At 42.6% G+C, this 144179-nt stretch overlaps 2 protein-coding genes across 2 annotated transcripts; one reads left to right on the top strand and one right to left on the bottom strand.

Moving 5' to 3' along the window:
• Nucleotides 1-18170: 18170 nt before the first annotated feature.
• On the top strand, nt 18171-53689 carry CCN4 (cellular communication network factor 4). Its single transcript, XM_074897570.1, has 5 exons — nt 18171-18432; nt 46795-47074; nt 50584-50841; nt 52620-52813; nt 53325-53689. The coding sequence occupies exons 1-5, from the start codon at nt 18385-18387 to the stop codon at nt 53622-53624; spliced, it is 1080 nt and encodes a 359-aa protein (XP_074753671.1). The 5' UTR covers nt 18171-18384; the 3' UTR covers nt 53625-53689.
• Nucleotides 53690-63019: 9330 nt separating this feature from the next.
• Nucleotides 63020-137317, bottom strand: NDRG1 (N-myc downstream regulated 1). The gene is made up of 16 exons (XM_074898403.1): nt 137294-137317; nt 90111-90189; nt 87337-87372; nt 80083-80188; nt 78278-78398; nt 76281-76343; nt 74535-74595; nt 73990-74076; nt 72381-72437; nt 71351-71454; nt 70913-70969; nt 69386-69437; nt 68583-68630; nt 66972-67007; nt 65565-65616; nt 63020-64826 (listed from the first exon to the last, which is right to left on the bottom strand). The coding sequence occupies exons 1-16, from the start codon at nt 137314-137316 to the stop codon at nt 64561-64563; spliced, it is 1248 nt and encodes a 415-aa protein (XP_074754504.1). The 5' UTR covers nt 137317; the 3' UTR covers nt 63020-64560.
• Between the last annotated feature and the right edge of the window lie 6862 nt (nt 137318-144179).

The raw sequence follows: 144179 nt of genomic DNA, 5'->3' as shown, positions 1-144179 counted from the left end.
AGGATGCAGTGTGAGGGTTGGAGGTACATACACTGCAGTCTTACTCATTGTGTTTATTGGGGAGGGCCCTTAAACTGAACTATCCCCCACGACAGGTTTTGTGTTTGATGAAGAGATAGTTCATTCCAAAAGAAAGCACAAGTTACAATTAATATTTATTCAAAGTGAATGATCAGAGGAGTAGTCTTAAAAATAAATTTTGGGTGATGTTATCTGTCAGTGTGAATGCATCACCCAATATTCGCTAAGGAAAAGTGGAAACAGGCAAGTACATGACTCAGAGATTAGGGTCAACCAATAGGTCATGCTGGTGCCATTCATATTTTGCATCCTGCTAGCTGAAATCATCAAAACAAGATAATAAATGTGGAATTAATAAGTGGCCTCAGCAAAAAAATATAGACACAGGACTTTGAGTTGATGACATGTTGTTTGCAATTTTTCAATAGATTTTCCAATAAAAACTTGTTTTTCAGCATCTTCAGAACAAGAACCATTTTAAAAAATGCTGAGGACAGTAAGGAAATACAGACATGAGTTTAAGTTTCCTATACAAATGTTCAATCTGTAATTAATTTGAAATGACTACAAAATCAGATTTTCTAATAGTTTCCTAAAAAGTGTTCCAGAGCAGAAAAGCACAGCTGGTGTCACTCAGCCCTCAAAAGATCAGCCAGTGATTGCTTTATGGAGAACGTGCCCTGCCAGGAGTAATCCCATCATCTGTAAAGGAACCCTCCACAGATTTCTGTAGCTTCCAGGGGGTAAATTATTTTTCCCTCTCTGGTCCCCGTGTCTCCTGCATTGCCTTCACAGCTGGTAGGTCACAGCATGCTCAGCAGCAGCCATAATTGTGATGCAGCATAAGAACTGAGCAATACAAATATTTACCTTGACCTTGTCATAACACAGTGAGAGATATAGAGATATTTGTCAGACTTCCTGAATTATTCTAATCTTTTCAAGAAATGCAAGAAGAGCCTTGTTGTCTGGTGGCCTTTGAAATTTCACTGTAGGGAAGTCTATGGTCTAGAGATTTGGGTTTTTCCATCATTGTGTGGAATTCCAGATGTATTTGTTTGAGCTGCATTTAGTCATAAAAATCATCATTTTTTCATCACAGGTGATTCTCAAGAAAACTCTATAAACCTGCTACAATGCTGGAGTATGAATGTGTGGCTATGTATATTCATGCTCTACATAGCAGGGCCCCTTCCAGTAAAAACATACTGTTCAGAGACATAAAAGCAAGAGGCAGAAAGAGGAAGACAAGATCTCTCTGTAAACTCACCTGTGCCTACCACATCAGGCTCAGCAGTGCAGCGCGTCTCAACACCTGGCTGGCTGTGGCTGATAGACGCTTCCTGCGAGTGGTTAATATTAACTCTATCTCTGCTCTCGGCAGCAGCACTCCAGACGTGGTTCAAGCTGTGCTGCTGGTACAGAGTGCAGAGACTGATGCAATACATTGTGGGATTCTTCACTTACCACAAAAAAAGGAGAAATCCATGGGAGCAGCATATTAAAAAGGCCAGAAAACAAACAGGAATGTATGAAAAGAAAGCTACTTTCTTCCCTCAGTGAAAAAACCTAATCCCTAGGAAAGAGCATATTTAAAAAAGCAAACAAACAAGAGGAAATATGCAGAAGAAAACCTTCTCATTGCAAGTTAAGTCTTCAGACAGTCAGGAACACCAGATTTGTGATTGTATCTGCAACCTCTGCTGAACTCTTCTTGGTCATAGATATTTACTATACGATTTATTTATTTTTTGTTCATGTTCAAAGGACAAGTAAAGACAAAAAGTTGACAGTGCTCACACTGCCAGGCAGTGACAGAGGACAGCTGATGCCTTAATTCTCCTGATAATCAAACTGATGCCCTGTGTACTGCTCTGATGCCCTCAGGTAGATGTTTTAACAAAATCACCAAGAGTTTACTCGCACTGATTTATTTTTTTTAATTATTATGTTTTTGATGCTTACAGCTAATGTATCTGTATGCTGGAACTCTCCCATTGAAGTTTCAAATTCTTTTTATCACTTGTTCAGAATTGTCCATATCAGAACTGGAAACAGTGTGGTTTAGCTGTAGGCCTGTGACTTGAAACCAAAAATGTACTAAAATGCACTAAAAGAAAGAAAAGTAAGAGTCATCAGGAATAGCAGTTGGACTTTATTTATGAAGAATGTGTCAGATCATCAGAAAAAAAAAAAAGTTTTAGTTAAAAGTGCAATTCACAAATAAAGGCAATAAGTGGAAACAATTTAAAAATAAGAGAAGATAACAAATGAGAAGGTTGGAAATATATTTGGTATTTTCTCTCTAGCTAGGTGGTTGAAAAGGGAAGCTGAAGACATCAAGACACTACCCAGATCTGAAAAGGCCAAAGACGGGAAGAAGGAAAGGTTTATCAGGAACAAATTAAATGCTAGTAACAATAAAGGTAGTGTGCTTCTAGTCTGTATTTGGAAGCAATCAGGATGATACACTAAGAGCACATGACAAACTACTTTCTGAGTCTTTAGTGGCTCAGAAAACATAAAACAACTCTTTTTGAAATCAGCAGGCCTGGATAACTTGAATTCAGGCACCTTAAAGTGAAGCTGGTGTGGTCTCTGGTTCCCTGATGTTTCCTTTTAATCTCACAATACTGGGGAAATTACAAATGACTGGAAAAATGTTAATTCTCTGCCAATATTTGCCAAGGACAAACAAAACAATGCAAAGATAGGCTGAAAGCCAACCAGCCATTTGTATCAAAAAGACGTGTTCATAAATCAACAATGAGGTTAAAGGCCAGGACTGCAGTTAATAACCATTAATGACATGTTAATATGAAAATAGATCTTATCTAACAAAACTGATATTTTGCATACAGCAGTAAACTGACTAGGGAGACTGCGTAGCTTGAACATACCCTAGATATTTTAGGCTTTTATTACCTGTACAACATCAAAGCATATTTTTAATGGATTAAAGAACCACATAAATGACAGCTATCCAATTTTTTTTAGTGAGTAGATTTTATCAACCAATAGATCTTCTAGTGGATTTCAGAGAATGGTCCAAAACCTTCCAATTTTCTATCAGCAACTTTGAGGTTGAATCTAGTTTCCCAATGACATAAAGATTGGCAGATTAGTAAATTATCCTGTGACTAAGCAATATTACAAAGATAATGAAGTATTTTTGTAAACTGGGCCCATTCAAAGTAAATGCAATTGAATAAAGGTGGCACCTATATCCTAGAAGCACAGACCAAAACAAACCTAAAGATGATATTAGATACACGCATGAATTTTAACCTTAAGAATAATGCTGGGAGAAATGACATCACTGATCATCAGCCATACACAGAGGAGGAAATTGAGTAAAAGAAGGGATGTGATTTCTACCTGGGTTTGTAGCAGCAGTGTGTAGTAGAATACTGCATCTTGGCCTGATAACCCTGTCTTTAAAGGGATGTTGAAAAATTGTACAGGAAGCAGAGAAAGCCACAGAAAGAAAACTAAAGGCCTGCAAGAAAACATCTCATCATGAAATAAGTAAGGTAAAAAATTTGGCTTCTGTAAGTTACTAGGTAAGAAGAATGAGGTGCCTCTTGGAAGCACAGAAAATGCAACATAAGAGAATTTGCACGGGAAACAGCTACAGATAAAAGCCTGAGGTAGAGGCTCTCCAAAGAGAGACTGATTACATCACTGGAACAAATCAGCAAGAGGAGTGGTGGCAGCTCAGTCTCCTGCTGCTTCCAGCCATGGCTGGATGCTTTTCAAGATAATGCTTTAGAGTGACATGATTGCAGACAACTGAGTTATATTCTGTGACCTGCAGTTCACAGGAAACAAGAAAGGTGGTTTCAAATCCTATAAAAATGACCCTGCTTTGAGCTTCTAGTGATGCACAACATATATCTATATGTTACTGTACAGAGAATTCAGAGCCCATTGCATTAATATGTGTAGGCATATCTCATTTTTAATAAAGAATTATGAAGCAGGATATGTGAGAGTTCCCCCATTTTCCTCTGGTCTTTTTGACCCCTTTCCTCTTCCTTTAATGGTAGCAATCCAGCGTGTCAAACACGGCTGGTGCCTCAGACCCCCATGTGTGCACCTGGCATTGCATAGCCATCAGTGATGCATTTCCACCATGTAGCAAATTTCTTACTGAAAAAAAACCAAAACAACAAAACCCAAAACCCAACCCTCCAAACCATGTAGTTCCATGGAAAGGTGACTTCTGCAGATTCCCACATAAGTCAGTAAGTGGGTTTGACATCGCATAGTGCACATCTCCACAAGGTGTCTGTACGTAACCAGACCCAGGCTCCTTTAAGGTCAATGGAGAACCAATCAGTAGCATCCATGGGGTTGAGGGGGTGGCTCATTTCCTGAAGTACACGCTTACATGTGAGTGGATAAACTGAACCATAAACTCCACTGACTCAACTGGCTATGATGGCAGCCTAGACAGGCAGCTCAGGTTTACCTCCTGCAATGGCAGATGTGATGAATGCCACCCTTCGTGGTCCTACAGATCTTCCCTTAATGCTATTGCTGAGGGGTTGATGTAACTGGCATATAGGGCCAAACTGAATACATTGTGGTGGCCTATGTTGCAATTACTTCTATTTCATATGGTAAAGGAAACCAAATGTCTCTTCTTTTTTAGGGTACTGCCAAACAAATGATTTCAACACGTGCATAAACTGCATGCAAAGGACTTCATCACATAGAAACTTTGGCCAAGTTGAGGGAAGATGGGTTTATATATTTCTATCATCGTAAAACTGTCTCAGATGATGTTATTAAAAAAATTAAACCTTGTACCTTGATATAGCTCTACGTGTCACTTGTTTCTTTTCCCTTTCTCCTCTCATCTAAACATGGAATTAAGGAACGGCTCCTTACTGCACTTCCTGCCAACTGCACATGACAATGTGATGATGTAATATAATTTCCTCTCCATGGTCCATATGTGCTAAGGCAGAGACTATGCAGATATGCCATATTTATGGAATAATTACAATATTTCCTGAAACAGAGCAATTTTTTACTGCTTGTGCTGGGCTCCAATTCATTACTGCATCCTTCAAGCTGTATTTCCCTAACCTCATGATTAGTAGGGTGAATGGCAAGGAATTACTCAAGGTCAGAGTCATTTATACCAAAACTCCATTACATTACATTCTGTTTACAGAGGTAGAATATGGCAGTCACATAATCTAGGGTTGATCTTAGATCAACACATACAGCATGCTAAGGATATTCAGCTCTTGTACACATGCTCAGACCCACTGGAGTAGCAGCTGTCAATGGGGCATCATTCTCTCATAGCAGTGCAGCTGGAGGAAGACTTCGTCTGGTTCCCAAGAGTTGAGTTGCAGTCTTTCATACGGTGTCAAGCCCTGAAGTTTGTGAGTCCAAGTCCCAGGGGCTATTTGGAGAAGGAAGTTCTGCTACTATTTCCAGTGCTGGTTCCTCTCGGTGACTCTACAGTAGATATGAGGATTTGGTGTGCAAATCTGAGATCTCAGCCATTCAGCATGTCCAGGTACAAATCAGTCTCCAGAAATATATTGTATAAACACCTTCAGTTTTAAAAAAGTCATAAGCAAACATCATCAGTTGTAACCTATCTCTAACCTTGAGCCCACTTCAGTGTCAAAAGTTAGTCCACGTGATCTCCTAACCCTTTGAGCATTATGTCTATGATTTGCCTTTCATGCAACAGAAACTACTCTGTAAATGCCAGATTCTCCAGGGTACGCCAACTCCTTTATGCTGCTTTGGAGAAGCAGAGCAATTAACTGCTTTAGCTTGCTTTATAGCTGCTTTGTGTCTCTGGGGCAGTGCAAAGGGGTTTGATGCATTTTCTCTGTAAAGCCTAGGGCATGCTAATGGTAGGTGTAAGAATAAACATTCTCACGTGTGAGAAGGCAACAGAAACAACCAAGCCCAGAAACCTTTCAGAGACCCCGAGTACACTGAAGGGCACTGGGCTTAGCATTAGCTGGGGAAACACGAATATATATTTTATGGAGTTTTCCAAATAATTTGCCAAAAGTCTCACTTCAAGCTAAGAACGGGTACAGAAATGCTGCTGGATGTGCAAGAACTAGCACGTGTGTGGTTTAAGGGATAAACTGTGGAAAAAACTATATCATCGGGAGCTAGATTTGGGACTTATATACCCACTACAACTCCTTGTTCCATGCTGTAAGAGGATTTCACATTATCTAGCCAGCCTGCAGCCCAAGATCATGAAAAGTTCATGCATCTGAAACATCTGTTTTATCATTCATGACAATAACTCAAATGGCAGATAATTTACTCCAACACTTTCTTCACTGTGGTTCTCCACAGGAAAGTACAGTGGAAACAGCTATCCCTCAATAAGTACTTGCAGCTCTCAGGAATGCTTACAGGGGAGATGACACATGAAATGCAGGCTTTGGGCTTGATGCAGATGTGCTGCCATTTTGACTTTTTCTAGAGCAAAACTTTTAAGAAAAGCTGGGAAAGGATTCACGCACACTAGTGTGTGTCTGAGATAATTTAATATCTCCTTAGAATTCCCATGCCCCAGTGTGCAATTAAGAGACATTGATAATTAAATATAGAGGACTGATACCTTTTGTCGCTTGATGTTATGACTCTTTCTGAGGCATCTGCTTCTTCAACTTGGTGCAACACTGAGATTACTCTTCACTCACAGAAGCAATGTTCCTACAATATTTCTTCTTAGAAATGAGCCAGTAGAGGGTCCCAGTTTTCCCCAGTATTCAGACTGGAGGTGAAACACAGACTGAACTGGTAATGGCTGGCAATTGCATGCATCAGACAGATGGTCTACGAAGACATGCAAGAAGTGGAAACTAGGTCAATTTTCTAAAGATGTATATAAAAGACTTGATGGAGCATGTAGGGACAAAATCATAAAGGCCAAAGCACAGAATGAAATACAACTAGCAAGGGACATGAAAGATAATAAAAACCTTTCTATTAATATTTTAGCAGAAAGAGGAAGATGAAGGAAGAAGCTGATACTCCACTTAGTGAGAAAGGAAAGCTAATAATGCCTGGAGGGCTGAAGTGGTTCATGCTTTTCACATATCAGCCTTTACTAAAGCTGTTATGAGCCAATGACTAATGTGTTAACACCGATGAGTGGGAAGGAGGAATTCAGTCTACAGTAAGCAAAAGGCAGGCTAAGGGAATTCTTTGAAAAGACAGATTTTTTTGTTCAAATGAAAGAACTGGCTAGCCACTGTCTTGAAGGATATGTGAGATTTAAGAGGGAGAGATAAGGGCAGATATGGTTCTATTGATAGGGAGGAAAAGGAAGAGCTAGGGAATTATATGCCAATCAGCATACTTTCAACACCTAGAAAAATGTTGAAACAACAAGTGGAACAGACTATTTTTGAATACTTTGAAGATCAGAAGGAGCTTAACAACACCAAGCATATGTTGGTTAAAAACAAATCATGATTAAAAGAACACCAGATTTGTGACAGATCTTGAGGATATGGGAGACAGAGTACGTACTGTAGAAGGTGATGAAGTTGCTGTGGTGTGATTTCATCTTGACTGTAGTAAGACTTCTGGCACTAACTCACATGAAATTTGCTCAAGTGAGATGGGAATCTAGCCCAGATTAAATCTTGTAGTGTGGATGGCTATCTGATAGGAGAGTTGTCCTCAGCGAGGGGTGTCTGTGCTGCTCTCTTGCTCTGAAGGAATAGCTGGAGTGGGGCTCTGGGATATAGCCTGGATTCTTTCAAAATCTTCGTTTCTTGGACAGCAGCACATAGGAGCTACATCTGCTAATGATTCAAGTCAAGGTTTGAAAAGAAAAGATCCCGCAGAGATCCTCTGAAATAGTCAATTCATAAAGGAGCTCAGAACAATAGTAGGCATGAGGGTGGCTCAGGCTCCTCAGTTGTATCAACGCCACTGACAATTTTTTTTTTTTTTTCTCCAAGGTTGAAGGAACAGGATTTACATACATTTGTCAGAGGAAATATGGGGAAAAAACACAGAAAGAGAGAAGTAAAGCCCCGCAGTTTACTGGTTCTGCCAGGGCATACCTGAGGGTTGTTACAGCTGCTGTTGAGCCTTTGTTGCTATTGGCAACCATATTATCCCAGCATATTTAACTGATCTCACAGATATCCTCCCTGTTCTGCTGCAGTGGTGACCAGACTTGCTTTCCCAGATGCTAGCAGGGTTGTGGCTATGCAGGTGACTGCCTGTTTTGGCTTGGCCATCGTTCACCTCAGTGGGAGCAACCAGTGTGGTAGGAATAGGTGGCTTCCTGCAGAAGTAATCTAGGGATTGCAGGTCGTGAAGTAAGTGGGAAGTAAGTGAACTCTAGGATAGTGTAACCTGTCTAGTCCCAGTGCTAGTCTTGGTTCTGGGCTGAAAGATTACAGGGAGAGCAAGAAATTATGATGTCTGAGCAGAGTGGGAGAACTGTGAAAGGAGAGAAGGCTGCAGTGGAGATATGCATATTCTCTTTCAGCTGGTTAGTTTCTGCAATAAAGAAAAAAGATAATTCCTCCAGTGTGCCCAAGGAGAGTGGACTTAAACTGCAGCAAGGGAGTTTTAAGGTAGACATTAGGCTTAACTCTAGATCTGAAGACAGTGAAAGCCTAGAATAGGTTGCTGCAGAGTAGGTAGAGGGAAGCAGTCTTGCTCTCTGAAGACAAGGTTAGACAAACATCTGTCAGGAATAGTTTAGTTAATGCAGTTTGTGCCTTGGGGAAGGGGAGATGTGAGAGGACCCCTTGAGTCTCAGCCTTCTGATTGTGCCTAAGACTTATTCTCTTGCATCCCTCTCCCTTCCATTTTTCTTCTTCATCTCCTGAGTCTGCTCCCTAGAAGCTCAGTGCCTGGACTTGCTGTCAGCCCAGGCCCTTCCCTGCTCCAAAAAGCAGTAAGCCTGGGTTTCTAAGGCAGGAGAGAGGTTGTGATGGCTCCCACCTGAGAAGGTCCCTTGCCAGAAGCTGGTACCCTGAGGGGAGAAGGCCCTCTCCATCACCTGAGCACATTTTAAGGACTCTGTCCCAACACATGCTGAATAAATAAAGCCCAGAGGCTTTTAATACATGAAAGGTCCCTAAACTGGCCACCTTACTTGTAGTCTCAGCAGCCACCGTGAGGCCACAAATGGGTCAGAGATTTTTCTTCCTAAGGTACCTCTGGTAGGTGACATGAGGACAACAGTCCCCACTGTGCAAAGGGTGGCTTTCCTGGGAAACCCCTCACCTCTGTAGCCTGCAACAATTTGAAGTAACTGAAAATAAAGGAAACTATCTACCCCCTAAGTGCATTGTGGTGTCTCAGTCATGGTGGAGAACTGTGTGTTTTCCTGGCTCCATGCTAAATCCTGCTCTGTGAGGTGCTGGGAGTGCAGCCAGCCAGTCCCTCAAGGGCTGCTACCAGGAACCAGGGTCGTCATGCCACAGAAATGCATTTGAGACTGAAAAAGCAAACAGATAAGACTGGAAAAGGCAGCAGAAGGAGCATGCCAAGTTAAGCTAGGGCTTAATGGTCAAAAGTGACCACTGTTGCTTAAAATTCCAGTTTCTTCCTTTAAAACTAAGCACTTGCGTTTGTTCTGAGAGGTATTTCTGTGGGATACCCTGAAGGATAATCTGAGATGTGTGGGTCATGTTGTGATGGACAAAACGGAGGTCAGGGAGTCAGAGTGAGTGCCAGTAATGGAAACCAGCCTGCATGGAGCTGAAGGACTCTACGGCATCAAGGTGAGCAGCTTCACTACAGCTAAAATATTTCTCGCTGTAATTGCAGCCTGAACGCACTATTCAGAGATTGAAACTGTGTTGTGATAGGCCCTACACAAGTCCTGAGCTCTGCAAACATAAAGACTAACCCCTCGTAACCTAGCAGAAAGGAACAACTAAGTCAAAAAAGCTGCTGGAGTGGGAACAGAGCGAGAAAGGCCCTGAATTCACGGAAATAAGCCTCCACAGTCATCAACTTTTGATATCCAAAGTCAAGTTGGTCCCTTCAGGACTTAAAGTGAACAAACTTCTCCCTTGTCAAGTAAGAAGTGGATGTCATGATGGCATTAGGACAGAAAAGGACTGTGGAACACGGTGAAGAGTTTTCATTTTTGGCATTTAATAGTGCTATTAATGTCAAATTGAGTTCCAGCTTACAAATTATAGGTGCAACCATCTCAGTGGAACTGGATGCTTTTCAGGGCTGATGGATACACAGGTTTCCTTAGTTTAGCTTTCCTTTTTTAAAAAAAATATGCTGGCCACAGTTTTTTGCTAATTGTGGAGGATACAGGATTTACTCTCCATATGTATTTCCAATGCTTAAAACCAGGAATAACTAATGCAGCCTCAAGAGCATGGTTCTGTGGATCCCATGCGGGGATCTTCTCCTTTTCCTTCCCCACTCCTGTGCTGTGCCTGTGTCACACAGTGTCCTAAAATATGTCCTCCTTGTCCAAATTTTCTTTGGGAAGCCTGTCCTGACTGAACATGTGCAGCCCAGAAGTTCCTCAGGTATTCAACAAGTTCAGGCATGATTAAAGGGAGGTGGACCACAGCCATGTTAAAGGGAAAGAAGTACTGCCAGAACCCATGAAACCATTTTATTACTTGATGAAGAAGAAAAGCATTTGCTGGATCAACTGCATCAACCTTTCCCCTGAGCATGTGGGCTCAGGACCTTGTTCTGGCCTGTTCTTCTTTTCCCTCAGGTTGAATACAAGTCTATATCATCCCATCTGCTCCAAAAGGCTGACAGGAGGGAAAGGAAGGAAAAATAACCCCGGAAGGCTTTAGTGATTCCTCTGTGTGGTGCCCTCTGTCCAGGAAAGGGTAGAAAGTTTTATCAGGGATGGAGCAAGGTAGACACTGGTCACAAACAGCAGAGCTTGGGGCAGTGATCTGCTCTGGCACTCCAGGTGTGATACATCACCTCCTGTGCCCCACTCCCTTTTGTTGCCTCAGGACTGTGTCTTTTGGGTCGGCCAACAGCAGTGCTCCAAAGAAAATCAGAAAACAGAATCATAATGCTCCCAGTTTTGTAAAACTGATAACGAACACTGTCAGGCTTTGTGATGAACACCTTCCAGGACATGGAAAGGTAGTTTATTATCTTCATTATAATCCTTTTTAAAAGTTTCAGATGCAATTATCAATGTTAATAAAAGGATGTATATCCTGAATGCTCTTCATAGCTGAGGCCTCCTTCTGCTGAGGTCTCTAAAACAGCCCATATCAGACCCTCAATTTATTCACCTTCTTGAGGCAGAACCACTTTATATCCACTGGAAGGTGACTGTATCTTTGCACTTTGAAAGAGTGCGGGGAAGAATTTGTGAGGGACTTAATATTTTACTTTCTAAGGTGGTAGTGTGAAAATGGATACCTTTGTTTTCACCCTTTTTGCTTTTATAACTGAGACTAAATTAAGGAAAAATATTAGTATGGGCTGGAAGGAGAGGAAGCTTAAAGGGTTGCTTGCAAGAAATAAAATAATAAAAAGATGAGAACTTGGGAGCATGTGGACTATGTGTGCATAAAGTAGCAGTATTTTTGTGAGCACTACATGAATAAAGCCTCTTTCCCCACAGATTTGTGTCTCGTGGCTGACTGCAAACTCCAGCTGAAGTTGTTTTCCTGCAGTCGGCTGTCTGAGAGGTCTCAGCTGTGTGGCTTCTCTGTGTCTAATAGTGCGTGAGGAAACACTTCATTTTTCCCAAAGGTGTGATACTTCTGTGGCCTCACTCTTCTTCCTCGGTGCCTCCTTTCACAAAATGCTCAGGAATGTGATCATTGGTGAGATATCTCTTTCTGTCAAATTTGGCCTGATTTTGACCAAAAGGCTCAAAAATTATTGGAAAGTGACACAGACAGGCAGACATGAACACGTACTAAGTGATTGCATAAGCTCCATTTCCCCAGGAAACAGAGACTGAAAGAAGGTCTGTTGAAAGAGAAACATTTACTAACCAAATACCAAAGGAAACTTTGAATAAGATGTTACCAGAGTTAGAATGCAGTATTTGGATACTCGGGCCATAGAGAGAAAACTGGTCCCTGAGTATTTTATGTTCCAGACAGGTTTGATCTCTTGGGGATCTATTCATAACTTTTCTAAACATCTCATAAGGTTTCTTTTGTATTTCCTTTAATATGAAAAAAAAAATATTTTTCTGAATTTATTGACAAAATAATTTAAAAACAGCACATGGGCTAGAAGGGTAGACATATTATCCAACAGGAAAACGAGACCATCTGAGATAGGAGATGGTTATGTTTTATAACCTTCGTTCTTTCACACTTAATGCAATTTCATTGTCTTGTGGTTTTTTTTCCCTAACCAAAGATATGTATAATCTAACCCAACCTTGGAAATTCACTAACATATTTACAGTGCTGGGAAGCTGCAGTGTGATTGAAACAGTCAAATCTCATTCTAGTCTTACCTAGACCCAACTGGGAGCAATGACACTGGCCACAGTGAATTTCCAGCAGAACAGAGGAGATTTCCCTCCTTGTGTAGCCAACTCCATCCCAGAGACTGGAGAATAATGCTGCACTAGGAGAAGGAAAAAAGGCATCATGTGAATGAATAGTTGTGTAATTCTGTGGTCACTGATCTAGAGAATAGAAATACCATGGTGTTCACATTATCCACAGTGGGTGAAGTCATTTTTTGGACTATGTCATAAAATTACTTGTCAAGAGACTATGATATGAAGCAGGCCAACCTACGAAGGGAGCAGACTGTGTTGCTTCAGGAATGTGTGCAATATTGGTCGGGATTCTTTATCCTTTCATCCTTTCATAGTTTGTTAGTCAATATATTTTCCTTTCTTTTCATGTGCATCAAGAAAAACATCTGCAGGAGGCAAACCCAGAGGTTAATTCCTCCCCTGCACTTCCCACATTTGTTCAAATAGTTGAACTAATATTTATGAATAATGCATTGCACCCATGAATGCCACAAATCAATGCAACTCCAAGGACTTCCTTTTTATACCAGCTGAGACTCAGACTCAATATGTGTTATTAATCCAACTTCTTTTATTGGTTAGAAAATACTATGTAAAGGTTTATTTCCAGAAGAATACTTTTCTACAGCAAGGATTTATCAGAGCTCGTTCATATTTCTGGCAGGTTCCTATGGCCTGTTGATTCTGGTTATTAATTATTCTCAGAGCTTGGCTTCTTATTTGTGTGGTGGTTTACTGTGGGTTTTGTTTTTTTTTTTTTTTTATTCTAAGTTCTGTTTGAAAATTTGAATTAAGAAACCAATGGGTTTTGAGAGTGGATACTGAGACAGGAAAAACACTGGATAATCCAGAGTACTGTTGCTGCTGTCACGAATGCCTGGTACTGGTTCAAAACCATCAGAATATCTTTTTTTCCCACATAATGGCCACATAAATGTCCAACAGGAAATTATGAGAATTTAAGAATAGATGAACACAACAGTCAGGCCATTGCTTTTGAGGTAACTGAAGAAAATACAATATCTGAACTTACTGGCATCAATAACTGAAGATCTAATGTAGCACATATTTATAAATTTATATAAAGTTCTACAATTTTTTTTAAATGGGAACTTACAGAAACTAGTATTTTAATGGCTTGGGTTTTTGTTACTGTCATTCAAACCCTCATGTTTCCCCTCACAGTGAAACAGCTCAGCTGCTGTCGGCCAGATTAATACTGCTGAAATCAACAGTCACACAGATTGACACCAGCTGAAGACCTGTCCTCATAAATCTGAGTCTATTTATGGGGGATGAAACCACAGTCATGTCTCCCCACAGGCAGTATTCTTGCTCTAATATAAATGGTCTTGGCTGCATGAGTGAATTAAATATTGACGGTTCCATTTTTCAGATTTAAAAGCGGCTTCACCTGTATCAGTGGATTTGATTTATACCATCTCTTTGGAGAATTAATCACTCAGTCCTGGAGTGCTGACAATCAGGCTGATTTACCTGAACTAGCTGATTTTATTTTTAGCTGTTGAGTGTATTATCAGCCTTACAAGTATGCCGGGACAAGGAGTGCAAGCCCACAGCATTGTGCATACTTAGACTGTAATGGAAACCTCGGTTGAATAATGTTTCAAGTCACCTCCCTTCACCTGGCATTTTTAAGGGACTGAGGTGGATTTACCACATTAGCTCCTCTCTGGTACCTTCTGCTTCATGGTAAAAGGGATATAAGGCTGAACAGGAGCAAAGGAGCTTTTGACTCTCTATCCATATTGTGGTATATATCCATCTTCTGTGTAAAGACAGTTTATACAGCGAAAGTGTGAGTCCTCCTGCTGTATTGCAGCTTCTTGCACTCTGTGGTGTCAAGTCTCATCTACAAAGGCCAGCAACTCTGTGGAAATGAGATACTCACCTGTGTTGAAGTGGGGCTGACTGAGTGCTCGGATGCTTGATGTTATCAAGAGTCAGCTAAACCAGATGTTTTCATACTCCTGTTTCTAAAGCTTCTTTGATATTTCAAAGTGTCAGGCTGATGTAACTCTTCCCATCACCTAAGTAATAATAACAACAATAATAGATTATGCACTTCCCATTCCAGTATGTGCCTTCTGAAGAGGGTGATGGTCCTAGCCTTCCTGCTGATTGCAGGCCCAGTGGGGACCCTGCTATTCAGCAAGCAAATCCTGCATGGAAGGGGTGTCTCCTCCATCACCCCGGCACGAAGAAAGGCAGAAAAAAGGGTACCCTGGTAGAAAACCAACACAGCTACTTGTTTGGCTTGTTTAAAAGCCAGATTCATGACTCAGCCTTTACCTTTTATGAGTCAGGAAATTCCAAGGTGCTTTTTTTTCCCTTGGACTTGTTGACAGACTCAGATCTCACTTATTACAGGGTAAATCCGCTACAGGCAAGAGCAGCACCCATACTCCCTGAACTCTCTCTGTTCTTAGCAGCCCCTGTGTTCTTTGGCCAGCTACAGCCTTCAGTAAAAGTGTCAGGTACATCAAACAGCATAAAATAAATCAATCCATTTCCCAGTTTATTTAGTCTAAAAAGACTGCAAAATGGAGTCAAATTGAGAAACCTGTTTATGCGGCCGAGAAGCCCAAGGGACCTATTGAGAAAGGACTGATATTAAAGTGTTAGTCTAACAGAATCAGAACTAGTTTGCACCGGGGTGTGCTACCTGTTTCCAGTTTACTGCGGATGGTGTGACTGCAGAGTGATGGATAGTTGCATTTGCAGACATAACTTTCATGGAAGGTGAAAGGTAAAGAGACAACAGTCATTAAAACTATAACATTGGTTCAAGGTCCGGAAAACCAATTAGACACAGAGACTTAAAAGCAATGTGGCTTCCTTGTTTTATTGAAGACAAGAGTCAGTGGTGATTTACTGAACCCTTGCATGTTTATATGTTGGAAGAAGGTACTGAATTCTCATCAGCCAAGCAGACATTGGCAGAAAGATGAAACTAGAAAACTCAGACTGAAAATACGGCACAAAATTAATAGTGAATGTAACTGAACTCACCAAAACATGAAGTGGATTTTCCATCATTTGAAGATCTTAAACTGAATTTAAGTCGTTGAACTAGACAGAGAAGTGTCTTTAAATCCTCAGTTTATTTGGGTCAGTACAAGATTCCCCAGGATTAAGCCAGGGTGATACAGGATTCCAATGACTTCTTTTATCAATGTCATCCTTAGAGGGAACTGAGAGCCCCCAGAATTAGAAGCCAAGGTATGGGCTGCTGCCATCACTGAGTTAAACAAGAGCCTAAATATCCCTGACATTTGAGACTTCATGAAATAACCTTACACCCAGCCACACCTGTAAGTGCAGGATGTGCCATATCCACACAGGAATCGCTATCAGAATGGCTGCTGAGGCAGCTGGATGTCTCAGCATCCCTGCCCTGAATCTGCAGGCGCACTCCTTGATCCCTGTCTCATCCAAGATAAGACAGTGTCTGGTTTATGATCACCACATCACAGACTCCTATGACCAAAGTAAGATGAGTTGTGGAGCTGCAAGCAGCCAGATGTCCACATCTCAAAGACTCCATCCTTATTGACACACTTGACCACAGCATTAGCTAAGGAATTCACTGTGGGAATGAAATATGAAGGGGAAATAGTCAAAAGAGCGTGAGATAACCAAATGTTTTTGGGGAAAAAAACAAAAACAACACACAGTGTCATTTATAAAGTATTCTTTCCCTTGATTTTGGAGTTTGATAACCCAGGAGCTTTGAACTCTTGCTCCTCTTCCATTTGCAATGCTATTTTTGCTAGGACTGCTAGCATGGCCTTTTCAGCTCCAAGCCATCAAGCACGACTTGTATGAGGTATTAGCCACCTACTTTACATTAGCCTAGGCTAATCCATCTAGTTTCACCTCTATTTTTAAGAGGCCATCTCACCTAGGTCAGAGGACTTCCACTCTCAAAATAATGCTCCTTTCACTTCACAGAGTATTCAGGGATTGGGACCCCAAAGTCAGACACTGAGTGGTAGCCACATGCCTATGAACACCATCCAGGTGACGTGAAGACAGGAGGCTTCCTTCCAGATTCCTCAGCAGAGAAAGAGAGTCCCTGTGACTGAGTTTGCTGGTGTATGAGGAATGATGTGTGCTGGTGACAGAGAGGGGTGGGAGAGAAGTACTGAAATAGAGAGAGGTGGAATGGATGAACAGAGGAGGAAATGTTGAAAGAGAGGGAAGGTTATAGAAGGAAAACAGAAACAGCCCTGGAGTAACCTGAGAGAAAATACATTCCCCAACCTGGTCTTCAGGGTGGTATGTCCTGGGAGGGGGCTGTGCTAGGGCTGAAGGTGCTAGGGGAGGAAGACAGAAGGTGGCACTTCCTTAGCAGCCAAGCTCTGGCCAAATCATTTCCCAGGTTAGCCACGTGTCCAAACTGTCACTCAAAAAAATCTGGTATTTTTAAAGCTTCCTAGTCCAGCTGATTCAAAACTATTAAACCGCCCACGTCACAGCGCAAAGGGATGAAAGTTACTGTTAGAATACACGTTACTGGAGTGCAGCTTCCTTGCCCTTCCCTCCCCACCCACTGTCAGCTGCAGCCTTGAGCGCTGAGCCATGCCGGGTCCGGGGAGGGCTGGGATGGCTGCTGGGGGGCTGGGGTGGCTCACCCCAACCCCACCTGGCACACCTGGGTTACAGGAGGTAGCCAAGGCTGGGCAGAGGTTAAGGCACCATCTCAGTTGTAGTTTGGCCGTCAGAGTGTTCACCCAGCCATCACCCCCAGCCTGCCACACCAAGCAGGAGCCTACTTTCGGATCTACCTTGACACCTCTTTTAGCCCCTATCTTGACTCTTTCTTGGGTTAAGGTCTTGGGTAAAGCTGTTTAATAGGATTTTTCTTCCCTCTGCAAGCCCTCATTTTCCTTATATTATTATATTTCCATTTAAGGAAGAAAAAGACTAAATTCTTTCAGATTCAAATTTAGAAGCGTGAGGGAAAATGCTGTGCCTGTGCCTAGGTAAAAGGAGGAAAATAGATCAGAGATGACACAGCTAAAACCAGGCTGTACATTAACAGGCATACAGGTGATCAGAGTTTAGCTCTGTTGAGGGTGGGTTTGCACTCCCAGGTACCCGGGCAATATTTGTTATGCCCACTGCTGGCACAGGATAGAAATAACTGGGCCCAAGAGCTGATGCAGACTCTGATACACTCCACCAAAATCAGGGAAGGGGTGCGTAGCATGGCGAGGGGTGGCATGCCCTCCCTTTTGATCCCCGTGTGAGTTGCTCTGTAAAGAGGGGGGTCCCCAGGGAGCCAGCAGACTGCCTCCCGCGGGACAGAGATCCTTCTGCACTTCAAATGAAGCCACTCTCTTTTAAAGATTAAATAAATCAAACATCTATGCGTATTTGTATACATGTCAGGTCATTAATCATAATCAGTAAAGGCAGATCAAATGTTTCATGCTGTACTAAGTTGCAAGAGTCTGAATGCCATGAGCAACGAGGGGTAAGCTCTGAGCCTTTCGGGGCTGTGCTAAAATCTCAGCGCGATGGACCACGGGCTGCAGCTTTCCCTTTAAGAGCCCTTTGGCTAACTACGATACACTGAAATGCAGGAGGTGGGACAACACCACACACAAAAATGAAGAAGTGAAGGCAGGAAAAGTTTCTCCAGAGGAAAAATGCAGGGCTTGTCCTTCACCCTGACGTCAGATCTGTCTTTAATAAAATCCCCAAAGAGCCAAGAGAAAAAGGCAGAGTGCCTAGGCTAGGTTGCCAGTTCAGGATTGCTCTGCATTCCCCAAAGTGGTGTTTTTGTTCAAAACGGCTTTAAATCTGGGTTCAATCAATGTATTTAATCCCGGCTTCCAGGGATGAGGTGGCTTTTGCCCTGGATTCTAGCAACAAGCAGCATTTTGCAGGTGAGTTTGGAAACTGCAGGAGAGACTCGCCTTCTGCAAACACACTTGGATTTAATGCACGGTGGGCTGGGAGAGCCGAGTGCGGTGTATGAGGGAAGGTGGGCACTGGTGAGCTTTGGGGAGGGGGGAGATGTGAGAAAGAGGAGGGTAAGATGAGATGTGGAGGGGAAGAGGACAGGAAAGGAGAGGGAAGGAAAGGAGAGGGAAGGAGAGGGAAGGAGAGGAAAGGAGAGGAAAGGAGAGGAAAGGAGAGGAAAGGAGAGGAAAGGAGAGGAAAGGAGAGGAAAGGAGAGGAAAGGAGAGGAAAGGAGAGGAAAGGAAAGTGCAGAAGTGTCTGAGTTGAAGCCATCTCTGCTCAGCATCCAGGTGGATCTGTACAGAAACTGTACTGTGGGGTTTACGATTTTTTTTTTTTTTTCCCTGTTATTGCTACTATGTGTATGTGAAACAAACGAAGGAGGCAAAGATGACCCATTCCTGCTCTAAGCAGCCGGGGTGAGGCTGTTAGGGGAGGGGGGAAAGGGCAGGTCCCCGGCGGGCGGCGGTACCCACTGCGGGCCGGGCCCGAAGCCGTGGCGGTGCGGGGCCCGGGGCCGGGCGGCGCCGCTCCCGCAGGTGTGTGCCGCTGCCCGCGGCCGGCCGAGGAGGGGGCCTTGCCGTCCCCTCCCCCGGTCGCTGTAGCTGCCCGATCCACGCAGGCGGTAGCTGCTGTCCTTCCCCTCCTCTTTGGGCTCTCCTCTACGGGAGAGCCACTCATCTCGGACGGTGTTCGCGTTTTGCGGTGCTTGTCCCGGTGCGTGCCTGCGGCTCGTGTCGCATCCCCGGGCAGGGGCTGGCGGCGGGGGCCGCGGGTGCGGGGGGGCCGGTCCCCTGCGGGAGCGCGGCGGAGGGGCCGCCTCGGGTCCCCGCACCCCCATGCCCGGAGGCAACGCTGGGCTCGGGGACCCCGAAAGAGAGGTGGATCCTAGGGACCCGCTTGGGCTGCGCGGCTCGAGGCATTCCCCGAGCCAGACACGTGTGAAGCGGCGACTGAGCATCGCTCCCGCTCGAAGCGGGGGGAACATCAGCTGCTTCGCACGGGGGGGTTTTGCTTTGCAGGGCTGCTGGCATCGGGGGCTGGCTTGTGAGATAAAGCGCGGCTCTAAGGCAAGAAAGTAGCAGGCGTGGTGCGGTACACCAGACGCACCTGCGTGAAAGCAGACGGCAAAGTGATAAGCCCTGTGTGAATGTGGAGATGGACTGATAATGGTGCCTCTTATAGAAAAAAAAAAAAAAAAAAAAGCAAAACAAAACACAAAACTAACAACAAACAAACAAAATGCACCTCTTTGGATCTCTGAGGTAAGTTGATTCTTACCTCAGTTGACTTTTGTTGATCAAGTAAAAGTCACACGGAGGGAGGGCTCCCCCACCCCCCAAATAGTGTTATTAGAGCAGATCTGTGTGAGCCTTGTAAATTTTACAGTGGTTGTCCTGGGCTTCCTTGATATCAAAGCTGTTTGTAAAAAAAGCTGCTGTAGCGTGAAAGTATGTGTGAGTGCATGCAGACACATGCGCCTGCTGTGGGGTGAGTAAGTGAGTGCAGTCCAACTATTGCTGGCAGCATGTTTGGTCTAAGCACTAAAAAGTGTTCAAAAGAGAAACAAAAGTAGACCAAAAAGAGACCTGTATCTTGACTGTTTCAGTTCAAACTCTCCACTGAATGGAGCAAATTTAGCTGTGTCGCTCTGGAGCATCCCAGGAGCACTGTCAGCTCCGCAACACACCTGCGGAGCTGGACTATAGAAGATTGTGCTTAGAAACCATTGAGTAGGAACGATTTCTCTCCAGTAATGAACTGGCTTTCTGGAGGTCTTCTCCACATCTGAACTAGGGTAGGAAGGGGGGTAACTAGGCTGATGAAGGGCAGATTTCTGTCTGGTGTACATAAGGGAGTGAAGGAACAGGGATGAAAAGAGTGCATAGCGTGGAGGGATGAGAGGGGCTGGGGAGAGAACTGGGATGCAGTATTGGTCTGTGTAATCCTTAAAGGAATTCTGGGAGAAGAGCAGGCTGAATTTGGTCTGCTTAAGGGGAGGATGTCTGAAGGATCAAGGGATATTGCAATTAGTGTGGGTTATTGTGAATATTTATGTGGCATAGCCACTCTGCTCATGAGGGGGATCTCAGCAAAATCGCACGGGTCATAATAAGTGAGTGCTGATTAAGCTCTGACACCATCCCACCTCATTGTCTGTTGTGTTACATCTTTGATGGCATTATCACAGCAGTAATAAAGATCTTTCCAACACTGCAGAGGCGTCCATGGAGTGGTAGCATCAGGCAGGACACTGTGCACAGGCAAAGCCCTGTGGTGTCTCTGGGGATTTGTCACTCGTCACATGTATGAAGAAATATGGACAGAAAAAGATGCTCCACTGGGAAAGAGGAGGGTTGACTCTCTGGAATATAACTTAAATACTTGTTCTAGGGAGAATGGCAGGAGAGTTAAACTAGGAAGGTCAGGCAAGTCTCCAAGGGTGGGAGTGCCCCCCCCCCCCGTCCGCCAGTACTGCATTAAACTACTGGCCATCACTGAGTTCTTCAACAGGTTTATCAACACATTTTTTTTATTAGGGCATAGCTGCACAGGCAATGGGCTTGGGGAGAGGAAAACAGCTGAACATAGCTGGAATATCAGGCATAAGTTTTCAAACATTTCTTAAAATATTTTTTTTTTCATAGATATAAGGGCAAAGACCATGGGAGCCAAAGCCCCATCCACTAGGCTGAGATTCCTCAGTGCCTGAGTCATTTCTGCAGGAAGGACTTTAAGATTGGATGCGTTGGCCCCTTTCAGTGCTGCACATTGAGGAATCAGAGTCAGGATCTTCTGCCTCTAGTCCTGATGACTGAGCAGATACAAGATCCTTCTTAAGATGGGACAAAATTTTGCAAACCAGGGTGATGATTAGAAAAACAGTTCTGTATTTTGTAGAAAATTAGTAAAATAAATTACATAGGAAGAAGAACAGCATTGGAGGTTTCTAAAATATTTGAAGTGCAGGAATAGGTGGTGTGTGGATCTAAAAATCTAAAATTTAAAAAAAAAAAAAAAAGGGTGAATGGAAACGTGCAGACTTTTCCTTTAACGTTGAGGGTAAGAAGCAGGTCAAATAGCAAAGAATTATATTCTTCATCGCATCATTTAGTAGGCAGGTATTGACACTTTTATTTGATACGGTGGCAGCCATGACATGTAGTCACAGGTCTTTTAGCTTTAGTGGGAGGAGAGAGCTGTTCAAAGGTGGTTTTATACAGGCATCATTTCCTTTGTGAGCGTTCATTTCACTAGATAGTCACTGATAATGACCAAAGTTCAGGGCTGCCTCAGGCTGTGTGGAAAGTTGAGAACCGTAATGCATGGGGTTTGCCTTTCCTTTTTATAAGATTTATTGGCACAGATCTTGGCACAGGCCAAGAATTTAATTTCCAAAATGTTTGGATTTGGTGGCAGGAAAAAATGACTGTATTTCTTTGGGCTCTTCCAGGCGAAGCCAAAGTCTGACCAAACATGAACCAATAATAATAATAATAATAATAGCACCATGGATTGATTTGTTAATTTATCTATTTGCTTTGTTAGCAGCTCATATGTAGTCTAATGATAAAGGTTCCAGACATTCTTGCAAAATCCTATGGCTCTTCAGGGGAGGTGAGCTGAGGTTTGTCTGTTTATCTTGATGGAAGGCTACAGATTTGCAACATGGATAGTGGTGTATAGATAATCTTAGGCAGCGTAGGTTCAACATTGATGTGTCCTGTCCCTCTGACCTTTCCACCATTTTCTGCTGATTGACAGCATCTGGTTTCCAGAGACAGGCTTGATACACTTCTCTTTAGAAGGGCTCCTATCCTACACTTCCATAAATTGTAGATGTCAATTAAAATTGCTCTGGTTATAGCAGCTGAAGATTCAGCTATGCAAATGAGTATCTTGTGGTTTGAAGCTGGTAGACATAATCCCTGTGGGTATGGCTGCATCATATGTGGGGCTTTCCCAAAGCTGATCTTTTATTTGGCAGTCGCCCCTCACAAATCCACTTGCAGAATGAAATCATTGTCGAGGCAACGTCCTGAAGGTAGCACTGAATGTGCTTCACATGGATCAGGGCTCCAGACCCAAGTCTGTTTCTGATGAAGATGCCTCCTGAATATACAAACATACCCACACAGAGTTTCCACTGTGAGTGGCAGGCTTTTATGCATTTTCTTCATAATTTCTCCTATCAGTGTCTGAATTTGCTTTGATAGCTATCAGATGCCAGTATACAGCTGCCAACAATAACCAAGACAGAGCTGGGGACAGGAATTGGCTTCTTCACTCCTCTCACAGTTATGCCACTGCCTGTTTGTGCCCACCTGGGCAGGTCCTGTCCCCACTTCACACTGCAACAGTCCTGCATCTATTGCGAGTACTTTGCTAGTGGGGCTTCTCTAGAGAAAGGCATTAGTTAAAAATGGTAGGTGTGGGTATTAGCAAAAGCATGAGATTTACATGATGCTACTGGGTGTCTGTCCTTTGAAAGACTCGTGCATGTTTAGCCTCTTCTGTCTTCCCCAGGTGCTATGAAAAGGCACTAGTCAAAAATTTCAGGAGTCCTCCACACCCACATGAGACATTGGACTTCTTTCTTCAGAAGCTCTAGGCTCCCACGTTGGGATGTTAAGAGTTGCTTTAGCATCTTGCCAGTGCTCAGCTTACTGAGAACTGCTCTTTCCGGATGGCCTCAGTGTCCCAGCGGGGTCTTGAGCATTCCTGTCTGAACAGCCCTGGCTCTCATGCACGAGTGGAAATGAAGCTGTTTTAAACAAAAAAGGAATAGTATCATGTATGTGAACATTGGCAGCTGTGGCCTGGCAAAAGCTGAACGCCCACAGCTTCAGCTGAAGATACATTTGAGTATCAAGCCTGACAGTGGACCAGAAAGCAGGGTAAGGTTTTCTCTTTCAGATTTGTCACCAGGAGGTGCAGGTAGGCATTCTGGATTAAAATCTTCCCCCTGAGGCCCCCTTTCCTTTCTTATAATATAGTTCAACCATCTCATTCTTAGGGAGCTTATGTTAAAACTAGAATTTTCTGTTTCTGTTAAATAGAAACTTTGACTGACCACTGTCAGCTTGACAGTGATGGGCCCAAAGTCTACCTATTTGTTTTCTTTCTGCGTTATGATGTCCACCAAGAATTCAGACCCAGTTTCTTGGACTGAGCTTACAGCACTCAATTTCCCCACCACTTCCTCTTCCAAGTTCCATCACACCCAGGGTCAGCTACGTCCTGAGGTGAGCTACCTTCAGCCTCCCATGGCTGCAGGTTGGCAGGGGGGTCACAGGGATTCTGGGTGTTCCTGGGTCAAGGGACTGACTCTGCTGCTTTAGAAGCTCTGTGCAGATGTTCTCCAGTACTGCTCTAGGTTTCCTAGCGGTGGGTGGGGATCACTGGTTCTCCTGAACCTTGGTGGTCTCCCAGCTCTGGGGGCTAACTCCACTGGTGCCTCTTATTTATTGCATCCGTACTGAAACCTTATGTGTTTTTCTCTTGGCTGCTGCTTATTCTGGCATCCTGTGTGAAGCTTCTGAAGAGCTTCTAATGCCCTGTGCCTTCTAATAGACTGCTTCTGGGCTTTGATTGTAGTCCTTGCATCTGGGCTAGGTGTGGGAAAGTAGAAGGGAAAAAAGGCATTTTTACCCCTGTGAGTGCCAACAGCTGGCTCTGCTTTACAAGTAATTCTGCTTGTGGATGAGGAAGGAAAGGAAGGCCTTTAGGCTGAAACAGCTGTGTAAGAAGATAACACTTAAGCTAAGCCTTGCAGCACAACTTGAATAATGAATTTCTAATACTTGTGTTGGTAATGCATTCCAGGACTTTGTGGTCATCTCTGTGTTCCTCTTCTCTTTCTCAATAGCTCCCATGTTGTTCTTCTGTTTTATTAGTCTAGGTCTGTCATTCTACTTAACCTATAAAGCAAATGAGAGATGAGCAAGTTGGAAGGCCAAGTTTCATGAACTCCAGGATGGCATGCAGTGAGCCCAAAGGGAAACCTGAGAAGCATTTGCAGAAGTAATTGTGGGCTCATGCATCATCCATGGAGGGTTGTGAGTCACCTGGATCCTGACGTTGCTGGACACGTGCACAGCCATGGAGCAATTCCAGGTCTGCAAAAGGACCTTCTCCTAAGAGTTTGCTGTGCAGATTGAGAAGGAGTTATAATAAAAAATGTCTTGTGCTTGGTTGATGGGGCAGCACAGCAAGGCCACTTGGTCCAGCATTTCATTGACACTCAGATGAACAGAACTCACAATACCTGTAATGCTTTGGCTACTTTTATACCTTTTTCTTAGAGCTGAAACAAACTCCCACTCAGCTTAAGGGGAACCTGTGCTTTCCCTCCCTTGCATACTGAAATCATGTCCAGTGAAAGGCTTCCAGATGGATATAAAGCATTGGTTTTATTATTACATCTCTAGCATGCAAAAGTCTAGCTTGACTGAGCTAGTACCTATATTAGATTTAAAAACATGGGACTATTATATGTAGTATTTGTACATAATGAAAAGAACACAGTAAGTCAGTAGCAGTAATCGACTTTCTAGTTCTGTACAATACCTGACACAGAAATTGCTACGTGCTACCAAGAAGAGTGTAACCCACATAGACTTAACAGCTTGACAAAATTTGCTCTGGACGACTCGGGGATTTTGAGTGGGGGATTGTTTCTTTCTCTTGCTGAAGTTTCCTCATCTCCATATATACATGCCTAGCCTGTGACAGGATGATTACACAGAAAAGAAGGGAGCATGTCTTCACTGAAACCCCGTTTGGTGCTTTTGGGGGACAACACTAATCACCTGAAGCCGTGACTCTGGTGAATTTGTTTTACTCCATGAAGGGGCCAGACTTCTTGCAGTGGGCAGACAACTAGTGAGCCAGGGCTCTGCAGAGAGACTGGTAGCTTCCCCAGAAAAGTGCCATCACTATCTTAAAGCATCTCCTGACTGTGCTCTAAGCACTTCACAGAATCACAGAATCATCTAGGCTGGAAAGGACCTTGCAGATTATCCAGTCCAGCCATTAACCTCACACTGAACCCCCCCAGTTCCCTCAGCCGCTCCTCGTACGACCTGTGCTCCAGACCGTGCACCAGCTCCGTTGCCCTTCTCTGGACACGCTCGAGTCATTCAATGGCCTTTTTGTAGTGAGGGGCCCAAAACTGAACACAGGAATCGAGGGGCGGCCTCACCAGTGCCGAGTACAGGGGTCAGATCCCTTCCCTGTCCCTGCTGGCCACGCTATTGCTGATGCAAGCCAGGACTTGTGTCATTATCACTGCCATGCCTGATAAATGGTGTCCTTGGCATTCTCGTATTTGTGGTGCAAGAGGTCAGTCTGTATCAGTGTTTTTTGGAATTGTGGATCCTCCTTTCTAGGTTTTAAAGTACACCAAAATATTCCTGGATGTGTATGATGACCAAGAAGGCTATAGCTTGCATTTCTGATTACCAGCTTATATCTGTTGTGACAGAGAACATTCTGTATCTGGGCTGATAAGAAGGCAGAGACATTGAAATCCATATGAGGGAAATTAAGCACTCCTCCAAATGGCTGGCACATGTACTTGGCTGCCCGCAGGCTACTAATTCCCTGGTTTTAGAGTAACAGCTGGGTCACTTTAGCTGTTAGCAAGGAAGGACTAAACCACAAAAACTGCAGCCAGTGTTGAGAATCTGAAAGTGGATTACACTATGAAAGTTTTTGGTTACATTTTTATGAGGAAAAAAGGGTGGAAAATTAATTAGGAAAATATCCAGGTTCCATTAACTAGTTTGGCCATTCAGCAAGTGGTTTATTTATAAGCACTGTCGGCAGTATTTACTGCTGGGTTTTGGAGGACTAGGTCATACCCACAGAATCTGTGTGTGGGCTGATATATGTGGATGCAAGAGAATGAGGGCAAATTTAGCTGGCTTCTTTCTGTGAGTTTTTCTTCCACATTTGACCTTAGGTATTGCAATTACTGTAGTTAAATATATTATAATGACATCCCTGGTATTTAATGATTGAGTTCATTTATGGAGATCATTCACTACTAATTTTCACTGTTTTATTAGAATGCCAAGTGTATGTTTTTAAAATTCATTTAAAAAATACATATGAGTCGGAGAAGCTGCAAGCAGATGTGTATGAGGCAGTGAATTTTGGGGGGGTCACTTGACTTATTTTTCCATATTTTACATCAAAACCTGTACTAATCTTCCTCAGTGCCCTGGGCTTCCCCAAAGAGGTGGTGTGATTGTGATCATTCAGGCTAGTGAATTCCTCACCTGCCAGAGCTGCCCAGGTAGGGTAAGCTCCTGAACTTTTGGAGGAATGATGCATTACATGCCTGGTTTCAGGCTCAGATAAGATGCTTCTGTTTCTTTTAGAAGATATGCTTGACTCTGTGCGATTTACATATACATGTATATAATATATGGGGTCCAGGGAGGACCTCGAAGATGCTCAGGGGGGCTGGAGCACCTCCCTGTGAGGACAGGCTGAGAGTTGGGGTTGTTCAGCCTGGAGAAGAGAAGGCTCCGGGGAGACCTTAGAGGGGCCTCCCAGTGCTTAAAGGGGCTACAGGAAAGGTGGGGAGGGGCTCTGCATCAGGGAGTGTAGGGATAGGACGAGGGGTAGCAGTTTTAAACTGAAAGAGGGTAGATTTAGATTAGATATAAGGAAATTCTTCACTGTGAGGGTGGTGAGACACTGGCACAGGTTGCCCAGAGAAGCTGTGGCTGCCCCCTCCCTGGCAGTGTTCAAGGCCAGGTTGGACGGGGCTTTGGGCAACCTGGACTAGTGGAAGGTGTCCCTGCCCATGGCTTCCAACTCAAACCATTCTGTGATTCTATGATTAATACATGTATGCATAGACCCACATACCCCCTGCATTCTTGTTTTGTGTCAGTTATTCCATACTATCATGTAGGCAGTCTGTGGACACTTGAGGAGATGTCTGTGCTGTATTTTTGACTGTTTCCCCCCTGCCTCTCCCCCCACAATATGAAAATGCTTTCCAGAGTATCACCTGGAATCCTGGAGTATTTGATTAGAGGAATAAATGGATATTACAGCAGTAGAGTTGAGATCCCTTTAAAACCTCTGAATTCTCGATGATTGTACCATTTTATAGAGGAATAATTAAAGAGTTGCATTTGTCTCATTCCCGTGTGACTATATGACTGAAAAAGTGTTGATCCCAGTTTTATTGTTCACCCAGTAAAATACAGGGGAAGCCTTCTTAGAAAAGCTACCTCTACAGCCGGAGCTGCGTGGATCTAAATATTTTGGCTTAACACCTTCCTCCCCATAAGTTTCTCAAATGTGGTTTTTTTTCTGGCACAAGTCGTGTCTGTGGAGCAGCCTTGGCCCAGAGGGATGCTCAGAAGAGACAGGGTGCTGTGCAGGGCTGCGGGGGAGCACCACAGCCTTGTCATTTGTGCACCAACACTGCCCTCGCGTGTCAGGGATTTCAGAGACCAAACCTGTGCCTGCATGTAGGCTCTGCGCCCAGCTTGCTCTTGGCTTGCTCTAGGCTACAGGCGGACACCACCAGTTATTCGGAGACAAGCAAAAAAGTCAGCACCCATATAATTAGAAATTCATCTTTATCCTCCTGGAGACAAACCCCACAGCTGGTATCCTCCTCTATGTGTGAAAACAGCAGCGTTAACTGTTTAAGGGCTGAGATGTTGCCATTTTCCAGTTTGGGGTTGTTCAGGATGGGAAGTGGTAGTATTTGCATGGTGTGGTTTTTAGGAGGCATGTGGGTGGTGATGGGCATGAAGTCTAAGCAACTTTCTCCTTGTGACCTGCCAAAGCACTTCAGTGCCAGGGTGCAGGATTCCCCATGTCAGTGGGTTGTGGTGGAGCTGCAGCAATACCCTGGCCTGAGCAAGGGGTTTTGTTTTGTGGTTTTGTTTTCTTTTTTATTTTATGTCAGCATGTCTTTGGATCAGAAATGGGAATTTTTTCACCTGGTTGGTTTAGACCTGGGCACCAGCAGGTATCATAGCTGCATGCAGGCAAGAGTAGATCCCTTTGCAGTGATACATGAAGTTATAAACTGCTGATCTCCACTGATTCATTGGATTTGAAGGTTTTGGTGAGATGAAAGAGTCTTGCCCTTTTGCAAGTATCAGGTGCATGTGATGGTTGAAAGTTAAAACACTAAGCAACTGGCAGCATCTGACAGTCAGCTCAGTGGAACAATTTCTTTTTTGCATCCAGCAGGAACTAAACAACTTAGTTTATTGGCTGTGTGTAGGGGGAGGGATCGTGGTATTGTTACAGGAACAAGAAATCTAACCGCTATTTTTGGCTCTGCCACAGACATCCTGTCTGCCTCTGGGACAGTCACTTCATCTCTTGGGTCCCAGATTAAAACTGGAATATTCAATAATTTAATCATTGTGAAAGGTGCTGCTTTCCACCATGAGCAATCCCTCCTAGAAGCAGAATGTGACATGCTTTGCTTGCTTGTGCAAGTGCCATGTGTACATTCTCATCCAGAGAGCTGATGCCTCTCAGTCTATCAGCCTTCACATTTACTGCTTGCACCAGTTATTTTAGGTTCATTCTCTGGCATAATTTTTACCAAAGCCCTGAATTTCAGTTCTGTTTTCAGTGACTTCAGGAGCAGGAGGATTAATTTTCCAGCACAATATGCAATTTTCCTATACTAATAACTTCACTCCTATTCTTTTTTCTTCATGAATTTGTGCCAAGAAGTGTTCTTGTTTCCTTACTTGTAGTTTCCACTGTACTTAATTTGAAAGCAATGGTTTTGTCCCCAAAGTCTTGTAAAAGCCAAGGGCAAATCTACTGGCCTCTGTCTTTTTTCTTCCTTCCCCATTTGCAATGTGTCAGCTTTTGTTGAGGGTGGGAGGGAAGGCACAGATGCTTTTGGGGGCTTTCTGTTGTGCATTAAAACAGGATCTGAACTTCCAGCATGTCTGGAATAATGTTTGTAGTGCAAAGCCCAGACTGGCTTGAGAGCTGCCTCCAATCTCTACTGAGCCCCCTCCTTCCCATCGCCTGAGTTTGCTCTTTCTGCAGTTTCTGGGCCAGCTCTTCAGGAACAGCCTGTTCCCCCTGTTCAGGGACTCATCACCACCCCCTCCTCTTTTTTCATAGCACATGGGACAAAATGCTGTATGCAGCCATCACTCTGCTGACTGTTGCCCTGTAGCAGTTCTTGCTAAAAACACAAATGCCCCTTAGAAAAGTTGTTTGGATGAGCCCATCTCTCAAGCCTTGCATGGGAGACACACATGGGTGATCTGTCCTCCAGGCTCCCCTTGGCTCCCTCTCCCTGCGATCCTGCTGGCTCCTCATCCTTGATGCTGCTCAGCTACTGCTATGGGCAGCCAAAACAGGGTGAGAGAACTGCATGTTATCCTGTCAGTGTCAAGTACACACTGCTTCCTGGGGCTGCAGCATGGGGCTGGCCAAGGCACCTAAACCTAGACTAGTGACCTAGGTGTCTGTGCACCCACAGCCCCTTGATATGGGGCTCCAGAGTAGAGATGGGCAAATACCCGCTGCAAAACTGCGTTGCAATGCGATGACTGTGTGAACTTACATGAGGGCTTGACCAACTTTATTTAAGTCTTGCAAGCCAAATATTCTGGGCCGAGTCCTGCTGATTTTCATAAAGGGAAGGAATTATGTTCCTAGCCGTGAGCTACCAGACAAAAGAAAGATCCTTCCCATGCCAGGTCTGTAGCATTCTAAATGTGATGCTCCATGGAAATCCAGACAGACACAGACAAGATGTAGAGAAATTGTCCATGACAAGGCAAGTAAACATGATGACTGTGAGAAAATATCAAGGTGAATATTTCAAATCTGAATTCAAGTTTTTCTTTAAAGGATGCTATCAAGTAGTCAATCAATTTAAAATAAACTTCTCCTAAATTCGGAGCTACAGAAAAGATCTCAGAGCATCTATGGATGGGAACTTCTTCATGAACCCCAGTTCAGTGCTGAAGAAGTACTGGTTTTGAACAAAACCATTCTTTTAATCCCTTCTCACTAATGTTGAATAAATCTGTATGAGGTATTTGGGTAATAGTCATTCAATATTATCTTAATGTTACAAATGTACCTGCTGCCTCCTAGGAGTTGCTCTGGCTTTTCAGTCTCTGCCTGTTGGAAAGCCCCAGTGCTTTTTTTCATTCTTTAATCTCATAATTTTTTTTGTGGTCATCTTATTTCCTTTTAATGCTATTAAAGCTTAAGTGATGTACATTCCCTACAGTTTTCACTCATTTTTTGCCAAACTGCTACTTACTGGATTATTTGATGCTGTTAAGATCTACTGCATGAAATGATAGATCAACATATACCCTGACTTGGGTAAACACCTGAAAAATACCCAAGATATGGATCTAAATCACTCTTAAAGATGAAAAATAAGATTAAAACAAACCAGAATGAATGTGAAACCCAGGCATCCTCTTCTGAAAAGCCACTAAAAAAGCAGGCAGTGTCTGTTCCCTTCTGTTTTGGAGAGTTAATGGTTGTGGGCTCTCTGAATATGGGATGTGAGACCCTGGTCCTTAAGGGTCAGCCCTAAACTCCCTTCAACCACAGTCCAGTTTGTAGCAGGCTTGAAATTATTAGCTGTTGGCTTACAAAATGAGGGTATTTAAAAAAAAAAACACCAAACACCTGTTGTTCCTTCTTATTTTGCATCAGTCTCTTTGTAAAAGGTTTGCTTGCTTCTGCATTTGTGATTTATTTTTCCCATTAAAAGAGGCTGAGTAGGAAGAATACCCCAAGTTCCATATGAGCAACAAAACTATTTTTTTTTTCTCACCTCTGATAAAGACAAATATATTTCCTGCCTTTTTCTAATGTTCTGATGAGCTAGAGGGATTTCAGACAATGAACTTTGTCCCAGGCTTACACAGTACATTAACAGTTTCTGTAACAGAAATGCGACAGGGAGTTGGGGAAGAAAAGGTCTTGTGTGTTACAATTGAAATTCTGAATTCAGCTGTTTTCTTGAAAAGCTAATGGGAGCTCTATGTAGAATCAGGAATCTGAGACCAGATCCACGCAGGTGTGCTAGTATCACTTTATTTTTCTCCACTTTGTGTCTGAATCCAAATTGAAACCAATGAGACTTGGACACTCCTGAGTCTGTGAGCTTGGCTGAAAAAACAGAGAACTAGAAAATAAAAATTATAACTTCATAGGGTGATTCAGTCTAGGATAGTAGAGGGCAATGGAGAAAAGTGGCCTGGAGACCAGGAAAAATGTGGGGGTGTATGTTGAGGGATGGCAGTCATGGGAGGTCTGGTCCGCAGTGCCCTGTCTGCTTCTGGTTCACCTCGACCTTAGGGCCTGACAGTCAACCTCAAGCCAGTAAATTCCCATCGTGTGAGACTTCCTTGAACCTTGAATAGGTTTTATTTCTTCATGGTGGCCTGGAAAGTGGATGCTATTGCTGATAAACTGCCATCCAGCTGTCAGCACACTGAAACATGCTGTCTCCCCTCTCTGTACTTCATTGCTGTAGAACTTGCATAGTTGAGGTCTTTCTTTTTTCTGTTAAATCTCAACTTTTAATCTCCTTTCTAGATCTGAGGAAGAAAGGAACAAGTTAAAAAATGCACTTCTGACTCCAGATCCCACTTTCCTGTTGATACAGCTGTGTGCTTCCTACTTGATGGCTCAGTAAACAGACAGTTTAACTGTTCAAATCTTACAGTTGTGTTGCTTCAACATCACCAGTTTCTCTCCCAAAAGCAAATTTCCCCTCTTGTCTCTGTCCAGAGCAGCCTTTTTTTCCTTCTTTTTGTTTTCACATACCCACACATTTCATATCCTGTTGTGGTTTAACACTTTATTCAAAAAGAACAGGATTTCCTCTTGCTTTTGCTGAAAACACTTCTCTCCTTTGCAACCCTCACTTTCTGGCATGGTGTTCATGGAGGAGAAAGTAATTAGACCTTCTAAGTTTAATTCACAATAATTACAATTAAATTAAAAAATTCCCTGCAAGGGCATTAGCAGAAGACTGATGTACAAAAATTCTGTAAAGAAAATTTTTATTACATGAGATGAGAAAGTGTCTACTGGACTTCAGCTTGGGATAAATTATGTGCCAAAGTTATATCAGCCCTTCATAGCAGAACAAAATCTTCATCTCATCTGTGTCTGTTTTCATTCTGGTGTTATATGGTTATTTAATTGATGACGTTGGTGGTATCACACTCGTTGGTGGGGACCTAGCTGCGTCTGGCTGTGGCATCACGAATGAAACCTCTCTGCTACTTGTGTGGAGCTATAAGTATACTGAGGCTGAGAAATATGCTGTCTGTCAGATCACTGTTCTTCTTATGTGAACAAATGAAGAAACCTTGTCTTTCTGCTAAAGTAAATGGGTTGAAGGTGCTCAGCTGTGGTGTGCCCCTGCACCTGAAGTCCTCCAGACACCTCTGAAAGTCATATTCACCAAAATTCATATGCTACGATCTGAATTCTGAATTTCTATGGTTGAGTGGATAGAAATCTGTCCTTCCCAGGCACATCACCAGCATAGCCATAGGCCTGTAGCCCTTTTAGCAGCTCTGGTTTTCCTACCTCTCCCTATCCCTATTGATACCTTCATAGAGGAAGTCTCTTGGATATCCCTTGCCCTTATCCTATGGCTGCCATCTCCCTGGATGGCAGCTGCATGTTCCTCCGTGGTCTGCACAGCTCACAATCTTCAGAGTTTGTTTCTGGTAGCAAAAGAAGCATTACCACCTCTGTTCTGCAGACACAGAGAGGCTAAAAGCTTAGTTCAAATAACAGAGTCATACCCTAGTCCTTCAATCTAGAGTTTACCTTCTCCACCTTTAGCAGCCCTAAAGTTAGGGATTTTATTATTTAGAGTAGTTATTGTCTTGTGTCGTCAGCGCAATGATCTTCTCCTCTGTTGTCAGCAGAGAGGGGTTCAGGGTTTGCATCCAGCAGCTGTGAGCACAGCTAGTTGCCCAGAGAAGCTGAGGACAGTAGGGCCCTTTACACGGCATCTCACTAGTGCAAAAGATCCCACTGATCTACTGAGTGTGTTGCAACTGTGGTGGCTGCTTATAACCAGATTTGCAATCTTTTACAACACTGGACAGTGAGTTGGTGATTTGCTCAGGGACATTTCTGGAGCCATTGTGCATATGTGTTTGATTGTCAGTAGTTTTTATTTGTTGACTGTCACTAAATTAATTTGACTGTGCAAATCATCTGCCTTTCATTAGCATCAATATTCTTTTAAGGCATTCATCTTTTAGTCACGCTGTTGTGGCTGCCATTTATCCTTTGCAGTGACTATAAGCAGCAAACAAGATGCACCTATGTGCAATAACCGTGTGGCTATGTGGTCTACATTAGAAAGGAACTTCTCTTAAGCAACTGTCGTTGAAAGCAAGCTGCTTACACTGGCTCATTTTAGTAGTCTTATTTGTAATTATGCCTTACTGCATTTCCACCTCCAGGTCCCAATCAAAACTGATTTCCTCCCACTCTCCTCTTCTCTCAGCTATGCTCCTAGATAAAGAAAAGTGAATATGTCTTGTCAAATGAATTTTTTCTTTCTTGACTTTTCTGAGGGAAAGCTGACCAGATATCCTCTTGGTTGTTTAAGAACTGACTAGTTTCTTCATTCACTGAGAAGAAAAATTTCTTTTTCTGCCTTTAATGGGATGAATTGTCCCTCAAATGTCTGTGTACTCCAAAATGTTGCCCTCCTGATGCACTTGACTTGAAAACAGCATGGGTTTTTCCTTAAGAAAGAAGTGGAGATTGATTGGTTTAGACTGTAGCTCAGGTGAAGTTAATGGCAGCATTCAAAAAATTAATAACAGTATAAACATGCTTCATGGTTTTCCCTGCTGGTAAAGCTTTGTCTTATTAGATGACCTCTTTGGAATTGCTTTATTATTTTTTTTCATTTGACAGAAAGCAGTGATGGCATTGATTTCTAACATGATCCCCAGAAAGGTCAGAGTCTCTTATGAAGAACTCATTTATGTCAGATTGGTGCCAGCTTTAAGGGTTTATCCGTTTCATACTAGATGCCATTCAGCTTGTAGACTTCCAATGACCTTTTGCATATCCCTTAGGCTCAGGTACGGTATGTATTGCACACCTGACTCTGACTGTCACTGGCAATGAGCTGAGTGTCTGGGTAAGAATATCACTAGATCTGAGTTTCCTAGATGTCAAAGAAAGAAGCTGCTTCATTCTGTCCTTCTCTGTTTGGTAGACTACAAACTATTTGAGCAGGCTTGTCTCTTGTAACAGATCATAAAAAACCCCAGCACAGGAGTGTCCTGGATCTGGTATATCCAATGATGAGTATACTGAGTGTACTTAATGTGCAGTCTCCTCCTTTCTGCTTACAAAACCTTTACTCCTATCTACCTCAGGGTCTTGACTATCATCTAGAAAAGTTAACAGATTCCAGATTTATTGACTGGTTTCTGCCATCCTCATAACTTTAGCCCTCATGATCTCCAATATCATCTGTGTGTAGGGTCTTTGTATACATGTTTTGGCATGTATACTCTGCTCCACATGTTAAGCTAGTAAATTCCTTCAGTTAGGCTGGGTTTGTTCCAGGACTTGGGGCAGATAAGCTCCGCAAAGCCTGGGAAAAGGAGGCCTTGAGCTAATCACCACACTCCTGCTAAATGACCTCATCAGAAATTTGGCAAGGTCATTTGTGCTGATCTCACTTTAGCTTCTAACATGAGCTTACAGCAATTCATTATTTCTCTAGTTTATAGGTCACCATGTTTCTGGCTTGCTGTCTACCTGGTGTGTATGGGTGCAGACTCCCTTCCAGCCATATTCTGTACATCTGAACTCATCCAGAGCTTGCAGCTACATTTCTATTGAATTTACTGGTTTTATTTGAAATACTTTAGTCCTTTTTTTGTGTGTCTGTGTTTTTTTTGTTCTGTGGATTTCTACTTTTTAAGTCAGAATAAAAAAGTGCTCACAAGTGTGTGCTTAGTATTCTGCTGCTTGCTCCTCTTTTCAGACATCAGATATCACTGTTGCATTAGACTTCAGATTTCCTTTCTGAAATCCTTTTCGGCACATTCAAAGACACAGTGACAAAATGTCTAATTAAATCTGTTGTGGGGAATTTTAAGAGTCAGTTGTTTGACATTGGTACCCTGTGATATGGTTAAAAGCTTGATATCAGCTTTAGGAAGAAAACAGAGTAGGAACAGAATGTGTCCCCAGGGAATTCAATACTTAAATTCCTTGAGGAAGTGATTTAAAGCAGCATCTGCTCTGTGCTGTGTATCGTTTTATACTTTCCTTCAGATCCCTGAACCTGAAGTAGATTATTTGGATATAGATCTATTTGTGTGAATCGGTTTATAGCACTCAGAGAAATGTAATGGAAATATTATCTAGGATTTTGAAAGAGGCAGAGGGATTTATGAAATAGTGAAGACAGAAAACTTAACCATTAAAAGTAGCATAGGCCATGGCACTGTTTCTGCCCCACTGACAAGATGCCTGCTGAGTTTGATGGGGGAGGAGGTAGAAGGTGTTCAGAGCTGTTTCCTCTTTGTGACAACATGGGCACTCCAGTTATTTCATGTTTGTGGTTTGCCCCTGACCCTGACTTAACCATTTCATATGACTTTAACTTGCAGGGAGGTTTTGTGGTTTGTCTCCTGATTATGTGAGTCTCTTTCGCCTCTGCACCCTCAGGGTGTTAACAACACTCATTTTTCCCCCATGTATCTTAGTATCCCCACGGTCCTGTTTTCAGAGATTTCCAGATGCCTGGCACTTGTTCAGAACATCAGTCAAACCTCTTGCTGTCTGGATGCATCCCACCATCTTCAACTCCTGTTTCCCTTCCTTAATTTAAATACTACTGTTTCTAGCTCAGTAAGTTTTTAACACTATGAATACTTCCTTTACACCCCTGGGTTTTCTCTCATCACATTGCACGCTGTTCACAGTCACTGATGAGGAGGCCGCTCTTGCCATCTCTTCAGTCTTTCCTGTATCTGTCCAAATTAGTGTGATCAATCCCTTTCCTAGTAATACCCAGATTTTTTAGAAAACAGTCTGAATTTCATAGACAGAGGTTAAGGTTGCTTTACACTGCTGTAGCCCTATAAAAGGAAACTAAACTCCCTGTATTTGCCATAAAATTACCAGTAACTTCATATCACCTGTACCAATCACAGGAATTTGTTTTCCACTGTTTGGTACGTCATGTACTCCTTTCTATCTGCATGCAGTGTACAGCAATGATTTAGTAGACTCTTGCACAGATGTTTCTGGGTATGGGAGGTTCAGTGCAATGAGCATTAGTCCATGATACTTGGAAGTTAATCTGTTTATTCTCAGGGGATCTCATGGTGGGTGATATCAGCTGAATTTTTCACAATACACATGTGAAAGTATCACAAGGCATCCAATTATAGCAATATTATTATACATGTTGAACAAGGGGCAGTGGGGTTTCTGGAGTCTGATGGAGGTTCTGCATCTCTCATCTTTCACTTAATCTCTTGTTCCCATTCTGTCTGGTTTGAATGGGACTTGATCTTAACTGAGGAAGATGTTACTCAATGGTGAATCCTGCAGGTTCTTCTTTTTCCCACCTTTCTCGTAACTCTTTCTCCTCTTTAGGACTAAAAGACCTACTGTAATGTCTTCTCATCATTTGTGAACTCTATATACTGCAGCTCTGCTTTGGCACTTGGCTGGGAAGAGGAATAAGTGTTGTAGTCCAGGAGAAAAAAAGAAGGGGTTGCATTTGGTTTCTCCACATCCTCACTGCTGAAGCAGAGAAGTGGTCCCCATGCCCTCAGGCTCTCTCTGTAGTGAGAAATGAAAGAGAGGATGGAGCCAGAAGCAGTAGAGCTAAGTGGGGCCATGCAGAGAAGTGGGGACCAAAGCACAAGACTTGCCATTGTAAGTGCAACACAGCAAACACATGGACGGGGTTTGGCATTGTTGGTACTTAGAATTGCAGTATTACCATTATTCTTTTCTGATGTTTAGTGTAAAATCCAATCTGATGATACCCCTTTCCCACTATGGGTTTCGGTGGTTTCCCATTTGGTTTTCTAGAAACAGCCTCAGACACTAGTCAGACTCTGGCTGAACATTTAGATTCCACGATTCTGTGAAGAAAAGCTGCTTTCCTCACAGAAATATGGCCAGACTGTACCCAGATCAGATGACCAGGCTGTGGCAGATATTGATGTGGATGCCTTTTCTCCAAATGTACAAACGCTGCTTTGCTGATCACTCTGCACATTCAGAGCTAACTCACTTCAGATGCTACAAGAGACTTTTGTTATGATTTTGCCTGGCAAAGGGTAAGGTAATATATATCATTCCAAACTGGGTCCTAATGTTCTGCAATCAGACTCTGAATTAGATTCAGGTCCTCCTAGAATGTGCAAAGGTCTGGCATCTTCTGTTGGCCCTAAGGATGTTGCTGACCTACATGTCTTCCATCTGCATTCTCTGTGTAACAGATCTCATAAAATACTATAAGCTACAGTTACCAAAATATGCCATTCTTGGCACAAAAATATCCTTTCACAATGGGACTCTACCTGGAAGTGCTGCTGTTTATTCAGACAAGTTGTAGGCTCCATGTGTTTTTCACTTAACCACAGGGATGTAGCAATGCAGTCTTACTGCTCATCTTTCATTGAGAGTCTTGAGGTGCCTTTGATATAATGATACAACACTATATTAAATGGCAGTTATGTTTTTTTGGATGAAGCCATGCATGCCATGTGTTCCAAAGAGGCCATTAAAGTAGCAGTAACAGCAACTTCTCTTTCTTTCAATTATCTTGAAATCTTCCAGCTACAAAAGCAGACTTCTGGTAGGTTTCCTGTTATCAGGTAAAATAATTAGCTGCCAAATAGCATTTTTGGCTGTGCTCATGATAAGCGAGGGAATAGACCTGCAAAATAGAATTCATTTGTCTGCATTAAATGCAGCATTGAACAAAAAGGTTAGTTTTTCTTTCTCTGTGCCAAAACCAGACTTTAGGTGGCACAATGCAGGACTGAACTTTGGTTGGTTGGGTTTATGGGCACATTCCACGTGTGGTTTCGGCAAGGTATGCCCTCACAGGCTGACAGAAACGCTGATTGTCAGTGCCCTCTGGAGGTCTTTAATCCAACAGCTGAGGATGGAGAATTCAGAGCCTCCCTGGGTGACATGTCCCCATGTCACACTTCTTTTCTAGTGAAGAAGTTGCCTTCCTGGTGTTCAGACTAAATCTCCCCATCAACATTTTGTGACTGCTGCCCATTAGTATACTCTCTGCTACCACTGAGAAGGGTGGATTGATCCCTAGATCACCCATTAACTTCTTTACCAGACTAGGCAAGCTCATCTTACTCAGCATCTTGTCCTGAGTCATGACCTTTAGGTCTCTGACCATCTTGGTTGTTGTCTTCTGGGCTGACATTTCCTTGATATCCCATTTAAAGTGAGGGTTCAAAACTGTAATCCAGGAAGTGGATTAATCTGCTGAGATATCACCAAGTCCAGATTCTTTTCCATATTCTGTCTAAACAAAGTATTAAACATTGGCAAAATAAGAGCCCTTAGTATGGATTTAAAGGGGGAAGACACTTTGACAGCTGGAAAACAAAGTGATCAACTTGGAAAAGCAAAGCTAGGAGAAAATATCAGTGGAAACTTGACATGGGAGGAAAATTGCTATCTAAAGAAAATAGGGATGTGTAACTTCATCAGTTCATCAGCAAATTATATTATGACAAACAAACTGTTTCAGATTTCAGAATTTAAATAATGAAATTTTAAAATGAAAAGTTGTTCTAAGTCAAAATGCTCTGCATTGGAACAGAAACAAGAAAATTTTGATACTTGAAAATGCAGATTTCCATTTCTATAAGAAAAATCATTAAAGCCAAGATGATTTTGAAAAATGCCATGAAATCTGTGCTGTTCTTGCCATGGGGAAAAAAATAAATAAGTTGAGCTTCTTAATTTTACTTACTTCACTTTTTTGCCCAGCTTGGGATAGAGTGTCCCCAGGTGAGTTAGAGGACAGAAAGCATCTTCCTTTTGATTTCAAGGCCATGACTGAAAAACAGGAGATAAGCGAATACAGAACATGGCTAACTTCAAAGTAAAATCTCTGCCAAAGCAGTCTACTCTTGTCTGGGAGCTGGAACTGTGATACCGCTTTTGTTACCCAGCTTGTGGCTCATATGTCAACATCCGTTTCTGTTCAGTTTTAGGATGGTTTGTAGCCCTGTGACCTTGGATGGTCCCAATGCACTTTCCACTCTTTCCACTTTCCTAAAATTGAAGTCTGTCTGCTTGTCTCTTCTGGAGACTTTTCTTTGCTCCTCCAGATGTTCCCTGTTACTTTTCAAACTCTAGTTCAAGCTAGTTTCACTGGATGAGTTCATTAGCTGCACAAACTGAACATGTGCAGAACAAGACATTAAAATGTTCCTAGAATGCAGAAACGATGCTGTTTAATATCCTGATTAGTGGAGCCTGTGGTGTCAATTTGTTAATGATGTCCAAAAATTGCTACTTTTACTGGGACAACACTTATGAAACATCAGGTTTCTTTCTAATGGGAAAGATCTTTCCCTCTGAACACTCCATGGAAAAATGTGAAGAAAATGTGAGGCCACACTGAGTTTGCCAGTATAAGCAGTATTTTGGCAAAGAGGTGAATGTATGTAATCTTTACTCTGTAATTGTCTAAACTAAGTTAGAAAAGACTACTCCAAACATCTGCCTACATTCTTCCCACAGATACATTTCCCAAAATAAAGTTGTGAGAAGTTGATTGTTCATCACTCCTGTGAGATCCACAGAAATATTAATGGTTGATTCACTGTGGATATTTTATTTTCTTAGGCTATTGAATGTAATGCTTCATGCAGAATGTTCCTTTCTGCTCAGCCTACAGCGCACAGCAAGAATAAATCCAGCTGGCACCTGACATCTATAAAACTGTCTTATATTTTCTGGGTTCAGAGTCTGTTATTTTACAATATGTTCTGTAGATTTCATGTCTGGGATCAATTTTAATGAGGTATCTAGGAGCTCATGCATGCTCTGAGGAAGCTGAGCCCTGAATATTTTCCTCTTACCATCACATGTCGTGCAAAATCTGATTTATATCTCTGTCCTGATGCTAGCTGACTTGTCACTAGTATTACCTTGTGATAGTTTATGATCATTCATGGGGACTTAAAGATTTGTAACAAAAGCATAATGGTGAGGAAGTCCTGCTGGTACTGTGATTACTACTGATTTTGCTGTAAGAACCGGCTCTTTTTCGACCCATCTGGTTTGGGTGTAAAAATGATGCAAATATTCATTAGTAGTCAGCTCAGAAGCTCCAACTGAGAAAGAAACAAGAACAAGAAACAAACTTCTACCTTGAGGGCCTGGTTTAAGCCCACTGATGTAAGCCAGGTCATTTTTCATTGCTAATGTGCCCATCTCTCCGACATGCATTATAAGTTGTTAACCTCTGTCTGTTCTGGGATGAAACAAAGCAGTCTCTATGCTTGCCCAGAGATGCAACTGAGGGATGGGAGGGTACAGGGCTTTATTTAATAGATTATTTGTATTTCGTTTTGTCTTTTCATTTTTACTTCTTTGTTAAGCTCCACAAACCGTGTTCCCCCGGGAATTGTGCTACATCAGGTTAGTATTAGGATGTTTGCAACTCTGTGAATGTGGATGTGGGTCTCCTGGGGTGCCTTTTAAAATAATTTTGGTTAATGGGAACATTTAGGGTGGTACATGGTGTTGGACTTGGCTGTACAGGCATTTCTGCTTGTGGTGTCTAAACAGTTCAGCCAGTAGGTGGAACCAGGAGAAAGTAGATGTGTCATCTGGCAGAGAGAGTACAAATGCCTTTCCTGGGAGAAGCATCCCTAGGTGTCTGCTTAAAGTTGTGCTTTTCCCTTTAGTGTCCCTGTTTAGAACAGCCAAACTGCAAAATCTGGAGTTATTTCTAAACAGTGACAGGCTGATGCTGTCAGGCCTTGGTGCATGAACTAAGGCCGATAAGGATGTTTGGGTCAGTCCACAAATCAGCTGGTTTGATCACATAGTAGTAAAGAGGGCATTTTAATAAGCATTTCCTCACTGACTGTTTTCTCTTGTGAATGTGTCAGAGATGGAGGACAGTGGATAATCCAGATCACATTGTATCCCTCCACCAGTGATACCTGGGATTTACTCAGAAAGGCAGTATCAGAAATATAGGTTAAAAATATTCCTTTAATGTGTTCTACTGTGGGAAATTAGAAGTCCACCCAATGGCATCTGCCCTGCAAAATGCAGCTTGTGCAGATAAGAGTGAGCTCAGAAGTCCTTCTTTTAGAGCAAATTACCATCAAGGAGAAAACAGCAGGAGGTGATAAGGTACTATGATCTGAGCAGATGTCTATCTGCCAACTTCTCATAACCATTTCTCCAGCTCTGCCAATAGCCAGAGGAATTGAGTTTAGAAGTCACCATCTTTTATGGACTTTTTACCATCAATATACTGGAGGGAGAGAACATGGATAGCTTCTCCCTACCTTCATGCTGCTCATCGTGACGAGAAAAATTCTTGAAAGAAAAAGTCTTTAAGAATAAGATCTTGCAGCACTAAAACATTGAAATCAATACACATGAATATATTTTTAAACACCTGTAAAAACTGGAAGCAAAGGAGTATATTGCAATGCATCTAGGGTTTTGCTGCTTAAAAGCAAAGCTGGAGGTTTCCTCATGAATTATGTAAAAGTGCTGCTATATATATATATATCTATATATCTGGCTTGCAGTTTGGACTGTATGCACTAAATTCATACTCTAGCTTGGTCTTTCCAGTTTTCAAAACTAAAACTAACTTACAGTTACAGTATTTTCCAACAATTTGAAAATATAGTTTACCAGTAGGTAGAACATGCTGCTATCCATTTTGTATTTTTAAGGCTTGGGTAATAAAAGTCATGGCTATTAAAAATATTGAATTTGTGACCATAGCAGGCAGTGAGTAATATTTTAGTTTCTCCTTCTCTTCTCTTGAATGTGAACATGGAAATTAGCTGGAAATTTTTTGCTAGGGAAATGCTATTCTCTGCAAATGCAAAAAGAAAGCAATTTTGGAGCTTGCCAAACGTAAATCAGGAGAGACTTTAATAGAGTTATCAGCCATGGCAGGGTGAGAAAAGCTTCATCTTGTTTTAATGAGAATGGGCTTGTACCTCCAAAAGCAGCAAAATTAGATCTCATGAATAACTATATTTTCTCCTCAGCATCCAACATAACAAATCTGTAGACCCCCTAGATTGAAGAGTAATTATACAAAACAAGTTAATTACCCATACCTGTAAAAATTAATTTCTTAGCAGGCACATTCTTTTATCGTTCTGACATTTTAAAATAAACTTGTCAAATCCACACCACTGCGCTTTTTGGTGTTAAGTTTCTTTTCACTCTCAGTTTGTATTTCTCACAAAACCATTGCCCTCCTGTACGTTATATTGAGCATAAAGACATGATTCCTAAAACCTTAAATTACATGAGGGTTTTTTGTTTGGTTGGTTGTTTTTTCTATTTAAGGATGACTATTGATGAAGGCCATTACAATGGGATTTCCTGTTGATAGCACCTGTGGAAAGAGTTAGTGTTATTGTGGTATTTATAAAGCATTATTAATCATGTCTTAACATCATACCTATTAATAGGAAAGTGTCTATATCCCAGAAGGTTAGGGACATTGAAATAGTAGGGCTTAATGACTTTTCCAAAGGGATATAGATATTCCATTGATGACAACTGACTGTGGAAAGGGAAAAGCCAAGAATTTTTTAAATCTACAGAATTGTTTCTCCCTGAGACGTTCTGAGGGACTTAGGAAGGGAAAGGAGGAGTGCCTGTACAAGCTGTGCACTTGTTCTAGTGTCCAGTGGATGACAGTTTCCAAAGGTTGGGTTTTGGTTGGGTGGCAACGGAGCCTGGGACATGATGCCCCTCCCATCCCGCCATGCCTTCCCTATTTGTAAAATATGCGAGTCATAGTATCTTGATGCCTGTCCACACTGATTATTTGAAGATGCTTATGTAGCCCACACTAAGTGTCTTTCCTTTGGCTTACTCGTCCCTACCCTGGACATCTCAGCTGGCACGTCCAAGAACTACAACAGCTAGCCACTATGAGGACACTTGAAAAGCTTCCTTGGCCAGCTCATGCCTTAAACCTAGAGGAAGGGCTGTTAAATAATTTAATCTAAATTCCTGCCTATCACAAGCCATCGAATGGCTCCCAGCTACCCAGTCCTTTACAAGAATTCAGCCTCAGTCCTTCACATATTGACTAAAACCGTAGGACTAGCAGGGTTCCTCTTTGTTACGTGTGTTGATTCACAAACACTTTTATATCTACACAGGGTAGAAGATGTTGACAATAGAAACAAGGGACTGTGAAGGGATTTACTTACAGGGTTGGGCCATGGCAATGATCTCTTTAAATAGCTGTGTGACTTTTGTCTGTATCTGGATTTGGTTATTAAGCACTTTTTTAATGATCAGCAACAAAGTAAACAAGTTTATTGCACTTGAAAAGGCCTCTCTTCTCAAGTGACAGGTTATCGCACCTACTAAAATTATTGTGAGTGGAATGAGAAACACTACTATTACAAGGCCAGGGCTTTTCATTGATCTGAATGTTCCTCTTTTAACAGCTTTGGCACCATCAAGGAGCCTTAAAGTAGAAGTAAATTATATTGCTGTGTTTTAGTTTAAACATGAATTTAAATGTGATTTTAAGCCAACTTTAAGGCCAACTGTTTGTAAAGAGGGCCTTAATGGAATTGGGAATTATGCCCAGAGCAAACATATTGCCTATTTGGCAGTGATTAGCAGTGTGTTAACAATTTAGTGTTCCAAATACAGGGTAACTAATTACTAAGATACTTAAATACACTTTCAGATACAGCAGTAGCAGGTTTAGAAATGTAGTTTAATAAAATTTGAGTCTGCTAGCAAAGAAGTTGTAGAAGACAGTAAAAGGGCTTTTCAGAAATATCCTGATGGATAGCTTATAAACTGTGGGACTGCAATTCTTGGGGATGCTTTTCACCACAAAACCTTGTGTTGGGGCGTTTTCTTCATGGAGAGTTGGTGGAAAGCCTTTTGTTTGAGACATATGAAACTATAAAGAGGACAAAACACTGGGGAATATGTAGCACAGCACAAGATAGCCAGGAATGGATAGGACTCCTTAGTAAACTCTAGACCTTGACTTTCCCTGTCCAAACTTTGTAGGGTTACACACTATTCTTTGCAGTTCTCATATCTTGTCACCAGAAAGGGTTTCTGGAACACATGAACCCAAGCAGGGTCATGTTCTGGCTGCTGTTGATAGCCTGCAAATGACCCCATTTGTTTCCGTGCCTGAGCTACTGTGCCCTGCTTGACTCCCTTGTGTATCTCAGGTTTTCTGTACAGTGATCCTGGTAGAAAATGCACATCTTTGCTTTGTCACTGGGCTGATTTGCACCCTTCCTGCACCACAGGCATGGCCAGGGTGTTAAATATCATCCAGAGTTTGCCCTTCAGGGACTAGAGACATCTGACCTCTGTGGGTTTTGCTATGAGGTAAGGTACCACAGCACACCATAATCTCAGTAATAGTGTCCTGAATGTGTCTACAGGAGTAACATCACTGTGTTACATGAAATCCCTTTTCTACCTTGATTTACCTTCATCAGATTTTTTTATCTATTACCAGATTTTGAATTAACTTTCAGGTTGGTGTTTGGGTTTGGGTTTTTTAATTTGGCAAGGAAATGGAGATTGAGAAATAGAAACTTGGCAGTTTCTTCCCCATGAAAGTTTTCCTTCCTTGCTCACCATGCTGGCAAATATTTGTGTACGGCTAATGGGAGAAACACTAACATTATGAAGCTTCACTTACACTCATCTGACTTACAGGTCCCACAGTGACTCCATGTAGGACAAAAGCATGTTCCAAAAGGCATAGGTGGAAAAGCACTGCAGAATTATCCCAGTTGTTTGACTGTGTGGGCCAGGGCAACATCATGGGAAATGCATTATGAGACCTAGAAGAGCCCATAACAGACAGACCTAAGAGCCTCATGTCTACTTCAGGATTCACAGAGAGCATTTCTGCTGAATGTGGTAGTCTGGACACGGCGAAGGATGGATAAGGGTGGTTGTCAGAGTTCTTAGAGGAAATACATTACTTTTCTATTTTTATTTTTTAAAAACATTATTTTTAATTTTTTTAAAAAATCTTATAGCCATAGTGTAGCTTCATTGCTTACGACTGGGGCTCTGTCAGGAAGCTGAACTGCATATGTGTTGCATTGTAGGGGTGGTAGGTGAACTTGTGCATCATGATATTCACAGCCAGTTAGACAGATTTTGGTTTCAAAGGCTGTCTTTTCCTTTTCTCTAATCTCATCTCTATTCAAGAAAAGTGCTAGGACGTTGTAAGCAGTTGTGATATTAGTGCTACTGAAAGAAGAGACGACATGACCGAAGATATCCTCAGGAGGTCCATAATGGTGTGCTAGACCTGTGGGTTTCAGATCATCCTCACAACACAGAGGTTCATGACTGGGTGTCTGTGGTGATGATCTCCTGATCCCCTCATGAATTTATGGGATCCCATGTTTTGGTCGCAAGACCCACACAGATATGGATTAGCCTGAGGAACACAAAGCCAAATGTGCTTTCACACTGCAACGCAATGAGCTTTATCTTGCTTGGTGACCTGAAGGGCAGTGACTGCTGTGCGAGGAAGCTGTTCAGTAGCCAAGAGACCCTAGAGCCATCTCTCAGTCAACAGGGACAACAGTTATGGGGTGGCACAGTCTGCCAGAGCCAAGCACCACAGGGTGACACAGACTGGACACATGTCACACCTTCTTCTTATGTATCAGAGGAATTTAACACGTTCACACACAGAAGGAGACTTCTGTTTAGGGAGGAGAGGTCTGGAAAAGGCTGAGTACCAGCAGGCTGGGGTTATGCAGTTTGGATGCTGTTCCAAGCTACAGAGCATTTGCCCTCAGCTGGTATCAGAAGGGGCTTACAAGAGAGCAGTGACTGCTCCCTTTCCACGACTCTTGACATTTATTCATTGGTTTCCTTGCAGACTTTTTAGACCTGAGGGGATTTTAATTGATGACTAATCACAATAGGATTAGCAGCCCCCTTTTCTCTGGAATGCTCTCCAAGATGTGTTTCTTTGTTTGTAGGCCATTGCCCAGACCTCCACCACCATGACCCCCACCGTCCCCGCCACGACAGAGGCCTACACGCGGACTCAGTACTGTAAGTGGCCATGCGAGTGCCCGAAGTCCCCACCTCGGTGCTCTGTAGGAGTCAGCCTGGTCACAGACGGCTGCGACTGCTGCAAGACATGTGCCAAGCAGCGTGGAGAAAGTTGCAATGAGGCCGACACCTGTGATTTCCACAGGGGCTTGTACTGTGACTACAGTGGAGACAGACCTAGGTACGAAATAGGAGTATGTGCACGTAAGTGATGTACATATATTTTTGACTTAGATATACATTGGCAGCTCCCCTCAGTCTGAGCAATGGTTTAGATTTATCTCATTAGATACCTGACTGTACGCTCATCAGCTCCTTCATTCATCATCTTCCATTTCCTTATAGCTGTCTTCATTCTCAGGGCAGTGGCTGGATGAGAAATGGCATCCAAATTCTTGCTCTTTGAGGCGGTTGAAGCCAAGAGCAAGAAGCAACCAGCTCTTGAAGGTCTTCAGATTTTAAAGTAGATCATTCTGTATTCCCTGTAACAGGAGGAGGTGCGTAGTGGGGTGGGTATGAAGGAAGGATAGGTACACAGCTGGCTTTAAAGACAGGCAATACGGGCGTCTACATGAAAACCATGATATTAAGGAGATGCTTTTGGCTTATTGCCAGTAGTGGATCCCTAGGAAGGGTAGCATGTGATATTCTGTCAAGAGGGTCAGGGATGAGCCATCTCCTAGCAAAGTCTCTTGGGGACAAATTAAGGTCTAATCCATTCATAAATGATTGAAAATCATCACTCTGGGAATGATTAAAAGGGAAAGGATCATGGATACAGCCACACAGATAGCTGAATCAGAAAGGATGATGACCATTTAGCAAATTATTAGAACATATTGGTTATTGCTTTAGATTCATAAACAGGGAAAAGACATTTAGAGGGAAGGTCTTCTAGGCTGGCATATACCTGTGAATGAGGTACTAATAGAAAATGTGAAGGTGGGAGGAAACCTGGAGGAGAGCTGATTGCGAGACAAATAGAAAGAATAACTGATCCACAGGAAGGAGGAAAGATTGGAAACAGTAGGCTTCAATGAACTTAGAAAATCAGCAGAAGTTTCACAAGGGGCAAGGCTGAGGAGTAAAGAGTTTCAGGGTAGCTGGCAGTTCCTTATAGAAATGCTACTAGGAGTGCTGTTCCTCAGCAGAAGAAGGATAGGAAGTGTTGTCAGAAATTAACTTGGCTTTGCATTAGATCAGCCACAAAAAACACTCATGCAAAAAGAGCAGTCTAACCAGAGTTTTGTAGGATATGGGCAAAATAACAACAGGAGAAGATATATGCAAGGAACTGTAGGCTTGAACAGTGATCTTCAAGATTAGAAAGGATCCAAGGATAAGAAAAGAGGATATGAGCTCATTCAAATATATTGTCTGCAGTGTGTGTGGAGTGTTCGTGGGAGGTTTGTAAGAACAGGTTAGACAAACATCTGTCAAGAATGACATTGTTACAGCTGGCCCTGTGTTGGGGGAGGAAAACAAGCTGGTTGTTGTCTCAAAGCTACCTCAGCCTTCTTAAGCCTCTTTAAAGACCTTCACGTTGCTTCATGTTTATTTATTTAAATGTTTGGTTTCTTACTTGGATATTTTTGGGGTTTTTGTAGTCCTCCCATACATCACAGCCATCCAGTATCCCTGCAGCAACAGCACTGTGACACTGGAAGATTGATCTCCAGTTTCCCCAGTGGGTTCTGGAAGGATTCCCAATCTGTACTTTCATATCCCTACTGCCATAACTACACATGCCTTCTTTTGTAACATTTTTGATTTATGGTGAGGGGCACTGTGGCATGGCAGCTGAGGGACATGAGAGGGTCTTTCCATGGTTAGGAAGTGAAGGGGCTTGTCTCTGCTGCCATGGAAAGCTGTCGTCTTCCCCTTGCTTTCAGCATCCAGATGGAGGCACGTGACAGGATCTGCTGACATGTGCTTTTTCGTGCACGGGGTCAGATATAGGCTGTGTCACCCCACTCTGAGCACACCAGCTGCTGCCCTGACCGCATATTCTGGGTGTTGGGGACTAACTGCTGTAAGGAATTTGCTTCGTAGCTGGATGCCAAAAACAAGGTCTAAAGAATCCAGTGCATGCAGGACTACAGAAACAATATAATGTATGGAAATTAGGGATCGTGAAAAAGCTAGGAACTGGTGCTGGGAAAGTAAATAGAGTGAAACTGGAAATTCAAGCTGTATCTGTACTGGCATGCTGAGATGTGTCCCAGGACACCTGGACATCAGATAGGCGCCTGCTGGGTGTCACTACAGCTCTCCCTTTGATGTTGGCTTTTCTCTGCACCACAGCAGAGACAGCAGGGTGCTGAGCACATGACCAGGCAGGGAGGCCAGTGTTGTGCATGTGGGGTCAGGAACAGCGATGTGCTCCCAGATTCCCTAATTTATCATAGATGCAGACTCATCAAAGTTCTGCCTGAAGGCATTCAACAGCCCCTTTGTCTGTTTGGGGATATTTTCATGATGAACCTCTTGATGTATGAGACCTGCAGGAGGTTGAGTTAACACAGTCCAGGAGGGATATGATGTAGCAAAACACCAGGAAATACATTTTCTTGAGCTGTCATAACCCATGTGAACACCTAGAAGTTTAATTGAATTCTCAGCTTTAGCTCCAGCACTGGGTGATGTCTCTTCAATACAAAGGCTGAAGCATTATCAAAATCAGAGCTGAGTATGAACTGGAGATCTGGATCTGTGCTTCAAATTCCAACAACTCTCCTTTCTGTGCAGGACTTTGTGTTTGATGTTTTCATTCAGCCCGTTCTAAAAATAGGAAGCCTTTTGAAGAATTTTATTCCAGCATTTCTATTCGTGTTGGCCCTGAAGCAGACACATTGCAGCTCCATTTCTGGGCAAACTTAAAACTTAGGCAACCTGATCAGTGCATGTGTACTGCCTCCATGTGACCAAACAAGAAACTGAACTTTGAATTTTCCATTAGAAGATTTCTATCACTGGTTTTAAATAACAGTCCATAACTTTGAAACAAAAAAGCTGCTACTATTTGAATTAATGTGATTCCTGCTCATGGACAATCAGAAAGCCAGATTTTTTGTGATTTTTATTTAAAAATAAACATCAAATGCTAATTTTCATGACTTTATAAAGTATTACTTCATTTTCCAAGTAACCTGTTCTGTGATAAACTCTGTGGGATCTAGTTGCCTAAATAGAGGAATCCAGTGCCATTTTAGGTGTTCCTTTGCTACCTTGGCTGTCCTCCCCCCTTCTGCTTCAGAGAGGTGTTGTGAAGAGCTGTGTCATATTTTCAGCTTCATGTAGTACACTCTTATGTCCCTGAAAACCTCAAATTTCACTCAATATTTGTTTTAATTACTTTGATTGCTCCTACTGTGAATAACTTTTACCAGCATGCCATGAAATGATTTAAGTGACCATTTGTGGATAAAATTTGTTTTGTTTTCTAACTCCTTTTTTCCATGAAGCATTAAAAGATGCTTTTTTTTTTCTTTTTTTTTTTTCTGTGATTCAGAACGAAAACAGTTTCCTAGATGGTGTGACCACATTTGGCTCAGCATCACACTGAACACATCACCCTGTAGCACTGTCATGTCTCTGCTGTAGCTCCATTAGCCTAGGGAGCAGCTTGATAAAGAAAAACATCAGCACTGTTTGTTGCCAGCATTGTTTTAATGGTGGTCTGTGTGTCTTTCTCTCTTTTTCTTACCTTTCAGAGATTGTCGGTGTAGGATGTGTCCTCAATGGAGTCAGGTATAACAATGGGGACACATTTCAGCCCAACTGCAAATACAACTGCACATGCATTAACGGGGCTGTGGGCTGTATTCCTATGTGCACAAACTCACGTCCTCCCCTTGTTTGGTGCCCAAACCCAAAGCTGATTAAGATAGCAGGGAAGTGCTGCGAGCAGTGGATTTGTGATGACTCCAAGAAAATCAGGAAGACATCTCCGCGCCACATCTCCTCTGCAGGTACAGTGGAAATGAGGTGGACCTCTCCTTTGTCATTGGGCAACTGAATTCAGAGTCTACAACCAAAGCATCAGCTTGTACTGGCAGACCTGGCAGGTGTCTAGTCTTTGTGTGAACAAGACACAGAGACTCCTATCCAGCATGTAGGGAAGGGTGGGACATGCAAACACCAGTGGTGTTCTTCAGCTCCTTAGCAGCAATATGAGATTCATCAAACATGCTTGTGTGACAAGCACACATCTGCTGGCAATTTGAAGATGTCACAAGTCCTTTTTACTTCACCTTTTTTTTTTTTTTTTTTTTTTTTTATACTCTGGGCCCTCTGGAGAACGGAATGGGCTCGGTTTTATTTGGGACAGAAGCTTTCTGTCTGAATTATATTGCTTTAGTAGCATGATCTTAAAGCCCCTGTATCTTAGTAGTCCCAATTTATGTAACATCTCAAAACCAGTTATTGTGGTAGAAGTTTCATTGCCAGTTGGGCTAAATTGTCTTTGTGTTAGTATAGCTATTTAGAAAATCTGGACTGATGACATTATTGAACTACCTAGTTCATGTATCACATAAGGTATCTCTTTCCTCATACATTCATAGTGAGGATCACTGCAGAGAGATGATACCATTTGTCTCAAACATGGTCTCAAATGCTTAAGATGAGCTCACCTTGCCATATGTCTTAAATTTATCCTCATAACACTCTATGGTACAATGGAGTGACATTAGCCAGATTAGCTCCATGTTTTGGACTATCACACAAAAACAGAGCTCAAAAAGGCATAGGATGCTTGTTGTAAACCAGGATTTTGGTTCCTTGATGGTAAGGGTTTTTTTCCCAATCCTTGGTGTGTATTTTTGTTGCACAAAACAGAACCTTCATCTCCATTTTGTGGGATAAAAACACCAGAGTTTAGGCCTCACTTCTGTCCCTGGTAGCCTTGAACTGTGAGGTAGGTCCAAATTCAAAACATCTACTATTGAAATTGGCCTTAAGTCTTCATGGCCTGTGTCCTAAAACAGGCATAACACAGCTTTCCTTGCCTCACTTCTTCTAAGTAGAAGTCTTATAGAAGTGACACTAGCATTTATTACATTTAATATAATAATTAATATAATAATAAATATACTAGTGACAAACCTTAATGCAGCAGAGTTTCTATCAGAGTTTTGCTTGTGAGCTGCACGGTAAATTGCAGACCAGTGGGGACTTTGGCCGAGGCTGTGAAGGAACCTGAACTGGGGTTGTCAGCTGCTTTCAAAACAGAGCTCACCCTCTTCAAGGGGCTGCCGAGCTCCCAGAGAGCTATTCAAGCTGCTCTTCCTCCCAGTGAAAGGCTGTGGCTGCTTCCCAAGCCCCTTGGCCATCCCGCAAAGACTGTCAACCACTTTCTGCTACATGGAATCAATTGAATGGGCTCAGAAATAAACCTTCATGGTGAGATCAGATCTCATCCCTTTTCTGCACTGGCTGGTGCAGGCTTCTGTAATTGTTTGTATTGTGGCAGCACCTGGGGGTCCCAGACAAGGACCCCCTTGTGTGAGTCTGTGAAGGGAAATAAAGAAATGAGCCTAGCCCCAAGCGCTTGCAGCACTGGAGGGTCTGACACAAGTAGGTCAGCGCAAAGAGGGTGGGATGAGGAGGTTCACAGTAATGCTGAGCCACTTCGTTGTGATTTAATTATTTGAGTTAGTGGCCTGAATGTGTAATGAGCTGAGAAGAAGGTGTTTAATATGGAAAGCTGCCCCAGCTGAATAATGTGGGGTTAATCTGGTCTCTGCAGCATACGAGGGAGAGGATGAAGCCTGGCAGAAGAACTGCATCGTTCACACCTCGCCCTGGAGTCCCTGCTCGAAGACCTGCGGGCTGGGCATCTCCACCAGGATTTCCAACGACAACGACCAGTGTCGGCTGCTGAAGGAAAGCCGCCTGTGCAACATGCGGCCCTGTGAGGTGGATATAACCAAACACATTAAGGTGGGGACTGTTTCTTTGAGCACCCCTTGAGCTTTGCCTGGACACAGGGTCAGCCTTTGTTTGGCAGGATTCAGCCCTCTGAGGGCTGCACTTCTCATGGACTTACTGTGCTGCAGAGTGGTCAAAAATGTATCCTCCCTGTGCTTCCACATGCTGGTTTAAAAACCGTCCCCTGAGAGCTTTAGTTCCAGCTGAAAGGTCCTTCCAAGGAAAGGCAAGCCAAGTCTGTTGTTCTTGCTGCTGGTTCAGACAGACCTGTGACTCAGCTAGTGGAAAGGCGGTGGTGCACTGCTGGACATGACTATGAACTGTATTTTGCAAGTATCCTACTTGCAGCTTTGGGGTTCATGTATCTAAACATGTGAATCTGTCACGCCCTCTAGATCAGGGCTGTAAAGTGCTTCCTAATGACTTCAAAACACTTTCAACATCAGGCAGGTGGTTTGTGTGTCCTACCTGTGTCAGCAATGAATATTGACCTGTCTCTTTTTTCTGTTCTTCTCTGATTTAGCCTGGGAAGAAGTGCTTGGCTGTCTACAGGGCCAGTGAACCAATGAACTACACCATCTCAGGATGCGTGAGCAAAAGTCCATATAGACCCAAATACTGCGGTGTCTGCACAGACAACAGGTGCTGCACACCCTACAAGTCCAAGACTATTGAAGTGAGGTTTCAGTGCCCAGATGGAACTGAGTTTTCCTGGAAAATCATGTGGATCAATGCTTGTTTTTGCAACCTGAACTGCAAGAACCCCAATGACATCTTTGCTGACTTGGCTCATTACCACGATTACTCTGAAATCGCTAATTAAATTGGCTGAATGCTGGAATTGACCCATTGCTCTGATTTTACAGAGGTTTTAAAATAAAAGGAGAATCTTCATCCACTGCCAATGTACAATTTGTTTCTTCCTGAGTTAGGATGTTATATCTCCTTGTTTTGCCACACTGTCTTTGGAAAGGCCTTGAACAAGCAGGAATTTCAATCATAATAGACCTCCATCTGTTAACAGCAGCCAGAAATTCCTCTATGCACAGATTCCAGGACTTAAATGACAGTCCTGTTGGCACTGCTAAATATTAGGCCAGTAGTTTAATTGCCCAAAGGAAAGAACAGTACACTAGTATGATACCAAAAGTATGGCTGACATGAGATTCAGACATCATTACTGTAATTTCCTGAATAATGTGGTCTAAGCTGGAAAATGAACATTGGCATATATGTTTTATTTTCCACATTAGACTGCAGTCTTTGATGCTGCTGACCCTCAGGACTAGACTCTGGTCTCTGTCACACTGAGATCAGTCCTATAACTCCCTCTTCATCATTCTTAGTCTGATCCTACACCATGGTGAAGTTCATGGGAAAAGCCCAGGGAGAAGAATGTTTCCCCTGAAATCTCTGTGCTATGAGTAACTCTCTCACTGCACTAGGCTGGGTCAAAGAATCTCTGTGTCTTGCTTTCCTTGGACTCACCTCGATTTCTTGGAGTATCTTGTGCCAGGGACATTTTCACAGTTTACCTGCTCTGATCTTGAATAGCCTGAATGCTTTGAATCCAAAATGACTACCCCAGAGCTCATATTTTCAGGACAAATTCTCTTATCCATGGATAATGTATTGCTTCTAGGTGAGCTCTGCAGACCTGAAGGATGAATATAGAGAGTCAGATGAGAGATGTGCCCATTTTTTCACATAGAATTGGTGTGGCCTGTGCCTGGGGACCACCACCTACTCCCCGCTGTGGTGGTATCAGCTACACAGGCCCTGCTTCCCACTGCCACCTTGCCAGTGACACATGACCTTTGTTTTACATGTCTGAGGTAGAGGAAAGGAGATGTGCTAAATGAAAAAATAGGTGTTAAGGTTCCTATCAGCTCTGTGGATGAGTGAATGCAAAAGGAAAGGACAACCCTTGGCATAGCTTCTGGTGCGTTAGTTGTAACTGGGCTGCTGCTTAAACATCAGTGTAGAAATTTTCTGGTTTCACATGCAAATGACAGCTAAGAGTAGAAAAAAATGTCATTGTCTTTCCAGGCAAGAAAAAATTTGTCATTTCCGAAGGCTGATGGAGCCATTTTTTTTCTCCAATAAATTGTTAGTACAGTACCCATGCACCATGACATGTTTGCTGTTGCTTCACTTGGGAGAGTACAACTGTGTTTCTGCATAGGGAGCTGTAGTATCTGCTTCCAAAATCCCTGGTGGCACAGCAGAACTGCTGAGTGGAGGTTGGACTGGGACATAGCTGAATTTTGGATGATGCAACTGTTTTAAATCAGTTGGTTATTTTGATTTAGTTGGCAGGTTGTCTGTCTTCATCTTGATAACCCAGAGGAAGCTAGGTTAGTTCCCGGGAGACATAAATCTTTCTGGCTGTGATAAATTAAAGCTTCTTGTAAACAGGCTGAAAATAATGCAATAACTATTTAAAAACGTCTAGGAAAAATGCTGCATGTCTTCAGAAGCTGTTAACTTCAACAGCATCTTTGTACACAAGGATTTGGCTCATGGATTTTTCATAGAGCTAGGTCATTCCTTAATTTAAAGCTATTACAATTTCTTTGTTGAAGCTTCAATGAAATCCCCAGGGGCAGAAAAGAAAGATGATCCCTGTTTGGATCTTCCAGTGTGGTGCAAAGTGCCTCTCCTGTTTGTTCTTCTGGTGATAAGCAACCTGAGGACACCAGCACTTTGCAAGATTCTGCCTCATGATGGCCCTTGGCCTGGATGATGTGACAGGAGAGATCACATCTGACCTAGTCTTCTCCACCCAAATGAGAGCTCAGCACTTGCAAGACTGAGCATGTCACATTTTAAACTCCATCACCTGGTAAAAAAAGGGCCATGGGAACATATGAAGAAGAGGCCTTGGCCAAGTTGATAATGTTTTCCAAAAAGGAAAATGGTTTGTATCGAGGCACTTGGTAGGGTAGGGAAACCATACTAGGACCTCTTTCTCAATCAGATCCCTTAAATATGACTTGGAATCCTGTGTTCTAGTTCTTGCCCATTTAAAATATCATATATGTGTGTGTATATACATATATGTATATGCATATATACAAATAGATAGATATATACACACATATCTGTATATCTATGTATATCCATATATAAATTATTATATACATGCATTTATAGACTGTAGCATATAATATTATACATAAACTCATATAGGAACATGTCCATGAATATATATGTGTATATTTATATATACATATTCCTGTGGTACATAAAATGGAGCAGATATAAAATGCATATATATATTTATATGTATCTTTTTCTGTCTTACATGTACACGTAAGGAAACAAGAAAACAGGATCAGAAGACATACCCAAAACTGTAGCACTTAATAGATTGCTTTGCTTTGCAATTAGCTAACACTGTAACGCTGTAATCAAATGCTGCAGTGGCTGAAGCACAGCTTTCATTGTGAGATAAAAGCAGCTATTGTAAGCTAATGCATGACCAGCAGCTCCAGTCCAAGTCAGTTTTTAGTGAAGTGAATGCCTGGAAACCACAGATCTCGCCCGACACACCCGAGAAGTTTCTGTTTCTAGCCTGGTTTCTTAAGGGAACAAGGCATATGCAACTGTACCGTCCGTTTGCGGACTTGCCAAACAAAGTAGGCAGAAGAGTAGGTATCTCAGAAGGATTGTGATTCCTGAACTAAAAAATGAAATAAAAAATAGGATAGGGAAGAGGAACATCACACTGCCCCTAGCAAGCCCATAGACATCTGCCAGGCAGCCAACGTGTCCAACAAGTCCGCAGCATGGCCCAACCACAACACCAGCATTAAGGGAGTTTTGAGCAGATGTGCCAGTTGGAAACAAGCAGCCATGGAGGGAGGGAGTGCTGAAGGCATCACGGATGGGAAATAGTGGTTATTACACTGCTGTAAAGAGTTCTGTGGGGATGTTGGACATGGGTCTATAGGAAACCAAGACTCATCAGCTCTACTGCTTGTGCAACTGCTTGTCTGCCTAGTGACACCGAGAGGGGAAGAGAAATAGTTGTAGCCAGTGAACCTGACTTGCAGTTTGTGGTGCATGAGAGATCCTTTCTCTTAACAGATGTTTAAAGGATCAGTCCTAGGACTAAGGCAATAGACTAGCCTTTAGATTCAGCGCCATAGCTCCCTGTGCACTTGGGCAAATCATGTATCTTTACAAAAGTACTTATGTAGTTACTGTTTAAATACATTAAGGATCTAGATCCTCAAAGGCTTTCATGGATCTATCCCTTTGCATCACTTTTCCTGAGTTCCTCAGAGCCAGAACAAGGCTTTACTGTTCATTGCCTCCGCTGAGAGTAAAAACTCCCAGCAGGAACTGATGCTCACTGTACGTTTGTACAGTGCCTCATACAATGGGCCCAGGTCTCTGCTGGGACCTGAAAGCAGTAACATCATCTGAGAAAGCAACAATAAGAGCATTGAGGAGATATCAGGATCTGAGCTGGTGCTAGACCCCCTTGGTGCAGTGTTCCAGGGAAAGGCTAGAGAAAGGATGGGAGTGACATCAATACAGGCTGAGCTGAGACATTTTGACTCACTCCTGATCATGACAATCATCCTGTTGGCCTTGTAGGCTGGGACAAGGATGAAGGATGGGATTCTGAGGGTCAGCTCATGCTGATACGAATGGCAAGATGCCATCTAGCTCCAGTCACCATAGCCATTGGCCTTCTGTAGGGACTTTACCAGAGCCAGTATGATGGCTCAAGCTGCTTTGTTCGGGACCCCCAGAAAGCAGGTTATCCACTCACCTGAAGAACCAAGCATGTAACCTATAAAAATGCCTTTGCATGGAGCGTTGACTTGAATTTAAAACACCTTTTGGGTGTGCATGCAGCTGGAAACAGGGTGTAGTGCAGTTGCTTTATTTTTGACGTGCTCAGTAGGATTGTGCTGTGTATATGCAATATTCCAGGAAAACCCCAACATTCAGAAACACTGTGTCATCTTGTAAATTAAACCCTGAGATTTTTTTTCTCTCAGTTTTTTGAAGGCGTTTTAAAACAAGTAGTTTATTAACCTGATGGAGACAGAATGCTCTCATGAACTACAGGCACATATCCATACACATACCTTTTCAAACTGTGATTTCTCAATTTAAACAGTTCTACAGAGCTATTTATGTAAGCTTCATATGCTAAAATATATGAAAAATTAATGGGAAAAACAGATTGGTTTGGCAGTGTCAGTCTGAGTTAGTCCAGCTATGTAACACATATTACTTGTTCATACAGCATCATGCTGAAGTTTTATAGGTGGCATGCAGCTGCTATGGTTTAAAGATATTAAATAACCTCATAAGTGGTAAATGATTAATGAATCTATGACTGACACCTCATTTAGAAGCTTAGACAAGCAAAAGAAGGTGAAATATGTTTGTTACTGACATTTCTGTTCCAATCTCCTCACCTGGCTGAAGTCCAAGTGTGTGTTTGTAATATGTGACAAAGCCCTGAACTGGAGGACACATAAAAATAAAAATCAAGAGCCAGTAACGTGGTAAAAAAAGGATGCTCTGAGAACATTTCCTTCAGTGTGAATATTTTGGCAGCTTGGGAAAGCCAGGTGTTTCCCAACTCACATGTCCTTGTTTGCTGGTCTGTTTCTGGCTCTATGTTTGTTTTTCACCCCCCCCGGCTGCCCCCCAATCACTCTTACTGGATTTGGGACAGCCTGTCTAGAGTCTCTGAACAAAGTGGAGTGTGTTACTCAACCTGCATAAGCATGTCTTCTTCATGAGCTCTCTTGACAGGCTGCAGGAGGAACCTGTTTGCAGCAGCCATGCAAACAGAAAAATTTCAAACAAGGTTATTAAAGACAAGGGGAAAAGTATTTAAATTAAAAAATAATAATAATAATTCATGCCCCTGCATTTACATATCATCAGAACTAACCCCAGTAAGGATTCTAAAATTTAATTCTACACAAAAAAACCTTGTAAAGTCTTCTCACAAAGCAAGTTTGCCTTACGGCCTGAAGCAGGTTGCCTGCCTCAGTAGGAACTTTGGCCTCGTGTCCTGAACAGTGATAGGTCTGTGTTGGGCTTGCTCATGGCTACTGGGACTTTAGGCGAGAAGGCACCCTCTCCCCAGCCGCCTTCTTTTTTTGTTGTTGGGAAGTCCTCTGCATTTTTAAGCACTTTGCAGCCACCTGTCCCTCTGGCGATACCTTTCAGCACTGGTAACACAATTCCCTGCTGCCTCTACAGGCTCCAGAGGTCCCCTCTGGCCTCTGCATCTTCTGCTGGCATATGTGGCAGCTGCCAAGCACAGGGTCTTGCACAAAGGGCTTCCTGGCTGCTTTCTCTGCCACATTTGGACTAGTTTGGGAAACCCACCATCTTCTAAGTACTTTGCCCTTTCCAAATGAAATGCTCGCCCTGTGTTAGGCTCTGCTTCTGTAGGGTCTCCCCTGCCCCAAGCCTGAATGAGCAGCAGAGAGGGAATCACCACATGATTGAAGTTTAACATTGGCAGCTGGTGGTAAAGAACTAAGGTGGTGGGGTTTTTTTATTTGGCCACTGGTTATCATTAAAATTAAATGAAAACACATTGCCATCAGTCAATAAATGACAATTTCCCAGCTGGAAAGTGTAGGCCTGAGGTAAGGCAAGGAGGTCTGACTGTGTGCATGTCACTGGTGTGCAAAGTGCTGGGTGGCACTTCTGCTTGGGGCAGGCTCACCAAGCCCTACAAGCAGGCTGGCCATGCCCCGTGTTGGTGACATCTGCCACATGGGATGAAACCACTGCTCTGCAGCCTCATCTTCCCTGCCCATCGTGCTGCATGCAGGGTGCTGAGTCTCGCAGGGACCTGCATGCACAGAGATGTACGTGCACACACAGAGCCACGTCCAGGCTGGTGGTGCCTCTTGCTCTTTTCCGAGTGCCATTGCTCATTTAGGCTTCACCTGGCGCTGCCCCAGCCCTGCCCGAGTGCAACCGCCCAGCAACCAGCCCTTCACCCTGCAGCCCGCCTTGTGCAATGACCTTGACCTGAATACCATAATCCACTTCAGCCACAAGCAATTGCAGAGAGTGGCGGGTCACCCAAGGATATTTTTTCCACCTCTGCTGCAGGTCACAGCTCACTGTGGTGGTCCTGCTTGGGAAGGAAGAGTTGCCTGCTATCCCCTTTCCCAGCCCTTGGGCTGTTTTGCAGGTGCCCAGTGATGCCTGCATCCAGTGCCTGATGTACATCCCACAACCACCAGTGCCAAAAATATGCAGGTCCTACGGAGTGGGGGGCTGCCTCTTTAATAACATCCAAATAACAACTGTCCTCCGGCCCCCAGGAGGTGCTGGGTGAGCAAACGATCCCCACACTGAGTTGCAGGGAACAGACATTGAACTGTTTGGCGGTTGCAGTCAGAAGCCTTTTTTTTTTCCTTTTCTTTTTTCCCCAGCACTGGTCAGCAGCTGTGTTGTTTATAAAATGAATGGAGCCCTTAATGAAGCAATAGATAGAAACAGTGAGAGGCTGTGTCTGTCTGTTACAAAGGGCTGAGGGGGAAGGGTTGATCTCTTAAAATACCCTGACATCCTTTCTCTCAGTTATTTAAACATTAAGCGTAGCAGTGATCAGCTAGCAACATAAAGCCTATATTTGGCTCAGTGGAAACGCTAAATCCACGCATCAAAACAGCTGTTCATATATACAGACTGGAAGAGACTTTCAGTTGCAGTGAATGTGAAATAGTGAAAAATAATTAAAAAAAAAAAAAAAAAAGCAGACAGCATGTGGAAGGAGGAGAACCAAGTTGCAAGCAGCACTTGTGAGACACTGCTCAATGTGTTGTGTTGGTAGAAACAACAGACTGCGTTACCAGCGCATTGAGATTGCAACAGATACCCTGCCCAAGATGCAAAAAATAGACAGGAAGAGGATTCCAGCCCTGGAGAGAAAAAATAAGCAGCTTTGCTATAAACTGTTTTCTCTCCAGCTCAGTCCATTGCTTGCAACACATGACATTAATCATAAAGCCCCAAAACACATCTAGGTTAAAGTTTCCAGCTGTTTAGTCTCTGGAGACTTTTAAAGAGGAAAGCAGCACCCTTCAGCACAAAAGTCCTGCTGCGATGACACAGTATTGGCACATCCTCTCCCACTCCTTCCCTGCAACGACAGACAGGGGGAAAGCCATCTTGAATTTTAGCCATATTTTTGTACGATAGATGTCAAGACCCAGGCAGAGGGGGAAAGAACTCAGATTTCAGCAATTACGTCCTTTCTACTAGTGGTTTTGAAGAACACCACTACATCAGATTTGGTATTGAGATACATTAATGCGATCAGGAAGCCTCTTTGTCCCCGAGAGCCCATTCTGTCCTTTTCCACCCTTTATAACCACAAAAGCACTCTGAGGCATGAACTGTTTATTTTCTGGAAACCTCCCATTATCCAGTATGAATTTCCTCTATGCCATAGGAGCTCCTTGCTCCGTGATGGCCATTCATACTTGGAAAAAACAGTGATACACTAGCTCACCGTTTCGGGTTTAATGACACTACAGTATCCAGGCTAATTCTGTCTCCAAAAATAACACAGAACTCGCGTTTGCAAGCTCTAAGAAGGGGTTTTATAAAATTTCTAAAAAATCTGGAATTCACTTGTATCTCTTCAGCTATGGCACAAGTTAAAGATGCCAGGAGACCAGTACTGCAGGGAAAGGGGAGTCATAACTCCTTGTAAAAGGTAAGACACCACTCCTCGCTACTGTCTTCCATCTTTTCTGTACAGGTACACAATGTTCCTTGCCAGATGAATACTTTTTGTTGAAAAGCTGACATTTATAGTGGTCCTAGCAACTCCTTGCTGCTCAGAAGTGCTCGCAGATCCCTTTGTGTTGCAAGAAGGCTTGGATGCATTCCTCCCCATTAAATAAAAATAAACTGCCTAGGCTTGACAGGCACACCATGGTGTCCTTGTGGAAGGAATGATTAGCCATTCCCAGAAAAGCTCAGCGAAGAATGTAACTTTGCCCTTCTTTTGTAAGATGAGTTGGCACAGGTTCCTCCCATTTTCACTGGCACAGGCTGTGGTTAACCAAATCAAGCCCTTTGCTGGTATCAGTCCAATCATGACTGCTGAATCATCACATCTAGCAGAGTCTTGGCTCAGACATCCCAAATATTTGCTTTTGACACTGCCTATTGCAGGATTTTTTGATACAGGAGGAAGAATCAAGCCAAAATAGCTCTAGCAAAGACACAAAACCCACCTGCCCCTGAAAAACCCACTACATTAAGTAAGTCACTAAGTAAAAGCACCACATCCTCACTAAGGTCCCAGTGCAGAAAGCACAGCAGGGCCATTTTTGTGATGCGGCTGTTATCTCCTAACCACTCCCCACACACACACCAGCATCAGTGCTTCCAGCCCCTTGTCATGCAGGAAAGGGAAACTCCAAACCCCAGTGGGATGCTTCCCCATGAAAGGCAGATACTGCTCAAGTTCCAAAAAGCCCCAATTTTTTAACAGGAAACCACTAAGATTAATAGAAGCTTACAGTGAAAAAGACAACTATTTCTGCTTTAAGGATGGAAATAAAACAGCATTTTATTTCTTTCCCGCACCATTAGATTCCTCTCCCTGTTGCATTTGGGAAGTCCTTTTAAAACTTATTTGTGAAGGGTTAAACTTTACTTTTCTGAAATTAGATTTCTGCAAGAAGTCCAAACAGAACAGCTTTTAGAAACTCAAAGGGACACCTGCAATTTCGGTTAAGAGGCACAAATACCTCTCCTTCCTAAAACTGGTGAGGAACATGTCACACATCAATGGATTTATAGATCAGATTGGGAACAGGAAGGATGCAACAAGCATAGCACCGACTCCAGTGAGAAAGTCAGTGTACAGACCGCAGATCTATGCACCAGACAGTACTGTATCTAGGGAGACAAAGAAATCTTCAAACAGCAAGAAAATAGTACTTCATATCAAGGATCAATTTTTTATATATATTTGTTAGAGCAAACTTATCCTTTAATACTTTTAACACTCAAGTATTAAGTGTGTTGGTGTTTTCTTGGTATAAATAGTGGGGAAAAAAGCTCCGAGTGCAAAAGTAGGGAATGGCAGAGATAAGAGCTAAAGAAAAAAATATTTCATTGCTACAAAGAGGTTACAAGTACATACCCTGACTGAGAAAGATTGTACTCCTGATAAAACATTAAGACACCAGACATTGCAAAGTTACAAATTTATTTGTTTTGAAATAAATACAAATACTTCATTAAGAAACTTTTCTTGATAGACTTTACACAATAGCTTTATTCTTTCTGGAAATTGTCTGTTCTTCCCACAAACTGTTATGGATATTCTACACAAGAGCTGAAGTTAGTCAATAAAGTAACTTAGACGGTTTTCTTCTGAAAAAGCAATCCCAAAGTATTAACATTTGCTATTTAACTGCTCAGCATTTGAGTTTTCTTGTTTGTGAGGACTGCAATGCAGCAGGTACACACTGGAGCTCAGGAAGCCCTGTCCAACTTTCTATGGAAGGACAAACTTAGTAACACCCAACTGTGAAAATGTGACTGGCAGAAAGGTATCAAGCCATTAGCATCAAAGAGTAACCCAAGGTATCAGAAGGCTACATAAAGGTGCAGAACCAGCAGATCATTACATTTATGCAGTCATTAAACACTGTATTTCATAGTGTTGCCGCTCCACCGCTTTGTGGAATACACTTCTCAGCACCAGTGAGATCTCAGAGTTTCAAATCTAGTAATTAGTGGCAGTTGAATGTACAGTATCTAATTACATGCCATCCCACAGTCATCCATCTCTCCTGACAAAGAACAGCTGGATCTGGCTTCACTTACAGAATTCCAAATTTATCACAATTGTGCTGGACAAGAACTTGAGCTGCAAGGTAAGAAGCTGCCTGAAGGAAAAATCAAGCTGTTTCTGCTTTGTTGGCATGTATGGCTACCCTACTTGTTACAGCTACACCAAGATGGATCCCAAACAGGAAATGCTACCTTCCTTATTGTATTTAAATCCTGTCCTCATCTGGCTAAGTGGGTTTTAGTGTCTAGGAGGGGGAAGGAAGGAAGACTGGAACTAAATCTCAAAAAGTGAAATAAAAAAGCTTAAAGATTTAGTTCATCTCAAAGTCACATTAAAATTGACTATTTTAGTAGTATATTATTGTACATAGGAAAACAGGCTTGAATACTAATGAATTAGAAGGCCTATAAATGCACGATACATTAAACTTCTCTATCATTTGAAGTCAAGCTATATACAATGAATTCAACTCCAGCTTCAACATGAGGCCATAACACATTTGTTTCCTTTTTTAAAAGCCACCCCTAATAGTGATTTTTTTTCTCCCCCTCTTTGAAACTCATCTCAAATTGTGCCAGTTTACTTCAAGAGAATAAGAGATAAAGGGGCATGTAACAACTTTGATTTTAAAGTAGGATATTAAGCAAGTCTGTTTTGACTCTGAAGTGTTTACAACCACATCAGCTTTTGGCAAGTATCCTTTAGAATTTGGCATCCATTGAAGTAGGGCACAATAGCAGCAACTGTCTGAGTTACAAGAATAACGACAGAGCAAATGAGATGCTTCTTTTCTTTGGTCCCTGTCAGACCCTGGTGAACAGAGTTCATCCTACAGAATAGCTTGAGATTAATAGCAGTTATGTTTTTGTGATACACAGGGGGCATCCATTACTTTTTCACACTGTGATCAGTTTAAACCTCCCATAGCCATCTAACAGGACACTTCCATGGACTTGGGGCTTGATTGTTCAGCGTTGCTTGCCGAGTTCGGTGTCAGCTCAATGCGTGTGTCTGTGTGGGAGCGGTTCCTGGAACCATCCCCAGTGTGGGATCGGCTCCTTGTTCCCTCCCCAGTGTGAGATCGGCTCCTTGTGCCTTCTCCAGTGTGAGATCGGCTCCTCGTGCCTTCCAAAGAGGTTACGCTGGAGCCAGAAGCGGTGCGGGACCTCATCAACCTGGTCATGCTAGCAGAGGGGACTGGAAGAAGAGTCTTTAATTAATGCCTTGCTTCATGGGCTTGGAAGGAAGCCCTTGCCTTCCTCCCCAGCCTTAACCACCCTTGGAGAAACCTTCAAGGCTGAATATGTACTTTTCATGGTAGCTTCATGTACAGAAGTAATACCGCTACTCCAGGCATACAGTTAAGGAGCCCAAATTACAAAGTCAAAACTGGTGGCCAGGGCTGAGGGATTCAAGACAGAACTTTATGGCATGTTGTTGTGGCTGCAACAATCCAGAGGGCAACTGTTGAGACTCAGACCTCCCATTACTTTCAGATGTTTAACCTTTGCTGGCAGCCCAGGCTAGCAATGCATCTACACAACAGCAGTTGTCAGAAGCACATGCATGAAGGAGAAGCAGCTACAAATCAGAGAAGCCTTTGAACTAAGAAGGTTTTAAATGTTGTGTGCAATGTATGATCCATATCCTGTGATGCAACAAGGGGGCACTAATAAAAATATCTGCCTTAAAAATACCAAGAGGAAGTAAAGCAGGTATTTGTGGGTATAAGCTGTCTACAATGCTCTCTACTATTTTGTAACATAATTTGGTTTGAAAACCCTTCACCCAGACACCACAGATGTGATTCTTCCTCTTGCAAATACACATCCAACAGGGAAAAGATGTCAACTGGGATCAGAAGGCTCTCTGAGTGCTTAGATGCCCAACAAACTTTGGTAGCCAGGTGAACCATTCCATAAAACCAATACTTACTGTATCCCATTCCCTGAACAAAGTATTTGAAAGCTTCTGCAAGCTTGGCAGGCTGCAAAAGACAGACAGTATTACTGTATGCAGTGCTCAGCAATAACATTACAATGTTATAGATGCCACAGATCCCTATCTTAACAGGGACATCTTAAATATTCTCTGGGTTCTACTGAATGAAAATTTCATTCACATGAGAGAATTACACCATACTCCTTTCTAGTCTGTTCTCCTGCTCCATTATTTTACCAAATTGACATATGCATTTGAGTAGTCGTCATTTCTCTGAAATCTCAAAGTGGTCTAAGCCTGGCCCAAACTTTGCTTGTGCAGTTACTGAGTCAGGTGAGCCAAAGGAAAACAACTGGCCTCGCAAAATATACAAGATAGTTCCTACAGGATTGGTAATTGAGCAATTCCTAATCAGCATAGAACAATTTCAGCTAGTCAGAGCTGATAGTTATGTTTATAGGGCAGAAAAGCTCAGCAGGAATATTCAAACACAACTGTCTATGACTGACATTTCTGAAATGAGGCACTCACTATCTTCCTCTGCTGCTGACACAGTGGCCAAATGAGCCTTGCAACCTCAATTATTATATATGTCAATATTGCCTATATTTTTTTTTATAAATCTGAGTCAGTGCAGGATGGACTCTATAACAGAAGCAATGCACATACTCCTATGTGGCTTTAAAAAAGCTTTACCCCCCTGCTCCCACTCTTAGAACACAACTGCCTGTACAAGGACTTCTCAGATGAATGTAATTACAAGTTCAGTTTTTTCATTAAGCTCATGAACATCATATTATATTGCTTAGAAATCTGTTTAGATATTAGACCACATTCTAAAGCTGATTTACAGGCCAGGTTTTTTTAGTGAAGGAACACTAGAGCATAGGTAATTTTTAACCTTCCCAGCCTGGTTTTATTAGCAGCCTTGGAATTTACGCTTAAATGTATTTCAGAACCTCCAGTTTATTCTCAGTCAAGCCAAGTCAGTGTATGCAAGAACACAGCATTGTTATTTCCTGCCTCCTACTTTCCTGATCTATACTATAAATAGTCCCAATAAGAACATGTTTTTAAAACACTAGAGGTCAAGCCTTAATCCATATTAGCTTAGTAGATATGCATAAAATAAGATCTCCACATTTCCACCTCACACCTTTACTTGGTTAAGACTTAATTAGTGGAAATAATATCCCCTCCCAATCTTAATTCTGCGCTTCACTGCTCTTTAAAGAAAAAAGAAAGCTCAGATGACCGACTGACATCATTATTCATGAAATCATAACCATCCTTTTGGCTGACATTTGGGAACAGCAAGTACCCTACAGGAAAACACCCATTTGTTGCAGTCTGACTCGCTGTAGAACAGGATTAGTAGGATTTCTGTCAGCCAAATCCTACCTGGGAAACTTGAGGGAGCCCACCGCAGTCAGCCATCTGAAACGAGGATGAGATTAGTCAGCTAGTGTAGTACCAGAGAAACTGATTTACGCTCAAGATACATTAAAATTACCTTTTTCACTATCTGGCAGAAAAACATTTCCTTTTGTTGGGTGAGTAACATACATGTAGATGAATGCATCAAAGTAAGCTGTTAAATGTTTATAAAAAAATCTATGACTGCATCCCAGAAAAGCCCAGAGTGTCTTGACCTTCAGGTAAAGCATCAGCTGGAGCTACAAATAAACATTTTTTTTGCTAGGAAGTGGTTACCAGTATCTTAGAAACTAGCCTATTAGTCCTGGTTACAAGTTCAGTTCTGAATTACAGTAACGTGACTTAGTATTGACCTGAATGACAAACAGGGGAGAGAGAACAAACACTTAAACCTCAGAGGTGAGAGGGAAAAACTATTTGCTGAGATTGCGGATGGCAAGCAGCAGCCTCACTTGCCAAGGGAAGCAGGGAAAGCCAAATTAGAAAAGCTATCTTGAGTGCATGCAATATTTTTGGAGCATTTCATTCTTCCTGCCACTCCACCCCTCAAAGTCAACCCAACAAAAACAGTCGTGTTCCAAGGAACACCACAAGCTGAAAACAGTTGAGTTGTAAATTACAGGAAACCCCAAATCCTATCTAGCATTAGTTAGCAGCAAAACATGCCTGTAGCAGGATCTGGCATCAAACACATCCCTAGACCGAGCAACGGCTGGCTGTTGATAGAGGATCTGAGATAGCGCTGGGTTTTTTGTTAGGGTGAGTCTGCCATGTCCACAGGGCAGGTCAGCTCAGCATTGTTAGGAGATAAAAAGCATTTAAAAAAAGTCATTGTTTATTATAATTTTCACTGAGCAGTTCAATAAAAAGAGATTCAGTAACAGGTCTCAGCAGAAGCATGACTGAACTTGTTTCACCTTTTGCATGCTATTACACTCATTCCATTTTACTTCATCGGTAATGAGCTGAAGATTGCACCCATATTCCCATACCCAAGTACCATCCAAAGGCTTTACATGATACTTTGCTGTTTGGAAGTGCATTTTATCAACTTCTTGGAAAATAAGAGAGTCATTTCCAACAGTAAGATGTCCTGGACCATGCCTTTGTGAAAAGCAGGATGACAAAACCATGGCTGATTGACAGACGAGCTGTCTATTCATCCGACACTATTGCTGAGGGACAGGCAAGCACAGGAACAGAACAAGTTGGTTTGCACTTCCACTCTGCTGATGGCTTTTTTCAAACCTTTCGAAATACCTTGAGATCAGCTTTGTCAGCTCTAGTCAAATTCTTTATGGGTATGTGAAATACTGAGAGTTTCAAGTCTCACCCATAGTGTTTTAAAACGGAGGAGCTGAGAAATTCCCTGTTGCTAACCCTGACAAGAAGCCCCTAGTCTTGTTTACCCCACTGAAATACCCTTAGCCTAAAGGAACTGCCTTTCCACATCAGAACTGGATTCTCAATGTGTTATCTGTACTGCAGCACATTGCTTTGGTTCTGCTTTTTCAGTCGATTCAGCTGATTTTAAATAAGGGGGGTTTATTTAAAAACCATCACTTTTATTATTACCTTCAGAAGTGTGGTCCTTGTTGGGTCCAGCTTTGAGTTGCATTCAACCTATATTAAAGAACAGCAGCATAAGGCATTATACACAAGATATTAGTTATGAACTGCTGAACAAAACCAGATTAAATACCTTGTTTCTGACATAATATAGACTAAACTGAGTATCTGAGGCTTCTGTATAATGTTGCTGTATATACATACACACACCTTTAAACCCAAGTAGGTTAGTTCACATTTTTGACTATTTTTTTTCATGTGCAAACCAAGCCATTAGTTGGGATTTAGAGATTGGTATCTGTTTCTGGGACTCCAGTGGCAACAAGTGTTGTTTATCTTGTGATTTGGGGTCATCTGGTAGTGTCCCAAGTGGTAAGCAGCCATATGGCCACATGCCAGCAGACCGGGCATGCCCATTAAGACACAATATTTGAAGTCATCCAGTCATCTGGGGCGAGTCAAAAAGAAGCTCTTTGCTTCCATAGTGACCCAGGGCACAGCTCCAACACCACGGAACAAGTTAAAATACCAGCAGCAGATTCCTCTCTAAAGGAAAATATTTGCGGTTCACTGGAACTTCTGTGGCGATTGTTCCTAACGCGGTAGCTATTAAATAATGGTGCACAGACAGAGGGGACAAACAGCAAGGAATTAATGGCAGCTGTCCCGTGGTCTGAAAGAGAAGAGCCAGCTGGGCTGGACTGATAGCCAGCGAGGTTGCTACGCAGGGATGAGCTCTGCTGGCCTCGTGCAGCTTCTTGGCTCGCCTGCCCGTTAGCACAGTGGCAAAGACAGCGTGATATACACACCACAGCATCCACTGCCGGCGAGCTGTCGCCAACCACCAGGAGGACAGGGCATCTGCAAGGAAGCATACAGAAGCAGTATTATATGTGATCCAGCCTGGACTTGCCCTAAGCTGTATTTTGTGCCGCTGGAAGGATGAGACACTTGAGTGTGCGACAACGACTTGGTTTGTATTCCAGACACCTTAAATATACATCAAATCCACTGTATTAGCTGCAGATCTACTGACATGCTCTGGTAATTTGCCTGAGAACCTATCTTTTTTCCCCACCTTGCAGCAATCAGCCCTCCCTGGCATTCTTACTCCTTGTTTTATGAGAAATTGAATGAGGGCATCAACATCAAAGTCTCACCCCGACCCTACAGGCTCTTGAGCTCCAACTTTTGGAGCTGTCATCCAATTAAATCAGACTGGCAGAGGAGCAGAGTCTCAAAGCCTCCTGTGTGTAAACATCAGCAGCTGAGCAGAGAAGGACTTGACAACTATTATGTTGCATAAGCTGCGGCGTAAGTGAAAAACTATTAGCAGAAGATCTAGTTGACAGTTATTCCCATATCCACTCTGTCTTCCTGAATGCTTTTTGTTTAATTTTTTTTTTTTAATCGTTTTGGGTTGGGTTTTTTTGGTTGTATAGGCATGGCTCAAGTTCATTCAAAGCTATAGTTTCCTGTCCTGGTGTCAGCTGGGATAAATTTTTCTTCTTAGGAGCTAGAGTAGTGCTGTGTTTTGGATTCAGGAGGCACATGTGTACAAGAAGCTGGGAGGGAGCACAGCCAGAGCACTAGACCCAAACTGACCAGTGAAATATTCCATATCATGTAACATCATACTTCGTATATAAAGGAGGGATGGCCAGGAAGGAGGGTGGTTCTCTCTCACTTCCATGGTTGAGTTACAGGATCTTGGTATTGTGGGACTGCTAGCTGGGAACAGGCTGGGTATCAGTCCGTGGGTGGTAAGCAATCGCATTGTGCATTACCCATTTATACTTTCTACTGTTCTTATCTCAACGTACAAGTCTCCCTTTACCCTTTCAATTCTTCGTATCCCATCCCCTGAGCAGGGGGGAGGCTGACTGAATGGCTGTGTGGTGTTTGGCTGCCAGACAGGTTTAAACTACAACATTACCATTAATCATAGAATAGTTTGGGTTGGAAGGGACCTTAAAGATCATCTAGTTCCAAACCCACTGCCATGGGCAGGGACACCTTTCACCGTTAATTACAACATATTTCTGGATGAAGCTGAGTACATTTGCTTTTCAAGTACTTAGTCTGCTAGCCGAAGTTTGCAGATACAGTGACAGGAGCTACTTAACTTTCCATTTCAGCTAATATGATTGTGAAGTTTGAAAAGGGGAAGTCTTCCTAATGGCGGTCCCTGACTTGCAGTAATCTCTTATGTCCTACACAGATCCTTTTCTAGCACATTCAGCTACATCTCTGCAATGCATATGCAATGCACCCACTGGCCACAGATCTTAGCTCGTATCATGTACAGGTGAACTGGTAGGAAATAAAATACTTACTGAAGGGTGACAACATTTATTCCAGGAACAGGGCGCTCAATCTCTAGGTCTCGCCGACTACAAAAAAAATAGAGAGGACAAAGGCTCTTGATACACTGAAATTTTACAGATACTTCTATATTTTTCTATCTTATAGAAAGCACAGACTCTCACATATGCTAATTTAATCTGACACATGTTGTAGCCTCCACAACTGATAGAAAACCACTCAGACTAAAGCATCAATGTCTTAGTTTAGTCCCGATGTATCATCTTTCTCCCCACAAATGCACAAGGTCCTTCTCCCATAAGCAAACCACCTGAGATCCCTAAAGGCACTGTCAAGCAGAACTTTATACTTGGGGAACACAAGCAACTCCACCACACAAGTAATACCGTCTAAGAGCTGGACAGCCTCTTAAAACATTTTCCAGTTAGAAATCAGGTAAATGTATTTACCTGTTGTAAGAGTTGACAAAGAGATGAAGGTTGGTTTGATTCATATCATTAATAATATGCTGACGGTAAGTATGGATCAGGTCATGGTTGCTGTGAATCTCTTCCTACAGTGGAGACAGAATTGTTCAGAATAGGGGCTATTTTCTGAAAGGATTTGAAGACACAGCACAACAGTTGTGTATCAGACTGATATCTACACAACAGGAGTGCACCTTTAGGGAAGTGACAACTTCTAGCACCCAGAATTAACATTAGCCTCCAATTCAGTACCACATTTTTGACTTTAGAACTTCAGTATGTTTGAACGTCAAAATCTTACAATTGCAAAACATGTAGTTGTAGTGCAGATGGTTACAGTCAGACAAGTGTGAGGTTTTAAAACAGAAATAGATTCAGAGTAATAAGCTCAATAAATGTTTCCAGGGTAAAGCAGATGTTGAAAGCTTACAAACATATGTAATGTGGAACTCTGTTTCACAATAATAAGTAACTAAGCTTCAAGGACTTCAAACACTAACATTTTCAAACAGTTTTGTTCTAAGTCTTTATAGATTAGTTCCTTGTCCTGCTGGCATGGAGTTTTCCATTCCATTTACTAATAGTTTCAAGCACAGCAAAGTAGCCTCAAAAAACAATATAGCACTTTCCATTAAAGTAGACTTGCACTGAAGAGTACTAATAACCAGCTTTCCCAGAGTTACAAGTATATTATGGTTAAAAAATAAAAAAAAATATCTGTGGAGTAATTCTACTCAGAACAGAGCACATACAATGCTAATACTCATGTTTAAGTGTTGGCTTTCTAAACAGGGAGCTGACCATACTAGTTGTCATGACTGGGATGCACTTGAATTGTTGGGACACAGCAAGCCCCATGGCAGCATACCACCTCCAAAATACTGGTAACACAAGTATGAATTTTATCTCACAGTTTAACTTTGTATAAGTGAAGGCTTATCCTCTCCTTCCAGCCCCAGAAGGTAAATACAGATGACTGAATACATCAAAGGAATCTTCTGAACATCCTTACCTTTCCAAAGAGATGTGAAATGACCATGTCTGGTAAAGCATTTGTCCAACCTGAAATCTGAAGAGCAAGATTATCTAAGTATCTGATATTAAAACAGTCCTTGAACAACTGAAGACTTCCAGTTACCCGTAAGCATACCAACATATGTTTCTCTGCTGCCCTTATATGTACAATATCCTGGATTGATTTTTTTTCCCCCCTCCATGCAACTAAAACACCATTAGGGGTTGTTTATGTTTGAGCCATTCTCATAAGATGTCTTTACTAATGCAGTTATATAAAGAACACACTACTAGTGGCATAGGTATATATGGAATCACTCCCTACAAGTACATCAAGCAAACCAGCCAGATGGGTGTCATTTAACCTCCCTGCCCAGTCTCCTCCCCAACAACCCACATGGACAATACATTGGAACTGATACCTAAAGATCATGTCCCAGAGTATGTGCTCTTGCTTTTGAAGGACAGAAGGATACAGGGCACCCACTGTACTCCTAAGTTCAGCAATACTTAAGAGAGGTGGAAGACAGAGGCACAGATATGGAAGAATTTAACTGTAGTGAGACACTGGGTGAGATAATCAAAATGGGTTAACTGGTATATCTTAATGTAAAAGAGTTACTAAATATACTTTCAGACCAAACATCAAAATAAACTGGTACACAAAATTATTTTAAAAGAATGAGTAACTAAGCCTTGAGAGAATGTTACATGCCAGCTCTGGAAAGTTTCTCCCAGTATTATAAGGTTGTCATTATATTTAATATCACCCTAGACACTTACAGTGGGTTCACTCTATGTGTGGTTAAAAGATGACGTGCTATTTTTTGTACTTCTCAGTGTTTATAACAACTGCCATTCACTTAAACATGACCCTGAATGATACAAAGTGCCTTCCATTAGTTTACCCTGAAAAATGTTTTAACAGGTTAAATCTGAGTGACCTGTAATATAACATTTATACTTATTTATACTAATTCCAGGATTTTTGAAACCAGTTCTCAGCACCTGTTTTTCCACATTGCAATCTTCCTTATAACTACAAAAGAATACAGTTAACAGGAGCTTTTTCATACGTGAACATTTTCACTTAAGTCTGGTTGCATGGACAATCTGTCCACAATTACTGTAGCTAAAGCCTTTTTCTGAGTCTTTTTGGCATCTAAGACTCAGCTAGATGACTGCAGCCTGGAATATGTTGTTCTGAACATTTTTCTGTGCTCTAGTTCACATTTTGGACTGTACTGCTAAACAGAGCCATGGACAAGAAAGGACTGAATGTCACACTATGCCTGAAGTTCAGTTGAAAGTTGTTTCCAAAAACTACCCTGTGTCCAGGTGAAACTAGGTTTTCCCCATCAGTTACTAGCTTAAGAATTGTCCATACCCAGTAGCTTCATTATACCATGGATATCTGCTTCCTCAGAGCACTTATTTTTATCACTAGCTCTGCAGGAGGTATGTTTGCAAATGGAAGAATAAACCCTGAAGGAATTAGTCTGGGATATTTTGTGTCTTCAGCCATGCCTTGACACACAAGCTTGCCCAGCTCCTCATGCTTGACAAGCTCTCAGTATGATTAATTTTTCTAACTTTAAAATGTTTACCTTAGTTGCTGCCCAGTCCATCCAACCTTCAGCACAAGGGTTTACATTAATGAGAACTAATCCCTCCACCATCTCTGCATGGTTTAACTGCAGAAGAAAAGGTTTAAGATTCATCACATACTCTTTTCAACTTGACAGTCAGAATAAAATTTAAATTAGCAAATTATCTGCTGGGGAGGAAGACGGTAGGTCTAGTTTTATCTTGCACAAAACAAGCATATGTATGGAAAAGAATTTTTTGTTAAAGCAATTCAACTGAGCAGCTGGAGAACATTAAGATTTAACTTCTTCTCCACCCTCAGATTAAATAGAGAACTCCCATTAAAAAAACCTTCTGCAAATTAACTGGGTAGAGCCCAGGCTTTAAAATGGAAAATCTAGGTCTTCTGGATTAGCTACCCTGCAGATTGTGGTATTTCACTTAAAAGCCTAACTGCTTACTTAAATGGGCACGGCAGAGCAGGAATTCTCTGCGCACACTACAGGGGCGGTAACACGTCGGGGAAATCAGGTTTAAGGCTTTAGAGAAGCTCCACAAAACTTACAGCAAATCTGGTTAAGATGTAGGCACCAGCTCCAGTTCCCATTCCTATAACGGTCTTCAGCCTGCACAGCAATAAAACGGAAGAGACAAATGAGTAAAACAGCACTGGAAATAAACCTGCGTGAGCAGCCTTCCTCTTTCACATGCCAGCCTGTATCTACAGAAGGGTGGGTTGCAGCTCAGGCAAACCGTGGACCCTCAGCAATGCCACTAGCCCTAGTAAGGAGCTCAAGGAAGCAGCTGGTTTGGTTTTGGCAGATTTGCAGGACGCTGGTGCTCCACATTGCAAGGCAGCAGCAATTCTCACTTATCTTTAAGTAAATATAGTGAGCAACCATAGCATCGTTCTGATCCTGGAAGGAAGTGGCTACTCTCTGCCAGAAAAACTTATAAGATAGAGTCCTAAAATCTGCAGCCTAAATACAAAGTCCCCCCTCCTCATGCTCCCCCTGCCCTCCTCGATACAGCTATCCAACTGGGATGCTAATTCCCCTCTGACAGGGGGCTGGCAGGGAAACCTCTCATGCTATCCAGCCACTGGGGTGATTAAGTTTAAACTTCATAACCAAACAGGGCAGAGACAAACCAAATATTTGCAATAACTGAATTTGGTATTAAAGCATGATCTTAAAGGTCTTTTCCAACCTAAATGATTCTATGATTCTAAGGTCTTAGAAAGTACATCGAAGGGAAGACTAGACAAAACCACTCAGAAAAACAGGTTATACAGTGCTTTTATAAAAATACTTGAGGATACTTTTCATTGTCATTAGCAATATTAAATCAAGGCTTTGTAAATACACTCCAGTCTAATTGATTGTCAAGGTACTGACTTTGTTAGCATTGTTTTCAGTGCAAGAGCAGAATTTGCAACCTTGTGCCTTACGTTAGGTATTTCAAAAAACCACATCTCTTAAGAAGGTAGTGAAGTAAGCTGGTGAAAGGCACTGTAACAGCTGGTTACAAGAGCTAAGCAGTGTGTGAACTGGAGTGCTGGTCTGAAACCGAATTCCCCACCAGCAGTCCAGCCTCTCTGCTCTCCAAGGCTGCATAACCCTGAATGCCAGGCTTTCTCTGCTTGGCCTGAAAACCCCTTGGAGGTGCCTACCTGCACTCTTCATTGTGTACCAGGGGCATCAACTCTGCAGAGAAGGTACCTCTCTCAGCTACACCTCCTCCTAAAGCTAAGCTTTAAGGGAGGACACCTAAACTTGTTGCAGGTAGGCAGAGGAACAGTGCCACTTGGTCCTTAACACTGGCAACCTGGCATCTGTACTTGGTAGTAAAAGAGTGATTAAGAAGGTTGGACTGATGCCCTAAGACACTCAAGCCACAGAAACAAAACAGTGAGTCTCTTCGGATGGGACCGTGTGTTTTTTTGTTAACCACACAGGAAAACGTGGGTTGTTACAGTGGGAAGAACAGATTGTCTGTGCCCTGCCCCTGTGAGGGCAACACAGAAAATACTGGAGGAAGCCCCTAAATTAGACACATGGGATTTCACTCAAAGTTGCTTCCTGTTTAAAAATAAACATGCATTTCAAAAAAAGCGAAAAAATAAGCTCTTACAAAAACAAAGGCAAAAGTGATCCACCTATAACAGAGGAATTAAAACCCCACAACTGTAATTCTAGCAAACAAAATGTCAGATAGCCAGACCGAAGCTTCAGGGGCAGCACAGGTGAGTATCTGCTCTGCTCTTTCAGTGGGATGTGTAGAGAGAAGTAATAAATAATTCTGCACTCACCCAAACTGTTTCAGGATTCCAGGAAGCATTTCAGCCAGTTGATCCATGGAGGGATACACATACCTACAACAAATATGTGTTTGTGGAGTTACTACACCACTTTCTGTAGAGTAGGCTGGGATATTTATAGATACACAGTGATCACTAGATTTAACTCCAAATGTGCTCATTTTAGCTCATGCTGTCAGTGATCTTGTATTTAAATTGGAAGCAAGCACAAGACATTTAGCAGAAATATAAGCATAATCTATATTGTACTTTATGTGAGTTATAGTATGATAGATGTCTGGTCCAGCTGACAGCAAAACAGACGATAGTGAATCTCTTCCAAGAACAGTTAACACTTAAAACTTTTTCATAAGTTTGAATTTAAGATGAGTTTCCAGCCACAATCACCACATTTGTACTTCTGGTCCACCAAAAAAAGTTTCCCCTGTTGCAGATCAGACTACAACAATGAGATCTAGATCTCTGGCAAGTAACCTGTATGCACGCTTTCAGGGACACACAAGTTACCATAGGATAAATGAGGATAGCTTTCTATTAATATTGATGGAGAAAATTAAGTCATAGGAAGGGCTACGAAGCTGCTGAGGAAGTTCAATAAAAACAGCTGTCAGTTAATGCTCCTGGTCTTCTGAAAAGCAGAAACAAAGTTTTGAGGAAAGGAAATTCTGAAAAAAAATCTCAACTGAGCAGCACATGGAAAAAAAGTCCACCCAAAGAAGCTGGAGAACATCTGCTTAGGTTGTATCCAAATCTCTGCTTCCCATCAGGACGACACCTAATGATTCTCTAGTTTAGCCTCCAAAATAAAACCAAACAAAAACCCAAACAGTACAAGACTACAAGTTATTTTCTTAATATTTTTTCTTGTCGGGAAACTAAACCCTGCCATGACAAATGCTAGTGTCACTGCAACAGCTATGACTTAAGCATGCTGGTCTCCCAGCTGGAGGGCTGGGAGAGCATCATGATGTTATTAAGTAGTGGTCTTTATTAGTATAGATCATGATGGCTGCCCTATGCAGCTGACAACTTAGAAGTGTTAACGCTTGTTCAGGACATGAGGGTTAAGACACTTAAAAGCTTGTGATTCAACTGAATAAAGGAGGGTGACTGAAATAGCTTTGCAGGCTGCTCTGGCAGGCAACTGGGCCATTCCAGTTAACACTAGCTAAGAAGTTGGCCCACCACGACCTCCTCAGCATCAGACCGACTTAAAAATTAAGGAGGGAAATAGACTGGCTCATGCAGTAAGGGTACATATAAGCTCCTTAATACCTAGTTCTTACAGAACAACTATTCCTTGCCTTCTACCCTCCTTTCACCATGTTGGCTGCTCCTTTCCTCAACCAAGCTGATTCCTAACCAAGGGACATCTTAAGGCAAACCTGTCCCATTTGAGCTAAATGGAACAAGCTTTTTGGCAAAGAGTGTTCATGGCACACAAGGTTTCCAAGAGCTAAAACATCACAGATGATACAGTCAAGACTATGCAGTTATCTATGATATTCTGTGGGTGTACATCACTGTTCCTGTCCAACAACTTGAAATTCCTGGGTAGGTTATTGTCTAATTATCAACTTCTACCATGCTGCCATTCCATAAACCCCATGAAATTAGGAAGGATGTTGTATAGTTGCTAATGCCTGTCTTGTTTATAGTAGCAGTTTAGTTTTGTATATGTATTCATGATGTCATTACCAAACAAGGTAGCTTGATATTTAAATTGGCAGATGTCAACATCCGTCAAAGAATTGCTTTGCAAGCAGTCTAGTTATCAGAGATAAAATACAAAACTACAGCCCCAAAGCCTACTGCAAACTGGCACAACACAACAGAGTGCCAATACCTTAGAAACAGAGTGTCAGATTTAAGTTCAAAAGCTAACTACTGCATTTCCTGCAAGTGCTTCTTAATTAAACTGCAAATCAAGACTTTTTTCCAGAAAGAGGGTAACTCTGAAAACACGGGCTGTTTCCCTGACAGCTCACCCAGCTTGGAAAGACGGTGCTCCATCCTGCTGACCAGGTGCATCCACATGGCAGACCGCAAAGTGCTGGGTGATCTCCTGCATATCCTCAAAGTTGAAGAGAGGATTGAAGCAAGTTTTATCTTGAGAGGGAAAAGAAAATATGGAATAATTATTCCCCCTCAGCACAGTAAGTTTACAGCTATAATAAAATCATTTATTAACTAGTCCTGCAGGTTAATAAAAAGATGGTTCAATGAGGTGAGCTATGTTACAGACTGGAAAAAGCAGCAGTCCTTCAATTTCTAAGGAGGAAAGACCAGTAAAGCCTTGCTACAAAGCAACCTGTGCCAACTTGCTTTAATTCCTTGAAGCAAAAACCCTAAAGAGCTCCCTCTTCATGGCCACCTAAAGTTTATCTATGCTACTTTGGTACCTGCCAGAAGTATTTGCTTGGTACACCAAAATCTCAAAAAAAATTATTTTTTATGCAAAGTTAAAATACTAATAATCAGGGGTATTCATTCCAGGTTTTGGCTGAGATTAAATTATCTATTTACTAGTCCAGTCATTTTTCTTTGGATTGTGTCAACACAGATGAAGGGAAAAAATATCCAAGGCTGAGATTGCAACTTGTGCTTTTGCCCAAATATTACAAGATAAACATTACATGATCGGCTGCTACAGGCAGCTCAAGACAAAAGAGTCCCTATGGGATATTCAATGTTGTAGACTCCCAGCTTTGAGGTAATTTGATTTCTGATTTTTAAGAAATACTAATTAGGGGACAAGGGTTAGCATATTTTCCTCCTGGAGGGGAAAGCATGAATTCTGTAGCACTGTCTTTGAGACACAGAGAAAATGGTTCAATATTCTTTGTGTGTTTCTGAATGTCCTCACACTACAAGATACAAGCAAAATCATTACAGAATATAAAACATTTTTACCTAAAAGCATCTTTAGGATAATATGCAAGTTTGGGAAAAGATTCTTCCCTTTTCAAAGGGAGAGAAAGTTTATTCACCATAAATATAGACTTTGTAACTCTAGAAAGAAAAAAAGTCTTAGATAGGATCCAGATTAAACTCTGCCCCAGTCTACTGAAAATCCAAAATAAAGTAAGGCAGTTCCACAAAAAACAGGCAAAAAACCCAGATTTTTTTTTCTTATGAGCAATATCCACTCCCCAGCAATGGCCAGAGTTTAAAGATCTGAAGGCATTTTAAAATGTAAATAGTAAATAGTGTAAGAAATAGTAAATTGTGTGAAGCAAACAGGACTGATAAAAGGAACAAATTAGGGTACATCTGGGTATTAGGCCATTATATTCTTGAATATGACACATAAAAAGGCACTTATTTTCTTACTACTGGCTAAGGACACAATGCCAACACTCATTTCATCATCCTGATTTGTCAGGTAATTCATATAAACTTACGGCTACATAAGACTGGTTATCAGACAGCAACCCAAGACAAAGCACCAACAATGTTGGTTTTAGTCCTGCTGGTAATACACCTTCAGCCATCCCCCACAGATATTTTTACCGCATTTATACATGGTCACTATGAGCTACCAGAGAACGTTTTCTCCTTTAAGTGAAATATTCCAATTATTTACTTTGCAAGGATTAAAAAAAAAAAATCTGAGAATTAAACTTGCTGTAACAGAGGAATTAGGTACCATCTAACAGGTTGCAATGGACATAAAACAAACAAGGACCTGGGGAAGGTTTCCTAACCATTGCTGCCTCCACACCTTTGATTATGACAGAAGTGTTAAGGAATTAGGGCAAACCTGTGCTATTAAACAAAGCAGCCTACTTACGATTCAGCCCGATGTCGTGGTAGGTGAGGATAGCTGGCCGGTTCCCTCTGGGAGTCCCGCACATGGTGACATGGACCGAGCCATGCACAGTCTCCACATCTTGCTCCTGGCAAAGAGCAGGAGTTGTCTGTTAGCGGCTTGTCCAAGTGCTCCACTGAACACCCACTGCAGCAGACCTCTGGCCATAACCACAGGTCCCAGCCCAGCGCAAGGGCTGCCCACAGCCCCAGGAGTCTCCACAATTCCCACGGTAACGTGCCCTCTTCTTCCCCGCGCTGGGGGCTCTCTGCTAATCCCTGCTCTCACCTACTCCAGCTCACAGACAACTACAGTAGCACTTAAGCTGTTAGCTTTAACCAGATGCCGAGGGAATAATTACATAGTTTTTAACCTCATTAAAAGGCAGCGTAAGGAAAAAAGGAAAAGCAGGAAGTTTGGTGCAATGACACCTAAAATAACAGATTACAACTATGACTGGCAGCATTTGCAAAAGTGTATGTTGCCAGAAGAAAATACTTCTGTTTTCTAGGAAAAGGACTTTAACTTGGCAAATAACTGCTATTCCCCAAATACAGCGGTATTAAATAGCCTGTATTCACCATAAAGACTTATCACACTGGGGCCCTGTGATTGTAGTAGCCTTCCCCAATAAACACAACAGCCACATGTGTTACTTTATGGCTTGCTATGTACAGACCTGAGCATAAACCCAACTGTCTAAAGTTTGCTACAGAGCAGCATATCCACAACACTGTTGTAGTGATTACTACAGAAACAACGCTAAGAAGCATACTGCTATTATTTGACATAACAGGAGTTTGTACCGTTTAATGATCTTAAAGTGAAGGACACTTTCAGTATAGTATCAAATCCAAGTCCCCAAGTACCATCTTTTGTCTACTGAATACCTATGTTAGATGTAACTTGGGTTGTACTAACATCCACACCACACACAACTCTTTCTCGTTTCTTTTGAACTTGAACTTCAGATGGGTATAAACAATTTGTTATTTTGTCAACATAAAGTGAATCACAAAGGAAGTTATTTACAAAGCTTGTTTACAGTACAGTTACACTCACCTAACAGCCAAGGCACTATCTAGTTAGTAACCAGTCTTAGCATTTCACCAGAAAACTTTATTTACTATACAGGACAGATAATCCATGTCATTCAGTACAGTGTACTGTCTGCTGCTGCAGGACTTGACTTGTTCAGTGCAGTAACGCCCTGAGGTAAAGTCCAAGTCAGATTTAAATCTATTAAAAATTATGCTGTAGAAATCAGGACCATACAGCCTCTGTGGAAACCCTCACAGAGCAAAACACAGAAGCTCTTCAAAGACCCGAGGTAGTAATTTGATCTCAATTTCAGCTCCTTGATTTGATACACGGAACACACCACACATTTTGTTCAAAATAAGGCAACACCATTCCACATTTCAGCTATTTTGATTAAAAATTACACATTTACATCAGTTTTAAGTTACAATTACAGCAATGAATCAAGATTCCTCCCCCTTGTACACTGGGCAAGCTGAGCATCAATGCTATCTGAACTTACACTCCACTGAAACACTAATTTTCAGCTTTTATGTCTCCTTAGAGATTCATTCCTCTGCATACTCACTGCATTATTTAGCAGGTAAGCTGTATCTTCCATATCCAGCACCATCTTTAGGCAAAACAGGGTGATAAATCCACCAAGTCAGAGTACAGTGGCTGGTTTCTACTTTGTCCAAGTAGTAAACTGGGTTATATAGACAAGCCGCTATCCTGCATAGGCTTGTGACTCACATAATGCCCAGCTAGAAAAACCAAACCAGACTAATTCATGAGGATGACATTCTTAAATAGGATTTGAGTCCGGTTTGACCAGGAGAAGTACTTAGTAGAGGTCAGACGTCAAAGATGAACTAAGTCTCTGCCACACATTGCACAAAGTGCTAAATTTCAAACTTGGGATTTAGCAGTCCTTCCTGTTGCTATTTCCATCAGGTTTTGATAAGTTAAGCTTCATTTCAGGTCATCTCAAATGTCAGAACACCCCACACTTATTCTAAATTAAACCAGAAGTAAGTTCTCTCATAAAAGCCAGGATTGAAGTTTTCAGTAAGAGCACAAAAGACTGAAAAATTAGCCTAAGACAGAATGATTCTGCACAACAACAAAAATGAGGACTTCAAATGTCTGAAATCTAGTATTTTCTAAAGTAGATTAGCAACATTTAGTCTAAAATATTTCTACAGTCATATTAATGTCACTAAGTTTCATTTTTGGCAGAAAATAGGGTATTCTAGGTATATTCACAAGACAATACTCCAGAAGAGATTTGCAGTAGCAATGGATAGCAATTAATATTTTCCACATTCTACTCTCCTTCTGCACTTAGATTAATTTTCAATACGAAGCATCAAAATTGATAATTTGGCAACCTTATCAGCAGTAACGAGAGTGATATTGTGTAACACCCCCCTCCTGCATAGTGTGGAATATAGCAATTATTTCCTCCTCAGAGACTAACAGGCATTTCTATCATCAGATTTTTATTGCCAGATCCTTCCAGTAAGAGCACTGAAAATCTAGAACGTATTTTTTTAGGGGGAACCACCTTTCAAGATGTGGGAGCTTCCCCTTTGCACATCAAAGAAAAAAAATCTGTTCGTGGTAGATAAAAGAGCCAGATCCTTGAACCTGCACATCCCACTGACCTCCACAGCTAATTCTTCCGGAACTGGGACTCTGAGTCTAGTTCAAGCTCAGTGTCAACTAAAAATAGTTCAGAGACGACAGGCAACTACCTATACTCCTAATTACTGACATAAATCGCAGTCAGTTTAACAATTGGTTTAATTCCTCATTATCTTCACAGTAAGACTCTCCTAATTCAAGAGGGTGGGTGCTATTTTCCATTAGCATGAATTCTTAACAGCAAATACCCCAAAGGTTCTCCTAAAAACCAATCAATTCAAACCAATTTCTTTGGTGACATCAAACCAACAACTTCACATCCCTACTGAGCCTATTAAAGATCAAGAGATTTGTCTCTACGTGATGTAGGGATGAATGTTTTCAAAATACAGAGCACTGAAAACAGATGGCAGCACATCCCAATCAACATCAACATTATAGTAAGAGGCTCTTCAACTGATTTGTATTAAAACACTATCTTGGAAAAAAATCCAAGGTACACTAATCTGATAGAAGGATAAGGACAAACACACCATCTGTTCACATCTCACTCTGACAGAGGTGCAGTCTTATCTTAGTGCCCTAAAAACACTGTACACAAAATGTTTTTGATACATGCAATTTAAGAGACACTATTTTAGCTTGAAGGATTATAAATTAGATTTTATTTGGGGGTCAAGTCACATTTTTTGACAGTTTGTCATGAGGTTAGAAGGGGAAGTCAATTTGCAAATTGGTAACACAGGAGAGCTCATTTACTCCTTCCCCTCTTTACCCTAAGGAAGACATGGATTGAGGAACATAAACATTTATGAACAAGTTGTTTTCTGGACTATGCGATATGCAACGAAAATGCTTTAGATATCTAAAAAGGAAAACCACACACACTATGCGTTTTGTTAAAACCACTATAATTTAAGCAAAATCCTACATTCCATCAAGATTATTTTAAAGCTTTCAAATACACTTAATCCTCAATTATCGTCTCATGTTTTTATTTTAATTTTTAATATTATGCCTGTTAAATACGCCTCCCTTCTCTTGCCTCAGAACTGAGGCAAAAGCTTCAGAGCTTTTAAAGAAGATTTAAATAGCTTTTAAATTGCTAGGAGCTAGTATATCTTAAGATTACATAAATGAAGAAATTTAATATATTAGTACAGGCCTATGCTATTTTTCACTTCATTCAATATCTTGAAGATCAAAAATATTTGAGCTTTTAATGTGGTATTGCAATGTTAGGTTTCAAATCCCCTTTATCCTGAAGTTACTTAGCATTTTCCTCCTAGATTTTTCTACTCTAAAACAGTTATTTCATTTCATCTTGTTTTTCTAGAACAGCAATGTGCACCTTTCCAGGTATTTATCTTTTTTCCTTTTTTTGTTTGTTAAGATTTCTATTTTAAATTAGCAATATTAAGCAAAAAGCTTCCTCAATTTAGGTTGCGAGTTGGGTATGTTATAAGTATGATAACTTTAGATGTAAATGTGAGTGACTCCAAGGTGGAAGCCAGTAACAAAAGCTTTGGTGGAGGAACTGAAACAGATTATTGCAATAGTTCTGATCTGGGATTCTTCCTAGTCTGATTAGCACCGGGTCACACTGCTCTGCAAAAGTACAAAACTACAACCACCCCCATCACTTTGCTTCAGAGACCTAAAAGGATAAGAAAATCAGTTTAACACACTGCAACACCCCAAACTGCATCTGCTGATGCCAGTGGGAAACCCTCCCCATCCCATCGTGAGGACTAGCAGATTTGTTTCCCGTTGCAAGGCAGCAGTTTCTTTCTCCCCTCGCAGGCAGAAGGAGGGAAAGCAGAAAAGACTTTCACGCTGGTGGATACAGATGGCCATAAGCCATGAATTGCAAGGGACAAACTCATCTGTCACCTACAGCTGTGTCCCAGCTCAGAAAGTTTTGCTTAGTTATAGAGGAAGCAGTCTCCTGATGGACTGCTCACCTCTGAAACAGAAAACTAAGAGTATATACAGTGACAAGGAGCCCAGTCTCCATCAGCTCTAATGCTACCAACCTAGAGACTGCGCAAATACATCAAACTGGAAATACAATTAAAATGTGTTTGGCATTAAGCCAACATAAAGCAACACAGGGCACACTGCCCTGCTCCAGCTTAACTGTGCTAAAACAGGTTTGGTCGGGAACATTCTCCTTCTTGGGAGGCAGGGGCCCTTCACTTTAATTTTCATGTGGTTACCACAGACAGACATATAGACAGACACATTGATGACTAGAAGTAGTTCAGAGTTCTCAGTTTTTCCATCTCCTATCTTGGCCATGCCCTGGTAACTTTATGAAAGCTTTCCTCCTAAGAATAGCCACATACATGTCTTGCAACATGTGTTTTGAGAAGGGCAATACTGCATTATACAGTGACTACTTCAAAACCAAAAAAGTCTGTTTAACTCAAGCCTGTCTAACAGCATGTGAAATAAGAGACTATTTCTTTCCAATTCTGAAAACTAGATAAAATTTATTCTTAGAAGCAAAACACCTCACAGGCAGTCATTACTTTTCACTAGTGGCAGAAACAAAGTTATTAACTGAACACTGCAAAACTTGTCCCCAAAATGTGACAGAGCAGGTTTCAAAGGATATGGTGGACACCCACACACTGGCACCAGATAAGAAGCTCCACGCTGCCAAGTGCTGATCACCCCCTTTGCCTGGCCAGGTCCATACTCCTCCCGAGAGTGGCTCATTGGACAGGTTGGTTAAGGGCACACACGAGCCTCAGTCTCAGTCCTGAGTGACCTGGGTCCTCCAGCACCACACATGAACTTCCCCCATGAACTACACAGTCCAGTCTCTCACAAAAGCTTCAAACCACCTATTTCATAAACCAACTACAGAAGAACTTAAAGACACAAGAGGTAGGGTACTTGTTTTAAGGACCAAAGCTGAGCTGCCTTTGCAGCAACAGTTCTTAACATAATGGATTGAGACTGTTCTGCATTTTTCCTTCCTGGACTACAACAGCCAAAGATTAAACTTTAACAAAGAAAGATCATCAAAAGAGTAAGAGCTGGCAGAACAGGGCTAAATGACAAGAACTACTGCTCTGGATTAACAACAGTTAATTCTAAACATGGGAAAAAAAAAAATCTTAGAGAATTTGACCTTGAAAGTCAAATCTATATATACACATGGTTTAGAAACCAAGGAAATTTATTCCAAGAATAAAAATGAAATATGGATCACTTCTGGATACTTAAATCAAAATACTGCAGTATTCCTGTTAGCAGACTTAATCTGGGTTTCAGATTTATTCAGACCAAGTGATCAATCTGGACACAAAGAGAAAGCTTCTCCCATGCTGTGCACAGTCCTGCAGGAAGTCACATGGTGACAACATTAACTTGCATTTATCAAGACTTCAGGCAGTGGATTGCATCATTAGAGAGGATGAGGGGGAAGATGCAGGATTCATATAAACTACAGTTTTGCTATGTAACTAAGAACCATTGAAAGATGCTAAAGATGTTTTGGATTACTGTCTCCCTTGGTTTCCAGCAAAGAGACTGTTGAGTTTGTGCTGGATTTTTAACCAGTGTGCACAACACTGAATAAAAATGTAGGCAGGTGCAATTAAAGTGCAACACACCACAAAGTTACTTCCTTCAAGGACCTCTGCCTGAACATTCAACAAACTAGAACAATTTAATAGCTCTCTTTATTCCTGCACAATCTACACCTCTCCCTACACCCCTTGATCAAAACGAGACACCCAGAGAGCCTCTTCTCCCAACACATACTCCTTGTTCTCACCAATGGGAATTCACCGCTCACTTTTTTTTGTCAAGGCAGGTGCAAGCTCCCTGGTCTCCTTTCCAGTTCAACCCAGCCTAACAGCCATGCATTTGCTTGGTCTAAGTTTAAGAACCAGCAAGAACAAACTTCTCAGTCAGAAGCCCAAATGACAGTAAAATATGTACAAGGGGAGCTAAGAGTGTTACAAAAATCACCTCTCAAAAGCATGACACGGGGAAAGAGGAAGAAGTCACCACTCAAGGTATTAGTGTCCTTTATTAAATTTTATGTTCTGGCTGTAAATAAACATATAGTAACTACCATCACTCCTGTTACAAACAAAATTGTTTGCTGAGAGCCTTCCACCACCCCACAGGTTTCAGGAATCTTTTGGAAACCTTCAACAGCATAATGGGATACTTCGAGATGGACATTTCCTCCAAGGAAAAGCATGCACATTGCTAATGAAAGCAAATTAATTGGGGCAAGTGTGTGTTCATGTGGGAGGGGAATATTTTGCTTTCACTACCACTGCTGAAGAATCCCATTCTCTTAGCAAGAACAGAACTGCTTGCAACCCAGCCACCCCTTTTGGATGAAACTCTCAGCTTCAGTCTGAAAAGACCTCCTGCAGTCCCCTTCACATTACTACATCAGAGCCCCATTCAGACCCCTCTCCCACAGTAACAGTATTTCTGGCAAGCAGTCAGTCATTTCTGATCACATTTTGCTGTTCTCAAATGTCAATTCAGTCTCCCCTTTTACCAGAAAAAAAGAATAGCAGCTTTACTTGCCTGAACATCGAAGTCTGGGAGGAGGCGCGTGATAGCCTGTGAAGAGATTTTTGCAGTGTTAACTCTGCAGGTAACTTTTACAGCTTCAGAAATCTGTGCTGGGACACATGTGCTCTAACCCACCAGTTCTGCAGCCAAGAGCTCTGCCCCATCCTTTCATTCAATGAAAAGCTCTCTTGCTGAACATCAAAATTCACCCAAGAGCTTTTAGCCACTAATCTTCAGGGAACATGAATGCAGTAAACTACTGGATTATAGACCAGCTAAATAAAGCACAAAATCTGGTGCATTTTCAGTTATTGTTAAATCACTGGACAATTTAGAGCAGTAAAACACTGAACTTTTCTCCACTGATTACTGTAGCCATGGGACAGACAAAAGCCCACCTCAGTCCTGGCCAGAATGGAAAGCTGTTGTCTGAGCACACAAAGAGCACTTGCAACTCAGTTAAGTAGTCATTACTGGTATTTGGTTACACAATATGGAAGGTGGGAAGGCTTTTTTTTTATCCTAGCCAAAATTAGGCCTTGTTATGTTTGGGAGGCTGGCTGGACACAGGGGTTTGCTCTAACCCATGACCAGCCATCACTATTACTACCAAGCTCCTATGCCTGTGAAGGATCTCCACCAGAAGAGGAGTTAGGTGACATCCTCCCCACCTTCAACAGTCTAAGAGGCTGATCACTTCAAAGCAAGAAGTGTCTTACAGTCACCTCCTTTTATGAAAAGACAAGGAAGAAGTCAAACTTGTATTTCCCACTGGGGGGCTGAAAACAGAGGGAAGAGCAGCCAGGACAACGTTTTTCACACTGGAGAGTATGACAGAAGCCAAAGCTTGAAAAAAATATTAAGATAAAAAGTAAAGCTGGAATAGGATCCTGGCAAGGAGGTCACTCAGTCCCAGATACCCAGGTAAACTAACGTCAGAAGAGGTCGTAAGCAATACAGCTGCTGTCTTTGCCAATATGGTCTCAGATGGTGGACCTCAAAGCATTGCAGTCCGACCTGTAATTATGATAGGACTCTAAAGTCATCTCTTTAGGCAATTACAGTGTCTTTTACATACAAAAAAGTAGCCGAAGAGATGACTGAGCTTGTGGAAGTCACTTTACACAGCCTTAGCTTTAGACAATATGCTGGGTTTTAATCTTACTATACTGTTGGTCTCGGGACCTTTTTAGCATAACTAGTTTCATACACTGTTGTTCCAGTGGGGTCTGGAGTTGCAAGAAGTAAGTATATGTGGAATCTGTAAAGACAGCATAGGGAATAAAGCTCAATGTTCACAACTCAGCTGTAGAAGAAACCAAAGCACAAGCCAGGATGCAGCCTCAGAGGGCATCACCCACTCAACACGAGCTCCACTGTTAACCTTAGTAAGTGCTGAGTGTCCTTCAGGGCAATCTTTTCCACTTTCTCAAAATATATTACGTAACTTCCTCCATCTATGTTAAGAATGCCCACAGAGGAAATCAAAGTCTGTGCTAGCTTCCCCACACAGACAAAATTTAAAGTAACATCATTAATAAAAGCATATAGGGTTCATTGTCAAGATTCCAACTTTTGATCTATGTGCCACAGAAAGCCATGAAATTAATCAGTGTTTTAAGATATTTCTGAACTTTGAAGCAAGGGCATTTCAATATCATTTTCACTACCAAAAATTCAAGCCATAGGGCTTCAGCTTAGTATCTCCTTTGCTTTGATACTACTGAACAATATTGGCATTAAAAAGGGATCTTAGTTTGAGAAGTTTGAGTGCTGCATTCACTGGTATCCAAACAAGCTCTGCTTTCATGCAGTGTCCTTGGCAAAGAAGCTGTGTTTAAAGTTGCTCTAGCCATTTCACTGCAGTCACAAGTGGAAATGATTTTCTGAAGTGTTTATGCAAAAGAGGTAGGGAATAAAAAAGTAGCAGATAGAGCAATGAATACTTCTAGTGCAGAAAATGAGAAAATACCCAACATGTTTATATACATCACTGTCAAGAATTACAATCATTGAGACCAAAAGAAAAATCTTAGTTTTGATTAAAGAAAAAAGCTGAGAGGTTTCTTCATGTATTCCAGTGAATAATTTGCCATGAACATACCAAAGCACCGAGTACTGCTGCCACCAAAGAGTCAAACAGCCACTGATCCCAGATACTGTGGGCAGACTTTTGAAGAAAATGGTGCAAAACCAAATGGAAAGTAGTACAACAACATTAAGCAAAAAAAGGCTAGGATATTGTTACAGTGCAACCCCAGAGGGAAGGCTGTGGCTCCTGCAGACCCAGCCAGCTGCAGACCTGGTAGCAGTCAGGCTGTAACTCATAGCTCAGTGCAATCAGAGAGGACTCGACGGGGCACAGTCATACCTCCAGACTCAGATGTGCCCAAATGAGAAACAAAGGCTTGCTCTGTGCCTCCTTGAAAGGTAGCTGACAGAACAAAGTTTGTATCTTTACATTGAGAAGTCCACAGGTATAGACGGATGTACATGAGACTGTCCAATTGACATAATTCAAAACAGCTAAAGACACCCAGAACTGTCATTATTCAGAAAAAAAAAAGTCCTACAAGACTGGCAGTAAAGAATAAAACCAAAGACCAAGAAAGAGAAAATAACTAAGGCTCAGTTTTGCATTACTTAAAAAACTGCACTCTTATTCTGTCTCCAGTTTATCTTGTTTCTTCTGTGCAGTATTTTAGAACTAATCTAAGAACATATGTACAGTTACAACAGCAACCCTGAAATAAAACATAAGCTGTAAAAAGCTTTAAAATCATTACCTCCTCCTTCTCCACCAGAGGTTTCACCTCTGCAAGGTGAGCATCCTGGAACTCTGTTGACATGGTCAGGAGCTGATATCTGCAAAGATGAAAAAAGATTTGTTCTCAGCTTGCATCAAAGATTAAATACAGGAACAAATAAGATCCTGCTCCACCCACACACACCCCCACCCCCCCCGGTGACCCACTGTCTCAGGTTATAGTTTAAAAGACGATTGCAAGAAGGTTATGAATCTCTTGTAAAATGCCTCCCCTGATTATTTATATACACACGCCTGCACAATAAGAGATTAAAGAAATATTAAGGCTGCAAGATCAAACAAAAGTTTGGCAGCTTCAAAACAGGGAATGTTGAAGGAAACAGGGCAGGGATCAATACAGAGAGTCATGAGAACTGTAATTTCACAGGTGAAAGGAGGCATAGCCAAATCTGCACAACCACCTTCTGACGTCAGCTTGAATACTCTAATTTTTTTTTCTTCTTTTTTTCCAATGCAGTATCCCTCTCCCAGATCTTTACTGTAAGAAAACTGAACTGGACACTCATTAGCATAATTTTACTCTCAGATTGATATATGCCATTCTTTGGGACAGAAACACCTTCATTGATCTGAACAAACAAACAGTACCAAGAAAAACAGATACTCCCATAAGTGAAAGCCAACAAGGTGCACGCAATAATACTATTTTCAAAACAGAGTTAGGAACAAGATTGCTCTATTCTGTTTTAGGAAAGGACCAGCATCACGACACCGAGTGCTCATCTGAGAGGCTTCAACTGGGAACACAGATACGGCCAAAGCCCAGAAGAGGTAACTGCCATGGCAGATGGAGCAGCAGGTTGTGTTGCAGGTGCACAGCATCTTTGGCATGTGGACCAACAAGCATCTCAGTTCAGTGACCATATCAGTCCAAACCAGGAATTAAAGAGAAGAGCAGCATGTTTTTATTCTCTTGACAAAGAAAAGGTGCCAGAGGCAGAAGACTGTTCCCTGCAAAGCTCTCATGAATGACCAGAAACAGTTCAAGAGATACTAGGACTGTTCTAACAGCAAGATGACAAATACAGAAGTCAAAGTATGTTTGTTACATATCTTGGTCTGATGGAAAAATGCTTATCATGTGGGCTTTGGGCATCTTTGGAGAAAATTGGAACTTTATTAACTACAAAACAGTAAAACAAATCAATTATTTACTTTTTAAGAAAAGTTTAGAACTATCTCAAGTGAAGCATGTGAGTAACTATATTCATAAAGCAAGCCAAAAGACTGAAACACATTTAGGAATTATTGACTGAAGTGTAACTGCAAACATTTTAATTATTAACAATTTTCCTGAAGATAAGCATAAAACTACAGAACAAAATTTAAATCAATTCTTTAAACCCACCTCCTGACTTTAATCTGATTTAAGCCAATCAATCAGCCCTGTCTACAGAAATGACCTGGTGCTCAGGATGGGCTGTGAAACCCACAGGAGTACCCAGGAGCTGGCAGTGGCAGCCGCAGCAGTTTTATTCTGCCTCATGGGTTAGCTCAATGCACTTCTACCTAGGCAAAAATGCTCTAGTCAGAAAGTTTGCAAGACAGATGGATGCTACAGGAAGCTATGAAGTGGCAAACACAAATTAAGAAAGTTAATGATGAAAAAAACATTGGTCTCCATGCATGTGCAAACAGTTTCTTGCTGGCTATACAAATGGGTGGATTTCAGTAAAGAATTAGACTGGGTATTTTAAGCTTAGAGAAACACTTCATAAATATTTAACCCCAACACCTGAGGCATGGAGACAGAAACAAAACTGACCCCCTTGCCAGTAACTTGTAATCCAAATTTAGAATAAGCTACCAGAGATATTTAAATAGTCAGAAGAGTCAAGACAGAGTTAATTCTCTGGCATTCACTCTGATTCACCCTTTTTATCCATGTTTTCCAGTAAGTTTTGCCCGTTACAGATTTTAATCAAAGAACAAGCAAAAAACAAGTCTGCCAGAATTTCAAGCAACTGCAAGTGACATTTTAGTAGTGTTATGTATTTTCGTAATTCTGGCCATCTATGAAATGTGCCATTCTGCACAGTGAGCAGTTGTGCATGGCAGAGGCAAAATAAACTCTGCTGCAATATTTGGAGGTTGAAAACATTTACATGCAATTGCATCTAACTCAAATGGCTCCCCCCCCCGCCCAATTGAGCAAATTCTGTTAAAACAGAAATAGTACCTTAATGTTGCACCTAATTCTGCAATAAGGACTAGAAGTGCAAGAGATTTTTCTGTGTTTTGCCTATAGGGGAAGAAAGTAAGAAGTCAGGTCCCCTGCAGTTTTTCAGTAAGAAGCAACTCAGGGAACAAAGCCACAGCTAGTGTTTGTGGAAGAAAGTTGTTTACATGGGATAGCTTCAGATTTTCAGGGACTCAGAGCATTGACTACAAATGACCAAAAAAACCCAACTGTGCCAAAAAGAACAAGATGGATGCCTTTTATAGCCTTAAAAAACAATCCTGTTTTCATAATAGTTCAAAGTGTTGCTCTATGCTTCCGAAAGAACTAGCTCTAGGAAGTGCTGACCAGCAGATTACACGACTGCCATAAAGTCTGCTGAACAAAAGCCCAACGTGTACTAAGTTCTCACTTTTGGAAAGATACCAGATCTTGGAGCCACATAATGTTTTCAAATCAGGTATTTCCAAGCTCTGGGTTTTCCTTCTCTACATCAGGAATACCTGAAACATTCCTACCATGACACAACCTTGTGATAAGGTGCCACAACAACATGCTATTCATGAGAGCTGGCAAGCAAAGCCCTACTATCTGACAGCACTGTAAAAAACATCCTATTTTCCAAAAAGAAAGATGCTGGGGAAGTAGTTTTGTACCACCCATGTTCAGCACAAATTTAATAATCTCTAAATAGGTGCTTTGTGTTTCCCCCCCATTATGTGACAGGGCAGCTTGAAGCTAATGTAACTGCCTAACTCTCTCCTAAATAGATAACCATACAAGCATTCCTTTATACACATTTCTAAAGCACTTGCCTCACAGAAGTCTTCAAAAGACAAAGTTCATTTATATCTGCAAGCAGTAGTGTAAAGCTGCCAACTTGGAGAAAAACAACTTTTTTTTCACTCTACTTGGCCAATTGAGCCTGCTAAGAGGTCCCAAGTTCTCCTCTCTGGGACAAGCCACCTCCAGCCAGCAGACACCCCCCACCCTGAACCCAGGTATCAGTTACAATTGTTGCTTAGAAGATTAAGTTTTAAAACAACCATACTTATAACTAATAATAAAAGTTTAAGTCACCTTAGCAGCTGGCAAAGTGCTTTAAAACTTATTTGCTGCCTAGCAGGAAAAGCATCAAACCAGCCTCTAGGAAGCCATGGGGGTATTGGGGAAGGATAAAGTCATCTGTGCAATACTGTGTTCACTAATTTAATTCAAAGAGGCTTTTCTGCACCCATTCCAGCCCAAACCTACTGCTCCAACACCACCAGAGCAAGTGCCATAATCAAGGCTAGTAGCTCAGGAATGATTTTACTGAGACTGATTACTTTGCTCTTAAAGGTTTAGTATATATTCCCTGTCTCTGCATCATTGCTAGAGGGACAGTCATCACTGAAGTCTTGTTTTGGCAGCAGGGGGCATAGGATGGATGTGTGGCCTGACTTTGCACAACAGGGATCCCAACAATGGTGCTAAGAAGCCACACATCAAGTCATCCATCCTCAAACACCAGCAATGTTGCAATCGCAAGTACCAAACATTAGGTAATCCTAAAATACATGACCAAATTAATTCCATGCACAGAAGCAAAACAAGCTGAAAGATCCCTCATTCCAAATTTTATTCTTCTGAAGACACACATACGGTTGTCCGAGTCTGTGCCACCAGTGCATCATCAAGCACAATGGTCTCACACCCATGAAGGGCTGGGGGAACTGCTACCAGCTCTACAGCATATACCTCTGTCCTCATACCCAACTGTTGTTTATTTACATGCTATCATGAAAAACAAAGAAGCGGAAAAGACTCCTGCCTGAGCATTTCCTAAAGAACGCAATTTCCTCAAAACAGCTTGTTTAAACACTGGCAGCAGAGATTATTCTCCTTTTGACTACTGATACACAGATGGGTAACCTCACCAGAGCAGCCTGATGGCACTGCCATCTTTGCAGGCTGACCAAGCAGAAGGGACAGCAATCACTTTACACATGGGATTAAATACTCAAACACCTAATCGCAAAAAGGGAGAAGGCCATGGGCACTGAGGGTCACAGCTCCCAAGCACTGGTGTTGCTCTCTGGCGAGAGAGGGACCACACAAGACTTGGGCTCCAGGGGCACATGTGGGGAGGTGCCACCAAGCCAGCCACATCACTCTGCACTTTATCCCTTGAAAGCCACAAGTGTCTTCAGAGCTCAAGCACCAGAGCAGGTAGGAAGGACAGGGGGGGCAATTTGAGCCTTTGCACAACTGCAGCAGCTCCAAGCACTGTTAAAGCAGCAGGGATGTGGCAAGAATGGAGAGAGCCAAGACATCTCCAGAGCTCTGCAGAAGTTGATTGGCAAAGATCTCCATCAGTTCCAGGTCAGAAAAATAACCAAGCGGCTCAGGCCTTTGACAATGAAGCAAGGAAAGTTACTGTGATGCTCAAAACAGCACTTGAGCCTTACATACCGTCAATCAGAACTCTTCCAGTCATTAACAGTAAATACTGTAGTCTGACTGGCCCTAAAATAAAAAATGGTTACTGTAAACTGGAGAGCAGCTTGAAAAAACTTGTCTCCTAAACAGAGAAAAATGGACATCAGTTAATAACACCCATAAATGGTTACGGTACACAGTGCATGCTCTCATTAAGTGCAGTTTACATTTCAGATATTTTATAATCTTCCTGTTTGTGATTCATTTGAAAATTATGGATTTTGCAAGCATCCAAAACAGTTCATGCATAAGCATCTGCCCACACTATGCCCTGTTTAAGCTACTCTGTTACAGGCACTGGTATCACGAGGTCCTTTGTGTACTGAGTTACTGTTTTTTCTCTGACAGTTCCACACAATAAATCACCGAAGAGGTTTCATAGCAGGTCCTCAGCTTTATAAAAAGCAGATTACTTTTGACAGTTAAGTAGCATCTGACTAAACAGTTTGAGCAGCAAGTGTCAAAAGTTGAAAACATTTTACCTGGGACTCTCTGGGTTTCCTTAGCCTTTGGTTATACATGATTATCTCAATTTGCAACTAAAAGCAAATAACCTGACACAAAAGGAAGCTTGGAAGTGTAATCCTTAAATAATCTAAAGTTTCAAATCAGAAAAGGTCAGGAACCAAAGCATTAAAGTAAATAATATCAGTGACCTGAAACAACTATGCCTGACAGCCTCCAGTTCACAGAAGTGCTGTTAATCACCATCAGCCAGCCCTCTTCAAGCTCAGCACACTGACAATACTCAATTTAATAACTGTTTTGTTTGTTTCTAACCAATACCAATTTGCTTTTATTTCCTTTCAACTTCCTTTATGAGCTATTCCACCAGCATTTTTTATTGAAGGCTCTAGCTGAAAATCAGGGCTGGCATCCAGAAAAAAAAATGCATTTTTAGGAGCGTAGTGTAGCTTAAGAGTGATTATCAAAGCCAAAAACCAAGAAGGACTTAAAGTTTTAGCCATTTTTAAGTTTAGACTTATGCTATGTGCTAATCAATCTGATTAGGAAACTAAAATGTTTTAGCCAAGCACTCGAGCCCTGTGCCAAGGAACAGCTGGGCAAAGGCACACACAGACAACTACGAGGCCAGAGCCAGCAGCCGATTCCACCAGGCTCCCACGAACAACGTGCAGGTCCACAGTGTCTCTCATAGCTATGCTTGCCTGGGGATTTGGCATACCCATGCGGTTAGAGAGACAAGATCTCCAGGCTCATCTCCAGTCCTTCTCTTCTGGATGTTTTTTGCTTGTGCGACTGGCACTGATGAATGTACGGGTGCAGAGCTGTTCAGCTGCTATCGCCTTGGGATTGGACACTGCTTTTAAACTGCCAGTTCCTCAGCCCAGGGACTGGTTATTCTTCACAGGCATGATCCACTCTGGCAGCTGCACATTGATAGTAGCATCAAAACAAAGTGAGCTGGAAGCAACCCTTTTGTCTACTGCACAGATGTTGAGCAAGAAAACTGTTGAAACCAGCTTGCACAATCCTCTCGCTGTGGGACGCAATGAAGAATGTTCCTTGGAAAGCTCGGGGTCCTCCCATGCTTCATGGGAGTAGAAACTGGCTGTGAGTGGGTTGGCGTGCTAGCCAAAGGACATGCCTGCTGTCCCCATCTCCCCTGTGCTGGACACCCCTGTTGTGTTCCATCCCCCAAAAAATGAGCAGCTACTCTATTCCTAGCTGGCAGGGAAATTGAGAGTTTGCAATGGTTTAGAGCTTTTTTCCTGTTGTAGCAATCCCCAATACTACCTACACTATGATGTCTAAACTCCGTAAGGGACAGATTACAAATTCTAATGAAGTTCTCTGAAATCCATCTTCAGCATCTGGCACCTGAAACTGCTTCTGGTCATACCTCTGTGAAAAGTGGTTATCTCCAAGAATGTGAAGTTTCTTTTAAGAGATTAAAAATACTAATAATTCCCAGGACTCTCTGGCTATGAGGAGTGCTGTCATCTCAAACTCCCTCCTCGGGCAGCCACCACTCACTGCTGACATGGCTGCAAAGAGTTGTTGCAGAGTGTCACGGCACAGGATGGAGGTATGGGAACCCAGGGCTTTCATAAGAAATCCTACATCCAAGTGGCAGCCTAAGTTTTTTTGGAAAAACCCTATGCCCATTTGTACTGGTGCCAACGTTGTCCTCTAGCTTTAAACGACTCCGGGCCGTGGGTGGCAGCACTGCAGGGTGGAAAAATTGAAGAGCAATCAGCTGCCTTCCCAAGCTTCCTTTTCTTACCCTACCAAGCCAGCCTGTCTCCTTCCACTGCTACAGCACTCCCCCAGCATCCTTCTCTGCATCCGTCCCACTCCTCCAACAGACTGCAAACATAAAGGTCTTAAGCATAGATTAAAGGCAATGCGTTGTTACAGAACCCAACACCTGCCTTGCACCTGGGTGCTAGGCTGGGTTTTGGGGGCAGAGGAAATAACAAATGCTGCAAAAAATGCATTAGGCATTTCATAACATGGAAGAGACAGCTTCTGCCACAAAGATTGCAGTCTAAAAGAGACAAGAAACAGGCTATTGTTCCTGCAGCTCACCAGTGTCAGGCCATGCTCCCCACCCCCTCCTCAGTCTGCCATGCTTTAATAGTTCATAGCTTCTGCCCAGCTGCAACTGCTTCAAGAAGTGGGTGGTTCTGTGCAACTTAGAAGCAAAAACATACTGGGATTATTCCAGAAGGGACAGGCTCATAATACACCTCATCTCTGAGTATACTGTCTGGCTCTCTAGGTCTCATCCTTGCAAGTGTATAGTGGTTTCTTTTCACGTTTTGCATTTCCATGTTGATGTTGCAAAGATGAGTACTTAAGTTACAAAACATCACAGCTAAAGGTGATGATGTATCTTAATTTACATTTATTCATTAGGTCCTACTATATGAGTTAGAGCTTCTAAGTACATATACAACTCATTCTACCAACTATTAAATTTGCTTGCTCACTGCTGTTATGAGTTCTCTTTATAATCCCTGCCAAAATGTCTGGGCTGAAATCTCTGGTGGTAGGTGTCTGAGGGTTTTTGGTTGGTTTTGAGGAGAAAAGTATAATTTATGGGTATTATTTTATTCCTGTGAGCTCCCAGTACCCTTTGTTGGATGAATTTTAGGATTCTGTATCTTAATCTGGACTCAAACTTTGTACAAATGGCCATTGTGTTAAAAACACATTTTTCATTCTTCTGAAGAGAATCCCATTGTAAGTTACCCAAATTTCAGCATTTGCACATACTGAACTATTCTGGACTAGATGTGGGTAACAGTCTTCCATTGCTTGCAAGCCTCAGTACCCAGAGATACAATATGATCTTTCTAAGGGCTGAGCACACTCCTGCCTGTATCAACAGGCAACAGATGGGACTGCTGAGGGAGTGTCAAAGTCAGCACCATGCAGTGCCAAAACACTCCTTGCTTCTCAAAATAAGGCCCTTCAAAATCCTTCAAAGTGGGCAAAAAGCAATTCTCCATCCTCAGCTGACTTCTTTCAAAACCTTACCCATCCACGCTCGAGGTTAACACCTATTACATCAGGCAGAGAACTTAAGTTATCACTTTCCAGGCTTTGTTTGCAAGATGAGTTGGTGTTATGCATGCCCAAGTTTTCATATAAGATTGGTATTTTATACACAGCTTCATAAAATTCACTATGTTTCACATGGGAAAAAAAATATGTTATGCTCTTAAATTTATTCATCTAGGAAAAAAGATTAGTATTTTGAATTTGTCATAATATAATGGGTCATCACAAAACTCTGCAGTGCTATTTCATTGACTCATCACACAACCCAGTATGTTGCAACTTTGTCAAAGGATGCAAATGCATCTTAAAATTTAGCAGGGATATGTTACATGCAATATATACAAAATATGTTTAGAGCACTCTAGAACTACAGGAGTAGGAAAGTTACATCATTAGTTTAACAAGGTGCACACGAGCTTCCTGAAGGAAGCAACCCAAAAACCCACAGCAAGAGCAATCCTTCCTTCCTCCAACAGTGTGTTTCCCATCTGGATGTCTGCTTACTGTGTTCACAAATAAACGTTCTTTTAAAAGTTACATTCTACTCTGCTGATTACTTTTCCATTATACCTTATCCTTACCAATAAACACATATATAAAATATATGACCCTTCTTTTGCTTTGAACGCCAGTGCCTCCACGTACAGTCTTCACGACGGGAATTACAGATTAAAGAACCTTATCACTTAGTTTTTGCTTCCTAAAAAAAAAAAAAAATTAGAATTTCTTAAAGAAGTCAAGTTGTAAGAGCGGTGAAATGGCAAGAACAGAAAAACAAACACAAAATACAAGGGATGGCTGAAAGCACATGGAAAAATTTGTTTTACGGTCAATTAGATTTTCATGCTGCACTAAGTTCTAAGGTTTGCTCTTTCCATTTGTTTTTACATCATCCATACAGTACTCACAGACAGGCCTTACACATTCATGGTAGAAAAAAGCTAAAAGCTATACTTTTGAAGTTATACTTAGTTCAGACATGAAGCAGTCACTTAAAAGCTTGGAAAAGCAGTGAATATCCAGTTTTAAAAACAGGACTTGAAAAGGAAGATCTGCATTGACCAACTTCTCCTGGTAGCTGGAAAAAAAAATGACTGACAGATGAAAAAGATACATTAAAATTGTGACAATTAACTGAAAGGAAGTAGTGCAAAACCCAAAAGAAACATAGGAAACCTGATCAGCCACACAAAGTAAGAGCAGTAAAATTGACATACATCCTGCTTTGTACAAACAGATACAGCTGTGGAAAATTTCATCAGCATAGGCAGTCCAGCTGTGCATCAGCAAGCACATTGCTGAGCCCCTCCGCGTGGAGAACACCCCATTTGACAACAAATCGTTGGGCATTATCCAAAGACAACATTCTCATGCCAGTTGGGAAACAAATCAGGCCTGATCCTGCAGCAGCTCTTAGCTAAAAGTAAAACTAAACTCATCTCCCTCATCATCCAACACAGGAGCTTGCACATTTGAGTCTGAAACTTGGATAATTGCAGGCTTTACTTTTTTCTTTTTACTCCACACTTGCTGTGCTGGATTAAATGGCAAATAATGGCACTGATTCTCAGGGACGCTCGGTACTGAGTGTAATTATGTCATAATAACACTTCGATGATGCATGATGACATATTCAGGAGAAGCTATGAATGGTTCCTTACTGCTGCTCCAACTCCACAGCCAAAGAGAATTAACAATAGGGATTACCTCCTGCTGATTTGCCCCACTGAAGTCACCCAGGGCACTGGAAGTGACACAGATAGGAAAAAAAATACCACCATGTGACAGAAACACCAAGTTCAATAGCCATTATATTCATTGCCATTGATTTCTAAGAGCCCTAACACCGATTTTAGTCATCTGTGGCAACACGCACCACCAAACCTGAAAATGGGCTGGCCTTACTGTCAGCCTTTTAAACAGCTTCAGAGTATTTCCTGTGACCCTGCAGTACCAGCAAGGAACTTACTTGTAACTTTCGGGACAGAGCTTTTGACAGAGGGCAGGGAGGTAACTACAGTTTCCTTGACCAGCTGACAGCTGGAGATCCACTCCCCACACAACAGTCCAGGAAAGTTCTTCACTGAGAAGGCTGCAGGGCAGCACCATCACACAGCAGGTAAACTTACAATTTACACCTAAAAGCTGAATCTAAAGGGCAGTCTACATACAATGCCAGTTCTTTAGTGAAACTGTGACAGGACAAAGCGGGCTCTTCTGTACTTCTGCCTGAGACCTCTAGGTGCTGTGACACAACATTAAAGTTAGATGTAAACAAACTGTCAAGTGGAAGTCATACTTCATCTCAAGAACCAGCATTTCATCCCTATTAATATCAAGCAGTTGTATCTCCTAGTTTTCAAAAGGTCTTCCTTTCAACTGGTTAAACAAGAGAAACTCATTCTTGCTGCAGACTGCTGGGACTGAGCTGATTCAGACTATTGGTTTCCCAGGCTGTACTCTCCCCTGACAGCAAAGGGGCTTCTGGTGCCTTAAGCTTCCAGCTATACACATGATGTAAACATTGCTGATCCACCACAACTCGAATTTGTATTATTTTTGAGAGTTTCACAGTTTCTAGCTGTCTATTCTGAAGAGCTTCAAGACAGTTTCACCCCTTTTGTTCTTTTTCTTTCACTCTTTGTCTTATTTTGAGACAATAAAAGTAGGAAATGTCTCATTACATATATGCTCCACATTTTGTGCAACAGATTCTCAGGCTCTAATGAGGTTAAGTGAAAAAAACCCACTATTTTCTATGACAAGTTAGAAGTTTGCCAAAATCCCTTAAACTCATCATGAGAAGATGTATGTTACATTTCTGTCAAACAAATTAATCACTTTGGTTTAAAACTCTGTATCAAAGAATTTTTCTCACAGCAGTTCGCTGCTAATCCCACCTGAACTACAAGAGCAAGTTACTCAACTGCCTTATAACTATTTTTAAGGACTAGTCTCCCATGTCAAAGCATTTCCCAAGACGCACTGTAATCTCCCCATGTAACTGTCATAGTGCAAAAAGGAATATTCAATGAGCAGAATATCTCCCACTGGAGTAAAGAAAATTGGGGAATCCTGCTGCTTTTACTGAGCATTCATACAATCTATCCAGATGATCTGTCACAGTCTTAGCATTCCATTTTATTTTGGCAAGAACAAAAAAGCCATTGTACAGGGCAGAAACGGAAAAACTTAAAGAGTCTGTTTTATGGTGGTGCAGATGCTGGTTCCCAAACATAGGCAGGCACACATGGCAGCCCTCCCTCAGTAGCGGGTGACACTTCTCTGGCTATTGCCAAATTCTGTGGACACCTGACACTTTGACATCTCTAGCCTGCTGCCACCTTGGGTAAAGTGGCCAAAGAATGTAGCGAATCAGTACACAAACCCTTCTTCCTAAGGGAAACAAATGAAAAGCCCATCTTGTCCAGACCATCTAGAGTCCTCTCCCCCAGCTGGGCCCGAAGCCAGCCATGTGCAGAGTGTCCATTCGCAAGGGGATGTGTTCATCTCTTGGTTCACTGCTTGTAGAAATTTTGGGTCAAAGGTTTCAAAGTTGAAATCCAGCCCATCCCAGGTATCTGCTGAACTGCAGTGCAAGGAACTCAGATTCAGACGCTGCAGTCTCCAGTTGCCCAAAACCATTATACCATGGCACCTGTTCAGTTTACACTGAAAAATGTTAGATACAGAAACCATACACACCCTAAGTAGTCTCTCATTACTACCTTAAAACCAGTTTTCACTACATCTGTGTTTCCCGTGAACACATCCATGCATTATTCTTCAAGGGCACAGAGATTATTAGTGCTCTGGGAACTGTACAACCCTTTAAGGAACACTGTTTTTGCTGCACCTACTCCTGAGTTTTACCATTTCATCCACAGTCATTAAATTCTTGCTGTGCACAGGACATTGTACTGCATTAGCTGCCTGCTGTTTACTCAAGTACTTGTGATAAAAACACAGTCCTTCTATGTCAAACTATGTTAGACTCTGGTTAAAAGAGCACAACATTTTAAAAAAACATGTTGCCAGAGCCAAGATCAAAGTGCACCAGCTGAATGCCACTGGCTGAAGTTTTGATGTAATTTATGCCTGTAACAGCCAAGACTATAAAAGACGAAGGCAGGCTTCTCACATGTTTACTTGAAGTATTTGATAGCTCCTGTTTACAGGCTATTTTCACTGCTTGCCCTCAACTGCAAGTTTTTCAGCAGCTGTGTATCTTTAACACACCTCGACACACACACAAAAAAAAACTGGCAAAAAGACAGAGGAAGTCAAAACAGTGCAACACCTTGCAGAGAATCTGGGCAGAAAACTTCAGGTTGTCTTTGACCTTTTCCATGCTCACTACAATTCCATTTTCTAGGTTCAAGGCACAGTTCCTATTTAAACAGACAACTGAGGAGAAAAATGTCCAAATAACTTGGTTGGCAGATGCTTCTATTTGAAGCCTGAAGGGAGCCCTACTCTGGGCATGGGGTGCAAAATCGGGTAGCGTGGTCTTTATAAAACAGCGGGTAAGAGTGAGCAATACCGGTCTGCAAGTGTTTCATAGGAAAAACCGTACCACAATGGAAAGCACTAACCAAAACATCCTCCCCAGCAGAAGTGAAATCACCAGTGTTATCGGAGCCAGCAGCTGGCTCTGCCGCCCTGCAGACCTCGCCGGGACGCTCTGAACGCGGGCAGCGCCTGCAAACACAGGCGGCAAACCGCGCCTATCATCCCGTGCAGACCGCGCTCAAACAACTGACTAGTAAAGCCTGGACACCAGGCAAGCCTGTCCTCTGCCCGAATCCAAGGCAGCGCTGCAGGAGCAGAGAGACACAAGCAACAAGCGCAGGAGTCAACTTCCGTAGGAAAAGTAGGTGCCTTCGTTCCACGGCGGGTCCCCAGCCCGGCCCGCCGCTGCGGAGCCCCGGGAGGTGGCAGCAGTGCCCCCCCCGCCCCGCCGAGAGGGGCCGGGGCACGGCTCGGGGCACCCCGTGGGCCGCTCCCCCCCGCCAGCGCAGCCACCGCCCCGCAGAGAGCCACCAGCTCCTCCGCCGGCGGCGGCAAGCCCTGCTTGAAGGGGGAGGGAGGGGGAAAGGGATTTACTGATACGAAAAAGGAGGGGGGTGATGCAGGGATGCGCCCTCTGAGGGGCTGCGAGGTCCGCGGGGGTGGATGGGGAGAGAGGTGGATGGAGGGACCCTCCCTTACCTGCCGCGGTACCACTCTCCCTGCGCCGCCGCCGCGCTCCGACCACCGCCCGCCCGCCGCCGCGGGGCGGATTTATAGCCCGCGCCCCGCCCGCCGGGCGGTGCTGCCCGCTGCCGCCGCCGCCTCGCCCCCGGCGGGAGCACGGGGCGGGCCACCACCCGTCCCGGGGCTCCGCCCGCCCCGTCGCCCGCAGCGGCCTGTGGCGGGTGCCGGGGCTGCGGAGGGTCGCTGAGTACCAGCGGGGAAGCCCCGCGCCCGCCCCCCCTTTTCCAGTCCGCGCAGCTCAGCGCGGGGGCCTCACCGCTGACACCCCCATCCCGGGCAAGCTGCGGGAGCAGGGAGCGGGCGAGAGCTGCCGCCCTGCCTGCCGAAGGGGTGTCGGACCGTGTGGTGGGGAGCGTCGAGTGCGGGCACGGGCTTTGCCCAAGGACCGAGGACTGGCCGTGCTGGGAACGTCCCAGCCAAGGAGTGCGACCCGGCACAGGTGGTCCGAATCCTGCAGACATGCGCGCTACGATTCACCAGATCCCGAATCGCTCATTACATCCATTAACAGGACCACTGGGAAGGAGCTCTAATTGCAGTAGAAAGAAAATAATGCCTTGACACATTTCTCCTGAAGCTCAGAGGGTGCAGCGGGTGCTGCAAGTGCTGTGTGAGTTTCCCAACAAACAACTCTTTGGCAAGCAGCGCAGCTAATCGTTTATTCCAAAAAGAGGCCCTGGCCTGCTGAGTAAAGAATATATACACAGTTCTGCGTGTAGCCACCCGCTAAGGGGCTGGTTAAACTGTGACAGCCTCAGCTGCTTTTTCTGTGGCTTTTCTGTAAAGCACGCTGACCCCATGTGTGTGATTTCACTTAACAGCCTCACTTTTATGGCAGGTTACTGTGACCCAAACTGATGAAATCCACATCATGTTATTGTTTTCCCTCATGCAGTGGTCTGAAGAGGAAACCAGAGATTCCTGAAATCTGCTAAACTCTCTGCCTCTGTTTTCTCAGCTATACAATAAGCTTATTAAGTCCAGTCTATAAAAGCTTGCTGCTGTTCAAATGCATATTAGCTTCTCTCCTCCTAACCCAGCTTCTGCACCTGAGTCAGAAAGTGCTGCCCTCAGAAAAAGAACTCTGGAAGACCAGTTCCTTTTTCACCAAGAATGACAGGAGAACATGTTGTGCATCAATAACTCTGTCGTATTACTAAGCGTAGAATAAAGGAAATTTCTTATCATGTTTTCTTACCTTTGTTTAGTTAATGTCTGCAAGGCTGGAAAGTATTTCTGAAACAACACCAGAGAAGCATTTGTCATTCTAAGACTCATTGCTCTGTGTGTGCTTTGTTTGTATTCTGAATCATAAAAGGCCTAACCTTTTTCGTGTAAATTTTAAACTGTGAGGCCAGGAAACCAATGAAACCATCACAAATAATTTCATTTGCAATTGAGCCCATTTTGAAGTCATATCTTCAAAATTATGTCATCAGATCACTGGCTTGCTCTGTGTGTTATGGAAGATCTGCCTAGTGCAGCGTACTAAAGCTATGGAACAAGTGCAAATGCTAGAACAAGAAGATGGGCTTGACTAATTTTCCAAAGGATTAATTCTTCCTTCATCTGACCATGAAACGAAATCCTAGCTCAGAAACGTTCAGTCCTGTAGAAAACAGATCTGGGTCAGTGTCTGAACTGTGTGGTTTGGCCCATCCTCAAGCAGTTTTTCAGTCTGCTGTGCTTGGCTGCTTTTTGGGGAAGGGGCTGAAAGCTCCAGACATTAAAACTGAATGAACTGTTCCCTGTGCACTAAATACAGACTTTTGCAGTAAAAACAAGTACTGAGTCTGGAACAAACTGGAGAACTGGAATGAAGTATTTTCTTTTGTTTTGACCTTTGCAGTTGGTTTGTTATGTAGATCACATGCAGTGCTAGACCCTCAAAAATGTTGGAGACAGGCAGGTAGAAGCCCCCAGGAGTCAATAGTTGCTAGCCCACGTAAGTAGGAAAGCCTGGGAATGTGTGCATCCAAACTGAGCCTTCACTAGCTCAAGCACTCTTCCCAGCTATTTTGCTACTTATGACTGAGAATAACATGGTGATTTGCAGTGTCTTTTGAGGGTGATTGGTGGATTGCAAAAGAAAATGAAATCATTCCAAAAATCCAAGTTAGGAAGTATTTTACTATGGGAAGATGTAATTGCTAAAGTTTGTACTCTCAGAGCCAGATCCTGCCGTGCGCCAGAAAGGAGCACAGCTGAAAGCTTGGGGAACATCATTCCCCTCTGCTTGAAAAAGTCTACTTAGAAGTCAGGTAGGGAAAACAGGAATTTCAAGGCTTAATTTGCCACAGTGGCACTGCTGACAATGCAACAGGCACAGCCTCAGTGAGTTTTCACCCTGTGCTGGGCTGCACGACTGCTCACACCACATTCCCATAGCAGCTGAGTGGCTCATGTACCAGTATCTGTACGTGTACAGACGTGTGTACTTTAGGAGCCACTGTGCTAGGGAGACAAGACAAACTGCCACCCACATGGGCCCACTGAAAACCTAATGAGAATTTTTACTGTAAATATTATTTTATGTAATAAACCAGCTTTATCCAGCTGGCATGCACTTGTCCTTTTCAGAAGAACATCTCTGTAGGGGGTGGCTGCCCGACCACAGATGTCCATTCCTGTACCAGCGAACAGGCTGCTCAAACCAACCTGGAAGCACAGCTCCTCCCCAGTGCTCTCTGTGGCTTTCACTTGATTGAGATCACAGCATAGGTTTCCAGGACTTTTGAAAGTAAGCAAGTCTTTGATTTACTGTTCTGTTTTGTTTTACTAAGCTGGTTTATTGTAGGTATACGCACACACAAAGACACATTTGCAGAAAGAGAGGAGATGTCATACTTCCATGCTAGAGAAAGACTAATTGTATGTGCTGAGCAGATGCCTGCCTATGTGTTCCAATACCTGGCAGTAACAATATTTCAGCATTTAAATAGCACTTTAAAGCCATTAACTAATCAATGCTTACAAGGCTCCAGGGGAAAGAGTGTGGTGCAAATGAAGAACCACCAGACTAGAGACCTGATCCAAAGTCCACTGAAGGGTAGCAATTCCATCGATTTCAATGCTGTGGAAACAGATTTTAATTATGAGACTATTCTTCTTTCCTTTGACATTACATTTCTTTCCATGCCAGCATTAACACAGGAAATTTCAGTGGTTGTGCTGCAGCAACAAAGAAGGAAAAAGAGTTGAATAATGTAGGAGCACAGCATTATTTTTTGCGAAAAATACTGTGCATTTCTTTACAAAGACCTCTGCACACTGTTTACATTTAAGCAATGGTAATATTATTAGTCACTGCAAAAGTAACTGGGTGTTCCCTTGTTCTCACTAACAATACAGCAGGGGTAATTTTGGATTAAGCTACATGTTTTATGAAAAATATACTTGATGTTTGCTGGTTCATGTAAAAAGAACTCCCTGTGTGACCCACCAAATATCACACCCCATCCACTGGGAATTTTATACTACTACAGCCTTTTGTTGTTGCCTTTGGATTCCTTGATGATGCTGACATGTAGCCATACGAATCAGTTATCCTTCCAAAAATTATCCAATGCAGCTTTGAACCAAGGGCACTGACCTCAATAAAAAATATAAATAAATAACACCACAGATTGCAGATTCACATGCCCCTGTCAGAGGTTTTCCTGATGTTATTCATATCCCCACATAAGTACTTATTTCCAGTTTGGAAACTGCTTTTGGCAGGTTTATCTGCTTCAGCAAAAGCATAGATGTGGGGTGAGTCATTTAGTTGGTCTTGCAATATGAACTTCCTGCCATTTGCAAAGGAAGTAGATTTTTTAATATATTTTAGAAAACCAGGGTTTATCTGTAAGTTCATGCAGTGAATGAGGGGATGGAGATTTTGTTTTTTGAATAGGTATATCCCTTTAGGAGGTTTTTGGTGGAACATTTTCCCAAGGGAAATGTTTCTATAGAAAGTTCTGTTAATTGGGGTGGAATCTGTGAGCTAAATCCACAGCAGGGCTCAGCTGCCCAGTGACAGGGCTGCCCAGCCCGGCATTTGCCACTCAGGCTTTTGGTCCAATGCGTGTGGACAACTAAGTGTCTAAGAACTGGGTTTCTGAGAAGTCAGCATGATGAGTAGTAAATATTAAAACTAGCCAAGAGAAAAGCCAAGAGAGACAAGGTCTAAAATAGATTTTATGTTTATTTCCATGTAAGGTTTTTGACTGTAAATTCTCTCCAAGAGATTAATACCTATGGTCAGTGAGTGCTTTCTTTGGTACTTCCTTACAGTTCATAACCCACAGATAACGCAGGCATCTGAGGGATTTGTTTTCAGATACCATACTGTGTTTGAACACAGCTCTTCTGCTTACCAGGAAAAAGTCTCATCCACGGTCTACAGGATGGTTACACACTCGTTGCACAACATTTTGCTTGCAGTTTCTCCTGTTGGAGCTAAGGCATTTTGTAAAAATAACGAAAGTTCATCAAGCCAGCCAGGAAAAAGGAAGAATTTTGTTCTGCAGCTCACAGATGTCATTACGAAGGCGGGGAGAAGGTTTCATATCCCTGCTACAGTTGGAAGGGGAATTGGGACTTGCCGCATACTTCCATTCCTCCTCCAAACAGAAAAGGCTCAGATTGCAATATCTGGATTAAAATCTGTCTCTTGCACCAAGAATTCATGAAGAGAGACTCCATTTTCAAAGCTATCTTTTGTGCAAAGATTAAGCCAGCAGGGACTCTGCACAGGATAAGGAAAGAGGGAAGAAATCCCAACTGGGGTTTCACTTAGGAGCTAGAGCAACTCCTTTTCCCAGGATGACAGGAGTTTCACACACATCAAGTGGTAAAGAAAACTGTTCCCTGATTTGGTGGCAGCCCAACAGGGGTTTTAAAGGTCTCAGTGGTATCTGCATTTCAGACTAAGGGGATCCAGGTGAATCCAGCTTGCACATTCACCACAATCAAAGTGTAATACACTGCTGCTAATTATCTGTCCTGACGTAATTTCAATTTGTCTACTCACATGTGTTCTTTGTGTTTCACATCTTTGTCACCTGCTTGCCACTGGGCAGAAGCAGCAGTACAGCACCGTGTGCCGTGGCCCATGAGGATCCATGCACTTGCTGACGGCCCCAGCAGGATGTGCTTGGCGACCAGCTACTCACCCGCCCTCTTGTTTGTCCAATGGTCTAAACAGAAAGCTATTTGGGGCTGCTGGGAGATCAAAGAATTGGTTTTATGAGTGCCTGATAGCCCCTTGCATGAGTTTAGTCCTGCTGGAGAAAAATTTCAGTCTTCAGACCTGTCCGCCTGTTAAACACACATGTACACGCCTGTGTGTACAATTGTATAGGGCTTGTTTCTTTAGGAATCTCCACTAAGCATACAGATAAACACAATAAGTTCCTTTACAGATGTAGCTTTACTGGGCTGGCATGAGATATTATTCTTTTTTTATTCATGTTGATTCTTTCTGTGGTCAGCTATGAGTAGGCAAGGAAGTAGAGAGACTTGTTTTAACTGTGAACTAAGAGCAGTGCTGTAACCCTACACAGCAGTCAGAGGCAGGAGAAATGAAATACTGAAAGGCTGTAAATAAGGGGGGATTTTCCTCAGCTCTCTCAGAAGTAGGTGACCTTATCCATCCCATTCTCAGCAAGAAACTTTGCGTTTGTCAGAATGGGTTTGCTCTGCCTGAAGGAAAACAGTTAGAAAGTGCTGCCTTTGGCACTACCCTTTGACATTATTTCTTCAAACGTTCTTACCAGAATTACCTACAAGAATACAGGCTACACAGGTAACTAATTCAGTTTCTGAAGCATTGGATGGGTAGAGAATTTAACAGAGCCCAGCTGATGCCCACAGTTGGTCATCTACAACTTGTTGCATGTGTAATCCTCTCTTAATCTGCCTGCCTTGGGGTGCCAGGACTCTCCATCCCCATTTACTAAGTGGGGAGAATCTGACCATCAGTTGCAACTGCTGTCCTCTGCGTCGAATTCAATTACAAGTTTAAAGAAATACTTTAAAGTTGTAAATGTCTTTTCATAAAAGCTGCTTTCACATACTAGAATTCTATATACTCGAGCATTACAAGGAAAAACCCTGCTCACGTCCACCCTAGAGGCACAGCATCAGGGATGTTCAAACAGAACTCATTCGGGGGCTGCACAAACAACTTGAAGGAGACTTTAAGTTTTTTATGTAAAACAGACTTTGCAGCAACTTTTCTTTAGCAGAAAGATGTGACCAAGGAGGTGCTGGGTATGAGTGTGCTCTCTGAAATTAGGCCATTCGAAGCAAGAGATCGCAGGACTTGGAAGCCTGAAAATCTCCTGATTCCAAACACTTTGGTGTGGATCACATCAGCTGACATGCCTGCAACTCCTGTACTGACCAGGGAAGAAGGCACCAAATGCCATTTGATGTCTTTTTGATTCTCTGTGGTCATTATTTGGCTGAGCAAAATTGCTCCAAAACTGAAGTACGAGTGTTCCACTCTCTCCCATTACTCACCATCTTTAGTTATTATATTTTTAAAGAAGTTCCTCTACTAGCTAGAAATCTGGAAAGTACTTCCCTCCCCCTCACCTCTTCCTCCCACTCAGTCTGGCTGAGGCATTGCTATACACACAAATACATAGGCACAAGTACATGTGTGTGTACCAGAATCCTTCCCATTCCCTTTTTCACAGCCTCTCTGAAGGAACATCCAACTCACATCTCAGCTGAACTTTTGAACCCACCAAGGCTGAGATGATAGCTTGAATTCAAGCAAAACAGGCTGGTGAGTGCCTATGGGTTCGAGGAGCAACAAGCCAGAACTCTGTCCTCACTTATGTCTGATAAGGAAGAGCCGATAAAAGGCCTGATCATTGTCTAATCTTCCTAATGTAGTAATGTCATGTGCCCTCTGCTTGAAAATGCACTTTAAAGTATAAGTCCTTTTGCCCTGAGCACACATTTACATAGCAGTAACACAGCCAAGCAATTAACTAAAAGAAAGTCTGGTTCTGCAAGACTCTAAATGACATGTATCACTTGCAATCAGTTAGATGGCTACAGCTATTTTCTAAAGATTTTGGTTTTAAATGCTGCTCTTACAGCTTCGAACCCACAGTCAAAGAAGCACAAAAAGATTTTGCTGGCTGGCACTGTGTACTCAGAGCTGTCCACACCAACAGGCCTGGGACCACCTGGGAGCACGTTCATGGTCTTGGGCTCCTGGATGTAAAATACAAACACCTGTGAAACAAATATCTCAGGTTTCTCCCCTCCCTTCTGTTCTGGCAGAGAGGACAGAGGTTGGTTCACTCCTTACAGAAGTTTTAAAGAAGAGCGTGCAACAGAGGAGATAGGACACAAACAGCAGTTTTTGGCTACAGCCTGTGTAAGGGGTCACTAGGCATCTATTCACAAAGACTGGGTGTGTAGATCTAGGAAGAAGTAATGGAGGGAGTAGGGACAGGAGAAGAGAGCAATAGGTAAGTTGATTGCAGCTCTTGCAGCAAAACTAGACTTTTATCCAGCCATTTCAAAACAGTTGCTCAGAAACAAACACTCAGCTCTAAATCAGCAATTCATTCATTTAATAGCTTTAAAGGCTGTTCCCTGTTCAACAAGACATGGTAAATCTGTTTCAGATTATCAAATCAAATGAGTCACAAAAAAATCCTGCTTTGGTGTTAAGGTTTGGCCTGTGTGAGCCGCATCTCAAACAAATGCTGTGTCCATACTGCTAAATATAAAAGGGCCAAAACCCAGTCTCTGGCCCTGACACTAAGTGGTGTGGCCTGGCTCAGGCTTCATGTCTTAGGACCAGCCCTCTGTCAGACTGACTCCAACACATTGTATGGCACTTGGCCCTGGCTCTCTTCTGTGCTACAAGTGGTGTCCCTGTGGTCCTAGGACATGATCATTATTTTTTTAATGTGTTTTTTCATTCAAAGGCTCTGAAATAATCTAAGGGTGGTGTTGCAACCCACCAGAGTGATGTTTTTGTGCCATGAAGCTGAAGGTATCCATGGACCCTGGGGTGTACGTGGGGCTGTATGAGTGTATAGGAGGATGCAGAGCCTGATGGGACAGCCTTGAGGGACTCTGTAGGCTGGAGCATGGTCTTCTCCCATACTACCTGATGACAGCTCCTGGGAAGAGGCCAGACCAGAGCCAGGGAGCAAAATTGCAATTGTGTGGGCAGTCAAGGTTCTGGGTGTCAAGCTCACACCCTGTGCCCTTTCAGCCTACACATACCCGGAGGAACTGAGCAGGCTCCTCTGTAGGTTTTATCATCACATGGATCCAACTGGAGTTAGACACTGCACAGAGGACAGCATCTGCAAACATCTCAAGCCCTGAGTGCTCCCCAAAAGCTTCTCACCAATGAAGAATTGCAGCAGTTTAGGCATCACCTCTGCTGGCAGCCTCTGGGTAGGTGGAAAACACTGGGAAATTTCAACAGCATTTCATCTTCTACTTGCCTAAAATTGAGTGCCAAAAGGAAGACAGTAGCCTTATTTCTGAGAGCAGCTGAAATTTTTAATGTGTTAAACAGCTTTCAGTTAACTCAAAAGCAACTCTGAAAGATATTTAACAAATATACAGACACTCCCATAAAGGAAACATAGCTATTGTATTTTTATCAGAAAGAAAAAGTGAGGAAAATTAAGGAGTTCTCAAGATACCACAGAACAGAGATAGCACAACTGCAATCCAAATCATGCCTGCGAGAAAGCTTTCCTCAGCCTAAGGTGAAAAGAAGGAGGGAGGCTTTTTGCTGTAGGAATCATCCAGCTGATGAAACCAGCAGAGGTGAGTGATTGCCAGGTTGATATCTATCATCTGCAAAGCATCATGTAAATTAGTGGAGGTTCCCAACAATTGGAAGAAGGCTGCTGATGAAAAGACTGGCTATGTGAATGAAGAGAGGGTGGTGAATATAATATACATTGTCTATGGTAACACTTTTGACACCATCACCACAGTATTCTTATTTTCAAGTTGAGAAAGTATAGGATGCATGAGTGTGGCTTGAAAAATGGCCATACAGCCAGGGTTAAAGTGTGTAATAATCAATGGCTTAATATCAAGCTGAAGGACAGTAACAAGTGGAGTGCCACAGTGATCTGATATTGTTCGATGTCTTCATCAGTGATTTAGATTATTAGACCAGGGGTGTGCACCCTGCAGCAAATTCAAGATGATGGTCAGTGACGGAAAATGACTGATATACCAAGTGACAAAACTTTAACCCAGAAGGACTTTGAGAAACATGAGAATTGTGCCAGCAAGAACTTCCTGAAATTTGGCAGGGAGCAAAGTTCTGTGCCTGGGTTGGAATAACCCCACGCATCAGCACAGGTTGGGAACTGAACGACTGAGACTTGATGAAAGGCAATCTGGGGCTTTGGGTTGATGCCAGAATGAATAAGAGGCAATAGTCTGCTCTCATTACAGGTAGCGCAAATTGCACATTGAGTTACATCAGGAGAAGCGTGCCCAGCAGATCCGGGGAAATTATTACCTCCCTTACCCTTCCTTACCTCATCGCTGGTGAGACCAGTTTTGGACCTACCAGGATGTCAAGAACCTTAAAAAGCTCAGCAAAGAGCTGCAAAGATAGCTAGGGGGTTAGGGCACATCACCTTCAAGGAGAAGGTAAGGAAACTGGGTTTGTTTAGTCTTGGCAAGAGGAGACTCAGGGGTGGTCTAATAGCAGCCTACATCTATTTGAAAGGAAAGTGGAGGGATGATGAAGCCAAACCCTTTTCAGTAGTAGCAGAGAATATAACAGGGCCAACAGCTGCAAGTTGTGGCTTGGGAGGTTGAGATTAAACAGAAGTTTAAGACACTAACATAAAGCTAAGGGAACAAAGAAAAGTTCTGTTCAGTGGAAGTAGCAGACCCAAAGGAAAGCCAACCCAAGAAGGTAGATCACACAATGTTGGGATTACTACCATAAACCAGAGTGAACAATGAAGGGTGACAAGACTGCTTAAAAGGTGAACTCTGGAGGCTTCATCAAACTAACCAAAATAATCAGTTGCTGGACTGAAATGCTACAGTGCAGCATGTGCCCTGGATATTGGATGCAGGCTTAGAGATTTAAAAACCCAAGGCAGAAATTAAAGAGGCATAAGATCTGAGTTACTGTAATAGTTTGGTTAGCAGTGCCTGGAGTTATCCGATGACCAAAGGGCAGATGGACTCAGTGCTTTTCTAAAAGAGGATCAAGGGTATATCTTGCAAGAACAAATAGAGTTTTGGTAGTAACAGAGGAATGGTCTAAGTTTAGCTCTGGGTGTGGAAAATTCCAGGATTCTGTCTACAGGAGTCTAGTTCATATGACATTTAATGTCATTGCTAGACTGAACAAACTAGACCCTACCAAAAAAAATAAAAATCAGAGAATAATTTTCATAATTAAAAATCAAAGGCAATTTTGGAAGAACAATGGTCATTGTCAACCCATGTCTTACTGCTCAGAACTAGTATCTAATAGAGCAAACGCCTGAGGTTTAACATCAGCAGGTGAACTTCACTTAAAATCTGAAAACATTGTGGGTTTTTTTTAACAAATAGATGATCAATATTAGCAGAGGTACAGCTAAGGGTGAGCTTTAGATCAGAAAACATTGATCAAGGTTAATGGTTGGGGGTTTCCAGCTCCAGTTGTCACTGGAAAGGGAAGATGTCACTGGTGAATAGAACTTGATTCAGAGGCACCAGAATGGGGAGCACCAGTTGAAGCAGGAAGGAATTCAGGTGAATATGCTCGAAGACATCACAACCATTGAACACTCTCAGAGCTGTCCTGGGGGTTATTCAATGAACAGAGACAACAAAAAGTCCTAAGGCTTGCCACTTCTACAAAAAACACAAGCCAAGCAGAGTAAGAAGGAACAACCAGAACCACTGTTGACAGCAGCTGGAAAAAATAGAACTTAAATGCCTAGTTGTGTTTATTAGCTAAGATTCATAAGTCCTAGTTTCTGTCCTAAGATAGCCTTGGTGGAAGATATGATACTCTGACATATCTTTTATCTTTATTACATAGCGTGCTACATAGCTGGTAATGCCCAGCAGCAATCACAACTCCATGGGCATCGGCTCCCACAGTCTGTAGTAAAATACATGTGCACATGCTGCTGCTGCTTCCCGTATCCTCAGTCTAGTGGGCTGATGACCAATGGTATTGAACTGAAAAAAGCAGCTTTTCAGAAAAGCTGGGCAGCAAAGTTGTGTTTAGCCCTATTAACTCATTGAACTCTATAAGTGTCTGCCAGCATAACTGAGGATTTAATTTAGCTTTTCATCACCCAGCACTGACATACATCTCTGAATACAAGGCCACAGGTGTTTAATAGTGTGTGGCAAAGCTTTACACATGTGGCTAATTATTCATTAGCATTGATATTCCATTGCTGGGTAGATGTAAGATTAGGAACTCTGCTTTGCTATGATTTACTAGAAAGAGGCAGTTTGTGTCAAAGATGCTCACTGTTGAAAGAGTGAAGGCATTCACTATCATCTTCTAGATAGGGGACCCAAGCCAGAGTTTAAGTCTTGAGTAATTCAATTATTAGCAATTACAAGTATTGTAGCTTGCATAAATATTAGTGTTGTGGGATGAATAGATTCTGAGTGCACGTAGATACACTTTGTAGAAAGGCCTGAATGTAGTAATCGACTGACACATGGTCTGTGGTACCAGGCAGCCTTGGAAAAAGGGAGAATCTAACCACCAGAAAGCAGTTCTCTGTATCATGTGGCTTTCACTGAATTGCCTCACCTTTGGTGATGAACAGATCTGAGTCACGAGATCAGAGATTTGAGCAGGATGATTAATACCAGCTTTACTCTGGGAGAATAGTATGAACATACCGAAACAAAATATTTTGAGCTCTGAACCACCATATCTGAAAAGACTGCCTGTACATCACTTTGTGTCCCTTCAGCTCAGAAAGGGAAAGACCCTGAGAAAACTGATAAGGGATGACATGAAGAACATTTGTTACTGAATGTAAGATTTCTCGTTTAGCGTGCTTTCCTTGCTGGAATGCATTTATTGCTTTGTTTGTCACACACATCCTAGGTTATTTTCATCTCAGAAGCAGCACTTCAAAAGCTGTCAGAATTTAAAAGAGGACAAAAATCTGTTTCACTTTTTATGGTCAATTTTCAAACACAGTATCTCAAGCCATATGTGGGCAGAACTTTAAAGACATCTTGTTAGAAACTTAACTAAGTTCTGAAAAAATTATCTTAACTAGGAAAGGAAACTTTGACCATAACTAGTTAACACATTGTGAAAAGCAATGTCTGCAGCACTATTTAAAACTGAATTACAGTAAATTGGGGAACATGCTTTAAAAAATAGTATTATGTAGCATGGACAAAATCAAAAACCTTTAACTAGATTCTTTGTGCACAATATCGTTGGCATATCTGATTCTTCCTACTGGGTTATCACTGTCATTAGTTCCAAGACACAAAAGCCCACAAGAGATAAATTTAATCTCATGTTCTATCTGTGGTGTTTGATACAGGCTGGGAGAAAGGACAGATCTTGCCCCTCTCCGGGTGTGGAGCTGCTTTACAGCAGTTTATTTGCAATGGTGAAAGGTGTTTCTCTATGTCCTTTCTGTCTGTCTCTATTAGAAACTCAAGACAAAGCTGAAAGCAGATTTTGAGCTGCCTGAGACCTGTTATTTATTGACCTTTCATCAAGGCAGTGTTTTTAGTTTAACACCAGTCTTGGTCAAGCCAAAAGCTCCAGATGCAGACATGAAAGCCAAACCTTAGCCCTTCCTTCTGTGGGTGTGATGATTTTCCAACAAGGGTCCCAAGGACTCCTGGGCTACCTGCAGGAGGTTCACCCAGTTCTGATCTATCACCTCTTCCTAAGTTCAGGCAAGAACTCATGTAATGACAAGTTGGTGTGCAAACTGATTGGGTGATGGAGGAATCTGATGGATTCTACCCCCAAAAGACAAGATTTGTAACTTTGACCGCTTGAAAGCAGCCCCATTAACAGTAAAGTTAAATCCTTCAGGGATTTCTCTAGATGAGAGAATGCACATCTTTGGCTTGGACTCTCCATGCAAATTTTCAAGAGAAACTTATCAGAATTGCTGGTCTAGGGTAAGTGCTGCAGAAAATGGATCCTCATGTATATCCAAGTGGCTTCAAAGGAGTGTCTGGCTGTTGGGGATCTGCCACTATGTTGGAGTTATTCTGTTGCAGAATAGCTTGTACTCCCTGCCTGGATAATCACACAGCGCCAGCAGCACACTAAAAGCCAAAGGGGGAAAAAAACCCACACAACGTGGTTTATGTTAGCTGCTGGTACCAAAAGTGTCCTGGGTTCAGCAGCTGCCAGTGCCTCTTATTAGAAGTTTGTCAAAACAGAACTTTCTTCACCAAAAGGGGAAGTGTCTTTTTTTTTCCAGCAGCTGCAGTGTACTGAACTAGACATTTTTAGAGCCACATCGTCTGCATGCCCATTGCCAACATCTAGCAGCTATGTACTCAAGAGTTTTCCTGGCGAAGTATCAAACCTCCCTGGAATAATCTTAAGGGGCCTCAGTTAGTACATTCCCTGGTACTGCGGAAAGGCTGAGCCAGGGCACAGAGGTGCGATACTGCATCTATGGATATGGTAAATATTTAAGGTTAGGTTTAGCCACATTTTAAAAACACCTTTTTCTGATAAACATTCACTCATGCTGTGACAACCAAAGTCCTTCCTGGAGTTAAATAACAATAAAGATTCATCATTGTCATTGATATGTGTTTCTGTTTAAATACTTATATTTAAAACAGTTTCTTAATATAGGAGGTTTGCTTATAAAATTGGAAGTGGAATGTCATATCTATCCTAACATGAATGACTGACCAAAGATTTAAGGTGCTTTCAGTTAGGAGGAAAAACTGAACATAGTATCAGGTACAATTTTATTTTGGATGGGGAAGATCCCTGTTTTCCTGATCATAAGAGGGAGGGATGTGGTAGCAGAAAACAAAACCAAAACTAAAACCAACAAAAAACAAATGGCAGATGTGGATCTGGTAGCTGACATAAAAGTCAACTTCTTGTTGTTCGGACTGTTTTTCACTTAAAGGATAAACACAAAGGATAGCAACTGTTTTTGAGAAAGTTTAGCAGCATTTAAGACAGTTTTAAGTCTAGAAGACTCCACTGAGGAAGCAGGTAGCCAAGATGGAAAGAGCTTTATGCTCAAGATGGGCATATATCACTGTATGAAGTAGATACAAACCAAGTAACTCTGGAAGCTGAGCATGTCTTCTTCTGTTTATTGCTTTGTGCTCAATCTACTGATGGTGTAAATATTTGGAGAAGAAAAATGGCATAAACATCACAGGAGTATGTGGAGAGGGAGGTGCAGACATCCTAGAAAACAGAATGTAACCCTGCAAGAGACCTGAAGAAAGGTTTTCAGCCAGCTTCCTATAGAAAGAGGATTAGAGAAGCTCAGGTGGTTTCTTGTATTTGTAACCATTTAAGCAGCACAAGACTTCAAAAATGATGTACCTAAAGCACTGCAGTGCTGCATAAAAAGAGATCAAAAAATGTACTAGATGAAAATACTACTGGAAGTACTGACTTACTGTATACATTTGAAGAAACAGGCTACTAGCCTCCAGGCTTTGAGTAAGAATCTATTGATAGGAAACCAGAGTTGGAAAGAAATTCACAGCATTTTCCAAATATTACTTTTTTTTTTCCCCTAAAGTGGGAAGGCTACCAAACAACTGATTGACAGCTGGCTGAACATGAGCCATCAGTGTGCCCAGGTGGCCAAGAAGGACGTTGACTGTGTCCAAAGAAAGGCAACGGAGCTGGTGCAGGGTCTGGAGCACAGGTCGTACAAGGAGCAGCTGAGGGAACTGGGGGGGTTTAGTCTGGAGAAGAAGAGGCTGAGGGGAGACCTCATCGCCCTCTACAGCTCCCTGAAAGGAGGGTGCAGAGAGCTGGGGATGAGTCTCTTTAACCAAGTAACAAGAGACAGGACAAGAGGGAATGGCCTCAAGTTGTGCCAGGGGAGGTTTAGACTGGATATTAGGAAGCATTTCTTTCCAGAAGGGGTTGTTGGGTGTTGGAGTGGGCTGCCCAGGGAGGTGGTGGAGTCCCCGTCCCTGGAGGGGTTTAAGAGTTGGGTCGACATAGCGCTGAGGGATCTGGTGTAGTTGGGAACTGTCAGTGTGAGGTTAATGGTTGGACTGGATGATCTTCAAGGTCTTTCCCAACATAGGTGATTCTGTGATTCTGTGATTCGTAGTTCTTCGCCCAAGTGTCTCTGTTTTCTTTACACCTTCTTTAGTGTGGAGTATCCAAAGCTGACACTGAAATCTGGACATCAGAGGTGCTGAAGGGTCCTCTATGGATTTGTTACTCAAAGGGGGCTAAATGAATGACAAAGTTTACCTCCTGTGTTTGTCTTACAGTAGTCCTGCTAATATGTCCTAGGGTGGCACATGCTTAGTTGCCCAAGTATCGTACATTTTCATACTCGGTTTGTAGATCCTAGTCTGTGTTATTGCTGCCTTAGGAGCTTCTCTTCTTTTCCTATTTGGTCTATGATTGCTCATTTCTATGTTTGTAATAAATTAATTAATTTAGGACATTTCTTCTGTTTAATGAGATCGTTTTGAGTGTTGAACCTGCCTGGACAGGTTGCTAGCTGCTCATGTAAATTGGAATTCTATTTTACAGTGCTATAAATCACAAAATGAAAGGGGCTATTTGATGTGCCATCCCTCCTGAGTAGCAATTATTGCACCCTCCTCTAAGTCATAACACTGAATTTTGTGGTTACTTTATAGTAGTTTTCTGTAGATCATATATTCCTGCTTTCCTTATGAGAATGTGATAGCGAAGTCTTAACCAAGGTTTTATTATAAATGCAGTAAGTTATGTCAGTCACTTCCCTGTCATCAGATGGATGAATGTGGTGGATTCACCTTGGCCGGCTGCTAGGTGCCCACTGAGCTACTCTTTCACTCCCCCTTCTTAGCAGGACGGGGAGAAAATGAGATGAAGATCTTGTGGTTTGAGATAAGAACAGGTAGATCATTCACCAGTTACTGTCATGGGCAAAACAGACCCAACTTGGTGAAGATTAATTTAATTTATTGCCAGTTAGTACAGAGTAGGACAGTAAGAAATAAAAGCAAAACTACAGGTACCTTCTCCCCGTCCTCCTTTCTTCCCAGGTTCAACTTTACTCCTGAATCCTCTACCTCCTCCCCCTCTAACAGTTCAGTGGAATGAAGTTTTCAGTCGGTTACCACACGTTGCCTCTGCTGCTCTTTCCTCCTTACTCTCTTCCCCTACTCCAGCATGGTGTCCCAGCCATGGGATGCAGTCCTTCATGAACTGCTCCAGCATGGGTCCTTTCCATGGGCTGCAGTCGTTCTGGAATGCAGTCCAGCATGGGGCCTCCACAGGGCACGTCCTGCCAGAACCCGCTCCAGCGTGGGCTCCTCTCCATGGGCCACAGGTCCTGCCAGGAGCTGGCTCCAATGTGGGCTCTTCACAGGCTGCAGCCACCTTCAGGGCACATCCCCCTGCTCCGGCGTGGGGTCCCCCCCGGGCTGCAGGTGGGTCTCTGCTCCCCCATGGAGCTCCATGGGTGCAGGGCACAGCTGCCTCACCACGGGCTGCACCACGGGCTGCAGGGGAACCTCTGCTCTGGGCCTGGAGCACCTCCTGCCCCCCTTCCTCACTGACCTTGGGGTCTGGGGAGTTGCTCTCACATATTCTCACTCCTCTCTCAGCTGCTGTTGTGCAGCAGTTTTTCCCCTTCTTAAATATGTTATCCCAGAGGTGCTACCACCACCTCTGATAGGCTCAGCTTTGAACAGAGGTGGGTTTGTCTTGGAGACGGATGGCATTGGCTCTGTCTGACATGGGGGGATACTTCTGGCAGCTGACAGAATCCAGCCCTGCAGCCCCCCCGCTACCAAAACCTTGCCACGTTAACCCTATACAATGAGTTACCATGTCAAACTAAATTCTCTTTACAAGCTTTACTCTTGACAAACCATGCTGGCCATTTCTTAGTACTGTATTATCGTCCAAGTGTTTACAGGCCATTCCATAATTTGTTCCACAAGCTTTCCACATTCAGCTGAATTCCTTGGATTTGTTCCTCTTCTTCGCTTCCACCTCTTTAAAGGCAGATAGGACACACACCCTCCATAAGTTCTCAGGGCTCACCTCACTGGGGTCAACTTTTAAAGGTTCCCTCTTTTAAGGATTTTTCTAGCAAAAGCAAGTCAACAACAACACACTTGGTGACATGCTTGCTGGTTCCAGCTGCACACCTCTGTTTTTCTTTCTTCCCAAGGTTTGTATTTGGCTGGCATTTATGAATTGTCTCTTTCTCAAATCTAGATGACGCCTATTGTACATTTGAATTCTGCACGAGGAGCCAAAGTTTTTGGCATACTCTTGATTGACTTTTGATAACACAGCTCCTGCTTTAACAATCTGCCATTTGTCATAACCATGCAGTTCGCAACAAAAGGTCTCTGTTAAATGTTTAATGCCAGGCACAATCCCAACAATCAGGGCTGGTAGACTGAGGAGACTATGCAGCATATGAAGTAGGAAAAAGACAGAAAAAAAAAACAAAAAAATGTGGAGTTGTTGTCTAGGTTCTGTATAAATACAGCTGGATGTTTTATTGTCTTTAAAAGTGGAGAATTTCCCTTTGGTAATAGAAATCAGAAATCTAATGAGTGTGAATAGTAAATAAAATAAAAATTGCAAATCACAAATACCTTTTGTTTTACTCTCCATAAATACATTTGGTTCAGAGAATCAGCCATACCCTAGAATACTGCTCTGTAAAAAGAAGTAATTATAAAAACCCTATTGGCTAGAATTAACCTCTGTTAATTTGCAGCAACGTTTGTAACAATAGTGACATTTCTTCCTACAGCACTGTTGCTTTACAGAGCAGAATAAAATGACACTGCAGCTCAGATTCATCTGCTATCCTTCTTCATATGTGTTGGCCTTAGGAAAGTTTCGTAAAGATCATACTATGAAATTTCATTTATAGACAGGTTGAGTTTTTTTAGTTGGGATTTTTATTTGAGAGGGATGGGGGCATTTGGTATGTATTGCTGTTTGAATCCAGAAAATAATCATCATAGGTTCTCCACAGGATATCGTAAAATTGTGGAAAGTGTTTGGGGTGGTTAGAGTCAATCTGAAGAAGCCTTTTAAGGTTGCAGCATGCCTAATAAGTGTTGCAGTAATAACATGCAAATAACAGAAAATAAAATTATTGAATCAAAGCTAAGGTGAAAGGAAAGATCTTCATATTTAAAGTCTTAAAAACAGAGCACCAGTGAAGTGTGGAAGCACTTAGCATAAAACCTCGTTTTGGAGGAATTAGCAATGTAAATCATGCCCAGTATATAACAGAATTTTGTGTTTGTATCACTAAGTTGTGCAACTAATGAAGGATTCAGCAACTGATGGCCACCTATGATGTCCAAGAAGCAGCAAAATCCCTGTTAGGATGGTATTATTCCTTAAGCAAATCTTGTTTAAAGTAATTCTCTTCCCAATGGGATAAGATTTGGGTGACCTTTTCAGGGCATCGTATTAAAGTGTGCTTTGTTTATTGAGCACTTTTGAAACAGCTTGGACCAAAATGCATTTTTGCTTAATAAAATGTATCTGGACCAGTTCCATTACCCTCCCACTCAGTGAAACCCACAGGACTAAATGGGTGTAACAAAAAGAAGAATTTGGCCATTGACCTGCAACTCCAGTGACTCATACTGGATCACATAAAACTATCTCCCTGTCAGAGATTCTAACAGAGGGCTGCTGCTAATGCTGAGCTTCCCTGCTACCACACAGCTGCAGGAGGCTTCAGGGGAAGGGACCTTTTCAGTGGATTCACAGAATCACAGATGATGGTAGAGGCTGGAAGAGATCACTAGAGATCACCTGGTCCAACCACCCTCCTCAAGCAGGGCCACCTAGAGCCAGCTGCCCAGGACCATGTCTAGGTGTTTCTCTGATATCTCTAAGGAGGGAGACTCTATCACCTCTCTGGGCAACCTGTGCCAGTGCTCAGTCACCCTCACAGCATAAAGGTGTTTCCTGATGTTCAGTTGCATTCTCCCATCTTTCAGTTGCTGCCCATTGCCTCTGGTCCTATCAGATTCACGGCAGAGCTGAAGGGAAGGTGTGACGTGTCCTGGCTTGGAGACAAAAAAGGCCATGTTGTATTGCCAGCTGACTTCTCTTCCAAGCCAGACTCTTCCAATTCAGACTTCATAATTTTGGATTTTTCCCTATGGTAAAGTCCTTGCTTATGGGGCTAGAGAGCCTCTGGGAGTTTTGGTGAGAGGGTCTCCAGTCCCATCAAGGTGGTTTGGTGAGGAGCTGGCTGGTTATTCACATCCCCATCTTTGCAGGTGTTCTCCAAAATGCAGAGACGTAGAGAAAAATCTTCACCTGGGCACTTGCACCAAGGTCCCTCTGTCAGGTTGCATCTCTAAGCCTGCTCTTCCCACACAAGCCTGAACATACACTCCAGCAGATAAACTATTCTCCTACAGGCAGGGAGGAAGGGGAGGGATGTCTAAAGTGAAATCTATCCATTTATTTGCCTGACCTGATTTTTGTACCATTCTCATCTCTGTGTTTCCTTCGCAGATCCTCTCACCTGGGATGTGTGAAAGCACAGTCGTTTTCCATTCACAAGAGCAGAGAATACTGTATGGCCCCATGCATTTTATTTGAGGATATGAAGGTTACATTACATATGAGGATTGCCTAATCCAACACATCAGCCAGCCAAATTGGCCAATGATGTTACCAGAGGCTTTTCTTTTTTTGCTCAACCAGGGAGCTAAATGCACTCTCTGCCTGGAAAAATTATCAAGAAATATTATTTTGGAGAAAATGTTTTGGAAGCATCGTCCCAAATGGGGATTAGACATGTTTTAACGAGGGTAATCTGGAATTGGAAAACTGCACACACAGAGAGTGCCTGGTGACATGTGGAAGCGTAAAGGTGAGACTGACTCATAAAAGTGCACTTGGGGCCGTTTTACAACAGTAATTCGCAATGTATCTGATCCAAAACAAAGCAGGATTTGCTCGCCCTCAGGGATCACTGTGTACATACGGAGGAAACAAAGGGCTTACATCTTTCAACACAAAATATTTCAGTATAAATAGCTCACAGGAACGAAGCTAATCTCTAAGGCCTTCTGTCAACCAGCTGCAGAAGAGGGAGGAAAGGAGAAGCTTTTGGTGAAGGGCATCTTCAACATGCAGGGTGGGCTGTTTTGTAGCCTAAAACCCCCATGCCTGGTGCTTGATTTCTGCAGCTAAAAACCATGAGGGGTGATTATTTTAGTCAGGAGAACCTCTTTCAAATCGAAGGAATATGTTTTCTCTGTCCCTGAGAGAGGACTGTAGAATAGGCTCTGCACAGCGCTATCTCCTGCCTCTGCTCTGGAGTTATGTCTACCCTGTTAAATAAAAAACATCCAGGGAAGAAACTGAGTCAATGAACCCCTGACTACCCACACTGCAAAAACCACTGCTTCTCTCCTGGGATTTGTTTTGGAGAAATCCAACCAGCTCTGCCCAAGACAAATCCCCAACATGATGGGGGGTGACACCTCCCCCAGGTAACCTTCCCCACTGGCAGTGAGGGTGAGACCGAACCAGATGCCTTGCGTTGGATTTATCATCATCCTGCTGTCTTTGAACCCCAGGGTCTTGTGCTTTCCCATGAGGATGTGCCCTCAGCTTCATATTATAAAATCACCTCTCTACTGGACCTTGTGATAGGAACAAAGGATCACTTCTTAGAGTGGGTAAGTGTTTAGTGGTGTAAATACAGCCCCACAGGGCAACACAGCTGGTTGCCTGATGCCCACTGTAGATTTTAAGGGCAGAAAGGCAAATCCTATCAACCAGCTTGTCCAGCTAGTATCAACCACAGAGAGTTTTCTAAGAGGGATGCAAGGAAATTGGCTGCCTAAAAGTCAAGCAAGGAAGGCAGGTAGTGTGGGCTTTGTGTGTACACACCTTTGAGGTGCACAGCCTTGTAAGAGCAGCCTAAAATTTCCATTCAAACATAAATTCAAAATTATGGAAAGCATCTAAGCACAAATTTGGGAGTTAACCTCGTAAAGACCTGAGGAGCTAACGCCAGATCTGTAATCCTTGTCCTAACACGTAAGGAAGGCACAGGGGAGAAGATGGAACAGACTATTTTTTTTTTTTTTTTTTTCTTATTTGCTAGATACATGTGTAGAGCACATGTTTTTTTCTCAGCTTTGCTTCAGGACAGTTTAATTGGCAGCATGTTAGCCTGGGAAGGAAGAACAACTGACAGGGTTTAAAAATACTCTTTCCCATGGATACCTTAAGCTGGTGGTCTAACTACTGAGTAGGCAAGCAGTGCAATGGTGCTGTGGCCCAGAGGCCTCAGCATTTGTTGGTATAAAGACAAGGTAGGGGACACCACTGGCAATCATGTGGATGGGTGCTTTCCTTCCACCATGACTGTCACTGCTCCATGCAACTCAAGGGAGCCAGACCCATTCTTGAGCTGGGCAGCGAATAGAATGGAGATATTGTTCTCGTCCAGCTCCTGTGGCAATCCAGTGGTGTGACTGATGTGATGACAGTTGCAAGAAAGCCAAACTGCTCAGGAGAGTTATGAAACTGTGAAAGACGGTTTCTGCCAGCTTAGTTTGTCTCTTTTTGATGTGCACACACCCTGCTACTACAAAGAGGAAGGTTCCTTCATTCAGGCACACTGGGAAGAGGTTGGCCTCCCTTCTGCTGGACTCTCTGTGAAGGAAACAGTCCTCCCTGGCAAAGTTAACCCTGGGAGAGGTGGAGGAAACTGTAAGGAAAGGCCAGGAATAGCTCGTTAACCTGTTTAATATTTCAGCTGTACAGGGACAAAGACTGCTCCATGCACAGCAGAGATATTGTGGAAAGTAAGTGGCTGTAATCACCTGCTGAGATATGCTCTACTTTTAGTTGAATCCCAGTGTTTTCCCATCAAAACCATAATGCTTCATGGTGGGACTCCATGTTCAACTCCAGTGTTGAACACAAGGCAGTAAAAGCACATTTCATCATGCAGGGAGAGGTGACCCTGCAACAAAACAATCTGCTCTCAGGGGACCTGTGGCCAGACATTGGCCAGACCTCAGGAATGCCAAGCCCTAGGCTTTACATACACAGTCCTCACAATGAAATCCAGGATAAGGCTCCCTAAACAGTGCATAAACATGATCTAAACATGCAGAACAACAACTGCCTGCCCAACAGAAAACATGAGGTGCATGGGTCTGCTGCACTGCTGCTCTACTCTGGATTTATATGCATGAAGCAGAAGAGAAATGGAGTTACTACTGTCTGCTGGGGATGAAGAGCTTTCTGCTGAGAGCCAGGTGACTGCTTTGTATGGGCTGTCCTTCTGGACCCAGGCACCTTCTGCCCTTGGCTGTACCATGACCCAGCTTCAAGAGGAGTACTGGAGCAGCAGCCCATTCAAAAGTGTCTGTCACTTATTTTAGGGTACTTTCCAGACAGGTAAGGGATGTGCTATACAAAAGTCGTTCCCATATAAAAAGATGGCTGCCATTATTCACGATATATCAATGCTGCTGATGCCAGCAAGAATTGTGCACTAGAGGTACAAAACTGGAGAAGAGTTTCTGCCTGCGTATCCCATCTTTCTTTCCACTTTGTCCCAAGCTGAAATTGAGGTGTCCCTCTACCTACCTAGTATCTATATCCCAGGAATCTCTCTCCCCTCGCTGTTACAATTATCAAGATTCATGGTTCACAACTTGACGCACTAGTCTCTAGGGAGCTATGGTGGTTGAGTAAAGAGAGGGAATATAGGGTTTCTGGAGTTTCGCTGGTAGTTTTAGATCTTTTTGAGATCTTCTTCCTGGACTCTGCTGTCCCTACCTTCTCTCCACTGCTATCCTGGTTGTCAGCGACTGCCAACTACCCTACAGGCAGGGCAATTTATGGGAACACTCTTTAGTCAGCTGCTAATGAAAATCAGCTCAGACCAACAAGCCGAACAATTAAAGTAATACAGCTGGTTTTCCATGAACATAAGTAACAGTCCCACAAGTGGCTCATCCAGTAGATTGTCAGTGACAAGCAGCTGGAAGGCATAACTAGTAATACAAGCACATCCCAGAAGGATGTCTAACTAGGTGGACATCTCTTTTTGGGTCCCTATCAACCTATCCATGGCCTACAAGGGAATGCTTCCAGGAGAACCAAAACCTAAAAGAGATCTTTTCCTGCCTATGCTTTCATTACCCAAACACACTTCACAAAGGGATCTGTTTTATTTGAGATCTGTTCTACAGATCATATGTCCAGGGCAAGCCTCTCTTTCAGAGAGCTTTTCTCTCTGTGTTGGTCTGAATCATCTCCTAACTGCTCGCATGCCATTACACTCACTTAGGAAACTGATCCCCAAACATCCCAGCTCCTGGTCAGTTGACAGAGCATTTCTTTTCAGTTCCCATTTAAATACGCAACATATGTTCTTCTCCTTGGAGTCTGCACAAAGCCCTGCATTGTGCTCTATACCAAGTACTAAAACTAGCACCATTGGCTTAAACTTGGCTTTTTCAATGATTTCCCCCTCCCCTTTTGAGCAAAACAAAGCCTTTTGTATCCTTGTGGCCAAAATTATTCAAGGAGGGGAACCACAAGATATAAAAAGCCCACATCTCCTTTCCCATTACAGTTCGGAGTCCATTTCCCACTGCAGTGTGAATGCAAGGGACCATCCCATGGGACTAGCTTGTATAATTTGCTTTTCAGAGCATTCCTGAAGGGAATATCTGAGAGCAGAGATGAATGTTCATATTTTCTCTGCCAACCTCCAGAGCTGGTGGCACTGTAGGTTTCCTTCCCCTTCCTGTGATAAAGGATTCCTGTAACATCAGCATTGTGTTTTGGTTTATCCTCTGAACCTCCAACATCTTCATGACCTTCATAATGACTTTTGGCAATGAGCAAGGTGAATATACCAGAATTAGAAATATATCTTTTTACTTTGAGATGTAGTTACTGGTTTTCTATGGAAACAAAACAACAGAGGCTTGAGAGGGACAGGGCAGGATAGAAGGAGAAAAGTGCATTAAAAATAAGGTGTAGGGAAAAGATCAGAGAATCAGAGTTGACTGAAGACTGTACCAAACAGATGTATGTAGTAGTGTTTTGCTTCCTGAATCATCCTGACCACAGGACTTGTTCCGTGACTGATGCTTGCGAAATAGCAGGGGAGCACAGAGACTGTAAATAACTAGTCTCCTATCAGCACTAGAGTGGTATCAACAGCAACACGCACCCCGTCTTGGGAAAACCCGAGAGCAGCAGTGGCAATCAGTGAAGGTCAAACATGAACATATAAGGAAAGCTCTTATCACAATATTGAGTAAGAACATATAAGGAAAGCTCTTATCACAGTATTGAGTAAGAAAGCACGTGAAGTTTCAGCTGTGCCCATTTCGTTGCCTGGCACCTTGTCTTGAAGCCAGTCTTCCAACCTGCCCCGGTCTCAACCAAACCAAAAGGCGGTTCCCTTTGCATTGTGAACTTTCAGTGTAGAGAACCTCTAGCAGAGAGCCTCTGGCTCCTCAGTGGCATGGGCAGACATGCTCCGCTGATCATCGTGGTCCATACAGGAGGTACATAAAATACAAGAGCACACTCATAGGTAGTTATTACCACGGAAGCAAGCAAAGGTACAGTGTGTGACATGAACTCTTCAAGGGATAAGAAAGGTTGTCCTTATTTGGGTCCTGGTGAGAGCCAGTTCTACAAAATGTCATCTAATTTCTGTGCCTATTCTTCATGTGTGAATGCTTGTAACTGTGGTGTTGCCCAATGAGGTATGGAGGTGACTAACCAAGCAGTTTCCTAAGGGCAAGTTATATGGAGATTAAAGTAAAACAGAGCCTAAGGATTCAGTTTTCTGAATGTATGAGGCTGGACCATGCACCAGTTCATCTAAAAAAATTCAATAATGATGACTTTACTGCAGAGAGCCCAGCAGCAAGTGGCTCAGACATGGAGGAGCTTCAGGGGCAGATGCGGGAGCTCCCTGCCACCAGTTGCTGCCCACTGCTTGGCGGAGCTGCCTCCATGCCTCTGCTATTGCTGCCGGCCACAGCTCCCCTGCCTGCCCTGGGCGGCTTTGGCAGGGCATAGCCCCTCCTGCACTGGTCTGTGGTGTGCTGGGAGGCAGCACCAGGCATTTGGGAGAGAGGTGGCAGCAGGAGCCAGAGCAGACTCTGAAGGGAGGCCCAGCCACAATGAGGGTCTGAGCTAAAACTCACCCCTCCGCAGGAGCAGCAGACGAGTTTGGTGCTGAGCTCCTGGAAGTGTCCCAGGGGCAGGAGTTCTCCAACCTTCTGGTTAACGACTGTTAATGACTGGTTGATAAATACGGGACAAGGTTCATTTTGTCTGCAGAAGGTGGTATTAGCTAGTCCAGATCGTTAATGAGGTTGGAAAAAGTATAATCTACTGACAAAGTTGAATCAGCTGTTGTCTTCACTGTGGAATCTTGTACCAGGGCATATAGTTAAACACAAATTATAGTTGTCTGCTTGTTTTTTTAGTCTATTCTATATTTGGCCTATAACAGACATATTGTGACTGAAAGCCTAGTTTTTCCCATTTATCTATTAAAGTCATATTCCATAACTTGAAGAAAACAAACTCACACTCATACAATGACTAAAATACTCCTTTCAAAACACTTTGCCATGCTTGTACGTTTCTCAGTTGGGAAAATGTATTATTCACACATTGTACTGTTAGATAACCTTGGGCACAAGATTATAAAGGAACTAGTCCATTCTGAACAAGTACGCATGGTAACTGGAAACACTGTAGCCTTATAAAACAGCCTTATAAAACTATAGCCTTATAATTTACCCTAATTAGCCAGTGACAAACCCTCTGGCTCTTTGGTTAGACTGCTTTTTGCATCTGAGCTTTCATTTGGTTCATGCTGTGTGCAGTATAGACATTCATTTTCGGTGAATCAGTGACAGAACCATAAGTCATCCAAGATGACTGACTCACAGTCCCATGACTTTTAGCAACAGATATAGTGGACAGTTTTAAATATGTAGTATCACAATTTCACTGAAATCGACGTTTTGGAACAGAGCAGATAGATTCCTCGGAGGTGATCCTCATACCAATTAGTGTAATGCAGAGTTGAGTCTCGCCAGACAGCACACCAGCTAGTTATCTGAATCACTTTGATTGGCAGGTCAGCTATAAAGATCTTTAAATCAATTACACGATTTCACTCTAGGCTCTTTGCTTGATATAACTTTAAAACACAAGGTACAATTCCTGCTAGACAATCCTGGGAGAAAGTAAACACGCGATGAATGATTAGCTAACTTGACCTCAGCTTGCAAGTGTAACAATGTCTTTTATATGGAAAGTTGGTAAACACCAATGAAAACTGATGTGTGACTGCAATTAACATTGCTGATTACTGTCGCTGTTTTGCCACATTCTTTAAGAAGCCACTAGAAAAATGTTCTCTTTTCAAAGCTCATTTAGCAATGCCATCACATGAGGTTCACAGGTCATGGTTTTCACAGTGGCACAGCACACTAAACTTTCATGCTCTGCAGTATTTTGTGCACGGGTCTGGTTTTTTCCACTTGGACAGCAACACACCAGATTTAGTTATTCCTGATTTACTCCAGTGAGAGGACGGTCATCCCCTTTGCCACCAGCTGTTTTATAGCATAAAATATTGTCTGCAGTTGCTGAGGATGAAATCTAGGTGAAGAAGCTCAGGTAGGTGAAGAAGCCCAGATAAAGAAGTAAGACAGGTTTGGTGGCAACTTGAAAAAAGTGCTGACATAACGTAATACTGGTCAGTGTCTTACAAGATGGAGCTTCCCAGAAGGGCCCTAGAGCAGTGGGACTCTGGTGTTGGGAGGCAAAGGGTGGGACATGGAGAAAAAGAAGGTAAGCATGAGCTGAGCAAGGGTGGAAATGCAGGAAATACTTTGGCAAGGTCAATGAACTTAACTAGAGCAAGATCCTTGAGCACAGGGACAGGAGGATGGTGAAAAAGAAGGAAATCTTTGGACTTTGTCTGTTGGCATTTGAGGATGCATAACATTTCTCTGTGTACCTGGCAACACAACTCTGGAGATGTTTTACACATGCAGGAACCTGGGCAGCTGACACTGGTGAGCAACATGGTGTCAAAAATACACAATCCTCAATGTATTTTCTGTGCTGGCAGAGGAGGGGTTGATATTTGGGCTTTGGAAGGGCTAAGAGTAAGTTGACTTGTGGACAGCAATTGCAGAATGGATGGAGATGTGGCACACAAATAACATTTAGACCAAATAAATGCTCAAAATATTTAGTCTTACTGAAGCAACAAGACTGCTATGTAAGCAAAGGGACAAGTAGTAAGGTCTCATGGATGGATGCAGTTTGTTCAGTGTTTGTAAGAGACGCAAATAAACTAGACGCGAAGGCAGGAGCTTGTGCCCTTCTTGAAGAGTTGCTTCAGGGGTGACTGTGAGCACAAGTTACCTCGATCCACATGGAGGACTCAAGAGCGTCTGGCCGTCACTCTCCACAGGACTGTCAGCAGAGCCTGTGCCTCAGCAATGTTAGCAGCATCCAGGCTGCCTGAAAGATATGTTAAGCCTTCCTCTCCTTGCTTGGGTGAGTTTAAACACCCCAGTGAAGATGGTCTCTAACTCCTGCTGGGGAACTGCTTCTGCATTAACACACTGGATGGCTGCAGAGTGTCCCCATTGAAAGCACCTGGCATACCCAGAGAGACAGCTCGACGTAGATGGGCACACACAGTTGAGACCATAACACATAGAAGGTGGCCTGGGAAGGTCCAAACATACAACTCTGAAGACAAATACCAAGAGGTGGGAGGTGGAATCTTTACCAGCAGAAAGGAAATGCTTAATGACACAGTCCAGCAGGATTTTTTTCAGTGATGTGAAGACCTACATAGACTGAAAACAATTAAAGGCTTTTTTCCCCCCTCTTGTTTTTATGAATGAAAAGAGTCTGAAACTTTCCCCCATGAAAGACAAGGTTGGAAAGAAAGGTGATGGTTTAGCATAACAAAGCTAAGGCAGAAGAAGAGGTCCTCAGAGAGCTGAGTATGTGAATAAAAGTATTTATCATGCTGAAAACACCGCATTTACAGAGACAAAAACAACTAGGCAGTTGACATCTTACGTGGTTGCCAACAAGATCTGTAGCAAAAATAATAAATCAATCGTTCACCTTTAATCACTCATGAAGACCAGGCACAGCTGCTCTTTACCATATACAGGCTTTCTTGGTGCCAAAATGGAGAAATATTAAGTCACATCTTTCATGGCCAAAAAGATGCCAGCAAGACATCTTTTAGTGTAATGTTCTTGTGTCTCAGCTGTTTCCAAACACTTAACAATGAATAATTAATTAAAGGGAGGTACTGTTGTTTGGTAGAGCTGATGATTTGGAGACAGCAGATCCAAAGTCTTTCCCCAGACCTGCCATTGCCTTTTTCTGCCTTTTCTTGGCAAGCAATTCAGTCTTCATGAGTTTCAGCTTGACTATCTGTAAATAGAGATAACATCTGCACACTAATATATTGAACAAACTTAGCTTTTCTTTCCATGCACATGAATTGCCCATGAGCAGCCTGATTCTATAAGTGAATCATCCCTGGTCAATACATTTCTTTATGTGTGCTGGTTACAAGCACAGTATTTGTTATCTAAAATTGAAATACTGATAACCAGAACTAGTTTGGCTCACTAGTCCATTTTTTTCTGTAGTTAAAGAATATAAAGGTAATAAATATCTTTTGGGTGCATTGAAGGGAAAAAATAATACATTTATAATTGAAAAGGAGAATGTGCTTAACATAAAGTAAAACAAATCCTTTCATTGACATATTATTTTAAAATTTGTCACCAACATGTTTGCAATGGGTTAGCATTGCTGAATGAGAAACAAGTTTCTGACTCCATGGCTGCAAGCAGAGCCGTTCACCACGGCGTCGCTTCATTCACAGCTCAGTCCTAACGTCACTTAGCATGTGACAGGCAGAAAGAAAATCATAAATGCTCTCCACTCACTTTGAAGACTAATGATTAAAATCCCAACAGAGAGCCAAATCCTACCTTCTTCTGCAGAGCAGTGGAGGAATGAATAGGGGCAAATACACTCCATTCCTTCCTCCACAGCAGCTGGAGACTTTCCAAATCTGGTGCTTAACAGAGTGGTAAGCAGAACATCAATTAAATAGGACATGGGCACAGTTCGTACACCTGGAGAGGTCAAACTCCCAGCCCTAGGCTGAGCTGAATTGCTGTGGTGCATCTTACAGGCAGTTTCCCATTGTCACTTCACTAAGCAAAAAAAGGGCAAACTCTGTCTATTCTTTTCTGCCTATTTCTGTGTTTGCATTTTATAGTGCTAGTCAAATGTAAGGGCTATTCATGCTGTGGCCTTGGGAGTTGTGGGAGTTGTGGGACTTGCAAATAGTAGACAACAGTCTGTGTTTATTTTGTATCTTTGGATTAAAAAAATAAAATCAACTATTCTTTCCATAGATAGGAAATTTTCATCATAGCATATTGCAATCTCTCACATTGTCCCAGATTTGATTTTTAACAATGATGTCTTTAAAGGAATCTGGTGCTTAGACCAGAGCTTTAGCAGTTTCAGCACTGTACCTGTTCTGTTTTACTGCACTTCATACAAAATGCATGTGCAGATTCCTACAGATGTGGGTCACACTGTAGGGTTTTAATCAGAAGCGTCTTGTAGGAAACCACCAAAATAACCAGGGTTCTGGTTATTTATCACAAACGTGGAGAAAATTCATTTCACCTCATTTTAATCTGAGTGCCTTAAATGTATGCATCGTCACACTAAACTTGTAAGACCAGAAAATATTGAAACCTCCGTTATATACTTAAGGAAACTGAGGCAAGGACAGTCTAGCAGCAACGTTGCAAAATAGCACTTAGCTTCCTGAAAGAGAACTTAGAAATTGGGTGTTAAACCCAAGCAGATATCCACAAAACAGCCACTAAATAACTTTGATGCTTAGGAGCCCAAAATTTCCATGAAATTACCTTCAAACCTGCAGACCTGTGGTGCTGAGGGTGTCTGCAGCAGGCAGCAAGCACTGAAGCTGTCACAGCACACTTCGCCTACACTGACGCCACTGAACACCCCACTGCAACAGCCACAGCCATGAGCTCTCAGCACCAAGCTGGTTGAATACAAGTCCACATCTTTCCCAGCGTCCCAGTGTCAGGGTGTGGGCAGAAGGACTGGTGAGCATCACTGCTCCTCTAGCTCAGGAAGACTCTACTGTCCCTGGGGGGAGGGCATACTCAGGGGAAGAGACATTAAAGCTGGGACCAGGGGAAACAAAGAATGGGAGAACAGTCTCTCCCTTCCCCTCGAGGATGGACTGCCTAAAATGCAAGATTTGGGGAACAACAGGGAGTGTGCGGGAGAGCGAGATGCTCAAGCCAGTAAGGAAGTCCCCTATCCCTAAGCAGGGAAACCAATTTTATGTTTCCCTTTTGGATCATTTATGCATTTTTCTTGAAAAGTCATTGGAAAAAAAAAAATCTATTGCAGGCACATAGGACCCATAGGGAATGATTTCCAGGGAAAACCTCATGTCAACCCAGAGTAAAAGCCACAGGGGGATGGGAGGGAAAAGAGAAACCTCAGTAGAATTTTGTCATTAAAAGCGTCAAACCACCCAGTTTACGTTCCACCAAAAAATACAGTGTGGCAAGAAGATTACATCCCAGGGAAAGTCATGCCTCTGAAGGCCTTTTGTACACCCACAGCAGGACTCTACCCCACCCTGCGTAGGAAGGCTTCAAGCTTTCCTTAGGTGGCTGGTGGCAGTGTCCCAAGTCAACTGGAAGCCTTCAAGTTCAAAACAAAACAGAACAATCTCTTCCTAGGGAGTTTCTTCCCATCAAGCATTTTTGTGAGGAGTCCAACCTCTCCCGAGAGATCTGGCAGTCAAAATCCAGAAAGCAAATGTTTAAGAGCTTCCTTCGCCATTCTCTATCGCCTTGCCTACTCTGGCAAGAAGGATGATTTTATTGTGTCCAGGGTGATTTCTTGTGGAGGGCAACAAATCCCCCAGCCATGGGGCTATAATTCCCAGGCCTCTTTGGGCTGGCAAAAGGGAACTTTGACATTTTGACATTTCAAGGCTGTCAGCTGAGGTCAGGGCTTTCTCTCTGACCATGGACAGTCAGCCTGGGACTGATTCCTCTTTGATTTGTCTGCTGTTGAGCCCCCTTGTCTTACAGAGCAGGCTTCCAGAGCCACATGCACCCCAAGGGATTTTCACACAACATCACACTATGCTAAAGCATCCTCTTGGAGAGGGAAGTGCAATGAAGCACAGAATGGGGTTTCAATGATGGCCACCTCAATATCCTCACTAATTCAGGAAATGGGCATTGGCCAACGTCGCTGGAAGATAGCTTGGCTGACCATGTGCATAGGGAGGGAAGGTTCCTCTTCCGCTTCAAGCAGGAGGACTAACCTCCCTTATCTCTTCCCTAAAGTCACTTTGCTTCCCAGGACACCACAGGGGAAGGAAACCAGCCCTGCCAATGGCGAAACATTGCCTTCTCTGAAACTGCTGGGATTGCCATAAAATTGAAATAGCTGGTGCTTCTAAAGTTGCTGTACACCACAAACACACCTTCTTTTATCACCGGTTTTTGTGATTTCTGTTGCTTCACGGTTTTGACTCTGACTGATTTAACTGCTTGCTGCCTATAGCGACAGCAACAGGCATGGATGAAATCCCAGCCCCAGCTCCCTCTGATCTTAGGAAAAAAGATCCCTCATGTCACCTGTAGTTCTTAGAGGATTTCACAAAGATTTTTAAATATGTTTGTCCCTTCCATCTGTCTCGCAGTGGGATACACAGAGCTGTGTAGCATCAACCCGGATGCTCCACGGACACACAAAAATCTGAGACACCTGTCTTGACAGGCTTCTGCTCACCTGCCCATCCCGCCTCCTTCTTCTGGGAGCATTGTTTTTTCACAACTCATCCACCATCCTGCTGTCTATCCAGTATTTTGGAAGTCCACTTACCGTTTTAATGTCACCCTTCACCAGCTTGTGTAAAGTGGGCAACCAAAACCAGCTGTTTTAACCTCACTGGTCTAACTGCGTTTGGGGTCAAAAGTGTCAAAACAATTTATTCTGAAATTGTAGTTAAGAGAAATTGAAAATTTACCAAGGTGATGAAGACATCATTTTGCAAAGTATAGATATTTGTTCCTTACAATTATATATAATCTAGTCTACGTGTGCATGTGTATATATTATATATGCATGTAAATAAATACACATAAATATATCCATGTATGATTTCCACTGTATAGTGTTCAACAACAAAATCTATTTCCTGAATGTGAAACATTGATGTCATTCTGTGTTGGCGTGGACATAATTTCTGCCACTGCAGGTTATTTGAACAGCTGAGACTGAAGCAGTCTCCGCTTGCACATTTCAGTTTCATGGCCCATTATCCAAGGGTCTGCGGCGCCCCATTTAGATCTTAACATTGAATTTTATATACACACTTTTGCATCTACAGACATTTTGCAATCAAGTCTATATACTAACAGGCATAAAGCTGAAGCTTTTACAAAAACAGTGGACCCTAGCCAAACCACAAGCATGTGTACAGTATAATATCTCGTCTGTCTTCCATTTTCTGATATTGGTATTAGACAATCATGTCTCTATAATTATTAGGACATGGAAAAAAATGGGAAATACAGAGAACTTTTAAGTTGTTTGAAGAAAAATATTCTGGATTTTTGTTTGACTCACAGATTTATTGTGTTTTATTTAAAAGTTCTGTTCTCACTGCCACAGAGATGTTTATTTAATAAGGTTGATGCTTTCTTTTTCTGAAGTTATAATTATATTAGCATTGTGGACTGAAGATTTAATCCAAACCACATTTTTCTTATACAGAGAGTGCTATATCCAAAAATTATTTCTTGGCTTCTTATATAGCTCTCTTTAATCTATGGGTCAGATTTTCAACAGCTATTTTATATTGATTTACACCTGCTGACTAGCAGAGCCATCACGTCTAACAAGCTGAGGCCTAAACTAATTGCCAATGTCTCATTAGGTGAATGCATAGACAATCCAGTCCTGATGTATTCACATGTTTGCACAGGTCTTGAAAGGAAGGGCAGGGAAAGTAATACTGTGTTTCTTTACAATTAAAATAATACTGTGCTTCCTTACAGTTATCTTATACCAATCCAGATGCTACTATTTTTTCTCCTGTTGCTAATAGCTGATTACAGTGATACAATATAATTACCAAAAGCAGAACCTCACTCATTAGGCATGAGTAGGGTGACCAGTGCTGCATATCACATAGACAGTCCTTGCTCAAAAATGCTTATGATCTCAACAAGACAGTCACAGAGCAGACAGTGAAAAACATGACAAAGGAGTTGCCTTAAGGGACAAATAGCTATAAATTATTATAATAACTATTATAATAATTTGCTATAATTACACAAGAGGCCATTACCTGTTTGACGATACAGCAAGCATTGGTTTGTTCTCTGGTCAAAAATTAAGTTAGTGACAAAAGAGTATCCTAGCTGTCTTTCCTGGCTTGTAATGCCAACAGTATCTATTCAGCAGCAGACTCTAATAAAGTCATCTGGCTTTTTTGAAACAAGTGGGAGGGGAGGGCAGCAGCTTGATGGGTGACCTCAATTCTCTGAGCTGCAAGGCCAGTTTTTTAGACTCCCCTTTTATAAATGCTGCAATTATCTTCTGTACATAATTCCAGTTACAATTCTGATTGGAAAATGGAGCTGCTTAGGGGAGCTTACAAGACAACATCTGTTCAACAACAGACATCTGTGCCAGAACAGCAAACCAGGGCTGCCCAAGGCGAGGTGCTCAAGTGAGACACATGCACAGACTCACATCTGTATGTGCTACCATAGACCAATATTGGTTTTTCTCCCAGCAAAAACTGTTTGTTATCCAGACTAATTTCACTTGCACTCTCTGCCCCATCTCAAAAGGCAACCCAGCTTCAGTCATTAAGGAATGCTTGAAAAAATCTTATAAAAGAAACCTCTTTGACTGTGATGTTCAGCAGTTCCTTAAACAAAATTACTTTCACGGATAGCTATTCACTACCCAGTGCAGAGAAGCGGCAGCAGGCTTTTACACCTAGTTTTCAAGTATCTCTTGCTGAATCTTTGGACTTATTTTATCCCCTTTTGCTGGTAGATGATTAGGGAGTTAGTTGATTTCTCTGCTAACCCACCTCCATCCTACCCTGCCAGTCTGTACCTGCAGTGCCCCTGTCTGGGGACCAATGGCAAGTTCCCTTTTAAGAGAAGTTGCCTCAATTTGCCCATCCTTATTTGCCCCCATTTAAGAGAAGAAGTTGGAGCGAGTAGCCCTTCCAACCTCTTGTTGCTCCAGCCCAAGCCCTTGTGTTGTGTGTTGGGCTACTTGGTGAACTATAGACAACTGCCCCTGAGTTTTATCACACTTTTGCTTGTTCCTCAGGTTTATTCCAACAGGACTTTCCAATTCCTGTCTCTTCTTGCCACTGCCAGGGTAAAGCACGGGTTAACAGCTGTGGATGGAGCCTGTATCTAATGACTCATATGTGCCAACAAACTGGTCAGTTCTGCCTGTAAATGGGTATTGCAAACCGTTGTAGTATGTGGCCTAAGTAAAATGAAAAATATTCTCTCCCAATATTTCTGCCTCCATCCCTCACTATGGACAGAGCCAAATTATGGCATGTCTGTTTCTCTTTTTTTGGAGAAAATTCACAAGATCTGCTCCTAAGCAAGCATAAGCTTTTAAATGAGGAAACCAAGATAATAGATAAGCAAGCAGAAAAATAAAGAGAAACACCTTTAATACTACACAGTCCTGAATAGAAAGATTATAAAATGGCCAAAATTGTTAATTATATAAAAAGATATTACTCTACGGACTCTCATCAGATGGGATCAATGAGTTTCTTTTTCAAGATTAGTTGGGAGGTGCAGTTAAGATCACTATAATGTGCAACAGAGTAATATTTGACATAGTGGATAATATGAGGAAGCTTCATCATGTGCACTGTAAAGAAAAATTGCTGAAATGCCTGAAGAGTCTGTGCTGCCCCACACCCTCTCCTTAGAAATACTCAGTGATGGGTAGCTCTAAAAGTCACAAATCATGTCATGGCACATACCCTGTCATACCTGACCCACCCACCCTGCTTCAAGTATATTACTGGCTGGCAATGAATGGGAAATTTAAAATATTGGAGAGACCCGAAATGTGAAAGTGCATCACTGGGCTCACCACTGCATTACCTGCTCAAATAAACTCTTTCTGAAGGCAACGTTCCAAATTTAGACAAATGTCTGCTTATGCCTTCTGCTGGACCTGAAACCTTCTGAAACCAGAAAGTGAGGGATGGAGAAGGAAGGAAAGATTCTGTTTAAGTTCATTTTAGTCATCTTCCCTGTCTGACAATCTTCCAACTGGGTAAGGACAGGGCTGCGGGACCAGTCTTTGTCCCAATGCCCATGTTGTCTTCATGCTGCTGTTTCACTTTAGTGGGTGTCCTGAAAAGGTCTGTTTGCTGTCATTTCCCCATACTACTTACCATGTGCACTACAACTTAATTGGGACCAGGTCCCATTATATTGGGCTCTGTGCAAACAAATACAAACAGCAATTCAGGACTGGAAGAATCTGAAATCTCCGCCAACCTGAACGCAAAGTTGTCTGCTGCCAACAAATTGTGAATTTCAAATTATGGTGGTCTGGCTTGCAGATAGAAGCCCTCTATCTCTGAATGTGGGCAGATGCCCTTTCCTACCACCTAATCAACCCTGCCAGTACTACTCCCTCCAAATTTTGGGGCAGGATCTCCTGCAAAGCCAAGTGTAGGAAACTGAGAAGATCGGTCTCTCTGAGTCTTACCTGTGCCAAGAAACCGTAGAAGATTATTTGCGGACCTGAACTTCAGATGGTTAGATGTCAGCTAGCAAATTCAGTGAACTTTTTGTCTGGACCATTGCCCAGTTGCCTGCAAGAAACTGGTTATTATATTGTCCCTAACTCAGTCTCAAGAGTTTGGAGTGGAAGTGATTAGGCATGTGAGTTGTGGTTTGGGAGACATACTTGCTGTCTGCCAAGGGACGTGCAGACAATCACGTAAAGCAGAAACGCACACACTCATGCAACACTGCTGTTACCGAAGAGATTAAACTCCTATTGCAGCAGCCGTGACTCAGAGTAGCATTTGCATATCCTTGATCAAGAAAAAATAAAAAAGGGACCAGGAGCTGAAGAAGGACTGGATGATTAGAGAACAGCCAAGAAGAAGAAAGGCGTATTCAGAAGTGGGTGAGGCTTTCCTTGCTTGGGACGTGCTGCTTTGCACCTGGAATGTCTGCCTGGGCACAGCCCCGGCACAGCCCACTCTCCTCCCCACACAATATTCCCATGCAGGCTGATACAAGCAAGCAGGGGCTGTGGGATCTGGCTTTACCTTGTCTGGGCAAGGTGAGCCTTTTGGGATCTGTATTTCAGCAGGAGGGGATTATGCACGTAATGGCAGTTATCTACACACATATTTTTACACCATTAAACTCAAAGATGGATGTTTCATTTCCCCTTACTCTGATTCCCAGGAGTTAGACATTATAACGCTGTTGACTTTTGAGATTTTCTGTTAAAGGCATAATTGCTGAAACCCCATGAGGTTTGAAATAAGATACTGTATTATTTTCACACACCCACATACACAGAAAGCAATTTTACTAACTGAAATTAAGATTATTCCCCTTAATTAACCGAACCCATAAAAAGGTGGTTGCTACTTAAAGTGTAAACTGAGACGGGGTGAAAATAAACGCTTTTGGAGGCACAAAGAAATGTCGAAGTACTTTTAAAGGCACCTCATTTGTTTAACAATGAGATCAGGATAAAAGGGAGCACCATACTTTCACATCAGTGGAAATTCTTTTCTCCTTTACCGTGGTGACAGACACACATGTCCAGCTACAGAAACATGTAACTGAAGATGCTTATGTTGAAAGAATTCATGAGGTGCAACGAAGCATGTTTCGTTTCTGTTCCTAAACAAAGGGACCGAATCCCACTTTCAGCTGGAAATCTCATCACCAGAGATGCCTTTCAAAGGAAGGGTCGGGCCCTGCCCTGAGGGGGGTAGGGAAGGGATAGGCAGCCATCCCAGAAAGGCTTTAACTGAAGCAGTCTTCTGAGGAAGGAGAGGCAATCTCCCATGCAGAGAGCATCTGAGAAGTTTCTTTACACCACTGGTGTCTTAAAGCCAGGTCTGGATGCAGGTGTCTGCCCGAGGGTATCCCCACATGCAGTCTAGCGTGCTGCAAGATGAAGCATCTTGCAAGTCCCAGGATGAAGCACCTGTGACCTGGACAAGCTAGAGTGGTGTCTTGGGGGACAGGGTTTGCTGGGCATCTGGGAAGGCTGAAGGACACCTGTAGAAGACCTGAACAGTTCAACCTGCCTGTGTGTCCTTCTGGCCTGGGTAGTAGGACTGCTTACTAGATCCCCTTATAAGCCAGGGAAAAGGGGGTTTGTGAAATGCCTCAAGCCTGTGGTCACTGTCAAACCACAGGTCCAACAAAAGAGGCTCCAGCATTTTGCAGACCTCCATTCTACAGAAGGTTTCATAGCTGCAGAATAAGCAGCAGTTTGCACATGCTGGCAAGGTTTTCTGAGTCAGGACTGGGTGCTCTGTAATAAAGATACCATGTGAGGGTTTCAGTGAGTCCATCTCCAGAGATACCAGGAGACCATATCCCTTACAAAAACAATCCTCTGATATAAATCAGCATCATACAGCTGTTGTGGAGTGAAGGCCATAGGGTCAGGCAGCTTTTAAAGCACTCTCAGCAAAAAGATGTATAGAACTGTAAAGATGTATAGATGAGAAAATGATTGTTTAAACTATCCTAGAGTTTAATAAGGTAGTAACTGAAAACTGGCAACTATACAGCCTCACAGCCCTCCTGTGAGATACTGAAATTATTTGGTTATGGGCTTTTTTTGCAGATGACTTTCTCAAGATCATCTTACACATCCATGCTGGAGCAGACAACAAAGGTTTTATTATTCTCACATTCCTCTTTTCACTGTGGGCCCTGGATACACATTCTTTTGCCTCCCAATTTAAGTTAGTTTTATCTATCTCCTAACGTTAATGCAATATTTGCTGTAAGGGAATGTTGTTTAAAAGGTCATTTCTATTCTTCATGAACCTCATCTTCCCTGTTGCTCTGGCAGAGCTGGAGGATGGAGGATCTTCTCTTTCTCTGTCTCATCACACTTCATGTTTCTTCTCACCCTCCTCTTGCAGCAAGTCCTTTGCTCCACTGCAGTCACCCTTCTTATTTTTGTTTTTTGATGGTTTTTTCCTTTTCTGTGGATCCAAACCTATTCCTCCCTGTTCTCTTTCTGTTCCTTTCCTTCCTTCCTTTTTGAGGCCTTTGAGAATAATTTTGGCTGAAGAATTCTACAAGAAACTCAAATCAAACCTAAAACCGCAAGAAAACCAAATAAGAAGTCTTAAGATTCAAACCTCAGGATTCAGACTCAATTAAGACATGGAAACAACATGGAAAACTGCAGCCCAGTGCCCTGAAATTTAGCAGTGTTCCCAGTAATTGGAAAGAAGATTTAAGCGCCAAAATGCCAGGTCAGCGTGAAAAAACAGAAGTGGTCCCAGCTCGACCCATCACTGATTCCATGCAGTTTGATGAAAATGCCTGCTTTCCTAAGTCTGATCACCCAGCACTTAAGCTGCCTAATTTTACTTGGGAAGCTGAAGCAGAAAGTGTGACAATTCATTTCAGCACCTTGTTGTTCTGATCCTGTACTTACCGTTTACTTTGATTTTTTTTCATATATAACAGTCCTTCCTATCAGACTTTGCTGTTTGTCATGCAGGTACTTATTAACCAGTCAAAGCTAATCATTTGGACATCAGTGGCTTGGTTTCTTATCTTGAACATATATTGTGATCACATTTCACACACCTATACAAATGCACGCACACATCAGAAAATCAGACTCTACCTAGTCTAGAAAAAAAATATTTCCATTTACAGGCAACACGCCTGCAGGCCTCCCTACTAATGCACATTTTCACCACAATTTCACCACAAGAGGAGAAGAAGATCTGGGGCTGCTTCATTTTTAAATGCTTAGATTCTACCAAAGACTCCTCAAGAGCCACAGACCAGTAACTGTCAGTCTAAAAGGCAGCTGTGGTTTGTTAGTAAATGTCTGTGTCTGTGCAAAATACCCATTGTAAAAATAGGACATGGAGTTTTATCAGCAGATGCTCTATGCCATAAAAGCACTTGCATGTTGGTGGTCCTCAAGTCTTCCCCATTCTCCATCAAAACGATCAAATCTCACATCCTGGGCCAAGGTTATGGGCTTCTCCTTTACAGTGTTCCATACTCTACCATGCATTGCAGCACTGTACCATGATCTCATCCTTTTATCACATGTGCCAAGCTGATGGAACCTGTAATCAGGTCATCAGCCACCCCAGGGAGTCATACTCGACTAATCAGGTAGACGGTCACATGCAGGGTGTCATCTCTTCAAACTCAGGGGAGACCAGGATAGTGTGCTGCAGGTGAGACCCACCTCTTCCAGCCAAGCCCATTGCACTGGCCAACCCTTCACACGTGTGCCTTGCCACATGACTGTGTCCCACATGACGCAGTGGATCCTTTGGCACCTTCCATCAAACCCTTCTGCATGGTAACCAAGGTTGAGAAAGACTGCTGGTTATGGGTGACAACTACAGAAGAAGGGGAGGGGTGTGAGGGCTGATGGCTCAGGAGAAAGGTGGAGAGGGCACCAGAGAGTGACACCAAGCAGAGCACCCTAGACAACATCCACCAGTGCTGAAAGGTGTCCAGAGATGCTCTGCTCAAAGATGTGAGTAGAATCAGACTTGTGGTCTCTTCTGGTAGCATGGATGGCCACCTCATCCAGGGCTGGCAGGAGGCTGCTGAATAGGTTGTCAGCACACAGGACAATTCAACCTCTCTAATTCTCTACCAAGATCCTCCTTCCAGGTTGTCTTTAAGAGTGGCAATACTTTGGGTAGCCGTGTGCTTAAGAGAAGGCAGACAGTGCTCTGAGTGACAGCAAGACCTCTTGGGGCATTGCAAACCTGCCGTCACATGGAAATCTTCCCACTGAGGGAAAGGAGGGCTGGTTGTGCTCCTGCTTTCTTACTCCATTCTCCCCTCAGTGCTGTTCCTGAAAAGGGATCACACGTGTGTGAAGGTATTATTAGCAAAACTAACTGCATTTTTTCCAGTGAAAAGGTTCCATAAAAACTCCGTTTTTTTCCCTCCCTCTCCACATGT

This window comes from Athene noctua, chromosome 2, assembly GCF_965140245.1.
Source record: "Athene noctua chromosome 2, bAthNoc1.hap1.1, whole genome shotgun sequence".
Classification (NCBI taxonomy): domain Eukaryota; kingdom Metazoa; phylum Chordata; class Aves; order Strigiformes; family Strigidae; genus Athene; species Athene noctua.
The sequence above is the reverse complement of the archived record's forward strand: the minus strand, read 5'-3'. Positions and strand labels throughout refer to the sequence as shown.

What these genes read in the sequence shown, in the direction of transcription:
- CCN4 (XM_074897570.1), top strand. Translation starts at nt 18,385, where the DNA reads ATGAGGTGGCTTTTGCCCTGGATTCTAGCAACAAGCAGCATTTTGCAG. An exon ending in CGAAATAGGAGTATGTGCAC is followed by an intron (nt 47,075 to 50,583) that starts GTAAGTGATGTA and finishes CTTACCTTTCAG; the next exon opens with AGATTGTCGGTGTAGGATGT. An exon ending in GCGCCACATCTCCTCTGCAG is followed by an intron (nt 50,842 to 52,619) that starts GTACAGTGGAAA and finishes TGGTCTCTGCAG; the next exon opens with CATACGAGGGAGAGGATGAA.
- NDRG1 (XM_074898403.1), bottom strand. Translation starts at nt 137,316, where the DNA reads ATGCTTGCTGTATCGTCAAACAG. An exon ending in GGCTCCCTCAAGTTTCCCAG is followed by an intron (nt 65,617 to 66,971) that starts GTAGGATTTGGC and finishes TGTCTTTTGCAG; the next exon opens with CCTGCCAAGCTTGCAGAAGC. An exon ending in TGTTCAGGGAATGGGATACA is followed by an intron (nt 64,827 to 65,564) that starts GTAAGTATTGGT and finishes CTCTTCTTCCAG; the next exon opens with TCCCCTCTGCTAGCATGACC.